This window comes from Atractosteus spatula, chromosome 5 (assembly GCF_055471065.1).
Source record: "Atractosteus spatula isolate fAtrSpa1 chromosome 5, fAtrSpa1.hap1, whole genome shotgun sequence".
Taxonomy (NCBI): Eukaryota; Metazoa; Chordata; class Actinopteri; order Semionotiformes; family Lepisosteidae; genus Atractosteus; species Atractosteus spatula.
Genome location: NC_142710.1, coordinates 23,017,586 through 23,161,764, shown reverse-complemented (window position 1 = coordinate 23,161,764; position 144,179 = coordinate 23,017,586). Strand labels below are relative to the sequence as shown.

General features: G+C 35.3%; 1 protein-coding gene across 1 annotated transcript; it reads right to left on the bottom strand.

The window, feature by feature from the left end:
- Positions 1–42,969: 42,969 nt before the first annotated feature.
- Positions 42,970–139,597, bottom strand: tcerg1l (transcription elongation regulator 1 like). Its single transcript, XM_088916410.1, has 14 exons — positions 139,293–139,597; positions 138,069–138,373; positions 133,329–133,475; positions 132,870–133,050; positions 120,239–120,418; positions 70,148–70,273; positions 65,601–65,692; positions 61,413–61,501; positions 51,634–51,788; positions 49,261–49,330; positions 47,598–47,730; positions 46,226–46,315; positions 45,478–45,596; positions 42,970–43,966 (listed from the first exon to the last, which is right to left on the bottom strand). Exons 2-14 carry the CDS (start codon positions 138,336–138,338, stop codon positions 43,810–43,812), a joined length of 1,809 nt encoding a protein of 602 aa, XP_088772536.1. The 5' UTR covers positions 138,339–138,373; positions 139,293–139,597; the 3' UTR covers positions 42,970–43,809.
- Positions 139,598–144,179: the final 4,582 nt, after the last annotated feature.

Sequence of the window (144,179 nt, the reverse complement as noted above, 5' to 3'; positions counted from 1 at the left end):
AAAATACGTTCATTGTCTTCCAATCGAGTCGAGTTGACATTGGAAGCTTGCCACGCCCGGACTGTTACACCAACGCATTAGCATGTTAAAGCGATTTCATTGAGGAGCCTATCTACTAGTTAACACTGTACTTCCTACTTTGAAAATACCTGTGAAACCGGTTTAATTCGTCACAGCCAGCACTCCGGCAGAGAGGGGGTTGTACTCGTTAATGTCCGATGACATACAAGTGGAAAGATTACAGATTTTAATCGTCTTTTTTCTGAACCAGGGAAAATCTGATCATGTTTCTCTATAACAATAATAAAAAACTTTATTTTACATATCACCTTTAAAAGTGGCATCTCAAAACAATACAGTAGATGTAAACCACAGATTACAAGGTAAATACCCAGACAAACGCAAACGCGTTTTTAATAAAATGCTTTCATTCATTCAACAGAGAGAGAGCGTAAAACCTGGGTGTAACAGCTGTTCCTTTTTCTGATCACTCGCTCTCTGAGATACATGGGAATCCAGGCATTTTTTTATCAACGCTTTCTTTTCCCTATACCAGATCTTATGGAACCACTTCAGAAGGATGTCAGCCAGTCAGATTCCAGGAATCGGTACTTTAAGGGAAAAATACACACCGGTATTCCATTTCTCCCTAAACATTTTAAGCATCGAAGTATTTAACTAACATGTGAAATAGCGTGTGAAAAAGTGGTAGTTTTAAGCTTTTCTGCTAATATAATATGGAATCGCGTATCTAAAGAATTTAATAACGATATGATTATATTCATGTACTGCGACAGGGCTGTGTAGGGCTGTTTCTCCTCTCTCTTCATGTGACTGTACCAGGAAGAGGATTTCTTTCTATTCGAAACGTGTATTTTAAAAGTTTAAGAAGTAAAAACCTTACAGCGTACACAGATTTCTAAACTGATCAGGATCGTTATCTTTGTCTTATGCATAATAATGTTCACCGCTCTGTCCAGCAAATTAATAATAAACTTTATTTTATATAGCGTTTTAAACGAATAAGTAATTAGATTGCTCATAAACCTAATCACTTGCTTTTTCTTTTTATTTAGGCTCAGATTTAAACTATAGATCGTATTATTAATAACCATAATAACAACCAACCAACAAAAACAACCATATAAACATAATACCAACCAAAAACATAGATAACAACCACAATACAAAATCAAATATATCAAACCATTATACTCTCGCAAATTCCTCCAATTATCATAATCCCGCCCCTTATGCAAAACCAAACCCTCCTCCCATCCCAGTTTATCCTCTTTATCATAAACAAAATCCACCTCAATTTTCAACATAAAGCATTATACAAAATCAACACCTCAACACTCCATACTCAACAATGATAATTCCCAAACAGCCAGAACATGTAACTCCACATTCCCAAACAGACCTTATTTCCATAGCCCCGCCCCTTATGCAAAACCAACATCCCTCCCCTGTTCTCTCTCTCCCCTGGCGTTTGTAATCGTTTTTATTTTCAAATAAATTTTAGCAAAGTCATGTATTTTAAAAATCTTAAGATTTTTATATTTATGTCTTTATTTAGTGGTTTCATTAGTGACAAAGGCTAAACTTTCTTGGAAAAATGTCTTTTATGTAAACCATGTTTGCTATTAATTCATTCAGGGCTAAAATATGTTCATTGTCTTCAAATGAAAGAAGGGTTCCTTTCGCCGTGGTCGGGTTGACATTAGAAGCTTGCCACGCCCGGACTGTTACACCAACGTATTAGCATGTTAAAGCGATTTCATTGAGGAGCCTAGCCTTTCTTAACTAGCACTGTACTTACTGGGTTTTTGAGGGGGGGGAGGTGTCTTTCGCTGTGAAACCAGTTCAGAAAAAAGACGATTAAATTTAATAAACGTTTAAGGGTATTTACCTTGTAATCTGTGGTTTACATCTACTGTATTGTTTTGAGATGCCACTTTTAAAGGTGATATGTAAAATAAAGTTTTTTATTATTGTTATAGAGAAACATGATCAGATTTTCCCTGGTTCAGAAAAAAGACGATTAAAATCTGTAATCTTTGCACTTGTACAGTATGTCATCGGAAAATACAATCAGTTTCTGCTTTGTGTAAGGATGGTTTCAAAAAGTAATCTAAGTGGTGAGAAAGCTGTGCTCCTCAAAGCGCTTTACAGGATAAAAACAATAACAACAATAGTGGCTGGGCAAATGATTTTTTTAATAGAAATACAAAATGAGATACTGTATAATGATGTGCACGAACAAAGTTATACTGCTATTTTCCTTAGATACGCGATTAAAAAAAATAAATTTTTTGAATCCCCAGCGGAACACATTCCATAAGAATCAGCACTTTTATATATCGCCTTTAAACACATATATTTAAACACGCGTTTACGATTTAAATCAAAACGCGATTCAAAACAATATAAATGTTTATTTTGTAACGGATAGGTGACTATTCATTGTTATTAAAAAGACTTAAATTCGATCATGTTGTGATATTTAGAAATATAAATTTGTTTGGTGCGAGTGAGGTTTTATTTAATCTCTGACCAAGGGAAACGTTTCATTTTTTCAAAGAAATGTTTGTTAAAAAATAAAGTCATAGTTCCATGGGATTCGATCACAGACCGTGTGACATGGGAGTCAGGAACCTAACCCAGTCACATGCAGAGTGCTGAAAAAGCACTACAGAAACATTATCGACAGACAATGTACAGCGTGTACTATTCTTGTGTTGCGGTACATGAATATAATTATATCGTTATTAATTTCGTTAGATACGCGATTCCATATTATATTCCCTTTTAATCAAATTCTAAAAGTATGCTTGTTGACTCCGGTATCTCTTTAGTTAAAGACTTCGATGCTTAAAATGTTTAGGGAGAAATGGAATACTGGTGTGTATTTTTTCTGTATGTAAGTACCAAGACCAGCCATATACTGTATGTTTATGTTCCAAAATTAATATCGTTTATGGCCTTCACACGCGTTACAGTATGCTCCTATTCTTTTTATGCTCAGCTACTAAGATTTCCCTTCAGTGGTAAAATTCAATATCTACAACGGGCACAGCAAAGACGTTTACTGTAAGTCTTTCTACGACAGACCAACGGACCACGAGTGCCCCTGTCGGTCAACCAATCACGTACCGTGGTACCGAGCGTCATCTTGCGTCACAATGCGCGACGCCACCTGCGGTACGTGTCTGTAACGCGCACTTTGAATGGCTGCATCTGTATAGTGCAGACTGGCTCCAGCCAGTCTCCAGGTCAACGGGCATTATCCACCACCCAAAGGAAGATCCACCAACTGGGGATCTATTTGGTGGGTGCCAGAACCAAGCCTAATGGTATCTCAGCCAATCACCAACCAGATGATGTCACCCCCACAAAAAACTGAAACACAAGTTCATTTTCTCGAGGTTAACTCACTGATTTGAAAATCTCTCTCTTAGCTGGCCAACTGACTTTTACAACCATACGGCTGCAAGCAGACCAAGTCTTAAATTTTTCCATATCTTTGGTGTTGGTGAATGTCTTGATTGTCCTGATTGTCTTTGGTTGATTTTTGTTCTCAGTTAAAACTCATTACTCATTTCAAAATAAAGAGTTGCTGTTCTGTTCATATCACAGTCGTTGAGGGTTTTACGTCATGAATCTCTGAAGCCTGATTTACAAGTTACATTGTTAATAACTTCCAGAGTCTTTTTAACTCAGACTTTAGTTGTCACGAATGTTGGAAGGGGCACGCCGTGGAATGGCAGGAGAGCAAAAAAGACCATATGCGTAGGGGCAAAAGGTTTCAATGTGCAAAAGAATCTTAATATCCCCTCTACAGTCTGCTAAGTTCTTCATCAGTCAGATATGCAATTTGCTTACAGTTAGCATGTGTATCGTGGAGCTATCAGTGCAACAATGTTAATAGTATCTATAATATTTCACTGCACTTTACTTAAACCATCAGTGAAGATGTCTTGAGGTGCTACATATAACATGATGAGTTTAAAATTACACAACTCTTGGAAAAACAATGTGAAAGAAAACTTTGCAGCTGCCCTTGAGTGAACAAGCATACAATTTTGAAAATCACATCTGTCTAGGTTAATTGGGATCACTAAATTTCCACTTGTGTATATTTGTTTGTGGTGTGTGATTAACTGGCATCTTGTCCAGGGTATATCCAGCCTTGCACCCATTGTATTGCTGGGTTTATTTCCAGATAACTGCTGTACTGTATTGGACTAACCGGTTATTGAAAATTGATGGATGGGTGGATAGATCTCTTTTGGGCTAGTCTGAGGGTTTTTTTTGCTTTTGCTTTTATCTCTGTTGAGCCTACATCACAGCAAGCAATCATTTTCCTATAAAACAGACATATAGAAAAAAAAATATTCTAACATATGGGAGTATCACTCTTGTGATCTCAAATGGTATCAATTATATCACTTTCAGCAATAAAAGTTTCAGAATGGGAAATCATGCAAGTTCTTGGGCTTAATTAGCTCATGATTGATGAAACATGCATCCCCTTGGTTAAAAAAGAATGCTTTCCCTTTTGTCATCCCTCAGGATCTGTGAAACCTTTGAAATAATGAAGTCTTTCTTCCCACTACAGTTCTATTGATATGAAAAATAATTAAAATAGTGAATAGCACTGGAAGACAGTCTCATTAAGAGCTGAAATTTCCCATTAAGTGAATAACAGATTTGATGTTATAAAAGCCCTGGTTTGCTTTTTTCTTGCAAGTGATAGTCATCTATTTAATTGAAAACTGCTCTATTTCATACCATGATAGCAGTCCTGAAACAAAACTAGCTCTGCTAAATGACCGATGCACTGTCAGCTAGAATAATAAAGCCATTGGGCTGTATGAAGCGTCTTCATTTTAAGGAACATTAAGCTCCAAGTCACTTTCATTTATCTCTGTGAAACAGAATTTAAGTGCAGTGTTTTTTCTTCTTTCCAAAACTCTGGGTACGCAGAAATGTCGAATTACTCAAACTTGCCTAGTTGTAAAATATATGCAATCACGTACTGCTAAGCAATGGAAGTATTTCACGTAGATGGCAGCGATCACGTTGATAATAAGTAACCCCTTTACCCATCCAGAAAAAAATCTTGCTAGGTACTTCAACATTCAGCCCAAAACAAAATTTTAATGCATTAAACTGAATTATTGACTTTAAAATGTGATAAGTTTGCTTACAGTTATTGTATTTCATAAGCAAATTAAAATTATCATGATAATTGTACTTGGAGTTATCAATGTAAGTACTGTAAATCTTATGTTGAGATCATCATAAAGGATCACCAATATAATGTTTGACAATGAGAAAAGTAACTTACATTGTTCTATCTGCTTCATACAATATACAGTAATTTCTAGGAAACTATGTACTAGGAAATAAAATGCAAAAAGGAAAATCATGTTACATATTCTAGGCAGTGTGGAGAAGCACTTAGAAAGGAAAGCAACATGTTAGGATACATTATTAATCAAAGGATTTTATTTTAAAATTGTGCAATGAATTAGTACGACCTCATTAGAATACTACATGTCATTTGGGGTACCATGTTACCAAAAGGATATTGTGGCACTGGATTTGTTCCAGAGAAGAGTAAACAAATACTTTCCAAAGCTTAAAGGAATGTCCTGCTCTGAAAGGCTAAAAGATCTCTCAAACAGAAAATACTTTGAGGGCTGCAAATATTCAGAATCCATAAATCCACTTTCCAACTATTTTATCCAATAAATTTTTTATCCAAAATTTTATCCAATCCATGAGAGACAAGCAAAGGACACAAGACAGGGTACACCCAAGAAGGGACTCCACCCAGAGAGCACCCCAGGTCCAGAATTGAGCCCAGTGCCCCACCACTGCAAGGCACCAATGCAAACCACCATGTCACCATGCCACCCTATTCACATTTTTCAAAAGATAAACTCAGTTCACCCAATGGACTTGTTCTGAACAAATAGTGACAAACAAATCAGAGTACACCTGTGGATGTGCATCCAAAACTGAGATGAAGGGGTACTTCAGTACAAAAGGAACTGAGGGGGTCGGGAACCTTTCTTTTAGTTTAGTTATCTGGATTTGCACTTCTTTCTGATGAAACTACAACTGTAGTTAAGTAATAGAACAAAACAAGAAAGATTCTTTCAAACCCTGGTTTGTTACTGTATTTGGATTTGGAAATGTACATGTATGTTGTAAAATTCTGTGGTGTGACCTCATGACCCCAGAGTGTGTTGTGGCTGTTTAAAAGCTGAAATGTTGTATCTAGATGGGCAGTATCACCTTTTCTTATTTACAGACTTTGTTTTTTATACTCCTAGCATTACACTGAGAAAAGGTCCATCCTGAGAAACACTGTAAAACAAGTAACCATAGTAGTAATTGTTTTGTATGCACAGCAAATTCTATATACAGTACCTCCATTTACCTTTCTATATTAAATTTACATTATATTTTGTTGTGGGTTTCTTTATATTTATTAATATAGTAATATAGCTAATTTCCCAAATAAATATTTTGATAATCCTCAGTCTGTGACAAAGAATCTCTTTCAGAAGTACAGCAGAAAATGTACCACTGTTTCTCTTGGGATTACACATGCATTGTTGAGGCCAGTTTCTGGGTCCTTGATATTAAAATGCATTACATGTGAAAAATGAATACCTCTGATGCATTCAGAATACCCTTGCCTGGGGATGAGCACAGGGAAGTGAAAAGAGTGACAGCTCCAATATTGATTGTAGCATTCTATAAAGTGAACTTCACCAAGGCAAATGCTTCAACAGTTTTGATAAAGGAAATACCCCAAATGTCACAATCAGTAACTGAATCTTTGTATGATGATAAAAGGAGCAATACTGTACATATAATGAGAAGAACTAAAAATGGAACAAATAGGTTCCAATTTGTTGTTTGAAATGTATCCAAAATACAGTAGATATATATTTGGCAAAAAGCAAGCTTTAAAGCTACAGTACTTGTTTTTGCAAGGTTAAAATTGTGCACAACTGAGAAATGAAGTACTATATTGTATAGACATACAGTACTAGCATGGCAATTAAAACAGATTAAGAACAAACAAAGAGAAACATACCATTTTTTTCATATTTGCACCTCTTTGTGATGAAAAGTCAACTGTAATTGAGTAATAGAACAAAGCAAGAAAGGTCCTTTCAAACACTGGTTGATTATTTGGATTTGGGAATGTATGTTGTAAAATGAACATTTTTTAAGGTGACTGAAATTCAAAAAGAAGGTATGACTCCTATATTAACAGATTAAGTACAATTAATACAGTAGCTCTAAATCTAAATCCACCTTGTTTTAATTACAAGCCAAAGGAAATGGTTGCCATTAAATCCACTTCAGTCCTAAAAAGTTTATTATCTAGATTAAGGCAGCTATTATAGACATGAGATTAAGTGTAAATAATTAGAATCATTAATGTATTCAGTGGGTTAAAGACAACTAAGCTATCTTCAATGAACATACTGAAAAAAGGTTATTTTTTCAAATGTAAGCACAGTATTGTCAAGGGATGGGCTGACTGCGGAGGATAGGGATCCTATGCGGGGCTCTTCGGTAGGGGATTTTAGGTTTGGAATCGATAGACGAAGGCGTAGTCGGGGAAGCTAGCTGGGTCCAAAATTTGGGTAGGAGTAGTAGGAGCGTCAGTACTGGATCGAGAGGCAAAGGCATAGTCGAGGAAGAAGGCAGGGTTCAGGATCCGGAAAGGTGTTGTTGAAGTGTCAGTACTGATTCAGGAGGTGAAGGCATAGTCGAGGAAGAAGGCAGGGTTCAGGATCCAGGAAGGCGTAGTAGAAGTGTCTGTACAGAATCAGGAGGCGGAGACATCGTTGAGGAAGAAAGGCAGGGTCTAAATCCAGGAACGAGTAGTTAGGGCATTGGTACTAAGTTGCGAGGCGAAGGCGTTGTCGAAGAGGAAAGGCAGGGTCAAGATCCAGAAGTCAAAGAGTTGAAAAGCTAAATGGCGCTAGGTACGGAGCTCAGGGAGAAGATCTCAATCGTGAGCAATGAAAGGGGGTCTGGTGAGGGTTTAAATAGAGGAGGGGTTGGTGCATGCACAGTTGGGAAGGGAAGAGCTCGTGGGACTGCCGGAGCGCTTATACGCATGGGTGCGATTCGTGACAAGTATATGATGTAAAAACATATAAATTACCTAGTGGGACGACTAAGAAAACAAAATTACATTTTATAACAATATTTATGTACTGTATATATTTGTATTTTATATATTACGTACAGTATGTATTATTTTTATACCTATTAACATAGATAGCTTTTACCGTGCTTAGTAAATTATGGTAGTTCACATGGCCCATTGCTTTTACAACAGCCCAAAATTTAAAAATGATAAGATAACCATGACATTCTAAGATGGGAGGAAGAATTACTGTAGACACTGGAGAATCCTTATGCTGAAGTGTTGAGATGTTAAGACACTAAACTCATAACTGGATGGTTACAGATTAAATTCCCAATTGTGACACTGCTGTGGTATCCTTGACCAAGGTTTTTATTATTTATTTTAATACCCAGCTCTATAAATAGATACAAATGAAAGTTGCTTTGGATAAAGTCATCAGTTAAATAAATTTAACACATAAATTATGCCAGGTAACTATTTTAATACTGTAATTAGTTGAAGGAAGGGAAGAAACAATCTCATCTTCTGTGCATCTGCTAAATTTATTTTTAGATACCATATTAAAAAATGAGACTGGAGCAACTGACTTCAAAGACAACAAAATTAGGGTAGAATTGAATGAACTTTGTTTGACTCCTAACTTGGACAAGAAGTTATTAGGGAATAAGAATGTATTAAATTGTAGAATTGGGTTATATTAAAAGCTAAAAAGTCCTGAATGTCCTTTATAGTGTTTTCTTAAAAGAATAAATTTATTGGCAAAACTCATTTACTTTAAATCACGTACTGTAAGCATTAGATAATTCCGATTAATATCTAAAAGATATTAGCTAAGCTAAGAGAATTATGTTAAAACAAACACATAAGTAACATATAAGCACTCAATTTTTTGACTAATATTACATATATATTGTACTGTATTTTTAAAACAAAAATCTATAATAAAATACAGTTTCCTTAGTCCACACACATCTCACAAGGTAGGCTGTCAAGAAGAATTGTTCTGTTAGCAATGTGAAGATGCAATGGACCACTCAATTTGCTGTTCATACATCCTCACACTTTAGAATCTGTGAAATTGGTCAATATCACAAAGCTTGACCTATGTCTGAAGCTGAGTGTGTTGAAGGACAGAGCTGAATAATCATTGGTTCACTTATTTCCATTGGGTCTTATTGCTGAAAAAGCATTTAACAGCAAGTGAAATGCACTTCACTTAAAACTGAAAGACTTTCTTCTTATGTCTTACTTTAATCATTTGAGATCCTCTAGGCAACACAAAGACCATTAAGATTACTTGAGGATACTGTACAGTATATCAGTCTTTTAACTATTGTTTATTTTCTGCTGTAAGTAAAGATAATCAATTACTCACAATTACTAACTGTGAGTACTGCAACTAATAAATGCCAAAGTATCAAACCAGCTTTTTTATTTACTTGATAGAGTCACCATTTTTTTAAACTAAATACCTAGCTAGTTTGGGAGTCTTTATGTATTGGCTTTACAACAATAACACCTGTACACACATATGTGGAAGTGCAGACAAGAGGTCTGCTCATTGCTGCAAGCTCTGCAACAATGCTCAGGAGTTTCAGTGCTGATTGGAGAAGAAGCACTTCCCTCATCAATATCACTGCAAGACGGCAAATTTCCAACATGTTCAGGTTGCCCTGACTGAGTATCACAAGCCTATTCCTGACAGTGAGCATACTGTGTGTCACATTATTAATACTAAGTCTGCAACTACTACTATTCTACTCAAAATAGACTGTACCTAATGAATCATACAGAACACAAAATGTCATACTTTGACTTCTTACGTTGTGCAAAATGCTTCTGTCCTCCCATCCGGTGCCTTCTGTATAAAATTATACTATAAATAGTATTATAAAATTAAGGTGGGTAGCTGCGTCAGCATGCGTAGGCTGCAAAGGAACAAGTAATAGGTTTATTCCATGCTGAAAAAAAGAAGAAAGAGAACACAACGTTTCGGCCGTGGAGCCTTCACACCTGAAGAAGGCTCCACGGCCGAAACGTTGTGTTCTCTTTCTTCTTTTTTTCAGCATGGAATAAACCTATTACTTGTTCCATTATAAAATTAATAATAGCAGAAGTCACTCTGTGTGTAATTGGGATGCTGGTGTGTCACTCAGAAGGTGGGATGGCCTGCTAGTGGTAGATGAGAAGGTCCCCTTTTGTACGTGAAGTGCTTTGGGATGTAAAGCACTATAAAACTCCAAGAAATTATTCTTTTTTAGGCCTGCAGGATGTTGGTCCATAACTGTAAGTCATACAGTACTTTCAACAACCACACATTAAACACCATCTTACACTCCCTACTCTTTTATGGGTTTATACAGATTGCTCTCCATGTTTACATTATGTTTGTGTTCTTCCTATTAACTATTGATTTTTCATTTGAACAAACTTACAAACATGAAGAGTACATTGTACCCGGGTCCTATTAATATTATGAATCTCATATAGTTTATTCGTGATTGTTTTTTAAAGCCTTTACAACATGGCATCCAATTCTATTTCACAAAAATCTCTCAGATCACGTGTCTCCTATGAACTAACAAATAAACTTTTTTTCCAAAAATATATATACGTAGCTGCACACATATGAAAACAGACAGACAACAACAAAAACAGTCTTTAGATGCTCACCCTTTACAAAAGTCATGTTTCAAACTACCACCACCCTTCATTTTTTCAAACAATTTACTTACAGTCTGCTATTAAATATTGATAAATTGTTTAAATTAAGTAGAATTGTTCCTGTTCCTGTAATTTCAGAAGAGGGAAACTCATAAGTAGACAGTTTCTGTTTATCCTCATTATGTGTTCTTGTACAATTGCTTGCTTTCAAAAACTGTTCTTTATGTTTTAATTTCAATTTTAATGTGTTTACCATTGTAGTTTTCAGCACCAAACTAAAAATGATTATAGCATTACTCTTAGCTAAAGTAAAAGCAGATAAAAGAGGAAAAGCATAAATGATGTCAATTTGAAACTGAATTCTATTTTAGGTGAAACATATATATGTAGTATACTTTCTAAAGTTTTCAATAGAGGTATTTACCTTTTGTGTTTCTTTGTCTTTTCAATGATACTTGTACTTTGAATCAAATATATAACACTCTAAATATAAATTATATAGACCATTCACTTTAAAAATCTATTTACTGGGGAAATCAAGCAGAAAAAAATAAGCTATAGATGATTTGCAAGGGTTGAAAGGTGTGACCATCTGGTCTGAGATAGATTGCTTGAATATTTTGGATGCACTGGATATTCTCTTGATAAACATGGGCTATTACTATAAGAAAAAGGTATTCATTTGGAAGGTTACCCTATTCCTGAAAATATTTTAGCTGTGCATGAAAGCATTTGATAAAGCTGCACACCAAGGAGTTTGATAAATATATGGTACAGTGAAAACAATTTAAAATAATAATAAAGGTTCACTGATCATATATTGTGGTTTCAGTGACTGTAAAATATTGTTAGTACTTAAGAACTGGGACAGGGTTGAATTGACACAAAACCTAGAAAAGTATTTCCAATTTCACCCTAGCTGAAATCCCACTATTTGGATAATTAGCAACACAGAATGGAGGTTTATATAATTTGTTTAAATAATTGAGGTTTAAATAATGATGTTGTGACAATAAAAAAACCCAATAAAAACTAATCTCTAACATCTATTTAAATTTGATTTTACTTCTCTGTTGGATGTGATGGTCATATGGCACAAGGTGTTTTGCAAACACCCTGGTAGAAATGAAAAAAGCTCTGTAAATTAATGCATACATTATACTACAGGATGTGTTAGCAAATAGTAGTGAGGACCCTTTGCAGAAAACCAGGGCAATCTCCAAAGGCGTAGTCGAAAGAACAATCCGAGCTCCGAAAGCCGAAGAAAAACTAGCTGGTGCCAAAGTACAAATAACCAGAAGCGGCGTCATGAACCATGAGGAAGCCAAGAGTCAAAACCAGAACGAGAGCAAAAGTACCAAAACGAAAACCAGGAGACATAGACAGAGAACAAACCAGGGTCAGGAAGCCAAAAACCAAGTAGTAAATATAAATGAGAATTGGAGTAGCTCTAGCCAGGAAAACCCTAATACTGAGCACTGGGAAGAGTGTGAGGCAGCATTAAATAGGCTGGGGAAAAGGGCTAATTGGGAACTGTGGTGGAATGTGAGGTGGAATGACGAGTCCTCCGGGGGCGTGGCGTAACAGGATGGTTTAGTCTATCATAGTGACTCATAATATAACAGAAATAGAATTTACTACGAAATTATTCTGTGGTAGAATTCTAATTCTAACCATTGTTAAAAGCATTAAATAAGGCAAAATGTTTTTGATAACCTAGAATATTACAGTTTATATAGAGAATACAAAATCTTAAAATCTTGTATGTTCTCAGTTTGTTTGTGGGGTTTCTTATGGGTGTTTTAGTTTCCTCCGCTTATCCGAATACATACTAGTACGCTGGGCAAACGTTCCGAGGTCAAATTCTTCCAGCACAGGGGTATCTTAAAAGCGGAGACGACGGCACCGACATTTTTTGGCGCTTTCTCTTTAAAGCCCTGGCCAAATATGAAGACAGTACGTACAGTTATAATTCAAACGGAATTAAAAACTACACATCCCAGTTACCATGGTGGTGCTTGTGATCATTGCGTTTAACCAACGAAACAGGGCGAAAAATCAGTCACATGACTTTGGGACAGAGTTTTGAAAGCTTAACCTATCAGCAACAAAACGAAATTTACACGATAGGCTACCTCAAACTGTCAGTTACACGACTGTGTATGTCGCTTAAGCCACTCCTATTTGGCATTTTAATTATGGAGGCGAGAAGACGCCCCCCCTCTGGGTCCGTGATTTGCCGCCATCTTTAACTGTTCCGTGTCCGAATCGCAGTAGCTACGCGTACGAAATAAAGTTCATCCCAGCTACAAAACATATATTTTTGTGGTGAGAGGGAGCGAAACATCAGTATTTACTGCTATTAATTACTGTACGATTTATAGTTGAAATCTGAGCCTAAATATAAAGTTAAAATCTCGACAAAGCAATGTAGGAAATACAGAGAAAATAAATCCTTTCTGACATCTAAAATCAGTTTCGATCAAGGTCTCTAAAACGAACAAGAAAAAGAGGATTTTCGTAGGGCAATTACGCTGTGTTTATATAGAATAAGTGATTTATGAGCAATCTAATTTCTTGTTCGTTTAAAACAGTGAAATGTCAGCTGCAAAAGATCGCACCAGAAACAGCACTCTCTCTGCCTGTCATAGACGTTCAGGAAAGGGTGAATGAAGTCATGTCAAGTACAATAATTCGGTGATCAATAATAACAGTTGTAGGACAAGAAACAAAAGAGTGAAAACTTAAGCTTTTTAAGGCTAAAACTCAAATTCATTCTACAAATTAAGGCAAATGAAAATTCAGGACGTTAAAGTGCTAGAGGTGTAAAAAATACAAAAATGCACATGAGCAAAAAGTTTTAGAAATGGAGCAGGTGTTGCTTTGAAATAAGCAAACAGAAAAAAAGCCATGACTATAGTGCAGAAGAGGGATGCAGGAACTTGCTTGCTTAGATATACAAAAAAATCACAAAAAGGTGTATGTTACAAAAGAACATGCAAACATGTTCATCATGTACATGAACATGTACATCAAATTCCCTTCGCGATCAATAAAGTCTTATCTATAAACATGAAACAGAGTGAGGAATCAGAAAATTAGCATGCATAAAAAACAGCAATTCTGTCATTCAAAAATGTGCCGCTGGATGTGACATCCAGATTGGGCTCACCACATATAACAGGGTCCAGTCTAGAAGAGCAGTAAATGCAAGGCCAAAAAAAAATTCAACAAGTGAAAAAGGTCTGCCTGCCCCGGTAGAGATGCATGATGGGAAAGGCAAAAAGAAAAAGAAAATAAAAAGGAGAAAAGTAACGGCCTTATGCTCAGGTACAATCCCCTCCAAGACTGCCAGTGGAATGATCCTCCCCTTCTGGGGATTGCCCCGCTCGTCTATATGTCATTCCCTGAACAGCGGGGCCCGGGCTAACCCCCGTCTCGCCTCTACGCATAGGGTCTTCTCGTCCTTCTGACATCCGTGACAGAATGCTGAGCCTTTTTCGACCCCGCGAGCGGCGCTCTTTTCCGCAGTTTTTTCTTTTTCTCTGGGCCTTTTTTTTCAGTTCTTCTATTGTAATCGAAGAATGCTACTCCTGACAATAATGATGCCAAAACATAAGATTTTGCACACTTTTTGTGACAGTACACATACTGTAACAAGAATATTTATACTATTTACGAATACAAATATTTATTTATGAAGAAAAATATTCTGCTAAACGTTTGAACTTTAATAGCTTTTATACCCTAATTGTACAATACATTTTAAAAAGCTTCAGCGTGAGTTTTTATTGCAATTTAAAAAAAGGCAAAACCAAAAGTAGCAGTACAACCTGCTTAATTGAGTAAAAATTGGCAGATCATTTAAAATCTCATCACCAGAATGGTTGGGGAAATGTAGATAATACTGGCAGTCCTTTTCTCTAGCGCCAGGGCAATGTAGTTACATAGCAACAAATTGAAAGTGTAATAGGAACAACTTGTATACCTGCCTTTTCATGCCATTTATTCTAATTTTGCAATTCATAATGCCGAATAATACAAAAGTATTAATAATCTTATCACATGCAGACTGATTTCTTTCATCACGTGTCTAACAGGTTTTAATTCAACCTTTTGTGCACATTGCAAACATTTATCTTTTTCAGTCTTTCATTTTCTACACTTAATTAAGTGCAGTTCTTTTTCTTCTGAAACATTTTCTTTGTATGTACTAGGGCACTTCTATAAACAAGGTACCAAGACCTCACCCAGTTCAAATGAATTATCTTGTCAAGAGTGATCAGCTCTAGCTCTGTAATGCCATCAAGTATTTTGTCATGAGCCCAAAGGAGTTTGTTACCGCTCCTTTGTAATGCTAAGGGCCATTTTAACAATGGTTGGCAATGTTCAATTGTGGTCAAACAGAGGTGTTCAGCAAGATTGTATTTCTGCATTCAAAGAACATAAGGCTGAAGTTCATTTTCAGTCACAAAAATGTATGGACATTATGACATGTCACACAAAAGGTGCTACTGTATTATCAATAAAAGGAGGATGTGTTCAAAATGAGCAGTGAACCAGGGACTCATGTGCATCCTCTTATAGAGAATTATAATGAAGGGCTGTGTTATTACCCACATCACATGGCCTGTGTGGCCTAGTATTGTGTAATTTTATAGTTTACTTGTTGTAAATATTTACTGTGTTTTGTGTGTATAATGTGTGTTTAATCTGTTACCTGTTGTGGTTCCACACACTTGTCTAATATGTAGTACAGTGTATGGTAGTGCTCTCCGTTCCACCATGTTGTGTCAGGTTACAGTAACCACTGCCTCACCCTGTTGAATGGGGTTAACCTACTAGTTACAGTAAGTGGGATCTAGGGTGGGGCTTAGGGCATTTAGCCTGGCCTAGATGGAGGGACAGAGAGAATTGTATTTGTTTTGTTGTATTGTATGATGTGTTGCTAGAGCTACTCTCCTGTATAATTTTTTAACCAGTTGCACTAGTTCAATTTTATATGTGTTTCTCCATGACCTGACTGACCATCCTTTTTGGTGGTCAATTCACAACATGTTTACCTCATTGCAGGCAAGATTAAGGATAGTGAAACTTGATTTAGTTGCATAAGGAGAGTGCAGCTCTCCAAGCGTCTGTTAGGATTTAATCACTTTGGGCTCCAAGCATTAACAGTTCTATTCCTTAGACAGCAGATAACACCACCACACCTAAAGACCAGGTTCTCTGCCGCTGCAGTCCTCTACACTGTTTAAAAGGAGACGTCACTTCTGTAACTCGCTCAGCACACTGAGTCCTGTTACACATACAAACTCAGCACTTCACAGGGTACTACAACATTACCTAAGAGCAGCTGGCATACTGCAAATTATGTTCCTACTGTTTAGATTTTAACAAACTTAATTGGGTCTCTCATATGCATTTATCATTACATCATGCACAAAATGTGCAGTTCCAGTAGCACATTGGAACCAACCATACTGTACCTGTGGGTATTTATGATGCCAAGAGTTGGATGTACAGGGTCACACACATTAAATTCATGACCTTGCATTAAGTGAATACCATCTATTTTATTTAAAAGTAAAGTATAAAAATGTATAAAAAGTACAGGCAGTTAAATCTTGGCCTCAGGATTTTGACACATTTTAACTTCATCATTACACTACATCTCCCAATATGCGATCCCTCATATCAAAGACTGGACCCAGTATGAAAAGGACTCTCTACAATCATGATAATCCCTTTAAAAAATAGAAAAAATTTAAAAAAAAAATAATTTACAAAATGTTTTTTTCTCTCTCTACCTATCTAAGGTTCATAACAAGCAAGCTCATCTATCATACTTAAGCTTCCCACAATGATGTCACACAGCTAGATGTCATTTATCAAAAGGACCCCCGGGCTGCCCCAACTGCCACTCCCGAGGACCTTCCATTGAACCTTATCCCTCTGTTTCTGTTTCTCTTAGCATTCCCTCTTCACAGTCTTTCTCTGTTTCTCCTTTTATTATTCTATTATCCCTGCTGCTTCTGCTGCTCCTGCTCCCTCTTGTTTCTTGACATCCTTAGTTTAGTCTCTTTTTCCTGCGCCATCTTCTGTTTCTTTTCCCAGTGACAATGTCTGTCATGGTTGCAGCCCTGGTTTCCTCTCTGTTGGCCCCTGCTGCTCCTAAAACCATCTCCTCGTCACTGGCATTCTACATCAGTCAGTAAGCTTTTAATGTACTATATACATTTCCTCCTGCTTCTATCCCCCAGCATCCAACATAGTCCAACTTTGGTACATTCAGCCCTGAGTTCCTCCTTCTCAGTCCCTGGTGTGTCCAGTGTCCTTCCTCTGGCTTAGTAAGCAGGTGTCCTACAGCTTTAAAAGTCTATCTTCTCTTTCATAAAACAATATCTACCTTTTCTTCTGCTTCTAACCCCAATATCCAACATGGCCCAACACTATAATGCATTTGGTCCTGGGTTCCTTCCTCTCAGCCCATGCTGCTCCTGATGCCCCTGGTTTGACTGGCATCCTACATACAGTATGGGTCAGTCAGCAGGTATCCTACTGTCAACATTCCTTGTTTTGGGATTTTATCCAATTGTATCTATCCAGTACTCACTGGTGTTCAGAAGAATACACCCGAACAAGTTCTGATGTTCTGAAGCAAGAATTTGTGCAGCTTTTCATACAATGTTTGAAATGCTGCATTCTTCTAGTGCCTTCTTGTTCCCTCCATCTCTGTTCAAACCTGTAGCTAGGAGGCTGCCCCTTAGTCAAGCTGGTTAAGCCAATACTTATTACGAACAAGTATCTGAAGCAGGTTCCACAGCTCTTGCGTTTCTTTTCAGCATGGAATAAACCTTTACTTGTTCCAATACTTATTATACTTAAAATACCCAAAATACATCCACAAACAATTTTACTTTTGATTGCTGTTATTCCTTGTTAAATATGGTGTGGAGACTGAGGAAAAGTGATTTGTATTATGGCCTTATTATGAGCTGTACAGTATTACCATTTTTAAAAATAATGTAGTTTCTGTACATTTGCATGTACTGTATATACATTTCTATGCAAATAAAAACACTGAATACTGATCTCAGTACATTTTTCTTACAATATTTAAATACATCAATTAAATAATGCCTTACGCTGCTGTGATGTTAGTCACAGTACATCTGAAAACAGTAAATGAACATCTAGAGTCCCTAACTAGAAGGCTTATGAATTTAACCAATACAAATCATTTAATTGAACATCAAAAGTTTGTTTTTATTTTCATTTTTTGTGCCGATACAGTATTTTAAATTGATATTCCGATTTTAATTAATTGACCTTTTTGCAGGAAATAAAGGGAAACCAAGCTACTTTCATTATGGTCTTAAAAAGATGTACTTTATGGTGGCATCTGCTGAAGTTACAAAGTTAACTTGATTTTGCTATGCAAACAGAAAGGGGAGTCATTCTTTTGACCATGTGTTACGTCCCAGTGTGGTCCGTTTGTTTGTTTTGATGTTATGTTCCACACTTCTTGACTTTGGTTGTTCTCCCTCCCCATTGGTTTATTAATTCATCCATCTTTGCGGTTGTAACATCATCTTCAATCATCTCTCGACCAATCAGAACTCAGCTTGTTCAGTATTTAATTTGGAGGTTTTTCAGAACAAAGGGGCCTTTTGCTTGACTTTGGTTCTGTTTGGCTCGGCTTCGTTTATTTCATTCGTTTCGCTTCATACTGAATTTTTTTTCGTATAGCTTTGGCTTTGTTGGTTTGTGTTCGTCTTGTACTTTCGTTTGTTTGTGTTCTCTTTATTCCACCATTACCTTGCCCTAATGTGTTATATCAACCTCTGTGCTCTTTTGTACCTTATTCCTTGTCTACACTCATTTTCCCTTATTTGAATTCATAGTTCACTTGTGTATTTGTGTGAACTTTTGTGTAAAGGGTTAGTTTAGGTTGTTGGGTACATTCTACACATGTAGTTGATATTTGTATTGGTAACCCTAGTTTAGGACAGGTGAGTGCCTTTTGTCTTGTATAGTTTTGGGTACTTAGTGAAGGTTAGCCAGGGCGTTAGAAGACGCCGAGGACCGAGTGTTTCGGGTTTTGTTTTGTAGTTAGGTCAGCTTCCCCTCACTTTATTAGCCTGCTCAGTTTTGTTTGTTATTTTCTTTCCTTTGGCACCGCTCTAGTTCCCTTTCCCTGTATGTTATTGTGTCCTATTTACGTACCAGTCACTTTATTCAATTTAAAATAAATCCCATTTGCACCAAACTTGTTGTCATGCTTCCTAGTCCCTCACCAGAAACCCACCTGCATCCAAAACCATCCTAAATGTTACACCCCTTTACCCCTAGACACTTGGGGTCGTAACACAGAGATGATGGATATTTTTGATCTTCATCTTCAAATACACTCTATGTAGTGCTGTGTACTTTTGAAATATCAGCATTATCCCAGAAAAAATATAACTTTTATTTTCTGATTTAACATACTCTGCACTGTACAATATACAGTAAAGATACATACTGTAGCATCAAAGAAAAACTTTACTTACTACTACCAATGTCACTAAGATATCATCTCAAAAATAACATTTTTGTAGGAGGTGCACTGACATTTTATTGGAAAGAAAAGACATTGGTACATTTATTATGCTTTCATGTATGATTAATTATTATCAATCACTACAAGTGTTGTCTGTGGCAAATGGACAAACCTGACCAGACCATTATACTTGGACTTCCCCATCGATCATGGTAAGTTGCCATGACTCGTGGCCTCCCAGACTGTGGCCTGTCATTGATGAACTGTTTGACTGTACTGTCTTGCCAGGTTAGAAATTGCTGGCTGTGAAAACCCTACACTGGCTCAGCCACTTAGAAATCATTGGCTGAGAGCAACAATGCACTTAGTCCAACGTCCTGCAAAACCAATGACATTAATGTTTTCTCTTGTAAATGGGGCATATCGGTTCTTTTTGTGTGTTTCTTTGATATTTTATTTTACCAGACTTCAAACTAAACACCTTAAATCATTGTATCACCTTTGCCAAACCAACTCTCTCTCTAATGTGATAACTGATTCTAATTCAACAGATACTTGAGTGTACAACAGTTAATTATGAGCAATGGACATGATGCTAAAAATATGTCCAAAATCTGTACACTTTATAATTTGAAAAGCATATACTGTATGCATAAATAGAACAATTATCTTCTTTTTACATTTTGATATTGATAGATGAGCTGCATGAATGTTATAAAGTGTATGCAACTTAGTACGGTAATCACAATCTCATTATTTTCAAAACTTAATGGCTGTGTTTTGTACATCCATAAAAAATAATGAAGCCTTCTAAATGTAAACTACACAGCTGTGGCACATCCTGGAGATAACCTGCTGTTTCAACACAGAGGGCTCCTTGCATTTCTTCTAGTAAAGGCCACAGCATGGACACAACTGCAGGAGCAGTGACAATGATGGGGTGGGGGTAGTCTCTCAGCAATGCAGTGACCCCTGTGGCCCCCAGAATGCATGCAGGTATGAGAAGGAGGGGGTGGGAGGCTTCCTTCCTATTGGTGCTAAACCTCTGATACAGGTTGATACAGGGCTGTGTGTGCTTGCAAGAATCAATAATTGGTGTTTTAAACCTTATTTACAAAATGCACATAAGTTTTGATTATCATGAAAATGAAACACTAGTTTTGGAATGTGAGTTGCTGGGCCTGAATTCCAAATATAAATAAAAGGACAGATCCTACAATGCAGTATGCTGTAAGGTGATTTCTTATAATTGAGCTCAATAAACACCTTTCTGAAGAAACCAATGACATGATCTTAGCACCATTGTTTTTTATTTACATGTTTTCATTATCCTGTTAATCTTTACTCATCATGTTGAAGGGATCCTGAAACTAACCTCCAAAACAATTAGAAAGCCTGACTGTTTAGAAAAATCACATCTTAAATCTTACTTCATCAAAAATGTATTTTCTTAATCTAGGTTTAGATTTAACTTTCACTTTTCTGTTTAACTGCAAGAACATTTTTAAACAAAAGGCCATTCAGCTCACCTATCCATCCATTCATGTTCTAACTGATTAATCCAATTGGGTGCAAGGTGGACTACCGTACATCCTGGATAGTGTGCTAGTCCATCATAGGGCAGACACAGACATAACTACAGACATGAACACCAGATTCAATTTTCCCAAATGTCAACTAACCTTAATTAAATTAATGTGGGAGGAAACAGGAATACCCAGAGGAAACCCAGACGAACACAGAGAGAACTCCAGGACATATTGGACCCCCAATCTCAATTGAACCCAGGGCTCCAGCACTATGAGGTTGCAATGCTAATCACTGCACCACCTGTCCTCAACACAACTAGCTCACTTGATTCTTATGTTTTATTATGTTTATAACATTAAAGATGCTTTAGAAAAAGATTATTAATGACCATGATACATCATTGTCTATTCAACATGTTTACTGTATGTTATTGCAGTGATACTTTTATATAATATACTGTACAGTGATAAACACAAAAAGGACAAGGAAATGAATCATTATTGGTTGTTAACCCATAGTTGGTTGAATTTAATAATTATTATTTATTATTATTATTGATTTCATTATCATTTTTAATATGACTTGGTTTGAATACCTGAATTTCTGTAGAACAAAATTGTATGTAAAATAAATTAATAAATGTGCTATGAATATGTCAGAAATATTTGAGTGGGTGTTGATAATTGACAAATCTATTAAACACTAGACCATACAGAATAGAAAACAGAATATAGTGTTCAAATGTTTTGTTTTTAATTCAGTTAGAACATTCTGATAGATTAATAGAAAAGGCTGTGCTCCATCTTTTCAGCCTCTGAAAAATACTTTGAATCTCTTATTTGCTTGGTCTGTTGTTGCCTCTTCTCTCAGTCCTCTCAGGAGGTTTGTGTTGCAAATTACACAAAATATAAGATCTACTGTACATAAGACACAGGTAAGGTACATCTCTCTATCCTTTGGACTATCAGAATGTTTTTAACCTTGTTATTTACAGCATTATATCTACAGTAATCCCTTTAGTTTTATTTTTAAAATTTGTTTTACTTTTTAATAAAGGGGATTTCCACAATACTTTTCAATTTTATGAAACAGACCCTGCATTTAAAAGACACATTTAAGCAATGATGCTATTAAAATAAGGTCACTATTCTATTAATAGACAGTTCTACATTTAATGGCAGCTGAACACATATTTAAAGGCACACAGATATTAATATAGACAATGTGGTGCTATTTATATTTTACATTTTCTCTGTTTCTTCTTATCAGATTATTCAAATAGGGTCATTTGAATACTATCCTAATTGCAGACTTTACACTGTTGAGAATACATTTGTGCCTATAGCACATTCAGTAGGCTTCGTTGCTGTTTCCTCATTTGTAGGACTTTGTGAAATGCACATTTCTTACAGCACATGATTGAAACTAATGCACAGCCTCCAGGGTCAGGCCAATGTACTGTATGTAGCAGTTGCCTGAAGTTATTGTTGTAGAATACAGTATGATCATTAAGGCTCCACTTCAAACAGACTGGAGAGTCTTGATTTGTCACTAAAGAGTAACACTAATGATGGAGATCCATGGCTTTGGGATTTAACCTCCAGATAATTTTATTAGATGTCAATTCTATTTTGTTTTTTGTTTGAGTTTGTTTATTTAATTTGAGATTTTCATTAGGTAGTGACTTTCTTTTTACTGTGATTTAATATGATAAGAAAAAATAATAAAAAACAGCTTGTCAATCAGTTCCCTGCAAGGGACACTAATCAGTCTCAGAACACACATACACATGCTCATGCACAAGCACATGGGGACAATTTAGGGATACAAATGAAATTACCCATCTTGTGTTGGGGAAATGTACAGTAAGAAACACCCAACATCTAACGAACACCAACACAAAAACAGAGAAAGCATGTGATCTCCACACAGAATGTGTTCAGTCACCACACCACGTCACATCCTTTTTGTCCAATGAAAGAAAAACAGTTAGCATTTCTAAACATGTTTTCAAAGATGTATTTTTATATTTGCTATTTAATGTTAGTCCATTACTAGTACAGGAATATATAAATACTTAAAATTATAATTACTTCCATTAATCTGAAAGTCTTTCCCAGAAAACATGTACAGCACCTCATTTACACATTTTATGCACTAATTAAGTTAAGTACTTAGCTGAATCATTGCATATTAATCAGTGCAAATTTAAAATACATCCATATCTTAATCTGGTTATAAGCATAATTGTGTTAGTTTCCTTTGGGAACACAAACTTCATTTTAAGTCCATTTCTGTAAAATTAAAAAAAAATGTTATTCTGTTCACCGGGAATATGACTGTAAGATAAGGTCTAAATTAGTTTTTAAATATATTCATATTCACCTTGATATTTCTGGTTATCATTAATACTTAAAATTCTGTTTAGCAGGGCCCTGAATAAAAATTAACAGGTCATTGTGAATTAAAGCTAGCTATGTAATATTTCCAGAAAATGGGGAGGTTTAATAGATCCAGCTGTTCTTAGATTATAGTACAGACTTTAAATTCAGTGGCATAACCTATCAAATGTGATGGTACTGAAGTATCCCAAATGTCACTTTGAAATATTAGGTACAGAGGACACAATGCAGCCTGCAGTTTTCAAATCTAATCAGATAGCTGAAGGCAGATCTGTTTTCCACTGAAGTCAAAATAACAACGACTTTGTAAATAATGAGCCATTATTCCTCATTGTGCAGAAACACAGTAGTCTACACAATATATTTCATCTTGAGCACTGGAATCCCATGGAAGTTTGTAACATCCTCTTTTGATTAGTTTAGCAACAACAACATGCTACAGTATTTCACAGTATTTAGTAGAATCTTAAATTTAAGGTACTCTTTCCCTTTATGTCCTTGTTCTTTTGAACTTGTTTAATGTTCCCTAAAAACACTGTAGCATTTAAGTTTCTTCAATTCAATTTCACAAGAGCATAACATGTCTAAAAGGATTTGTAAACTGTAATATTTTTCTGTTTGACTTCAGAAATATTCTATACAGCCTGTGAAAAGTGCTTTATATCCTGAAAATGTGTTATTAAAATTAGTGTTAAATAGAAAAATACACTGCTGCATGACAAAATTGATAACCAGCAGAGTAAGGGAGAAAAAATACAAAATAACATACTGTACAATAGTTTAACCTAGGCAAAATGCCTGCAGTGTTCATATTTTCTTGTACACTGTCACCATTGATTCAGAATAATGAAACAATCAATCACTTTTGCTGTGAGGCGAGTACACAAAAAATCCCTAGTCTTTGGCCCAGGGTGTTACACAGAAATTTGAAAACCAGAGCAGATTCTGTAGTGGTAAAAAGGAGAGTGTCATCTCATCTCTTTTAGACAATTAAGATGTTAATGGCAGTTATACCAATTGCTTGACTCTTCTTGAAGTGCAACAAAATTGGAAAAGATTCTTAAGAATTTCAACTGGGATGATTGAAATAAAGATTCTGATGGTACAATTCTGTAATGGCCAGTACCTTTCTCTACCCTCCTTTTTTCTTACATTAGTACATTTAATAAAATTTAAGTTGAAAGGATGGTTTGCTCAATCCACTGAAATTTGAAACTGCCTAGTAAATATGTATTTTTGATTTTAACCAAAAAAATCCCCAATTCTTATTATTGATGTCATAAAACATCTTTAATATTGTTGTTCATTTGTGTTGATATTTTAAAGCATAATAAAGTATAAGAAGAGTCCCTTTGACCTATCTTGTGCATTTGGAAAGGAGGCACGGGGATCTGTGTCTTTTCGTAATATAACTAAGACATGGTTTATTAAACCTTTTGCACAAAACACCCTATTTTCTTTCTAATGACAGATATCAGTGGTACAGTATACCAGTTCAATGCTGGTGTCTAAGCTTTAATCTGCCTCCTTTTTTGGACTGGCACAGCAGGCTCTTGTCTCTTATCCTTGGTTATTTGGACCTTGGACTTCACCACAATATCATCCATGTTGTCAGCTGTGTTACTGTTGTCTGAATCTGGATTGACTTTTGTTACGTCCCCGTGCGTGTCTGTATGTTTTGTTTTGTTTTTCCACTTCCTGTATTCAGGTACCCCCCCCCCCCCACCACCACCACCACCATCGGTCTATCATTACACCATTCCTGCAGTTGTGATGCCACTATCATCTCTACTCCCAGCCAATCAGAATCCAAGATCTACAGTTTATATACTGTACCTGAAGAAGTCTCGACTCCATTAACTCCGGCTCAACTTAGTACGCTTATTGCTTGACCTTTCGCTTGTTTTGCTAGCTTCGGCTTTGTGTTTGCTTGTTTAGTTTAGTTTAGATTTTCTATTATTTGTGAAACAGATGCCGATTCATGGGTGGATTTTGTGACACTAAATTCAATTTTTTCACTAGGAATAGCAACATCCCCTTGCAAGAATGCTATTAATACAGCCTTTCCAGTAAAGCAGAATGATACAGATCCCTCTCTGATTCAATCCTTGTGTGTTTATGAATATACTGTATTTGTCTGATTTGGAAATCCAGACCCAAAAGAAGGATATTGCAAATGGGTTCCACATATTTTTTTATGATTACTTGTTTGTAATCTTTTACCCAGAGAGAACTCCAAACTATGTAAAATGTATTATGAAGTACGAGAAACAATTGTATATTTAGGATAAAGTATAAATAAATTAAATTTTAAAAAGTAAGAAGCTGGAAGAGCAGTGCAAATACCACAAAAACTAAATGAAATTATTACAACTAGAACAGTACACAGCTAGTGTGCATCTCTCAAGGATACAATCTTGCTCCTAATTTGGAAAGTCAGTAGGATCCCACTTATGACTTGCGTTTCTCTGTATTCTGCTGAACAAAGGTAGAGAATTCCAGTTCCTGTTCCTTTCTTGTAAGAGAATATCTGATATTTTTTATCAGACAATACTGTAGATTCAATCCCTGTTTCAGTAACTGCAGTACACCTTTAACAATGAGCATAATCAGGGGCACTGACTAGTTGCTCTTCCACAGTTGTGGGCTCTTTATTCATGACTCCATACACCAGCTTTTGTTTTCTAGGGTCTAGAGTAATGTATCTGTAACTAACTCGTCTTGCAGCCCTAATTCCACCCAAGGGTAGGCAACCAGGTGACAAGTTTCTGCTGTGGAGTCTTTCACTGGTACAATTCCATGTATTTTCTATAAGCTGTAATTTAAAGTTCTTTACAGCCATAGTTAAATATGAGACACTCTCTTATTAGGGAATAACTTTCTCTTTTGCTCAGGCAAAAAACACATGTATTTAATGGCTGTTCCTCTGAAGTATTCATGGCATTTTCCACTTTATTCAGGGTGCTCTGTCTGTATTTGTGTACAGTACATGGCATTCAAAAAGAATGATGAAAGAAATCTTTTATACTGTATGTCAAAATTCAATCACTCCCACTTCCTCTTAACTGTATTAAATCCTGCATTTTGCTTACGTGCTTGTACATTATGCTTTGCCCTTGCTCATCCTGGCTCATCCCTTATGTGTGTCAGGGGGGAATTCTTAAAGACCCTTTCATTATGGATAGCTTATTTTCATTACGGAAAGCTTTCTACTCCAATTACAGTTTGACTGTATTACTGAAATCTTATTTCTAGCTGATATTATATTATATTTAGACTATTATATTTAGACTCAGATTTATTTTTAAGTTTGATATTTTACACTGCTAGTTCTTAGCATTTTAAAGTTTAAAACATTTTAAAGTTTAAAACATTATTGTTGTCTTTGTATAAACTATTTTCCACAGTTTTAGTTAAACTAACATCTCTGAAACTGCTGACAAACAGGTTTTGCAAGAAAAAGTTATCTAATCGCAACTGTCTCAAGGCTGCTGTTAACAGAACATGCTGTTATTCCTCTGTAGAAAAAAAGTACACAGTTGTTGGACAGAATTTACAGCTTAACATGAAACCAATAAAACATCTGTGTGTTCTGTAATTCTTTGAGACTGTGGAACTTTTCAACTGTATGCTTAAATAAAGAACTGTTTCACCCTTTTGTAAGGTTTTTCACACTTCTTATCTGTTCTCTGTTTTACATTAACCAATTCTCTATACAAACACTTGTTCTAAAATGTCTGCTACATGTAATTTGAGTAATTTTGTAATTTAATCTTTTATGAGAAACTTTATCAAAAGCCCTCCGAAAATCTAAATCACATGACAGGCTCTGTGTGTTGTTGCTTGTTCAAATAAATCTAATAAGTTTGTCATGCAAGACCTACCTTTTCTAAATTTGTGCAGAGTATTCCATAGAATTTTATTTCCATATACAGTATGTAATCCTGTAATTAGGTCTTATAATTGTTTCCATGCCTTATACATAATTATACATATTATACACAATAGAAGTCAGACTAGTCGGTGTTGCTTTGGTTTTGTCACTCTTCCTGTGTTTGGGCTGTTCATTGGCAATTCTAAAGTCCATGGGTACTACCCCTGTCTTGAGTCAATGTTGCAAGACTTCCATCGATGGCTTCCAAATCACATCTTGTTTTCTCGAATAAAATGGGTAACATAATACTGAAATTAAATGGGTCATTTGATTAATTCTTCAGTGTAAACTAGGAAGGTTCTGCAGTACTATCTTAAATAATTTAATTATCCATCACAGCTCACTTACAGGTAGGAACATTTTGCTCCAAATCAAAACTTTGGCCCACTCAATGGCCGTTTCTAATCTCAACTCAGTTGCTTGAGTTTATCTGCGTCTTCATTTTTTCTACATTTTTTTTATTTTTGATTAGAAGAATGCAATATTTTGTTGAGATCAATGAATACTTTTAGAAATGCTAGTTAAATTGAGAGTAAGTATTTTACCATTTTTAAATCCCTTGCTTTTTTATATTGTACTTGATAATATTTGATTTCACGTCTATCCATTGCTGATAGTTGAGCTCTGAAAGGACTGATGGAAAAGATACTACATCCCATACGTCTCCTTATTCTGATTAGCTCAATTGGAGCCAGGTTCAATTATTGTATGTGAATTAATCCAGTGCTTCCCACTCCCACTCTTACTGGAGGGGTGGAGCCCAAGATTGAGTGGATTAGTATAGCAATTTGGTTTAGCTCTATTTATTAAGGAAATAATATACTGTATGAGCCAAAGAGCTTCAGCAAAGGTGATGACAGAATAGAAGGAAGGGATATGATGAGCGCTTGGTATGGCTTCTCAACTAACTGAATTTATGCTTGGCTGGGCATGGCTAGCTCTCAAGCTTTAAGTATAAACTCAATTAAAACGAAAGATGGGAAAACAGTTCTCCTATGCAATAGATGCAATAAAGTCATCACAGAGTTAACATACAGTACTGTGCAACACATTAATTAATGAAGCTAGAAGGCTCCAGAAATGATTAATTACTTCTTTTCAAATGAGAATTTTGATGTTTTAGTAGCAAGCTGGTCAACTAAAATTAGTTTGCAATTATTTTTTTTCCAATTTGGAAAATGTCAGACAGTATCTCATGTCTAAAACATTCCATAGCTAACACCTTTAATTTGTCTGCCTGACAAAAAATACACCATCCATCCATACAAAAAAACACCATCCATATACTTACAAAATCATCTGCATGTGACATATCATCTATTTGTTAAATTACCCAACAGTGTCTTGAAAGATAACATTTTTTCCAGATTCTAAATGAAAAAAGGCAGTGTATCGCAAGAACAATACAAAAAGTACTATTATACCACTTTGGGGATATGATTCACAGTTTTGATTTTCTTCTCTCTGTTGATAATAAGATCATACTTGGAAGACATTTTTAGTTTATCAGTTGTGAATCTGAGGTTAAAGTGCATTTTTACTAAGTAACTACTCTTGGTTATCACAATTCATCTTTTGAGAGTTATGTTTTCCTTAGAGTGTATAATATTTCTGTATATAAACTGTTGGAAAAAAGAAATGCAACATTTTCTGGAATGAGAATACAATAGTTATAGCTTATGTACTTTCACAAAAAGTTGTCAATTTGTTTTAAGCCCTCTGACCAGCAAGACAGCTTGTGCAGTGAGGCATTGCAACTTGCCACTCACACGAAAGCTCGTAGGTGCCCTTTTACCCAACGAGGTCACGGTGGAACAATGCCTGATCAGGTCACCTTTAAAAGGCCTTAATTCAAGCATGTTTTCTGTGAATTCCATAATATCCCGAATGTCACCAGAGGCTAGGGAGAGGGCCATTGGCATGCTGCAGGCAGGCATGTCATGTGCCAACTTGCCAGACTCTATGGCGTAAGCCGCTCTACCAGGGACACGCAAAGCTGGATGGCTACAGTGGCTCAAGCCCCTGCCCGTTTGCCTTCATTGGCCCAAGTGCCCTTTTTCGCTTGTTGAAAAAAAGTCCAACCGATTTCATTTTTTTCGCCACTTGACAATCCTGCTTCTGTATTTAGTACAGATCTCCTGTTAAAGAAGTAAATGTTGGACCTAACTGATCTCATCCCAGCGCAAGATAAGATAAGATGACTTTATTGGCCATATACAATTTCTTGTATTAGGAATTTGTCTTTTCGCATACCCCAACTTGCTCTCCATGAGACACACAGACAGGGAGAAAAGCTTGGGGTCAGAGCGCAGGGTCAGCCATTTATACAGCACCCCTGGAGCAGTTTAGATTAAGGGCCTTGCTCAGGGGGCCATCGGAGTAGGATTCCTCTGCTGGCTGCAGGATATGAACCGGCAACCTTCCAGCCACATGTGCAGATCCTTAGCCACAGAGCCACCGCATTGACCCCCAAGTGCCTGTCTTGTGTTCGTTGTAAAAAGCGGAGAAAAAGCAGCTTTAAGCAACGTACCGTAGGCTACTACACCTCTGGAGGTTGTGTTAAACATTTTTGAACAGTGAGAGGATACAGAGATTTTTCAGAAGGACTGTACAAAAGTAACACACCAAGGGTGTCGTATTGAGCACTTTGTGTTTAAGAAAGACTATTTCATTCACCTATTCTAAGTTTGCAAACCAACAAACTCGCCACTTTATTGTCTGCATGGCTACTTAGCTACCTAGATTTGAGATTTCCTTAGGAAAATTTAGTTAACTGAGTAGACAAGCCAGTCTTTTTTGTATCTGATATTAACAGCTAACATGCATATTCTTTGTTGTTTATATACGGTTCAGTCACAGAAACAGGAGAGCATGCCTTCTGAAAAAAGAAGAATAAGAAAGAAAGAATTTAGGGAGGCAGCTAAAAGGAGTACATCGATTCATAACTGAGTCACAGCTAACGGCAGACGAACAGGTAAAAGGTAAAAAAAACAGTTCCTTAGGTTACATTCCACATACGCCTCAATAACAGAAGAGTCTTGCCTCACAAAAATGATTACATCGGTAAATGTTGCACGACTTAAATTTTGATGAATATCAAAACTCCCTGTACCCTATTTACAAAGAATATACAGGCTATATGAGAAGTAATTCCATGGGCAAAATTAAATGAATCAAACCTAATCAGCAATCATGGACAACCATTTTTTTTTGCCAAGGTTGTGAATATTATAATGCCTCTGAAGTCACATCCAAACTTTCTGTAAAATTAAAAAACAGAAATACAAGCGGGCACTTATTTGTGTCTAGGATACTCTAATGTAATAAATCCTGCCCCAGAAAGTGCCCCTTCTCCCCTTTTGAGCTACTCCCCACCAAAAGGTTTCCAAAAGGTTTCTGCATGTCTCTGCGCTCCACTTTGTCCCAACTGCAGAGAAGGTTTCAGCAGACCAGCAGGACAAATGACCATCCAAGATCCGGTCGCCCTCGAGTGACCACACCAGAGCAGGACCGACACATCAGCCTGGTCCATCTGAGAGATCGTTCCAGATCTGCCATACTGCTGCTTAAACTGCCAGCAGACACAATCCCCGCATCAGTGACAGGACAGTGAGACTCCATGCTCCTGGCCTGAGAGCAAGGCTACCTGTCAGAGGCTCTCTGCTCACACCTCCTAGATGTCGCACCTGACTGGCTTGGGCCAGACAGAAGCTGCGATGGACTTGTCAGCAGTGGCATCAGGTCCTTTTCACGGATGAGTCACTCTTCAGGTTGTTCCACGCAGACGGGAGGGCCAGAGTGTGGCGGAGGAGGTGTTGCATTTCTTTTTTCCATCAGTTTATATTTGTTCAAGGGGAAGCTACATCAGTGTATGTTTTTGGATGAAAAGGAACAAGTAATAGTTAATTTCACACAGAAAAATAGAATGGTAAACAACGTTTTGACAGTTGAGTCTTTTTCCATACTTTAAGAAGGACCAACAGTTGAAACTTTGCATTTCTTATTTTTATTTTTCAGTATGGGATTAACTTTTACTTGTTCCTTAATATATATTTTAACTCCAGAATATGACAATTATTTTAGATACTGTATACAGTATATGACTTTTATACTGTAGTATTCACTAACTACTCAAGAATAAAATTTGTTCCATTTGTGTTTATAAAAGAAGTGAATTCTGTTCATTTTGGAGAAAAATAGTTCATGGTTGGATTCTTAAATATAAGCTATTTTCATAAGTGAAATAATCGTTTCATTATTAGGTCAGTAAATTTCATGTTTCCTTTACTTTAATAAAATATGAAGCCAACTCAGAAATTAAGAGAATGTTTGAAAAATATTATTATATAGTTTAAATTTAAAATACCCTGGATATTTGATGATATATGAACACATAAATGATATACATACAGTTTGCTGTTGTAATCACAAAATCCAAAGAGCCCAGAATTACATTAATTTATTCCCTGAAAACTTCTCTGGAGTAAAAGGTTTAGTACTGACTAATAACGTAAGTAAATTAAATGGATGTTGTTGTGTTGATTCAGTGTAGCAATAACAAAAAATGTAAAGCGAAGCTTGTCAATATGAAATTTTTTCGTCATCCCAAACTAGACCACTATTTTTAAAGTAATGTGAAAAATAATATTTATGATTTCATTAAAGAGAAAAACATGCAGTGTATGATCATTATCTCAAAGAAAGACATTGTTGGATGAGTTTAAAGCAATCACATATATCCATTGTTTTTATTGAACAATACTATAAGCTTCACATTCCCACAATAAAGATATCATGTTCATATATGTATAATGAATAACTGTATAATGAAACATTAATAATGCTTCTTAGGAAATTTCAAGCAGTTTGATTGAATAGCAGTCCATCAGATTACAGAAACTGATTAAACTTTAATAAAACAACATACACTACATATTCACTTATTTTGTCTGTGTCTTATTTTAAAATGAAATTTTATGCAATGTTTATTGCTTTTATCCTTTATAAATTTATTGGCCCATCTTGCTTTAGAGATCCAGGGGAATTATTTTAGTTGTATATCCTACAACAGAGCTAATATTGTTATAGATACAACAAATGTTTCAAGGTCCCTACAAATGCATCCCAAAACTTCAATACTACAAAATTGACATTTTATTTATTGTACAGTATGTCATAATAATTGAAACCATGAATCACAATTTATTTTTCTTACAGAATTTCTCCACAGCCACTGCACTACAACCTCTAAAAGCGCATTATAGTTATCTTCACATCATGTCACATAACATACTATATACTTGTACTATACTTGCCCAGGTGGGTAGCAGCTCGCAGCTGTCTGTTGCCCCAGGAAACATTCCAATGAGTGATCGCGTTTGTCCCAAGGTCATCACAACATACTCAAGCCATTTTCCAATGCATTCCTCATGCATTGTTTTCAATCCGTCATCCAATTAATCATTGATCATGGCCTCCTAAAAACCCCCTATATCTGAATTGGATTCATAACTCTATTCTCCTCCCCACTGAGAGCTGATGTGCGGTGAGTGTATATCCTACAACAGAGCTAATATTGTTATAGCTACACTATGCACACTATGGCTGCCATCACATTATCCAGGTGGGTGCTGCACATTGTTAGTGGTGGTGAGGGGTCCCCATTACCTGTTAAGCTGACACTTTGAGTGAAGCATCCAGAAAAGCTCTACTGTATATAAGGGTAGGGAATTATTATTATTAAATTCTCCCTATTTAAAACACATTAGGCCATTGGAAAGGTGCTCTGACATTGAGTTTCTTCAGGAAGTGCTGCACTCCACTCTGTCCCAGTAAGTTTCCTGATCTAATGGCATCTTCCCGTAACCGTGTCTGTAGTTTCCACAATTCTTTCACGCTGTCTGCCAAAACTCAACTCCATTCCTGTTCTTCCTCAGCTGTCTCCAGTGAGTCCCGAATACCTTCAACATCTTTCTCCTGAGCCAACAAAGATCACCAAGTCCCTGCAACTGGATTCCTGCCTGTCAGTTTCAACTAGCCGTGGAACAACAGTATTATCTTTTAGAGACTGTAACCAAGATTTTATAGAAATCATGAGTTCAAACCTTAGTTTGAGGGAAAGCCTTAGTTTAAAGTATCTTTATATCAATAACTCAGTTCCTATTAGAGTCATAGTAGTGGTGTAAGATTTTTGTTGTTCCATACAAATCTATTAATATTCCTATTCTCCCTGCCTCATAAAGAGTTTTGTAGGAATAATTTCATAGAAGTCCACTATTCTTTTTTCAGAGAGGAAAATGTTTGAAATATAAACCTTGTGAGCCTTAATAAAATGCAAACATTTCTAGCTGAGTGCAATGGTGTATTTTTTGCCAAGACATTTTCTCTACAATACAATCTTGTATTTATGCCTTCAGTATACAAAATCAAATAGTGCTGGGTGGCGAAGCAGAATCGCTCTGACAGTTTCTAAAAATTGTTCCATAAAAAAGACTCATGGTACTGTACATGATCTCAGCACAGTATTCTTGTTCCCTTTTCTAGTCTTCTGTATCTGATCATACTAACAAATAATTGATTATTAATGATTCAAACATATTTAAGTAACAAAGACAAATTAGGTTTAATTTAAAATAATATATGCAAATAATGTCACACAGTACTACTTCCATTTCAGGTCAAGGTGATCTTTACCATTTCCCTTGTGAGATATTTTGAGTTGAGAAGTGTCCTAAATAGGCAGTAAAAAATTACATTGGCATCTGAAGGAAATATAATGATGTTAAAGTTGAGGAAGGATGATTATGCAAGAGTAATGCCATATAGTACTGCTGGGAGCAGAATACATTTAAATAAAATTTATAGGGGCTTTCCTATGTTATTAAAATGATCATAAATGTCTTACTACAAAGGCTGAGAGTATCTTCATTTTCTTCTTTTCCAGCACTAAAATTATTGTATTTCATATGAAAAGGCTAAAAAAATATAATTATATATTTTTTAAATTAATTAAACATATTTAACTACTTTACAGTATATAACCAGGAAGAGTTTTATATATGTATAACATTTTACAGATTCAAAGCACAAGTACAATTGGTAGTTTGACCAAAAGATCTCAAACCCTGTGACTAATGACCAGGTGGTGTCATAATTTTGACAAACTGTACTTGCATTTTGCAGATTTCAAAAGCAGTATTTGATGATGACTTTTCACTACCTCCTGAGAAGCAGGAAGACTGTGTCAAAGGGCACTTTGTTTTGGCGAGTCAAAATGTTAAATTAATCATGGTGTGCATTATAGTTTCATTTATTATATTATATTATCAGAACAGATAATGAGCATTTATGTGACTATTACTATAGCTTTTCTGTGAGATCCCTCAGCAAAAGAAACAGAGAGAAATGCAATTATTAATATTTTATTTTAAGAACTTGAACTACCACTATTCTGCATGAACTCTCATTTCAGTTCCTTACCATACCCTGCTATTTACCTGTTTTAGTTCACAGCTTTACTCCCTTTCTTCATCTACATTTCTCTTTTTGAATACTTATTTTGATGTCTTCTGTTGTTTTCTTTTTGCATGCATGCTCTTGCTTTCTCTTCTCTCTATGGGTTCTTTTGTTCGCTTCTGCATAGTCGTTATTTACTCTATAACCACTCTTCCTTTTAGTTGGTGCATTTAAATTCCCTCATATCATTCCTTTATTTCCCATCTTTTCCACATTCTGGCTCATTTTGTTCCTTAAGAGTTTCAGATGTTTTATATTTTAGCATTTTAATTTTCTCCTCCGTTTCATCTCTTATCCTTTGGTGACAGGTCACATTTCACTCTTAAATTAAAAGGTATATGGCTATACAGTAATTAAATTTTCTATTTCTTATTTCAATGCAGAGCTTGAAAGCAGTCAGATGTCACTATAATTATTACTTTTAATCTTTAAGATGCAAAATACTAAACCATCCATCAATTATGACATAGTAACTAGTTGACGGTAAGGGTTGTGGCAACTCAGAACCTACTGTATGCTATAAGTATTGAATATACTCACATTAACACATGAAGAAAGAGACACCATGCAAACAAACAATGGTCATACCATGGTCCAGCAAATACTAAATAATTTTTGTTAAACAGTGATTGCATGGAAGGAAATACATGAATACCTACTTCTGCTCTCATTTTGTGTCCAGCATCTCCAATTCTTTAAAACTGATAGGTATGAAATTGAAAGATTGCAGAACTATGGTTGATGTGTAAAAAATGTTAACGTTCTGGACACACATGCAACCAACCACAAGAACCAATGTGATGTCATTCAACAGTACAGTGTTATACAGTAGCTGTTATCTATGATTGCTCTAATAAAATGGCAGTGATGACAGTCCTGTTGATTCACATACTGTATGAATAAGGATAGTTAAAACACTAGGGCAATTCTCCACAAGCTTTTGCATTTGAATATCAGGAAAATCAAGAATTTACAGGTACAGTAGACACAGTAAAAACCTATGATAAGGAGAGCAATTACAATATGAACATATTATCAGGGACCAGTACGTGGCAAATTCAGACCCTGTGAGGGGTTGGAGTAAAGGGTAGAGAGAGAGTGTCCCGTAACCGAAGTCCAAACCGTTAGACAGTTCCGTGGTCAGAAGGAGGGCAGAGATCCGTAAACAGAAGAGTCAAGTCCGATAACCAATTCCGATCCGTAAAACAGGTCCGTAGTCGGTGGGAATGCAAAATCCGTAATCCAAGGTAGCGAGACAATCAAGCGGCGAGAAAGGTTTAGCTCAGGCGAGTAGAACTCAAAAGTGAGCATGGAGAGGTGCGGTAGAAAAAAAAGGGAAAAAGAGGTTGGATAATGGGTTAATTGCGGTGAACAGAGCGCATTGGAATGTGGTGGCGAGTGCGTGGTTGTGTGGAGACTCTGACACGTACAACACATCATTAAATTAGCTGCATTTGTTATTATCATGTAAACGTATCAGTATTCATCTGAGATGAATCTATACTATCATTTTCTTACCTTGTACTTAAATATTGTAATTTTATTTTTTTCCAGGAGTTTAAAGCAAAAAATATCTCCATATTGTTTAATAGCAATCAGTCTCATATTGCAATAAATCTGGTGATCACAACATCATGATATTGCTACTGTACCTTGCCTAATTGCATTATATACTGTACTCCCATGTCCTTAGGCATCTACTGTATATCTTTCAGTAGCTTCTGTGTACCTAACTTTATTATTGCCCTGTGTATACAGGCCACTTATACACATTATAGGGTGCATCCAATAAAGGGGGAACAGCTTAAATACAGCAGGACAGTTGCCTGTCACTGCCTGTATGGTTGTGTTACAAAATTGCATCATATACTGTACAGTACCTCGGTCCTGATCATGCTACATGCATTGTTGAGGACAACACTGTGTGTGCTACACGTGCTCCATTTTAGCTTTGCATTCACATGTATTTGGCATCTTAATTCACAGGACAGCTGTTACCCACCTCAGTATCCATGCTCAGTGATCTGGGACCCCTCAGCCCAGATCTGGGCTCCCCTTTTTTTAAGTGTTCCAGGGCAGCTCTACTAGCCAGACCAGACCTGTTTTTAGCCTTATTTGTCATATACTGTACAGTAGGCTTTGGTTCACAGACCTATGGCAGCTTCTCAATGGTCTGCCTTGACAGATTCTTTTTCAAGGTCATATCAGGTTAAAGGTACACTTTGTCACGAAAAAGTGCCCCTGCGCTAGAATGTGTATTGGCTTTAGGCTTGTTGCTAGCCATTCTAAGTACGCTCCAGAGGGCGCCTTGTATGAACCAGCTCTACTTGTAGAAATGACAGCTGTTCCAGTGTGGAAAAGTGCCAATTGTTAATTCCCCAATTGCAGTGATTTTTTGTGTGTGCTACTTTATAATTTCAGTTTAAACATATTGCATAATTGCTGCATGTTTCAAATGTTCTTACATGATACTGTATAACATGCACATAGTTGTTAAGAGGTTATAGTGACAATGTTTCTTTGAAAAGATGGAATGATGTATAAACTCCTTTCCATGATTGCTTGGAGGTATGCAAGAATTATCTGGATGGATAAAAAATTCATCCCACATATGAACAATTTACTATATTGAGTAATACAGTTTAAGGATGGAACATTATGCAAAATTTGAAATTATACAGCATATTATAATAGTTGCTAATATGAGTATCACTTAAGAGGGGCACATTAGCCCAAAATGTTTACAAAGCTCTAAAAGTAAAGCATTTAATGCAATATTCCAGTGAACACAGGAAAACTATTTTTCTTTAATTAACAATCCTGTTGTAAATTTTAAATAATCCAAATATGACATTTCAGCACTGTATTTTATTAGAAATGAAATATAGAGATAATTATTGTGTATCTTCTGAAGGTACTTTAAACTTGGCAGGAATAGGATTTTAAAAGTTATTATCAACCATAGCTTTTATTACCAATTGGCAGCAGATCCAAATATTTCTTACCATCAGGATAATGCCTGGCTGGGGAGTTAGTCTGCAAAACACTACAAACTTTAACATCTGCCCATCTGTCACTTCAGATTCCTGCAATTATGTTTTATTCTTGAGGCTTTACCACAAACAATCCCCACCCTTTTAAAATATAAATATTTATACACATTTTTCATATACTAAAAACAAAACAAGAATTTTTTTTTAGTAAGTAAATTGAATTCACAGCTGTCTCAAAAGATTTTAGAAACAGCACCAATTAATACATAAGTATTACAAATTCTATGTCATAATAATCACATGTAGTTTTTAAAAAGGTAATAGTCTATAAAGCCTATATTTTTCATTTGGGTACAAAACAAATCCATTCCTCATTAGTTTTGTGATTTTTCCAAATGTTGTATTGCACTTTATATACAGTATATCATCCACAACCTTTACTGTCAGGTATTCCTTGTCATAACTGTCACCTACTGTATATGTTTATGAAGGTAAAAGTCTATAGAAAACTATTTACTTAAACTAACATCTATCATGATTAACTATTATCATAAAGCAAAGTGGCTAAAATCCTGTAAATTATTGCCATAGCATTGTATTCTTCATGAAGGAGAAAAAAGTGAACAGAATAGTGAAAAGTGACAGCCAAAAGTGTATACTTCTGTCTTGATCTGCTTTCTGGTAGCAAAGCATCTGATCTTCTATATTTATTGTTGGTATTTCTCTAGCTGGTTAGTTTGCAGAATATAGTTGTATTTCTTCATTTTAGGACTTTTTTACTGTTAACAGAAGTCTTCAGCAGTGACCATATTCCTGGGAATACCAGCATCAATATCATTATTTTGATGGCTATGTGGACAGCTTTTCTGTTCATTACATCTTAAGCTTCATATCCTACAATAATGACATGTAGGTTTGGGGCTTCCCAAACATCCCAGACATCCCAAGTAATGTGTCATTCTCAAAAATAGTTTGACATTTCCTCTTAGACTCAATTTGACAATGCGAAAATAACTATACAGGAGGGACTTTCTCTTGGTTACACTGTAAACAATTAATCATTCAGAAATACCAAAAATGTGAATTGTGTAATTTCCATAATAGGACATTTTTAAATTTAATATATTCTGTAATTCATGCTGTGACCTGTCAATTGCACATGATCGAAAAACAGAACACATTGATGTCAACTTGATTATTAGTATCTTAAATTTGTAGGAAGGCATTCATTAAAAATAAAATTAAGGTCTTGAGTGCTCCTAACTTTAAATTTTAAAATGCAAAAAATAACACTGTTCTAGTTTTGATTTTATGAATACAATTGTGATGCCACTAGAGGTGCTGTCATGGAGGGGTGGTACTGTAGGAAGTGTGTCCTAGACTTCACAAAGCTTTTTGTCATCAAAATGGTGGAATGAGTGTAATGATGTAAAACACCCAGCAGATGGTGCACAACAAACAAGGCATAGATGTTCTACCTTCATTAAGGAATGCAAGTTGAGTCCTGGGCAAGAGATGTGGTGACTGTCCTGCATCTGAGAAAATGAAAAAATGCAACTACTTCACTAACGCCTGCTGCTTGTGAGGATGAACTAAAAGTTTTTTCCAATTAAGCAGTGAGAACTATGAGCACCAAGCCAACTATGAGCACTCACTCAAATATGAACTGTTTGATGGAAGTACAACCAGGGAACAAACACCTATCCTAATAAATGGAAAGAAACAGATTGAAGAAAAAGAGACACACTGTTAAATTAAAAGTAGAAAGGACTTATTCTTTTCACAATGGGACAGTTTTTTGCTACTCCCCTGTATTGAAATTTAGTCTAAATAGGAATATTTCTAGAAGCTGATTTTTTTTTTTATTGATGGAACTTTATTTCTCATTTAATAAACTTTTGTGTATTAACAGTTCAAAAGAATTGAGGGTGCTTTTGTTGTAAAGGCCCCACTGATATTATGGCCTGCAGGTGACAGCACCCCCTGCAGCAACACACAATATAAAAAATATTACTGACTTCAGTGACTCTTTTAGTTTAAGAAAGTGAAATTGTACTTTTATAGTACCTACTGTACCATGTATTAATGTAAAGAACAAGTCATATACTGTATACTGTACAAAGTGGAATCTGGTCTTAAATAAAGTGCAGTTGCTCAAAGGGCGTTCTTGATGCCTAGGAGATAGTAAAAAAAACATGAACTGTACTGTTTGGTTTTGCTCGAGAACACCTGATTAAAACAGGGAAAATGTGGCTTCTTTGTACTGAGAATATTTACATAAGATATGCACACAAAGAAATAATTTGTTGTCAGGTGTTACCTTCTATGAATGCTACAAAGGCTGTTATAGAATAAGCACATTAACCATTTCACATTAAAAGCAGGATTCTGTGTGTAAAAGGGCTGGGATATACTTTGTTTCATTATTTCATGTGTAAATAAAGCTTACTGTATCATTAAATTCTCATGTTTGGCTGTTTTATTTTCTCTTTATTTACTACTAATGTGTAGTGTACTTTTTACAATAACAGATTCTTTTTTTCAATTATTTTCAGGACAAATGTGAAAGTTTTGATACCTAGTCTTGAACGTTTTGTTTCAGGTATCCAACCAACAGTAACATTCTGTTTCTGGTGCTGCACAGCCCCTGAGCTCTCTGATATCAGCTTTAATCCCTTGTCACACAAAGATTTAAGCTTATTTCCATGCTGTAACTAATCAATAGGCACAGGGTCTTCTTTATCTGCTAAGTCTCCTGGTACTAAGAAGCTAGTTATCTTTCTGCTCCTCCCCTTTCACACTGCTTCTTAAAAGGCCTTTCTCCAATTTAGATGTAGTGCATCAAGATTTCCTTTAATTTATTTATCTCAATTCAGCCCAATGGGGATAGTGGGATTTATTCTTCCATATTGATCAAAGTTTCAAAGCTGTAAAAGAACATGGAGATGCATCTTTGCTTGAAGTATGTAAATAAAATACTTTATTTCAGCTAGCTTGGTCTAAAATGTGTTTTAAATAATTCTTTTAAATTTGTTTTTTTATCAAGTAATATTCTTCACTTGTGACATAAGGTTGCTACTAAAAGGGTTATTATAATCAAACACGGCAGCTAAGCATACTCTTTTTATAGTTTCAAGTTGATAGAGCACTTACAGCCAAACAGCAGAATTACTGGGAAATTCCACCACCATGGCGAAGATAGCCTGTGAATCTTGCAGGTTATATGTAATTGGTTGAAAATGTTTAATGGGCTATTGGTGGAGGCATAGTAAATTACTAATAAAAATGACCAGGTTCATTATATCGTGTGCAGTTTAGAATTTTTAATCTGTTTCCAACTGGTTTGGATTGTGTTCACTTTGAAGAAAAACAAAACATAAGGCAAATTCAGATTTCCACTGCATATTAGTTATGTCTCTTGTCTAATATTCATATGTCTGTTTTAAAGCCTATGAAAATGTAAAAGAACTATTTTATTTCAATAAAGACATGGCCCTATGTGGAATTCTTCTAGGCTTTAGTCATTCCTTCAGGACGAAAGTGGTTACTAGGAAATCAAAAGATCCTATGGCCTTCAGCTGGCTTCATTAACTGAAATTTCAATGAGACTTGAAGTAACTGAAAATGTTCAAAAATTGAACAATGGTGTAGAAACTGCATTGTAAACGTGTTTTATAAAATAAGGAGATTTCTATGATAATAGTTCATGTTTCAACACAAAAGATACCAAAGTTCTTCAAATATAGAAGAGGATTTATTTCATCCACCAGTGACACATGGCAGCCATTTTGCACCAGCATCCCCACTACACAGCGGATCATTGGGAAAACAAATTAAGGGGGAACATTAGTTAGACTAGATTGTGTAAGCACAAAGTAGAATTTACTCAGGACACTGGAATAAGCACCTCTTCTCTTACAAACTGTTGTGGGATCTTTAATGACAATGTAGCGTAATTAGGACCAGTGTTTTAGTATCTAATCAAAGGAGGGTACCACATACAGTAGTAGAAATTGTAATTTAGAAATTTTGTTTAAGAGGGCATCAACCTTGCTTAGTGTCCAAGTTTTGAATAAATCAGGCTACAAGGTGGTAATGCATTATACTGTATAGTATTTCCTTGCCTTGACTGCTATTAAAGCAAATCTGTGTACTAAGTAAAGCGGTTTCTCAATTCAATACTTTTTAAAAACATGATGTGCAGCATTATTAACCTACTGTAGTATGAATTAGTTATTTTAGTGTCACCAAAAGAGGCATTTTACTTTGTTTAATTTATTGCTGGTGAACATTGATCAACAGATCTGAGATCAGATTCCCATCCAGGAATGTAATATTAAAAATGATAAAATAGGAAAAAATAAAAATAAAATAAAATAAAAAATATAAGAAACTTAGCAAGTTTCCTCTTAATTAAAAGGTTGAGCTTTTTGTCATTTATGGTACATGTACTGTGCCCAAAAGCCCTTAGAGTAATCCCGATTGGCAGCTTCATTCAAACCTTTCAGCACACTATTACAGCCTAAAGAATACAGTGAAATGAACTGTATACCATGTGGTTTTTCATCAATCTGACCACTGCAGTCATTCTCTGCACTAAGCAGTTTATACTCTGCTTCAAAATTGTACTGATATTGAAACGGAACTCCCCTTACTGAATTTATATTAAACTTTATAAGAAAATGTAAGACATCAAAAACACATTGGCTGTGTTTTTTACTTTACATGTGAGCTACTGTAGATGTTAAATGTCATCTGAATGAGATCACTCCTTGCCCAGATCAATGTTCAATATTCAATGATCAGTGAAAGCAAACCTTGCTGTAGTTCTATTACAGTTTGCACACATCCTTAGTTTTTTTCACATATTTTTTCATATCATCTGGAAATGCTTTATTTATTATTATCCTGCTAAATTAAAGACTCATGTCATCCGTGGTCAGTTGTGAAGGAATGTTTCATTAATAATAGGCTAAATCATTGTTTGAACAAGGAATTATTGAACACCTTGATTTTTTGCACACAAAGTACCTTAACATTCTAGATAAGAACCCATACAATAATCACCATGTTTGTTATCCAGTACAAGTCACAACATATTTTGGTTCCAAAAGGTCCTTGGGAGATTATTCACTGCTTTTATTTTTACAAGCTGCCAGTATCCACAAAAAACTTCACATTTTAATTTAAAATAAATTGAAACTTATTTTATTAATAAAAGACAACAATAACTTATATCATACTTGGTAGCTGAACAAACAAACCAACCACTGCAAAATCAAAACAATATTACAAGTCCATTTTTAGAATCTTAACAATCCCTTTCTATATAATATACACATAGTGATGTTGAGCACATGTATGGCCATTGTCATGACTGTTTTTTTTTTTATCCACTCAATAAAGATAATGCCAAACATGGATAATAGCTGGTCACAATATCATGATTTTGTTTAAACAACAATGCACTTATAGACAACAACATTTGAAGATCCATCAATATACAATACCTTCAGCTGAACTCATTGATGCTGCAGAGATATTTACTGTCAAATATTTAAAATATGAACAGGTTTTCTTACTTCCAAATCTAGAGTGGATTATACAGTATATGTGTACTTATTGATAGGCATTAAAAATGCAACAAATGGTATTAGTTCTAATATTCATTTTTTACATGTTCAACGTCTATCAGTATATATTACAATTTGCATAACTGGTGCCATAATTCAAATGATTTCACTGTGATATGAATGAATAAAACACTGACCTTTTAAAAAGAGCTTCAATATGAAACAGATTTAATCTCTGAGAACTTGTTTACTTCATATTATAAGAATGGCTTCACACATTAGCCTTATAAAACTGAAAATTGGGAATTTTAAAGAAGTATGAAAGAACTGTATTCCACTGGATTCCTCTGCAGTATTGACACTGGAATATTGATCAGAATTTTACAAAATAGACGATCTGATGTAGTGGTCGGCAATCCTTTCACAGTATTTGGAATTGTTTATTGCAAAGCCGATGCCTTTTCATCTCATCTTCCTCAGCCTCAGTCTATTTTCCTTATCTCGTTTTTTCAGAGCATTTACAAACTGATTGAAGAAATGTTCCTGGTCTTTCTTTTTCTGTACTTGCTTGAAACGGTGGTCTCTGCCGTACTTCTCAGAAAATTCCTTGAAAGTAGACCTACAAGGAAAATCAATTCAAGATACATGAAATTAAATGTCATATGATACATTTTGTTTTTAAAATTGTTTATGTGGCTGATATTGATCAGTGTATTTAATTTTTTTTATTTGAAATCTGCTCATTTTTGTTCCTGATTCTACTCTTTATCATCCAACAATTCTGTTCACTTCACTGTTCTCAATCCTAGACATTCTTGAGTATAGAGAATGAATATTTTGCTTCCATTCTGGAAATCAGTTCACTTTCTGTTACCTGAGGTGCTGCATTTATTTTGTATTTTCGCTGAGAACATTCAAGACTTTATATATATTTCATAGCAAATATGTAATCAATCATGTAGGCCACAGCTGTCCAATACTGATCCTTGAGGGCCAACGTGTCTGTAGATTTTCCACTCAGCCCTTAATGACCTAAGTCATTTCTTACTGGCTTAATTGGACTATTGTCACCACTTCTCACTGCTCTTTAGGAACTGCTGCTGTTAAGAGACCTAGAAACTTGCAACCACACTGGCCCTCCAGACTCCAGGATTGGACACAAAATAAGTATAAAATCAATTAAAATATAATTTATTCATTATTTATATAATATGATTTATTATTTTTTAAAGTATTTAATGAAACGTTTGGCAAAACTGGTGTTAAACACAACAATACAGCACACAAAAACACTGGTTGAGTGACTTTGTTCTATTGTAATCCTATTTGTAGTACTTTAAATGCAGAGCCTATCCCCGACAATTTAAAAGGTAATTGATAGTGAGGGAAAATAAGTTGAAGGGGCAATTTCTACATTTTAGTCTTAGCTGCTTGTGTCTCACTTGATGAGAAACAAAGGAAAAACCACACAGCATCACTAGCTCCACAGCACACAATTCTGCTTTGGTTTAATAAACAATCCCACTGACACCCTATACTATTAATATGCTCAATGAATACATGTATCACAAGGTAACAGCTACACAGATGACTCAGGATCAATGGATGTTGGAGATATTTCTGTTAATGGAAAATAAATCTATGCTTGCATATTCCTACTGTCTCTCAAGCTGACAGTAAACAATTCACAGTATCCTACAAAATCTCTCACCATTGCATGTTTTAACAATACCGGCCAAATTAATTATTGGCTTTTCCTTCTGCTTCTGATACTCTAGCGAATCATGTTTCTTTTTTTGTGTTAGCAATTTAAAAAATACTGTAGATTAAAAACCTATTGGATATGAAATTATGTTCAAATATTTAAAGTAACTATGTACATCTACAGATAGATAAGGAACATGTTTAATTAATTTAGATGATGAAATAAAAAGTTCCCTTTTCTGGATTTTTCTTTTTCTTTTATTTACATGACAGATTATACATTTCAAATAATTTAATTTCTCCTTGAAGTAAGCAAAGTAAAAAAATAAATCTATCATTTTAAAAAGTGTTTTATTTAAATAATCTAACGAAGGTATGATACATCTTGAATATCAACATATTTTTCATTGTACATTGCTCATTTACCTGGATGTTATTTTTGATTCCTCAAGAAGTTTCCGAAATTCCTCTTTGGCCTGCTGTAATTTACTCTTTTTCTCCTTATATTCCTCTTTTATTCTTGTTTTAACAAATTGTTCAAACACCTAAGACACAAGAATATACAAAACAGACACATATTTAGCTCTCTACCTGTGCCCATTAAGCATCTTTCCATATATAAAAATAAAGACAATATATATATATATTTAAAGTGTAAGAGCCCATATATGTAAAAGCAGATGGACAGCTGGATAGATATGATTCTATTTCAGCAGCCACAGACAGCAGTTTCTCCTTTAATGGTTCATATGATTGATATGCTGTATGTGATATTTACAGTTTACTTTGACTTCACTCATCTGTTCACATCTATCTGCTTCCTTTGTTATTAAATGGCCGGAGCTAATTAACATACATTCCTAGAAATCATGCTGACTGTTCTTAACAAGACAGCATAAACCTGAAAGGTGTTTCTTGTAAGATTAAATTCAATAGACAAAAAGTATGGTAAAACAGAAAATGTTAATCCCCAGTGTGACAGCTGAGTAAACTATTTAACAAATATTATTGAAGGAAGCTGTGTGGGAATATAAGATATTAGACCCTTGGTTACATTCGCAGGACATTAATAAGTCAGAGAAAAAAAGTCATGGGGATTACAAATCACTGAAATCAAAAACAGCATTACAAGGGAAAGGTTCATTTTTAATAATGTTTTTCTTTCATTTTGTACCTGTTTTCGTTCCTCTGAACCCAGCAGGAGATAGCGAGGATCAAATACTATTTTATGTAATTCCTTTTCCCAAGTGGAAAAAGCAGATACCTAGAATAGAAAAAAGGAAAATTATGTTTTTTTTCCTGAACTGATACTTTTATCAATCAAAAATAAGTCAAGTAAATGTGTAAAAAAGATTTAACATTACCACATCTATTATATTATATAACTATATATCTGGAAATGAACTTATTATAATGTAAAGATGACTGGTGGCTTACAATGGAGTTGTCTAATTTCTTTTTTCCATATGTGAGACATTAAAATCTTATTTGATTGACCACCATTTTTGTTGCATTATGGTTTGCACAGTGCATGTTGGAACTCTGAAATGTTGGATTGAATCTGGTGCATTGACCAATGTCATGTCAACGCTTGAATACTAGTTAAACCAAATGATAACTGTCAAAGAGGGCATTTTTTGACAATAATGAATTAATGAATGACATCCTTTTTCAGTCTGTGTAATGTTTTCATTACATGGTGAACTACAGCATTTTTATAAATATTTTTGAATATTTAATTAACTATGTATTTATATTGGTAATATAACAAATTAGTTTTGCACAGTTGATTTATAAAGTATGAGTGAAGAAGAGTTCAGTTGCAATGAAGGGCGAGCTACCACAAGCATCTTTCATAGTTAAGAAATCCATAGATTTTAATCTGTTTTCATTATAATTAATTTGCTTGATGCACATCAGCTCAACTATGATTGGCATCTTTGCATTACCTCAAACTAATAATAGGAGAAAAGGACTAAGCTGCTAGGAGGCTTCTTATTCACACAGTTTGAAATGAGCATGAACTGAAATCCTACAAAAGATGAATTCTGCAATCCTTGGGATGAAGTGTTTGAATGATAGAAGCATTTAGATTTACAAAGCAATTGAATAAAAGACAACCAAGAATGACAAAGAAATGTGAAATGGTGCAATGCCATAGTTAGACCTTATGTGCAGTTTTCAGTTATGGGCACAACATCATAAGAAATTGTCTTTGAGAAAACTGATTATAAAATACTTTTTATAGTCTTAGTAAAAGATGGTTAAGTGTTGACATACAGTACACATTTCTAAAAATTACACATTGATAATTACTTACTATTTAAATATTTACTATTTTAGATAAACAAAGCTTTCAAAAAACAAATCTACTGCACAATGCAGTGAATTCTTTGTTCTTATGTTTAAACTATTACAACTTTACAAGATAGTCAGCTTCAACACCTTCAGAAACATGTGGTGGGTTGAATAATGACTAGAATAAACAGTCTTTATCTCCTATAAAAATAAAAAAGACATACTTTAAACAATGAATATAGCCTTACCCCTCTTTCTAGAAGCATATCTCTGAAGTGAGTGATGCGTACTTCTAAAGGAAGAATTGTTCGGTGAGGTGATATTTTGGCAGACTTCTCTTCTAAATCATTTTCCTGATTAGATTGCGCAGGTTCTTCAATTCTTATAAAAACAAAAAAACATCATTAGGAACTTTCATAGTGGCACTGAGAGAATTCTACAAAATCGACACTTTATATATCTTTGATATATATATAAATATAAAAATATAAATATAAATATATCTTTGTTTGCATATAAATATTTTAGTGTAAATACAAAAGGTAGTGAAAATAGCAGTCAATATATTACATCATTTATGGCTATATCTAAATGAGATTTGCAATATGAAGAATTTGAAGACTTGTTTAAAATAAAAACAACTAATATAACACACTACAAAAATATATGAGTAGCTACAGTACAGAACCTAGAGAAAGCAGCTGGATTTGTCATTTATTTGACAAGCTTCTATTTTTAGACAGGTATCAGAGGTTATGGCATCAAGCTGAGAAGGCAGATGGTAAATAATAACTGAAGTGCCAAGAAAATACTTCATCTAAGAATCCTGGAATGCTACAAGGGCTAAGGTTAATTATATATTCTTTGAAAATATAAAGGTGGTAAAATATGCTATGATGGATTAAACTCATTTAAGAAAGTCTCCAGGGTAAACTATATGTGTTTCATATTATATCTGTAAATGAGACACTCCATAACATTTCTTTACTCAGAAAGGGTACAGCTTCACTCCTTTGGAACAGCAGGCTCTGCTCTAAATTGAAAACTTTCTTCTAATATGTATGGTACAGTATAGGGCAAATAAGAAATTACATTTTCTAAGTGACAAAGCACTAAGGAAAATATTACTGATAATATTACTGGTAAGATCTTGATTGGACCAGTTGCAAAAGGTGATGATTTTGTAAAACTTTTGGAATTTAGATGAACTGCTTGTAAAGTGTACGTGAACTATTTATGCTTAACGATAATCCTATTTCTGTGAAAAACATTAATGAACAATAAAAACTGAAAATGTAATATTTTATATGTTAATTGTGAGATGGTATACAGTACATGATGTTTCTATCAACATGGAAGAAAGAAATATGCAGATACTGTACTATCTTGGCTATCTTGGATACTCCAGTTGTGATAAAAATCCATTTTTGAGTTTAACGAATAAAGGAATATTTCATTAGTTACTCAATTTAGTTGTTATTTATACAAGGTACTTATCAGGTGCTGTATAAAAGAGATCTATAAATCCTGAATTTGGTATTCCTGATTTAAAGTATCCTAAATTTTAGGACTTGCATTTCAACCTTTTAGCCTGATTTTGTCAGAATTCAGAAACTAAGCAATGATGGGAATGGCCAGTATTTGGATTGGAGATTTTTAAAGAATCCTGGCTGCAGCTCTAAGTGGTGCTGGTGGAGGTCTATTTTGTCAAGATCCCATTGCACTGTTTGTAAGAAGATGGTTTTAACCCTGGTATTCTGGCTTCCACTCTATCTTTGCACAAACTGGTCTCCCTTTAATTCAACTGGTGAAGCACTTTCTTACTTCTCCACCTGATGTTCAGAGGCTCCTGTGCATTATATTATATATTAGTTATGTTACCACAGCAAATGCAGTAACTACTGTACATACTTGTTCCTTTTTGTTTTTGCACTGTGATCCTCACTCTCATCATCTGGTTGAGAATAAGAGCATTCATCCGCTGAAACAATTGAACAGGGATACATAAACAAATAGAAGACATATTATGAAATATAATATGGCAAAAATGACAAAGTATAAAGTGAAATGTTCTTCACCTTTTTCTAAATACTGTATATACAGTACATATAATGTATTATACACAGTATATATGTCCATCATACAAAAAAAACTAAAAAAATATATTTCTGAGCTTTGCCATAATATGTGCCTTTGGCTCAGTGCTGTTTCCAGAACACAGAAAACATTCTGAACATTTTTTGCTCATAACCATGTTAATTATTTCAATAAATAGCTATTTTATTTAGTGGTGGTCCTTATGTGTAGAAATATAGAAATCTCATTCAAATCCTGGTGCACATTTTTCTGCATTCAGCACTGTAGCTTTCATATGCAGGCTCCCAGCAGATCAAAGTGTGGTCAATTAAATAGAGCTGTCCATTTCTAAACTATTCCTCTGAGATGTTTAGCTTACTTAGTTTATGTGGCAGCTATCTGTTTGCATGAACAACAGATAGAAATTCTTACTCGTTCCTTATTGCAGGTTCTCATACCATTTTATGTTTAAGATCAGTAAGTGAAAAGATCACCTCATGTGAAATAAATGTAAAGGTGCTATTGAAAGGGTTGGAGTGGATGAAATAGAATGTGTCAGCCTTTCCACTGTGAAAGGTAAAGGTAAAGGTTTATAAAACCAAAATCACACTACAATAAAATGGAGTTACAGTATCGCCAATTGTGTTAGAACATATTTTAAACAAGTAGCTTGAAATAAATGGCTAATACATAATTGCCATGTGTTTTATTTTTCCCCAACAATTAACGGTTTTAAAACTGAGTGTTGGGGTTAAGCTTATTTTTTATTGTTCCCTTGATAATTTTCTCTAGAAAATTATTTCCATCCATTTCATTACCACAATGGACATTTGAGTTATTCAAAAACAAAAGAATAAGCTAATGAGCTGTAATTAACATGTATGCTTTACAATTTAAATTTTGTGTCTGTAATTCTTATATTTAATTTCACAACCTTATCATTATTTCCATCAAAAATTCAAATGAATCTGTAGCCTGTCTCAATAGTAAAAAAAAATCATTTTTCTTTTTTTATTTTGGCACCTATTTAAAACAACCATAAAATGAAGGATATTTAGAAAAAAAAGAATTAGAAAAGCTGAAATACGTACCCCTATTGGGGATGTACAGCGTTAGAAAGATAATGCAGTAGTCTACTTTATCTTCAACATTATTCTTAATCTCAAATAACCCCTAGTGTATAGAAAATAGACTAAAGCCTTAAGTATTTGGCTCCTATGAGATAATGTTACTGTTGTGTTGTTCTTATCAACACTTATTTTCCACTCTTTGTCCTTGTTCATTCTTGATGAAGCCTGTCACAAGTTATTGAATCATGCATTGCTAGATGAATCCTTCAACAGAAAATGCATTTTGGAAAACTTTCTGTTTGAATAGTTCAGATACTTTAGGTCATCTAAATATAATCAGCCAGTAATTGGAATACAACTAAATCAATAAAAAAATTTAACAATGATTCTCCAGGGAAAACCAGTAGAGCAGATAAATAAATCCCCAGCAAGATTAAGAGTACTTCAATATTTATACAGCCTATCAAGCCAAATAAGTTATTAAGTCCTAATCTTTATGAACTCTAGTTAAAAAGTTGAAACAATCTGAAATAAAACAGCCCTGTTTAAAAATAATCAAAATGTTTTATATATTAATTAATTAAAAAGTGGATATTACCCACTTCAAGTTACCCACTTCAAGTTAATGATCTGGAGTGATTTAATTTTATACTGTGAAAGAGTTAAATATATTGTATACAGTATATAATTGTGAAGTATGTAGTATCTGGAAGTTTTGTCCTTTACAGAATGTGGTCTGAAAGATCCTTCTCTGAGTTCATTTTGAACATTTGCCAACACATCATTTGTTCCAAATTGCCAAGCACTGTTTTCCTGTTTTTTGTATCTGAATAAAATGTTAACTGTTGCTTAGTTTTCATATTATACTATTACTGATAAACAGAATTACTTAAATAAGAAGCTTTCAATGTATACATCTAAATTAGTACTATATTTAACACTGACATACATTTGGAATTAGTGTACAATTATAAAGGTATTGCTCATAAAGTATTAGGTTTTCAACAAAAAAAAATCCGATCATCAGGGCATCATATTCTAAGTTGAAAACTTTAATTGTCAGATAATTCTTCTGCATTCCACAATACCAATGTCCTTCCTGCTAAATAAAGTCTAACTGACTCAGGATCTGTCTTACTTGATAGTGATTCCTTTTTACGTTTGTGTGGGGGATCTTCAATAATTTTGTTGAGATCTCCACGACCTTTTAAGTCCATAGGCTTCTCCCATACAGACAGTTGCATTGTGGGATTAAAGAAGAAGACTCGGTCATCTCCAGTCCAGACAACACACCTATATACAGTATAAAAAACACAAAACTGTGATGATGGAAGCACATTAGATCTTCCAATAGTGAGTTGCTAACCGAAATACAGTATACCAGTGTAATTAAGCACATGCAGAACTAAAACACGTACTATTCAGGGGATAAATCTTAATACTTGTTACTAGAAAATATAGTTTGTTCTTCATTCTTGTCAATTCAGATTGACTAGAGTGAAGAAAAGTTTTGGAAAACATCACACAGATGTAGACTTGCCCATGGGTGAGTATACAGCTGACAGCAGTCGCAATCTTCTGCAATGCTGTAAGTTTGCAAGTACAGTATGCATACTGTAGCTAATGTGAGATGTTAGATTCTGAGAATGGCCACAGTCAGTTGTCATAGATGCAATGAGTTGATCTATGTAGAACACATTAACAAAAAAAAAATTCTTTGGGATGAAAAATAAAAGGACTAAGTAAATGAAAAAAAACATCTAAAAGTGAAGTAAATATAATATTAAAAATAACCTAATATAGAACTGAAGATCAAAAGGGTATAACTATGACTGCTTTTAACTACAGCGAAGAAGAGTGTTAAACATAATTACCAATTTTCAAGTAAAAATGTTTTGACAGCCATGGCTCAGCTTTGTAGATCTTATGAAGTGTCATAAATATTTCCATTTCCAACTAATAGTACTGTATATTACTAGAAAAACAATGCAGTTATTATATATATATATTTCCATCCTACAGGATGATCCATCCATTAGGGCCCTCTTTTCTGACCGCCCCATCATCTCATATCGCCGACCACCTAATCTGCGTAACCTTCTTGTTCACAGCTCCCTTGACCGCCCTCAGCAACCATCCACACCAGGCACTTTCCCTTGCAACAGAGCTCGCTGTATCACCTGCAAGTACACATCTAACACCACACTCATTCAGGGCCCCTCAGGACAATTCCAGATCACCCAGATGGCATCTTGTACCTCCAGCAACCTTATTTACTGTATCTCTTGCAGTAAATGCCCAGCCATCTGCATTGGAGAAACAGGAAGGAGACTCGGAGACCGCTTCAGAGAACATGTTAGGGCTGTGAAGATTAAAGATCTCTCCAAACCCATTGTTTCCCATTTCACCTCTGATGGCCATGACCACTCTAATCTCTCTGTCTGTGTTCTCAAAGATGGTTTTCCAAACTAATACATCAGAAAGACTACAGAAACCGAAATTATCCTGCAGCTAGGATCACACCTTCCCCCTTCTCTTAACGACAGACCACTTTTCTTCTAAATTCTCTCAATTCATTGAAGGTTTCATTTCACACCTCTCTACACCTATTCTGACTCCACACCTCTTGATTGGCCTCTCTTTCTGTCCCCTGCTCCCGCCTCTCACTCCTCCTCTCTCCCAGCTTTTGTTCTCCCGCTACATTACCTTTGCTTACTGCCTTGTCTTTTTCACACCTGAAGAAGGCTTCACAGCCGAAATGTTGTGTTTTCTTTCTCCCTTTTTTTCAGCATGGAATAAACCTATGACTTGTTCCTTTGCAGCCTACGCATGCTGACGTAGCCACCCACCTGAACTTATATATATACAGTATACAGTATATGTCATTTTACATATTTGTTTCAGTATTACACAGCAAAATAAGAGTTAATAAGTGTGAAATTGTTACAAAAACATTTAGACAAGGAAGGAGACATGGCTGTATAAAAATACTTCACTCTGGTGTTCCCCATGGAGAAATTGACAACTTGCCTCATGATGAGCAAAGACAAAACTTTAAATATTATTAGCATAGAAGTGTTACTGTACATGTATTTGTAAGACACATAAACAGATTTCCAGGTAATGTGAGGTATACTACCAGTTGTAGTTAAGGAAACAAGGGATGTTATCCATCATAACATAGCAGCTGTGTCAAAGCTGTTTTTCACATAATTTGACAGATGATTGTATGGCTTTTCTGTTACCAAACTTAATCTTCCCACAGTCATATCATTACGCAGTTATGGGGAGACTGTAACCTAAAGCCTCTCTCTTTCCAGTGCATGTGTTCTTCAGTACCGGATACCCTACTTCCTGTAATACCCTGGATATTTCTAACCAGGAACCTTACTTTGTGTGAATCTCCTCCAATATTATATAATGTCATGTCTGTTTACCCTCCTAAGGATACTCTTAGCTAGTTACTGAGGTCAGGACTCTGAATATCTTCAATGATAAACCATAAAAGGTTTCTTTGTTACCCATCTTACTCCACCAAAGAAATCAAAATACTCATTTGTATTTTTAAACTCTTTTCTCTTGGATTCCCGGACTCAAGTATCTATATCTTACCCCACCTCGGCATGCTATAACTCTTCGAATCAGCACCTATTGTTATACAATCCTAACTAACTGAAATCTCCTCCGAGGTTAGTTAGGTATTATTAATTTCCCTTCTTGATGCCACTCAGCTACTACTGAGAACAGGGGAGAATCAGTTTTCTTTTGTTACCACGTTCAGAGGAGTAGTGTTGTAACCACATCACACTGCAAGAGGACTTATCCACTAAAGGATCCATTGGCCCTTTGCTCATGGACTTTGAGCTTCAGGATGCCAACAGTTGTCTCCAGTATACAGTGAAATTGCGAGTGAGTAACATTTCTCTTCTGAAGGGAATTACCCCCAATTCTTTGTGGAATTGTAACATTTCATGTTCAAGCTTATCAAAGATGAGAGAAGTTGCAATGGAGAATGAAATATTCACATGTCAGTTAAATTAAACGTTTTAACAGTTTTAAAACTCATAATATTTTATATAGAACAAAATTTCATTAGGCTACTTTAGATTCATACTGTATGTATTCTAGGTACAAAGTTTTGATATAAAGCTTTTATTTTGTCACCCCATTTTGTCTGATTAATATCTGTTTACCTGCGGTGTATGTTGTAAACAAAATATATAATAGTACACATATTTAGTAGTTTAAAGCTTTGAGATATTGCCAGGTTTATGTTTTTTAGTTTACTTTGAATGAACATGAATGAATGAACACATTATGTTCCTAGTACTGTCATTTTATTATTTGGACAGACAATATGGAATGTACTGTACTCAGCAGTACAAAGCTTTGAATAAAAAGTGCCAAGTTTTCCTTAGTTTACTTCACCTGTTTTATAAAAAAATACAGTATCTGCCAACTTTGCCACTGGAAAGAAGCATTTTGACTTGTGTGACCAGCGAGTGACAGCATAAGAGGGTGTCCCATTACACTTTTTATAACGGTGCGCACTTGAAGTCCATACTTGCACTACGTCACAGAAGTGCAGACATGGAGGAAGGGCTTAGGGTGTGGTGTGACAATTGGGACACTGCCTAGAAAAGCATACACAGTATACAGCAATTATATTCTAGGGAGAAGTCATCATGATTTCAGAATAAGTAAATCATGTTTAACAAAATTATCAAAATTATTTTGATTTTTTTAATAAACAATAGAAATAATGACTATAAAGCATATGATTAGGGATATTAAGATACCTTAAAGGATCTTGATGAAACTGCAAAACTAGGTTCAGCAAAACTCAGAACTTAATCATATTCTCAGATGATACCAAAACTGGAGAATTAGCAAACACTATAGAATCTGCAACAAAAACCTTTCCAGACAGAATGTTGGAAATATATATATATACTGTAGTTAAAAGTGTATAGTTTAAATCAAAACATATTAAAATTGTACAACACAGTAGTAAGACCTACTGTATACAATTTTTTTAACTGTTTGTTAATTTTGTCCCATATTATAAAAACTATTGCTGCTCAAGAATCAATCCAGAGAATAAATACCAGATACAGCTCTGGGCATGAAGAACTGCCTTACCCTTATAGGATAAAAAATTATTTATTCTTAAATGGAGAGGACTTCATCAACACAAGTCAACACATTGATCAACAGAATCAACAGAGACACATGAACCAGAGAAAACAAATGGAAGTGCATTTAAAACAGAATACGATTTTTTTCTCATTCATAACTACAGAGCTCTCTACAGAGCTCTCTACAGAGAGGACAGAGCTCTCTCTCACACAACACCAGTCTGGGTTGAACCAAGTAAAACTGTATTCCAGTGGTAGTCTATGCAGAGCCACAAACTTACATGACACCTAAGGGACCCCATATAGAAATTGCATAACTTTGTTTTTATTTTAAATATATTTTGAATTTGATTTTTTTAAATTTATATTAATTTGAAAATATCATGAGTGGATGAGTATCTCAGGGAATAGAGTATGAATGCAGCATACATTTTGCAATTTGTCTTTCATGTATAATTTAATAATATTTAAGGGAGAAATGTGAAGCAGAGTCTAGTAAAAATTCAGATATAATATTAACTTAATTAAAAATGAAATTGGACTTTCTAAGAAGATATCTTGATGACTGCAAACAGTGTGCGTTTAGCCTTCTGGCATTTAGATGGTCTCAAAACTATTTTACCTTTCCCAAGCATAACGTTTTCACCATGATGATTTATGTCATTTATCAGTAAAGCCTTTTTCATATTTGCAAAAGAAAAAAATAATTTGAGTTTTAGAACCTTACTTATTAAGTACATGGCACATTTATACTTAACATGACTCATTCTGATCCCCCTAGTGCATTCACTGGTTTTATATGAGTATCACTAATCATTCACTGTGACTCTTCATTTTTTCCACAGCTAAAGATTTGTGACATTTAATTTAGAATTAGTTTTTTCACATTACACATTGCTGGCCTTTTTTCATTTGCAGTACAATATATTTCTCATCCTAGGGGAAAAGTTATAGTTTTTTTTTAACCCGGGGCTTACTGATAACCTAACAAACAAAACACAGGTTAAGCCGGAAATTTTACAATTGCAAGTCTTAGAAAAATTGTCAGTTTGACTTGAATAACAAAAATTTATCTTCTATCCACCTCTCCTCAATCTCTTTTAAGTGTAACCTAAAATACATGCTGGTATAACAAAATATAAAACTTTTTTTCTACTAGGAATGTCGTCAATATATAATATGTTTCAAAATTCAATAAGGAAACTCATTGCCTAAATAACAAGTAAATGAAAATAATTGTATTGTTAGAGATACTATATTGTCCTATAATGTTTTTTCTGGTTTTACAATAGATACTGATTATGTGCTTATTATTATATCAGATCACCTTAAAAAATGTATACATTGTTTTAAGAAACCAGAAAGACAAAAGCTAAGTACATTTATAGACCTTTAAATATTATGCAATTACAAGTGTAAACACTGCATACTGGTTAAGACACTACTGGCAAAAATGTATTGATTCATATTATATTATTTAAGTGTGTCATGTATTCCTCGCTGTTTTAAATTTCACAAATATAAGTTATCTCTTCAAGACGGAAAAGCCTGTGGAAAACTTACACGATGGTTGTTTTCAAATTGCTGTGTACAAACTGAATTCCAATACTGCTGCATATGCATGATCATAGAAAACAATAATAGAACATAATCTTTTTAAAGCGGTGAGGAAATTAATCTATGTTTGCTTTCTGAAGCATGCTGTTTAAAACTTATAAAACTGGATTCATATCAGAATCCTGGTGGGTCCAAGAAACAATGTTATCTTTAGAACTAGTTATGCTGTGCTCAGTGACAGGTGTTAAAGGAGGTACAAAACATTTATGTAAATTCTTTTAGGTAGTGTGTAAGTGTATACTTCCGAGTTCATATGGCATAAAACGGTAAGCACATTCACATCTTGTTTACAACCAATATTTCCATGGAGCTAACTATCAAGAGCAATTATCTGTGAAGTTCACAAAGAAACTAACAAAACAGATGGCTCTGTTGCTCAGTAATATGATAGAAAAACAAAGCAAAATTAGAAAAGCAAATGAAATACAAATGTATTCAAATCTGCAAGCACTGTCAGAAGCATCGTCTACCACTCTATTCCCTCAAGTAGAATTCTTTAGGGTACAGCAAACATTATGTAATTTTTAACTGAATTTGGCCCTAAAGGCTTCTTTGTTCAGTATTTACATTTCACCTATTCAGTGAGGAGAGGACAGACCATTCTCAGTGCCCCTCAATGTTTGTCATCAACATGAACATTTCTGTGTTTTTTTATTTTATTATACAGTTAAGGTTCAAAAGGAGAATAGTCATTTGTACCATTGACAAGAAGTGTTGTTCTTTCTCAAGAATAACCAAAACCAAGAGTGTAGTTCCCCTAAGCATTCACTAGAGGGAGAAGGGAGTCAGGTTTTCAGCTGTGATCTGGGGCAGCAGATGAGCACCTGACTGTGGAATGTTAAGTACCTGCATTCTCAGGAGGGATTCAGCCTGTAGGCTGAATCAAAGGTAATGTAGAACAGCTGAGGGAATGGAGCTCCTCTTTAAAAGAGGCAATTCTGCCAGAGCCTTTTAGTCTGAGTATGTAGTAGTATACTATAGCAATAGTGTTCTTAAAAAATAAAAAAGGCTATTTTAGAAGTACTGGGTGGTTCTAGAGTTTAGCAAATACTGTACCTAAGCATCTTAAAAGTGTGGTAGCATTGATTTGATAAATAAGCATTTGAATTGATAAAAAGTAAGAGCTTTTATCTTGGGTGTGTATAACCTGAAATCTGTAGGTACAAGGTGGGAATACGTGAGACTGTACAAAGCCCCATGCCTGAACTCTGGCACCTTGCTCACAAATTGTTATAACCTGAGAAACTCTTCTGCAACAGTCAAAATCCTAGTTTCTAGAGATGTATTTCAGGAGCCTCCTCCTTGACATTTCTTATAGCATCTGATAGTGATCCTAACAAATATAAATTCATACACGTTCCTGGTAGATCAGCATTTGACCGATTTAAGGTATTAATACAGTTTAACTCCCAGACGTGTCCCAGAAAATATCTGATAGCTGCTTTGTCCAGGATGAAGGATGAGGATTGCTCTCATCTGTGAAAAAGAAGCAGGAGGACTCAAATTCCAATTGTATAATGTATGAGAATAAGAATGTGGAGTTGGGCATTTTATCTTACACAGAGTGGGTAGATGAGAACCACAGTTCCAAAAGAATTGGAAAAACAATCCTAATGCCCTAAATTGTGACCTTGATTTCCCCACAAGACTTAACATCCTGTTTGAAGTTAAGAATCATGGATGTGTCCTATGACCTGGTGTACACTCATCAGAAATGCAAAAACATAGGAGTAGTACCATGGTCTTCCCCCCCCTGGAGATAGGTTGCTATGCAACTAGACAATTAGGTCAAACAATCTGATGCCTACAAAATGCCCGGAAGTAATTGATTAACAGGCAGGAAAAGTGCAAATTTCTTACTACCCTTGACCTTTGCTAAAATGTACTGGCAGGCATGTCTTGCTGAGACCTCCAAAGGCAAGACGGCATTTGACTACCTAATTGTTTTTTTCATACTATGGTATTACCATTTGGTTTGTTTGTTCAAGAGACCTTGAAATAACTTAAAATCTTTCATTCTGACACACAACATAACTCCACCTACCTGGAAGGTAGAGTTTGGTAAGGACTGAGATATTTGAGAAGTGGGGCTGATGGTAAACCCCATTAAAAGTAGAATGGGGTTTGCTACCAAATTAATATTTAGACCCCAGTTAGATGAGGCTGCAGCAATTAAGGACTGACCCTGACCACTCATAAAAACAGGCCTTCTTTGGACTTATCGGTCACTACTACTGTTTCGGCTTGGTTTTGTAATGTATGCAGATCTGGTTATAGATCTCTCAAAAATTCTGCTCCCAACTTTGCAAATTGGACCGTTGAGGCAGAATTGGTGTTTTACCAACTTAAAGTGGGTTCTTTTCACCAATCAAGAATGTTGGGAGTAGATCACCAAGTGCTATTCCTAGGATGCAAAATTCCATCCCATGAAAAAAATTCTGTATAAGTGAGAAGGTTGGTCCCAGTGAAGTAAGCTATTGCTATTGTCATGATAACTAATAGTGTTCTACTCTTCCGGTTTCTGGTCGTATCATTTGGGATCTGTATCCTTGTATCTTCACTGTGATACTTTAGGCGAGAACACTCCATAGTATTGCTGATATTTTCAAAATGCATTGTCCCATGGCAGCTGAAACATTCCCCTTTGGGCTTAGCTTGGAGGGAGGATATGATCAGCTCTGTCTCTTGGACAGGTTTTGGACAAGCTTTAAGCTACTGTATGATTCTGAGGTACAGTAGCACATGAGATTTGAATATGGAATTTTGGTAACCGTATTCTCAGAAAGTTGTAAACTGTGGTACAGCTGAGGGAAAGGATTAACTCTTTTTTTTAAGAAGCGTCACAAACTACCAGTTTGTTAAATCTTCCACAGAATCTCATCACACAACAGCTGTAGCTCTTGGGTGTCTATCAGAAATTTCTGAAGCCGATTCTGTAGAGGTACAATATTATTTCAGAAAACGTCAAGCCGTTAAATAAAGAAAATGTTTTGAATTAAGGAATTGAGAAAAGTGTGGATGTTCTGGGTATTGTGTAAGTTGAGAGGAGAACTAAAGGCAAAAGAAACAGGTCTACAACTGTTTACAAAAAAAGTGTACTAAAGACAAAGACAAATCTCATTTCCCAGCTAAATCTTAGTTGTGGGAATTTCCCCTGGTGGGACTACTTGTACTATTGGGAAATCTCTCATACTATCTGAAGAATTATAATGAAAATGTATTATTTAAAGACAATGGAGGATTAATTAGCTACTGCAGAAGCTGACTTTTATAAATGTATAGTATATACTGTATACTGTATATGGCCATGTTTTATTACTTTGATCATGCAAACCTTAAAAATTAAAATACAACTTTAAACAGCAGTGGCGTTTTGCAGAATTAGAAGGAAAAAAGCAATTGTTGAGTATTATAAAAAAAAAAACATTTGATCTGGATATTTCAAGAACTTGAGCAAACATTAGACCCTGTACTTTAATTGATCACATGCATCTTGCAGTTCACTATAGGACAAGCATCGTTGTAGTGTATTAAACTGTATTTCCAAGTTCCTTCTTTTAAAATTATTTTTTTCAGATGTGAATGCATTATCAGTTATTGCTTGAATACTTTAGAAAGTTATATTTATAAAATAATTGAGAATATTTTTTTGGCAGGAAGGGTATGTGATAGATCAGCTCCAGAATATCCAAACCCAAGGGTGCAGCTGTTGACATTCAGGGTAAATGGTAGCATCAGTACAGGAGCCAAGACCTCCTTTGTCTGTCTTATCTCAGAAATGACATTCAGAACAATGAGATACTCCCACACAATAGTCTTGCTTGTTTATTATTGGATGCAAGACCAGATGGCACAAACTTGCCTTATAACCAAGCAACTAGGATTGCATGACCACCGTTACACAGAACTGTAAATTGTGACAGTTCTGACCTTTGCTGATTGCTGATAACATCAATTCTGTATGCATTCTAATTAAAAAGAAACGTCAAGGCTTCAGTGTTGGGCACTTTTACTCATCAATTACTATCTTATCATGAACAGGTGTCTTTTAGTAAGAAGTCTTGAATGTATATTTTTCAAAGAAAACATTTAAATAACATTTTTCCCTACTAATTACATTTGTTTGACAATATTTCATGCCACTAGGACACAGAGAGTTTACCAGGGTGATCCAGGAACTGGTGTTGAAGCCACAGGTCTGTTGTCCTTTGGAGCACTTGCTTCCTCAAGGGAGATATTAAGAGCATCATCCTTCAAGAATCCAAACAAGTATTTTTGTGTAAGCTTACATCATAGTGTTAATACACAATAAAGAGCAGTGAAAGTAAAAACAAGCTTACCACTTAGAAATATGTTAAAGTACATTCCATGTAGGAAAACCATTTTTACATTATAGAACATCAGTCTAGACACTAACCATCATGCAGACCTATTTTTTTAAGTGTCTTTGGCATGGGTTTGCATATTCTTTGCATGTCCAATTACGTTTCTACAGGGCACACCGGTTTCCACCCACTTTTGGACGATTTTATTGCCACCAGCTACAGTAGATCACCCTGCAGCTCACAACTGGCAACCCACTGAAGCTCAACAGGTGTGAGATTGGTCAATACTTCATTGACCAATTGGTCAATAATCCCCCATATATGAATTGGCTTAATCTCTCTATTCTCCTTCCCACTGATAGCTGATGTGTGGTGGAGGGGAGTCCCCATTACCTGTAAAGCATTTGAGTGGAGTGTCCAGAAAAACACTAAGTGTAAGGAATTATTACTACTTATTCTCATACAATTATTTCAAAACATTTGTTTTTAAATGGGTAATACCTTTACTTCTCAGAAACATACAGTAGGTGTTAATTATTGGGTCGCCTGTTTCTGGTACTTTGCACAATCCCCTCTGGCATAAATAGCATCTTAAAGTCTTTTCCTATAAGATTTAATAAAGTTGGAGAACAAAATGGGTAGAATCTTGGACCATTATTCTATGTAGAAATTTTCCAAATTATTGATGTTCTTGGGTCTGAGCTTATGTACTGCCCTCTTTGATTGAAAACCTGTGGTTTGAATTGAGTTTAAGTCAGGAGACTGAGATGGCCATTGCAAAATGTTAATGTTGCTTTCATTAAACAACCATTTTCTTGTTGACTTTGTGGTGTGTTTTGAGTCATTGCCATGTTGGAAGGTCCATTGGCTACTAAGTTGCAACTTTCTGGGAGAGGCAACCAGGTTTTGGGCCAGAATACTCTGATACTTACAGTATATGACATCATAAACTTCACGATGACCCCAGGGTCAGTGGTAGCAAAACAGCCCCACAACATCAAGTCTAGCACCATATTTCACAGTGGATATGTTCTTTTCTTTGTATGCCTCCCTCTTCTGAGACTAAACGTACCAATGGTGTGGGTGCCCAAGGAGGTCAATTTTGGTCTTATCTGACCATAGCACCTGTTTCGAATCAAAGTCCCAATGGCATTTAGCAAACTCCAGCTGCCTCAGTTTGTTTTCTTGTTGTCAGTAAGGGCTTTATTCTGGCAACCCTTCCAAATACCTGATGGCATGAATGTACAGTACTGTTGATTCGGTGACTTGGTGAGCCCAAAATGCAACCAGACACTGCTGTTCTCCAACTTGTCCTTGGATTATTTTTTGCTTCCCTCACCATCACCTGACTGTACATGGGAACATGATGCACTTGTGTCCTCCACCTGGTACGTTAACCACTGTTTTAGTGGTTCTGGAATTCTTGATTATTGCCATACGTGTTAAGAGGTGTTTAACATAAGTTAAATTTAACTTATGTATTTTTGTATCCATTTCCTGGTTTGTGAAGCTCAACAACCATTTATCTCTTTGATTTGTCACTTATTGGTCTTAACCCATAGTAGTGGATAACAAAAAGTTTTCTCATGTACTGTATGTTACCTTTTTTGTGTACCAAGATGAAACAAGAAGTCCTGAGTTGCATTTAAGTAAGCAGAATTTTGTTGCAGATTACATTTTGTTTGATTTTCTTAAAAAAAACATTGGGTATCCAACAATTTTGACGTCTATGTTTTTGAGAAAAAATAGTACTACTCATTTAAAAAAATATTTTGCTTTCTAAAGTGTACCAATCATTTTTGAATCCACTGTATATAACATTCTGTAGGATTTAGCTAATGAACCATGCTGTACTTTGTCCTTAAAATCCTTTCAGACTTTTTACTGTATCTTTTTATTTTTAGTTGAAATAAATTAGTTCCACTCAATTTACTATATGGTATGAAAATAAATCCAGGAAAAGCCAAAGGGGTGTAAATATAGTCGATTGTTCTTCCCTCTTACCATTGGAATAAATTTAGCTGATATTGCATTTATTGTACGTGTAGTTTTTTCTTCATTACATTATATATTTAGTGAAGACATGATTGTTTAGAGGAGTGCAAATCTAGGACTAATCCACTATAGTTTACCCATATCCCTGATATCAACATTTGGGTTTTCAGACCTTTGGTTAACTATGTTAATACTGAATAACTGCTATGGTCATTCTATTATATACAGTATATTATTTCAAATCAGGGATGCCCAATTCTGGTCCTCTAGGGGAACAATCTTGCTTTTGTAGGTCTATCTAAATCCATAAGCAGTTTTAATTGGGATAATTCAACCCTCTCAGTTTAAGACTCCAATGTATGCCTCTCCCTAAGGAATCTCAAACTTAGTCCTGCATGGTCTCTGTATATTCTGGTTTTAAACCAAGCTTGAATTCTCAATTAGCTTAATTTATTTAATTAAATGTATTTATCCACAGAGCTGACAACTTTCAAATATGCCACACATTCCAGGTACAGCACTTTTAGAAAGCCATGGTCTTGGGAAACAGTACTGCAAGTTTGTCAAACAATTAAAGCAGTTTAGTAATTCACAGCTTGGGGGGAAGAGATGAAAGCTAGAAGACACTGTGGCTCTCCAGCAATCAAGAGCTACAGTTGTTAATGACTTCTGTCTCTGCACATTTTCATTTTAAATCAGTTCTTAACTACCTAATTGATCCAATTTGTGGCTTAACTGGGATATACAGTACAATAGATATAAATAGATGTAAAAGACCTGTATATTTTAGTCCTAAAGTTCAAGAGAATAAGAGCTACAAAACTTGCTGGACTGTTGCCCTTGAGGATTGAAAATGTGAAGTCTTGCTTTAAACAAATTACTGAACAAGTGGATAATGCGTTGATACCTTAATACTTGGATTGATTCCTTACTTTGAAGAAGCCTGATTTGGTGTATTGAGGTTTTTTATTTGAAAATCAGACTATTTAGATCATTTCAATTGCCCATAAATTTCATCAGTCCTAAGTAATAGATAGAAACACCACTAACAAATGTTTTAAATCAGATTAGACCTTCCAGGGACCAAGTTACTTCTGGTCTTTATTCCATCCAAGTTCTCCATTACTTGGTTGTTTTAATCATTTAATTAATTGTAATATTTTTAGTCAGATTCCAAGGTTAAGGTTCACAGGAAACTATCTTTAGTGAAGAGAATATTTTGAGTAAACAACAGTATAAGACATTAAAAATCCCATAAATATCTAAGAAGTTAATTTAAATGGCTGTTCAAACCCAATTAACAACTACTGTATAACACATTAGGCCCTACAAAAAACTAAGTTTGACACCTCTGGTTTTAGTTTATGAAACCCTTTAAAAAATCTTAGAGATTTTAATCAATTTTCAAATTTGCTTATGCAATACAGGATTGTGGTGGCGTCGAGTCTAACTTGGAAATCAACAGGCACAAGGTGGGATACGCCATGGATACGCCAATCCACTGCAGGGCACCCACAGACACTCAGACTCCCACCAGGGTCAATTTTTAAAGAAGCCAGTTAACTTGCCAACATTTCTTTGGACTGTGGGCCCAGGGCCCCAACTCTGCCCCAACTCTCTAAAATACTTCTTTGTAAACCCTACTAGACTATATACTAGTATACAATCGTAGAGTCAATGATGCCGGAAATGCATGGCCAACTTTACACATTAGGGACAGTATGTTACTGACTTTGTTTTTCTTTGTCTTAAACTGGGTAGAACATTTAGTTATTTGTTTTACTAACCACTATGAAGAGATTATTCTGGAGGAAAACAATTAAACAAACAATCATAAAATATAGAGTTTCTCTGTATGAATGTCACTTTTTCCATCCTGGTTTTCCACTGGAGAAATCTGACTATGTATGAAAAAGTGAAATCTTCTTTTGTCTCCAGTAAAAGAATGTGAAAAGTTCTCTTTGTGAACTCCATAGTAACTTGAACCAAAAAGGAGTGAAATATTTGACTATAATTCTGGGTATACAGACCTCACTTTTGCTTTCAAGTGGTTTAGCCTTCCAATCTGCATGCAACACGAATGTCCCAGTATGTGAAGTTCTATTCACTTCAACATTTTTATCTGTAAATATTAAACAGAAAGACTTTTTGGCATTGTGAACATCATTTTCTTCATTACTACAGTAAGATTCAATATACAGTATAACCTTATATAACAGTGCATAACCTTATTATATTATTCAATATATAACCTAGAACTTTAAATTAAGATTCAGAATTTTGTATTTAGCTTTGTTAAAGAGGAACTGGAACAAAACAGTTAAATGTTAATGTATTAACATATCAGCTGTCAGTTACTCTAGAGAATCAATTCTATGTCTTGATATACACCCAGTAGTGCCTTGCAAAAGTTTATACATCTAGTAAAATTTCCTTGCAAAATTAGGTAGTTTAGACAACCTTAACATTATACTGATAATCTACACAAATGTGCTCCATACTATAAAGCTACAAAATGCTTTTTTTTAAATGCTGACAGGTTCTCTTTTTAAGAACCCCTTTGCTACTTCAACCCTAAATCAGTTAGGTGCAAAATAATGCTTTGAGAGGAAATAAAAATAATATGATGGTCTTGGTGTATAAAGAGTGGTTTAATTTGCTTTAGAGTAAATGCACGTTTCTCCAGACATTAAAAATTAAGCCACAACTCGCATAGTGATGCAAAAAGTCATTAAGTTATGAACACTAGTCAATATCGAATTGTTTGGCAGTATAGGTGAAGTATTACTTAATTCCATTTATTGCACTAAGATTCATCATTAAGAAGTGGAGTGGAAAACATACTGCCTAAACACTACTTGTATCAGGTCACCCTTCCAAATTGAGCAGCTGGGTAAGCAGGAGACTGCTTAGAGATGCCACTGTGAAATTAAGAGTGGCTTAAAAAAATCATATTTGGAAGTCAATGGTCATCCTGATAATTATATTGTATTGTATAATATATTAAAATACAAACCTGGCCTATATGAGTGAGGAGCAAGAAAAAAGCCTTTATGGTAAAAGACTGACAACCTTAAATCTCATGATGTACTGTATACCATCCCAATTGTCAAGCACATGGTGGCAGAATTAATTTATTAAAACACTGTTTACCAGGGATAAGGAAGCCTATCAGGAGTGAGGATCAATGGATGGTGCAAAGGCAAAAACAAGGAAAACACCTGAACTCTGTGAAGAGGAAATGGCCTTGAGTGGTCCAGGCCAAGTCCTGATTTAAATTTAAAAGAATTCATGGCGAGGCTTGACAATTGCAGTCTCTTCGCTATTGCCTAGGAACCCGTCAGAACTGGAACAATTTTCCATAAAAAATAAAGCAAAGCTAGAAGAGACCTATGCAAACCTACTGATACCAATAATTAATGTGCATTTTCTTTGCAGGTCTTGCCACTATTCAACCTCCTTCACATACTGTATAACAGTGTTCTATTTGATTATTATGCTTTAGAATGAAAAACATATTACTTGTAATTAATTAAAGCGTGATTACTGGCAGGAGATGAATACTTTTGCAAGGCACAATGTACAAGTTCCTTGTATACTGTATACAAGTTGTTTTTTTAATATACCTGTGAAATGCTAAGTCAATCACAAACAACCTATTGTCACATAATAGATGGTTAAGGCTCAGATGGTTAGGTAATTTAAACTTAGCCTTTGTTCAGCCACATTTTCCAATCTATACAGTTTTCCTTTAGATCCCCAGGTTTGTTCAAAGTGAATAAAAATCATCACCTTGGTTACAACTGAATAAATTGAAAGGTTATGTTCATAATCATGTAAGCAGTACCTCATGCCATCATTATACACAATTCCAATAATAAAAATAAAACAAAGTATTACACTGTTTTTTTTCATTCAAACTTGCTTCATATCCAATATTAGATCATTTACTTATTTTGTCTTCTTTTGTATTTTTTATTAATACATTGTACTGTATGTTACCAAGGTCCTTGTCTTCCAAGGTTTTATGCTTTCTATATTTTTAGGATTTTTTGTATTCTTGCTCTTTAGAATTTTAACCACCTGCTTTCTGGAAAAGGCTATTGTGCACCCAAAATGGACACAAAATTTTTTTTTTTTCAACAAAGGAATAATGAGTTGACATTTTGTGGAAGCTCTGGGGCCACTACTGAGTAATATTTGGATTTCAAGGAAATTATGGAGATGGGTTTTGAATATCTCAGTATTCTAGACTAGATGCTGCACAAATCAATTCAACAGGAATATGCATGTGCCACAGGAACTAATAACAATGAACATTCTGCAATGAGTACATAAATCATTTTAATACATAGACAAAGGTATCACTAGACACCTAAACATTGTAAACATTGAATCAATATTTCATATTCTACTAAGTGCTTGAAACGGACATAAAGCAAGTGAACTAGTAGCTTTTAACCTTCATGCAAGGATTGGCATGATGTGTCCGCAAGAAAATGAAAGGATAACTTGTCATAGAACTTTCACAACTTTCATTGTGTGCCCAAGAGTCCAAAGTTCTTTTTTGTAGAATGAAATAATATACTAGGAATAGACTGTAAGAGATCAATAGGTTAAGCAAATATGGTGGTTCTCATCTGAAGCTACATTCCCCAAAAGGGGGAACTACATTCCCCAGAGGACCTGTAATCCTCTGTCACCTGGCTATTTGGAGAAATGTCTGATTGATTGTTTTGAAGCTGGAAAGAAACAAAGCTTCCCAGCTGTGATTTAGAGAAGGATTGAAGAAGTCAGTCAGAGCTCAAGAGCTAAGGATTTTGTCTGGTATTTTGTTTTTGCAGTTTTGTTCTATGTTCCTGCATTGTAAATAAAGAGCTCTTATTTTTTACTTGAAGTTGCCTTGTGTGTCCGTTTTCTCTGAGAGCCTGCTATTCTAAAGATCCCGTCAGGGCTGCTATCCCTCCCACCCTTTCCCTCAGGTATGCCACAGTATATAAAACTATTCTGACCATTAATGCAAGAAGAAAGTGGAACATTTTAACTTCTGTGAAGCCCTAGAGCGGTTATTGATCTCAGCAGAATGGAAATCATATGAGATTCTCTGAAGAAAAAAAAAGAAAGATGCCTACGAGTAAAAGAGATCAGACAGCTACCTACTCACATATTAATGTCGGAATAATTTAATTATTTGTGGAACAGAGGGATCTGAGCATTTCAATAACTGATTATACCCAATGCCAGTTAAGTAATATTGCTCTAGCTGAAAAGATTTTAACTTCTGTTGGTGACATGCAACAAAATTACCAATCTGATTTGATCAAATTCAATGGCTTTCTGAATGTTTGATGTTCATATTTACTGTACCTTTTAATTAAAGCAATTTAAGAAGTCCAGAACAAATTATTATCCTCACGGTGACTGTGGTATGAAAACTTACTAGGAAGCAGTACTTTAATAAAACACTATACAAACTCATTCCTGCACCAGTCAACGCACCATGGCACATAAATGTATTGCTTGCTATTTCTTACACTACCAGAAGGTGCGGGCCCTACTTCAGGTAAAGAGAGGATGAAAGGATGACTTAACAGCTGTTGAAAATAGCAACCCTTTTATACACAGATGTCATGTCTAATCCAAAGGGGTACACTAAAGAGTGCTTTAAAATGTTATTCTGAATAGTTATTTTTCTGTGTAGGCATATTTTAATAAAAATAGAATAATCCCTTTGGAAATTAAACAACTTCATAAGTTTAAATATAATGCAGCAATGTTCATTCACCTCAGTTGTATTCAGTGAGTTATGATTGGTTTTCTGGAACGGTATAACATTGATGATACTGAAACTATAAAGTTTCAAACTGACATTTGAAGACTATGCACATAAGAAAATGACCTGAAGCTCATGTGAACAAGTTACAGTACATGTGATGTATTTATTCTTGATTTGTGGAAAAGCCATAAATAAAATGGATGGAAAAGTGGTTCTGATTAGAGTATAAGTAGAGGCTTGAACAATACCTTCAGTAGAATTGCCTGTAAAATATGTATGGTAAAAACTAACAATTGTTAACTAACTAGTTTAAATCTAAAATTCAGTGGATTGGAGACACCACCATCACCTACAGATCAATAGGCTGGTACAATCCATTCTAACCTTATGGCAAATATTTCTGTATTTTTTATTTGTCTTGCTAAAATTGCTTGGTTACCGCAGATTCCCCCAAATCAGATCCTTGAGGTAAAGATTTTCAGGTCTCTTTAAAACTTCAACAGCACTGGACCACAGGGAGAACATGTTTATTTAAGGCTTAACTGAAGAAATTTAACACTTACCTGTATGCGTGAGTATGAAAGTACTTTTGATCTAAGATCTATAAGACCTGCTGGACTGTTACCTTCTGCAGCTAAACTTGGGCAGACCTAGCTCACCATTCATTCATGTTTCATCAAAAGAATGACAGTTTTCTTTTGGATACAGAAGCCTTTTGATCAATTTTGCTTACAAATATCAAAAGGGCTTATTTTGTAGGAAAGCAGTACCAGGTGACAAAAGTTTTATTTAGGATCGTACCTGCTGGTGTTTGGTCTGTCCAGTCACTTGCCACGAAAGTCACAGCTGGTGCCGAGACTGCTGTTACCCTGGTGACTTGTGCAGGCTTCACTGGGCCTACCTGTCCGTCCAAGGCAGAAATAGCCTCTGTGTAACAAACAGTAAATAAAGTAAGGACTGGGCCAGGCACAAGGCTTGAACAAGAACAAACCTGAATTCAAATAGTAATGGAAAGGTTAGGCACATTTTCACATGTCCTGACCTACCAAGGTAGTTGTGTAATATTTCGGTTTATACCTTAGCATAACTTCATAACTCTTTATTTTTTTCTGTTTCAATGCAGAAAAATGTGCATTATAAAGTACAGAAAAAACACAGCAAAGTGATAATAGTTTGAAGTTACCGGAGGTGAAGGATTTAATTGTAAAGTTTTATGGAGAAAATAACATAAATCCACTTATAGCTCAAATTGTCCCTAGTGCTGAATCACAATTTATTAATTCTGACCTTTATTGTCACGGTAGAGTGCATTAAGTCCTATGAAACAGGGGTAGATTACAGCTGGATACTTTGAGAAAAATATGCTGTTCTCCTTAAAAATCTACATCAGCCAGCAGCTATATCACCCTGCATCTCACATATGACAATCCATGATAGAAGCTGGAAGGTGTTAGGGAGCAAGTAGGGGGCACTCACCCTGCAGTCTGTGTGGGTCCTAATGCCCCAGTATAGTGATGAGGATAATATACTTTTAAAAAAAAGGTGCCATCCTTCAGATGAGACATAAAATCAAGGTCCTGACTCAGTGATCATTAAAAATCCCAGGGTGTTTCTCAAAAAGAGTCAGGGCTTTACCATTCATGGTCTCCTAATAATCCCCACCTATGAATTGGCTTCACCACTCAATTTTCCTCCCCCACTGATAGCTGATGTATGATACTGTAAGTACTGTACACAGGCACACTTTGGCTGCCATTCCATCATGGTGGAGGGGAGTCCCTATTACTGGTAGAGCATTTTGAGTGGAGTGTCCAGAAAAGCGCTATGCTGTACAGTATGTACAGTAAGTGTAAGTAATTTTAATTATTATTATTAAAATGTAACAGCCAACATGTCTTTTATTTCTACCTTTCAGTATGAGATTAGCCTCTACTTACTCTAATACGTAACTACAGTACTTTGTTTCCACTTTAGATGTATAGAATAGCATTTTAATTGAAATCTGAAGTTTAAAACTTTGGCAGATTTTTAAAAAAACTGAAATACTGTAATGCTTTGGTTTTAGATCTGTTACTGTAAGTCTCAAAATTATTGTGCTCAAGGGATCAAATACCAAACTCCAGGTATATAATGGGTCAGTAATGAACTTTAAATTACATGAAGATTAAATTGACTAAAAGTAATGTTTTGCATTGAGAGCTTTAAGCTTTTTGAGAAGGTGACTCGGGAGCTAAGTAATCAAGGATTCAAGACACTGAATTGATTATTTTTCCTATCTCTGCACACACAAATATGAATCTTTTAAACTTATGATTGTCATTCTGTTTATTCTACAGCATTCAGACTGACATGTAAATTAAAAACAAAAGCAACAAAAGTGGTAACTGAACTAATCAGGGTTTTCTATAGCTGTCAATAAAGTTATTTGTTTTTGTTTAATCTCCTTACATCTGCCACAGATATCTCCTTTTCAAGCTCTCCAAAGAAAAATGCTAGTCTCTTCCCTAAACAAGTCTTATGGTTTGCAACTCACAATGGAAAACAGACTATGTTGTGAGCTGTTTTGAGCATCTTAGTATACTGTACATGTAGAAGTGGTAACTTCTGTGGTGAAGTCTATTTTCAACATCTACAAATCTACACAAGGTTATACAATATCTGAAATAATTATGGAAACAAGGGGAAGTTGAGAAATATGATGAAAATAGGTTTAAACATAATGCTTAATGCATACAAATGCATAATTACAGTAAATATGCACAGAAAAATGAATTTATTAAAATAATTAGTATAACATTATTGCATTTTGCTTTATACAAGCTTGACATCTTGCCTTCATGTTTTATGCAAATATCCTGTAACATTTAAAATTCAACCAATTTGCTTGGCTACGTTTTGTAAATTTCACACTGCCCCATATGGCCTTTGCTATTCATGTCAGTAATTTGAGAAGTTGCAGCATCTCTGTTAGTGTTCCATCAGGATACTTACAGGTATGTTCCAAATACAGTAGGTTTTCAACTTTTGATGTTGAAAGATGAATCCCTGCCCTATGAGATGCATTCCTGAGGTTATATCATTGTGAATTACAACCTTCTTATACCTATCTTACCAGTAGTCAGGATAACCTCAATATTTTGTACCATACAGTAAGTCCATTACAGTCTTGTTTGAGATTTAGCTCCACAATTGTATTGATCTGCTGTTGTGCTTCTCTGTGGCTGTTGTCTCTTCAACATATGTGTGCTGATTGTTAAACTTCTTTCCAGCTCACCATTTAAAAAAAAATGCTAAGCACCCTGATATACTGTAACACTATCAAATAATTTCACTATTTCATTTTTACAAAAAAGATACAACTATATGTCCTGTAATTTGTATTGTAAACTTGTCTTTTTATTTCCAGTACTACATGTATGTGAATGAGTTATTTACGGTAGATATGAATTGTTCATTTCTGTTCTCCAGACATTGCTGATTCGGTTGTCCTCAGGCTTCTTCTGTTTCTTTATGACGCTTCCTTCAGGCACTTATGTCATGATAGACTGTCATTCATCACTAATGATAACCACAATGTATTTCATATAATGCCTAAAGGCAAATCATCTTGACTTGAAATTAGATCTAATTTGATCAAATAGCTTTACGTAGGAGCTGGTTAGAACTGCCAATGCACAAGTTAAATAAAATCAAGTCTTAAAGGAATGCATGTTAGTTCAATGAAATTTGTTTTTTGATATTATCCTGTCATTTGCTAAAAAAAAATCCTTAGCTGTAAAAAAAAATAGAGTGCCTGTAAAAGAGAAAGATCTATCCCATAGATTTCAAATATTGCAGCTTCTCTAATTTAAATACTGTAATTGATAACAACATTACAGAATAAATAATGATAATAGATGTTTAGATGTTTTCTTACAAACATACAAGAAAAACATACAGTACAAGGAATTCTTGATTTTGTCTGAAGAAATACTTATCTAATATTTGCAAAAATATTTATATAATATCAGTCTTAGTTCCATCATCAGTAACATAAAAAAACCTTCAGGAGTAAAATATAGATTGCCCGAATTATAATACAGTATTAAGTAAAATGTAATATTATTGGTATTGTACATGGAAATCAGGCTTGGAGGTCTAAAGGAATAAATGGTTATTATGGTTTAATATTTTCTTTCATAGATTGGGAAAAACCATCAATGGTAAAGACAGCTGAAAAAGACGTGATTGAATCTTTGCTCAGTTTGTCAGGCTACCTACTAGAGGGAATGCCTGTTTGGTTTAGTGTTCTCAAACAATCAAGATAGAATGAAGGAAACTGGTGAGAGAACCATACAGTATAGGACAAGGGAAGTTATTTCACTTAACAATTAAGTGTTATGAAATATTTTTTTAATAATCTTTGTATGCCTTGACAAGGCAGCTTGGTGCCTCTCTGTATAAGTGCACAACAATGTCCTAAAGAGGTTCCTCTGATAAGAAAAATTGGAAAACTGTATCTCAAATAAAGATCAACAGTGTATCAAAGCTCAACAGCTCATCAAGTCTGTTTTCTTCAGAAAACCACAGGCTCAAGGTAACTGTTCATCTCTGAAAGGAAGATCCACCAATGAGTTACCAGCAAGGTGGGTAATAAAACGGTATTTGATAGCATTCTGACCAATCACCAACTTGTGATGTCAGACATGTACCTTAAAAGCAAGAACCTAGCTCATTTCCATTGGTTAACTCACTGGCTCCTCATCTCTCCAACTTAACTGGCAGTCTGACTTTTCCAATCATGTGGCTGCAAGCAGTCCAACTTAGGACAAACGTTTCTCCAAAATGCCAGATGGAAAGAGGAAGTCGGTAAAGTACAGAATTTTTTTCTGAAAAAAAGAAGAAATCTTGGTTCATGAACCCACTGTTATTTTTGCCTGATCAACAAAACTAAACAGGTAGACTTTTTGTGTCAACATCCTGAATATCCAGGTACTGTATATTCAAGACCAAGCTATAGCCAGAAAGAGCTAAGTTTTTCCCATGTGTCTAATTTACAGCTGGATCCCAAGAAGACAAACTGTGCACAGACAGTTTTTAAAGACCTAAGTTCAGCAGGAAGCTTACTTTAGCAGAGTTGGTTGAGTAAGGCAAAGCTCTCTCTCTCTCTTCTGTCAGCATTTGTACGGTACCTTCCCAGCACAAAGCATCTGCAAGTTGGACCATGGACCAATCCACCCAAAGTAGTCAAGTATGCTGGTAATTTATGGTCAAAAGTTCTGAAATTTTACAGTAAATTAAAACACCACATCACCTACAGTATTCACAGAAATAGATTTTAAATCTGTTGTTTCCATAACTGTGTTTATTAAATTCCCTGTGAAAGGAAAGGTCGGAGGGTATAGTAACAACAAGATTAGGATTAGTGGAGTTATATATGCAGTACATACTGTTACATACTGTAAAAAATAAATAATAAAATAGCTTACACTTATATAGCACTTTTCTGGACACTCCACTCAAAGCGCTTTACAGGTAATGGGGACTCCCCTCCACCACCAATGTGCAGCATCCACCTGGATGATTCGACGGCAGCCATAGTGCGCCAGAACACTCACCACTCACCACACATCAGCTATCAGTGGGGAGGAGAGGAGAGTAATGAAGCCAATTCATAGATGGGGATTATTAGGAGGCCATGATTGGTAAGGGCCAATTGGCCAGGACGCCAGGAGTTACACCCCTACTCTTTTCGAGAAACGCCCAGGGATTTTTAATGACCACAGAGAGTCAGGACCTAAGTTTTACATCTCATCCGAAGGGCGGCACCTGTTTACAGTATAGTGTCCCCATCACTATACTTGGGCATTAGGACCCACACAGACCGCAGGGTGAGTGCCCCCTGCTGGACCCACTAACACCTCTTCCAGCAGCAACCTTAGTTTTTCCCAGGAGGTCTCCCATCCAGGTACTGACCAGGCTCACACCTGCTTAGCTTCAGTGGGTTGCCAGTTGTGAGTTGCGGGGTGATATGGCTGCTGGCTAGTATATAGTATAATATTAGTGGAGGTCACTATAATATCTTTCTTAAAGGATTTTGTCTGAAATTTAACACCTTTTTCATTGACTCGGACACCATCCAGAGTAACATTCATAGACTTCTTCAATGTTTTTCAAAGAAACTTTCTACCATTTTTTCTCTCAAACAACAGATTAGCTTCTTTGATGTTGTCAGAAAGAATAAAGAATTTTTATGGCTAACAGCTCCACATCATCTTCCCTTTATAACTAACCTCATCAGATTCCTGAACTCCAAACTTTACCAGTTGCTCCCTGCAGAGAAGGATAAAAAACTCAATCATCTTTTACAGAAAAAAACACCAACACCCCCACTACCTCTACTCTTGTTGTTACTATACCCTCAGACCTTTCCCTTTCACAGGAGGAGCAATCTCTTCTCAGCAAAGGCCTCAGTTTTGTACCAGTCCCCAAGATGCTAGACATCTCTCAAACACAACTGCTCAACCTTAAACATTTTTACCCAAGGATATGGCTCAGAGCACATTTTGCTGATGACTCCTTTTCACCAGCAGCTGTCAACAACCCGGTTACCGATCCCATTAACAATATCAATCCTAAGCAGAGCTGTTGACTTTCCCCTCCGGCTGTTTTCCGTCAGTAGATTACTTTATTTATCAATACAACAATCAAGCTCCCAAGACCCTTTCCACACCCAGGAAACACAGGTCTAACCTCACCCAAGGAGAAATTAAGTCACTCCAATCTCTCCGCAATAGAAATGATACTGTTATCAAACCAGACTACAAAGGCAGCGCTGTCGTGGTGTGGAAAAAATGTCATGGTGTGGCTTGGTGTATATCAATGAAGCCTCCAGACAACTAACCAAAACTTCTGCCTACTATCCTCTCCCACAGGATCGTACCACTAACTACTAAAAGGAAGTGGTATCCACCATCACTCTTCTGATCAGCAACAAGGAACCCCCCCAGGAGTCGAACTGTCTCATTGTTGAACATCCTCAGGCATCCAAACCCGACACCCCTAGATCCTTCATCATATCAGCATGCAACTGTCCTACAACTCACATCTCAGCCTTCCTAGACAGCCTTATGAGACCACTGGTTGAAGGAGTTCCTTCACATATCAAGGACACCAACCATTATTTCCAATGTTTTAATGATTTCCAGTTTTAGGGCCCAGAATTGTAACTATGCACATCACATCCTTGCACACCGTCATTACCCACAATATTTGTCTTATAGCCCTCAAGCACATGCTGGAAAAATGCACAGTGCTTGATCCACCTCCCACACTCTTGTACAGTATGTCTTGTGGAATTGGTTCTCACACTGGATGCGTTTCTTTATCAACAGGTTGGTAGAGTGCCTACCAGGATAGAACCCAGCTATGCTAATTTTTTGTCGGCTGGTCAGAAGAATGCTTATTCGCTCCCTACACTGGCTTTGTCTCTGACCTCTACATTTAGATACATTGATGACTGCGTCAGTGCCGCCACAGGCTCTAATGACCAGCTAGAGCATTTACTGCATCACTTCACCAACTTCCACCCTTCCCTCAAGTATGCAGTTAACATATTTTCCACTACTCTTCCATTTCTGGACATAAACCTATCAATTTACCATCAACGACTCTCTACTTCTGTCTATTACAAACCCACAGATTCACACAGCTATCTCTTGTACAGGTAATTTCACCACACACATACTAAAAATTCTCCCCCTTTTTCACAGTTCCTCAGGCTCTGACGAATTTACAGTGATGATGTTGGACTTCCAAAACCAAGCCCCCAAATAAAATGCATTCTGTTTTCATTAACAAAAAAAAACCCAACCCATGTTATTGACAGGGTCCTTTTCTGAGCCAAAAATATTACTCCATAGCCCTTGGATTATCAACTCAATTAGGAACTCCCAGCCTCAGAACTGCATTCCATTGGTGCTTCCCTACCACCCTATACCCTTTCTATCCCCAGGACCATTAATAGCTTTCCCATCTTACAGGATGATTCCTCCACTGGTACCCTTTTTTCTGACTGCCCCATCATCTCATATTGCTGATCACCTACTCTGCGTAACCTTCTTGTTCACAACTACCTTGACTGCCTGCAGCAATCATCCACACCAGGCACTTTCACCTGCAACAGAACTTGGTACATCACCTATAATTATATATCCAATGCCATACATAAGGCCCCTCTGGACAATTCTGGATCATTCAGATGACATCTTGTACCTCCAGCAACCTTATTTCCTGCATGTCTTACAGAAAATATTTAGCTCTCTACATTGGTGAGACTGTTTGGAACTCCTATTGCAGGAAGACATCTGAAACCAAAATGATCTTGAAACTAGTATCACAGCTTCCCCCTTCTCTCAACAACAGATTTGTTTCCATCTAATCCTCTCAATTTCTCTCTCTAATCCTTTTTGCAGGTTTTGAGTTCACGCCTCTCTTCACCTCTCTTGACTTCATACCACCTGAGTGCCCACTCTGCCTCCCCCCTGCTCCAGCCTCCTTTCCACTCCTGTGCCTCATCAGCTGTCGATTTTCCTCTCTTTCTCACACCTGAAAAGGGCTCCACAGCCAGAATATTGTGTTTCTTCTCTTTTCAGCATGGAATAAACCTTTACTTGTTCCTTTGCAGCCTACACATGCTGTCGCAGCTGCCTACTTGAACTTCATTATACGAGATAAGTCATCATGGACTTAATAAAAGTAAGTCTTGCTTAACCAATTGTTTAGAGTTCTTAAGCAAGAGCAATAATGGAAACGGAGCACATGATATACTGTAGTATATTTATAGTATATAGTGCTTATTGGATAGAAAACTGATTACAGTTAAGAGATGAATGTTCTTACTGGGATGGAATAAATAGAGTACTGCTGGGATCTGTATAAGGATCACTGCTCTTTGTAATTTCTATCGATGATCTAGATTCTTACATAGATACTGTAAAATATGGTTTTGTGTGCGGTGTGGTGGCTCTGTGGCTAAGGATCTGCGCCTGTGTCTGCAAGGTTGCCGGTTTGTACCCTAAACTCTAACTGCTCCAGGGGCACTATATAAATGACTGACCCTGAACTCTGAGCCCAAGCTTCTCTCCCTGTCTGTGTGTTGCATGGAGAGCAAGTTGGGGTGCGAAAAGACAAATCCCTAATACAAGAAATTGTATATGGCCAATAAAGTGATCTCTCTCTCCTTCTCTTTAGCAAAAACACTAGAATCTACAAAGGAAGTTCTAAAGATTTAGATACTCATAACTGGACAAAGACCTGGCAAATGACATTTTATGTACTGTATAAAGGAACAGTGTGTTACATGCTGATAACAAAACAAACCATACTGTATGAAATCTGAAGCACTGAGGTTGAACAATCTATCAAAAAATAATTGATGTGTACAGTATGTAAAGACATTTTCATTTTTTAAACCAGAGGGAATAAACCTCAGCACACCATGCCTTTCAGCTTTGTAATAATTTAAATACTGAATTGATTCTTAATTGCTAATTAATCCAGGTGCTTTGGATCACTTTGATAATTAAGGATTAGCTAGAGCAAACACTTGTGATGGAATGGCATCTGTGTCAAAGTTGACAACCCCTGTTCTAAACAATATGGGGAGGCAATAAAACACAATTTTACAATTTCATCAAAATAACATAATTTAAATTAAGAGATGTTATGTTAAAATGATACAATATAATTTTACAATGCACAGACCTCATTAAGAATGTATAAAATTCTTGTTGTATGTTATAATAATATTTGTACTCTGGAAATATTTCAGATAACAGAAATCAGATACAGTACATTCTTGGAATCAAAGGATTATCCTACTCTGGCATACTGAAAGAACAAAATCATTTTAGTCTCAAAAAGAAAACAACAAGGAGAACTGATTTAAGTATTTAAAATCCTCAAAGGCACTGACAAAGTCAATTCTATGGACCTTTTCAGAATCAATACAGAAACGCGCACCAGAGTGCAAAAACAGACCAGAGTACACAAGTTTGTTTAAAACTGAGAAAAGGAATGACCCAGTCATGTGGTTGCAATTGATACCATCACTTTTTTTCAAGAAATGACTGAGATCCTCAGACCTGATCTCATTTGCACATTTTATTCTTATTTACTGTGGCTTGTACATACTGTATACAAGAAATCAGCTATTTAACGTATTGTCATTCTGTTAAATAGTACAGGTTCACTGTGTGATCTTTTACCACATCTTTTCTTTGAAGAACCGCTTCAGTTCTGGACTGCGGAGTCTGCTGTTTGCAGTTTCCTTACATTTCTCAATGCCATGGTGGCTACATTAACCAGCTTGTAGTACTGTCTTGTCTCCTGTACTTCCAGTATAGGTTCCAGGTTAGCACAACCCTTAAAATAATTATGTAGCTTTCTTATGATAAATGACTTTATGTCACGGATGTTGGAAAGGACGAACCGTGGAAAGACAGGAGAGCAAAAAGACCCTATGCGTAGCGGCGATAAGGGGTTAGCCCGGGCTCAGCTGTTCAGGGAATGCCGTATAGAAACCTACAGTATGCCCTCAGGTAGCGGACGTGGGGCGACCTGGTGCTAGGCGGGTTTCAGGCCATCCGAACGTCAATGCTGAGCGAAGGCAGAATGAAAGACCCTGAAATATATAGCCCCAGATAGAGAGAAACACCGGAAGGACAGCAGAGAACCGGAAATGAGAGACAGGACAGAGAAGGAGTGCCCTCTGGCTGCAGAAGACATGATACTTTAGTTGTACACCATTTCTACTCTGTGTAATGTAGTGGAAAAAAAGAAAACTTCTCCTCCACCAGTAGTTATTTTACTTGCCCACACAATGATATGGTAATTGTAAAACATGTCATTGTTTATTTAACAGCTCAGAGCTTTTTATATTGCATTTTTATACCACAAAATCAGGTTTGAACTATAAACAGCAAAAATAAATGAATTTGTTTTTAAATAAATTGTTCTATCCAGCTGGAACTATTCAAGAAGCACGATATGGTATTGTATGAAAGGATAAGAATCTGATTAACCTAATTTCACTGCTGGAACAACACATCTGGTTGATGTATGCTTAACAGAAACTGGGACTAGAAATGGGAATACATTAAAAACAAACCCAAGAGAAAAGATAAATGAATGATGGAGGCAGAGAAAAGGACAATGTGTTGTCCATAATTATGTTTTTTTTGCAGTGGAATTTGGCATATCTACTGTAAGTATATCATTGTGTTCTGTTGTTCTCCTGCTGCACACTTTTTTTTTCTTGTATGTATAATCAAATATATTATGTTATCTGAAGGAAGAAGCAAGAAACATGCATATAGCCTACCTACAAAGTCCACTGAGTCTATGGCATCACTATATCATAGACAAAACAGTGCTTATTCTTCAGTGGACAGTTCAACAAGATATTTGAGTTTCCAAGATTCATTTTAAGGGTGATGCTGTATGTCACTGGTCCCTTCATTGTCAGTGGCTACTACAGTATATCGAAGGAAATGTATTTTTGATATGCAATAGTGGTCGACTAAAACAAGTATTATATATTTATTGTGTGGTTTATTTTTTTGTGTGCAAATTGTTTATTTACTTGTCTTTAAATACATTTTGACTGGCAACAATACACCATTACAGTTCTGTATTTGTACTTAATATTATATACTGTAGTGCAGTACTGCATTAATTTTATTGTGAGGTTACTGCTCAAAAGCATTTTTCTAAAATCATGGAGCATTCTACAGTAGCCTGTTACTGTGGCTGTTGTCATTATTACAATTTGTATTGCTTTTGTGGTTATTAAATTTTCCATTTTATGAGTGGATGTCATTCCTTTGTATATGATGATCCCAGTAAAACACTTTGCATTCAAATGTGAGAAAGGGGGAGGAAAGAGTGGGAAGGAGGAGACAATAATTAAAGCAGAAAACATACAGCTGATGCTGCGCAAATTTAGTGACGGTCTGCAGTATTTCAGTGTTTGCATATGAGCTAACTGCTTTTGTTGTTTTATTAAATGAAGTTAATTCTTTCTACCAACATTCCCTAACTAGTGGCCTGTGGCACTATCAGAGAAGGAATTTGTTTCTAAATGCATTAATGATTAAAATGTTAGCTTATTTCACAGTTCATGAAAAAAATCCATCAAACAATGCCTTTTAGCAACTTTTTTTTAAGAGGAGAGCTTTTCATTTAGTGTAGTTGTTCTGCAGCAACATTCCTTAAGTAATCTCTTTAGGAATCTCTAACCGCTTTATGCACTACAGGATCATGGGGGAGTTGGAGCCTATCCTGCCAAGCAATACATCATCACAGGATACACACAGACACACACACAAGGACCAATTTTCCCAAGAGCCAATTAACCTGCCAGTATGGACTGTGGGTGAAACCTAGAACCCTCATGAACCTTCACAAGCATGGAGAAAATATACAAACTACAAGCACCCCAGGTCCAAAATTGAAGCCAGGGCCCCAGCATTGTAAGCCAGCAATGCTAACCACTGTGCCACCATTACCATTCTGTTTCTATTCCATTAGATGAAAATATCAGTTGCTTTTTAACACCCAACACTGTCTTAGAGAGTTTTGGATGGTTCATAGATTAACAGGCAGCACGTTATTACACAAAGCTAATCTTTCAATAAACTAGAACACAGAAAATCCTGACTTTAGCTGTAAACATTGCTCCTGGCTTATGCAATTATGACCTGCCTTTGTGCTTAATAGCAAGTCAGCAGTAACACACAAAAAGTTAACAATGTATATACTATTTATTATAAAGCTAACAAAGAAATTCAAATATTAAATAAAGCTCCTTTATATAAAATCTGATAGACAACAGACTAAAATTGTACTGTAGACTATGTTAGAACCTGAGAAGATACAAAGCTTCTAAAGATAATTAAATTAAGATCCTGTAATCCTTAATTCTTATTTTAAATCCTATTTGCCTAGACTTCATGCGACTTTCAGAGACTTTTCTCTTTTTCAATTATACTTAATCAACTGCTAATTGCATTTACACCATTACAGTAACCCAGGAAAAATGCCTGCAGGTGAGAGAGAGACTGGGATAAACAACTGTTTCATCACAGATGTATAGATTAAATAACATTAATGATAATTGCTTATAATGCTCCTTAAAATGTTTTTTAGATAGATCTGTAATAAACTGTTGTTGGCATCCTATTCCAAATATTTTAAGCCAAAATATTATATATATTTTATTTGTAAAAAAAGCTTTACAGTGCAGAGATACGGGATTATTCAAAGTGATTCTTATTCATGATTTTTAAAGTATGTTGAATCTGTGTGAATAGTGCTCCTCAACCTATCCCAGAGAGAGGAAATAAACAAGAATGATTAAACTACTTGATGGAGTATCACCTACTCTGTGACAATGGGAGGGAATATACTGTACAGTAGCTAGAACTTTCTATAATCTGCTTTGTTCTCAAAACATGGAAATTGAACAAAATCCCTGTTCATTTTATTGTCCCCTCACAGACATGTTCATTAGCTGTGTGAAAAACCCCAGTATTGTGCTACCCTAGAGATAATTAGTGCATATGGGATTGGTTATGGGAAACACATTACCATGACTGAAAAAGGGGACAAGAATTTCATATTGACTTAAATGTCAACATGTAATTTTGGATATATTTGTTCTTGAATATGATAAGAACACAGATATCCAATGTAATGCAATATTACAAAGCATCTGCTCTCTCTGCTGGATAACAGAATGGTTTTAAAATAAAAAAAAATAGCATTTACAAGCTCAATTAATTTCTTCACACGCCCTCTGTATTTTTCTGCTTGGTTTGATAATTCTGTTAATCGTTTCAATGACCCGTAGTCCAGCAAAGCCATGGGGGAAATTTTATTTTTTCCTTATTTGTTTAGAATGTCATTCTTTAAGCTCTTTTAAAGTGAAGGTTTCCACACAGGTTAAATAAGATTTAGTGCTTCAAAAGACTAAATATTTTCTTTGAAAAAAAGTTATTTTATTTTACTCAAGAGCGATTGCTAACATCTTTGCAAAGTATTGACCAATCCATAAAAGAAAAAGTGTTCTATTAAATGATCACCAGCAGCAATTTTGAACCTTTCTGCACTCATAAGGCACAATTCTTAAGATGAGGTCAAATGTAGTGCTGAGGGTCGATGAACACATGGTATTACTTAAAGTAAGGTATAAGGATTTAGAAGCGCCATTGAAGCCTGAAGTGACTTGACAAGGGAACAATATCTGCAGTCTGTTATAAAAAAAAAACAGCACAACCAAATAGAGAAAGTGACCCTTTAGCTCGAATGTCCCTTCCTACTAATTTGTATAATGTGAAGTGAAGAGTGTATGGGAGGATACGTGAAACAGCTAATAAAAAAATTCCCTCTTTAATGGGGTTAAAAAGGTGACCCTCATCCATCATATCTGAGACTGAGTCAAAGATGTAATAATTCAGGCTTTTGTTTATAAGAAAATATTAGGTAATCCGAATGATTACTTCAAAAAGCCAACAATTCTACTGCCCTTGAGGCTTGAATAGTGATTTCCAAAGTAATTTCCTCTACAGTGTATGGATCTGAGTGTACAGTTAATACTAATGATTACAGCTCATGTGACAGAGACTAGAGGTTACTGTTCTAGCCCGTATTGCATATCCCATATCACAGACTTACTTTCTTCAAGCCTTCCTTATGGTTTTCCATAGGACTGTGCTGAAATTCAGTATTCACTTGACTTTGTTGTATTTTTCGACTGTGTTACGACCCCAAGTGTCTAGGGGTATAGGGGTGTAACATTTAGGATAGTTCTTTTGGAAGCAGGTGGGTTTTGGTGAGGGACTAGGAAGCGTGATAACAAGGGTAAGGAACTAGAGTGGTGCCAAAGAAAAGAAAATAACAAACAAAATGGAGCTGGCTAGGACAGTGAGGGAAAGCTAATCTGACTACAAAAGAAAACCCGAAACACACGGTCTTCGGCGTCTTCAACACCCTAGCTAACCTCCACTGACTACCCAAAACCATACAGTCAAATGGCACTCACCGTACTAAACTAGTGTACTAATACAAAATCAACTAAGTGTGTTAAGTGTACCCAACAACCTAAACTAACCTTATATATAAAAGTTCACAAAAACACAAGTGAACCAGGAATACAAATAAGTGAAAACAAGAGTAATCAACAGGAACAGGTACAAAGAACACAAAAGTTGAACATATAACACATTAGGGCAAAGTAATGGCAAAACAAGGATAAACACACAAACAAACGAAAGTACAAAGAAACTAACAGAAACCAACAGAACAACAAAGCCAAAGCTATACAAAAATACACACACACACACACAGCAAAACAAAACAAAACAAAACAAAACAAAACAACGAAGCCGAAGCAATAACCAAAAGCGAAGCAATAACCAAAACACTGGGACATAACAGACTGACATCCATTCATCTGTTATCTAACCACTTTATCCAATACAGGGTCACAGGAGTGCAAGAGCCTATCCTGGAAAGCAACTGCAGGATACGCCGTAGAAGGGATACCATTCCATCACAGGGCACACACTCGAAGAAGCCAGTTAACCTACCAGTATGTCTTTGGCCTCTGGGAGGAAACGAGTGCCAACATATAAACTTCATGTAGACAGCATCTCAGGAATTAAGTTCTGGGGCCCAGCACTGCAAGGCAACAATGCTAACCACTCATTGTGTTCAGTTCACAATGTGCCCAATTACTGTAGGTCCCTGCCTGCTTATCATCCCCTGGGCTCTTTTTATTGAAAGCAAATTCAATTCTTTTAAAATGTCTTGCAAACCAGGTGCAAGAGGTTCATCTTTATCCAGTTTCATGCAGACCTCTGAAATCCTGCCACACTAAATATCAATCATAATTAGTGAATCATAATAATAGTCAACAAAAGGATCTATGAGAGCTACTTTAGGACTTGTATGCACCACGGTTAAACTCATACTGTAACCGTTATGTATACTTATATTGTTATGTAGTTTTGATGTTAATGAAATTGCATTATTACATTTTTATAGATGAATACTACTGCGACATTACACAAATGTTTAATGAGACAATTCCTGCACCACCTAATTGATCAACACCTGTAACTTGAAGATAAAGTATGGCCTCAAATTAGGGTAACAGCTACTACAGTACCTGTCCTCTAAGGTTGTAACAATGACTGTTCTCCAAAGTTGTATGAGGAACATAGAATTAATTATTTTATTTATTTTGCTAAAGAATATAGAGAACAAGCGTTCTAATTCATTTATAAAGGCCATGGGTCTTTTAAGTTATCACTTTGTAAACCCTTTTATCCATAATGGGTGTTTTAAAAATGGTACATGGACATTACCTATATTATAAGTATACTGTATATATATGAAATATTTTAATTGACTGAAGCATACAGACATGATTCATTAATCTTTAAGCAATTAAAAACAACCTATATATGTAAGAAATAGTAATTGATCTCATGATAAATGAGGACCTGACAGCACAGTTAGCAAAAGCACCTTAAGCTCTTTTTCATCAAGTGACCTACTGTATATGATATTGTACAGGATGATATCCAGATCATGAATATATTATCTTTCTCACTGATATGCGTTTGTTTTAAACCATGAATACTGTATACCCTGGGACATACATGCAATAGCTATTAATTTTTAAAATACAATATTGAATTAAATCTCATAACCGTTTCTAATGACCACTGAGTTAAACAGTGATGATAAAGTAACATTTGATCATTTTAGAATCAGGAAAATGTCCATTTCAGTTTTTTTAATAAAAATTTAAAGAAGGTTTTAAAAAATACAAGGACAAGAGAAGTCTTAAAGCCAGGCGCATAATGAGTGTTTCTGTAATCCACAGTGTCAATACTGTAAGTGGGTTTCTTTGCAATGGTGTGTAAATTGCGTATTAATTGCAGTGTTGTGTTAAGAGTGCCATATGCTTTGAAAATGCGGTCCAGGGAATCTTTCCATTTCCATAATCAAATGAAATCACAAATTTAGTATCTGGTCTTGTTGGTTTGGAAGAACAGCTATCCAAGTATTATTTGTAATGACCACACACAGAATAAGATTTATGGAGTACATCAGCACCTTCAAAGTAGATTAAGATATAAGCAGGGATGGAGGCATGGTTGAATGTAGGTTCTGTCATTATTACTTCACATTCAGGAAACTGTAATAAAGGTCTGTTTTAATTCAGGGTGTCTAAGCTAAACCCTAGGTGAAATTAGAAAAAAACTCAATTACTTAGAGTAAAGATAACACTTTCAAATGTGGTATCCTCAGCTTAAGCTTTCAGTGATCCTTTTGTGATAGAGGATGGTGGAAGTAGGCTTGTGCACATTTGTAAAGTGTGCTAATATTATCGCATACCATTATGCCTTTTGAATTGTGAACCCAGAGTCACTTTCTCTGTGAATTCAATCATACATGTACATTGCATTTAGATTGCCCTGTATTTATTCTTTCAGAGAAAAGCCATCATCATAGCCATATCATTTGTGAAATTAACTTAACTTCACTTGTTCTTGACTGACAGTATTGTGTTGCTTTTATTTATTTTCTATCTCCATGTTCCTATTTCTCATTGCTTTACATTATTAGCCTACTGAGTTTCACCCACCACATTACTCTATAGCAAAGCATTTACACAATTTTTAAGTTACCCTATTTCAACACAGATAAATCCTTTTACAAATAAAATTAATTTTAATAGGGTCAAACCTCAACAGCAAGGCAAGGTAAATTTTATCCTCTCTACATGAGAAATAATGAATACATTACTTTTAAGGTCTTCTAATTTAGACGTTGCCTCTCAGCTACAGTACAAGTGCAACCAAAGCTGCATATACTTTTTAAAACATATGCTTTTAGGTTACGTTTAATACCTACCATAATATGACAGTGTTTCAAGAATAATAAAGAACCCAATCATGTTACATAGGCTCATTTTTAGGCTCATTACATTTGGTTCATTAAGTTACATTTGCAAACAGATATAGTTCTTATCTTGGCAAACAATGGAATCAGAAGACCTAATGGATGAGACAAAGGTGCATTTGAACAGGATTCTAGACAGATACAAAAATAAACCCTGATGCTGAGTTATGTTATTTGAAAGTAAAAAAGGCAGTCTGACACCATATGTCTGTGAAGTTTTTCCCAGGATTCTGGTAACTTAATTTCTTCTGGGTCAGGCATTTGCCTGACTCTACACATTCAATTTGTCCCACTCCTGAAATCTGAAATATCTGACAATGTTCCATCTTGATAGAATCACAATTACTATTACTATTGCATTGATTTTTTTTCTTCCAACACTATATTGTATTACTATTGTTGTAACAAACAAATAAGTTCTGGACCTCGAGATGAAGCTGAAACAAGTGAGTTTTAAGGCATGCAAGGAACAATAAAATCAAAAAATTGTTCAGAGATATAGGTACAAAGCTCCAGTTTATATAGAAAACTTCAGCCGTTTCAGATGCAAATTGTTACTGTGGTACTGGTGGGAGGTCACCTGTGTTCGGACATTCTCCAGACCTTGAATATTTTGAATGGTGGTCTCTTCTTCCCATGGTTAGGGAGTCTCTAGCTCAAACTTGGAATCTCTTATCAGTTAACTTCCGTCCCTGCTCAACTCAAAAGTACTTAAGCATGGAATGTCTTGTACAAAAATAAGTATTTGTGCAGAAAGAAATAAGTTAACCCTTTTTTCACATGTTGTATCTTTCTTCACTATGTTCAATGTATTGTGATGATTTTCCATTTTTATATGTTTCAATCTTGTTTTTTATTGTGAAGCTTTGGTAGTGATATTCCTTTTGTTTTAAACAGTTAATAAATTTGTAGACTTTTATTCAATAATAAACAAAATTTCACTTTCAGTTGTTTTTAGATATCAAAATCCAACATTTTTCTACTGTTTTGATTGGTAACAATGAAGTCTAATCAATTTGCATTTTGCCATAATTATTTGATACAAGAATCTCCTCCAGCCATTTCTTAAAAAAAGCATGTGTCGGCTTCAACACCATGGCTAGGTCATTCTTACACAACATTTAGGTTAAGTAAGTGCCTCCTATTCTCTGTTTTAAAAGTACTTCCACATAGCCTGTACTTCTGTCCTCTAAAAGTGCGATATAAACCATTTCTGCACAAATTCTTTGTCCTTTGGATTGACTTTGTTAATGCTTTTTAGGATTTTGAATACCAGGAAGTCTCTATGTTTAAGATTAAAAAGGTTCAGTTTCTCAGCCTGTCAGTGTAGGACCTTCCCTTAAACATCAGATTGTATCTGGTGGCTCTTTTCTGGACTGATTCCAGAACAGCAATATATTTCCTATAATATGGTGACAAAATGTTTCAGAATATACTAAATGAGACTTTACTCATAAATTCATAACATTTTACATACCATCACTTATTTTAAACTATTAATTTTCTATACAATACTAGTGACTAGTTAATTATACAGAAACTAGATTATTGATATAAATTAAAAGCAGCTGTGGTCCTTGTACAGATCCCTTGGGTACTCCACTAATTGCGTCACCCCAGTTTGAGTACTTAACCCTAATTGGCACCTTCATTTCTGTATTCAATAACCAGTTCTCAATCCAAACACTCACATTTCCCTGAATACCTATCACCTGTAAATTTGCATTAGGTTGAGTCTTCTATAAGCAGAGTAGATGGTGTGCTGGGGATTTCAGAAAAAAAAGTTTATTTAGATTTATTCATTTTCAATTGTTGCATACATGTAGCAAATTTGTAAATGGTTCTATTCTAAGTACTTTTTATCATACACAAAAAAGTATATAAAAATTGGTATAAACTGATTGCTTTTTATGCAATTAAGTGCATAAAATTAAGTTTATCATACTTAAATTCAATGTAATACAAAACTTTATCCAGTTCCTAAAAGTTTATTGTAGACTCCTGGAGAAGATTTTAAGATATACTTAAAAAAACTTTCATAAAACTTTTAAATAATCAAGAGACTGAGAGAAGTGAATGTGACCTATTTAGCTCACATTGGAGTCCCAAGATACAGCAAACTAAAGATGTGTTTTGTGTCAAAACCAATGAAGATTGATGTGCAGTGCAGCTAGAGGTAACAAGCTATCCCTTTGTTTCTCAGCTTCACTACCTGGGTTATGAAGAAAAAAAATAAGAATTTGATTTCTGGTATTGGAAAATGTTTCTCTGTTTTGTGAAAGCAATATCAATTGTCTTATGAAAATATAACTAAATTAGTATAACCTGTTAACTTTGAAAGGATGAAAAGGAGTGTTTCCAAAATTATAGTTTTTATAGGCCACAAATTAGCAGGAAAGCCCCTTATGTAATTACATTTACTTTTTTCAAACAACTATCCATTGTCTAATCCATCCATAGGCATTTACTCATCAATATGTTCAACTGATGTCATTAATAGAGTATGACAGAGCCAGCAACCTGCTGTGTTTTACTTTATGGGTTTGCACCACTATCAATATGGCACACTGGTGCGGTGGTCAGCCCAGCTCTTGGGTCCTGGGGTGCCTTCTATGTACAGCTTGAATGTTCTCCCCTTGTATTAAACCAATAAATAACCCATAAGTGCTTGTGTGTGTCTACCCTATGAGGGACTGGTGCCCCATCCAGGGTGTAGTCATACCTTATGCCCTGTGTTTATGGATAGTGACCGTTAACAGAGATAAGTGGCTTTCTGGTAATGGATGGATCACTAAAGCACTGCCACTGGTGAGTTCCAGGCAGAAGTATTACCACTGTTTCTAGAGTGTGCAAAGTTACTTTGTTGTCACTTATATAAAACTTGAAAATGAAACATGGGAGAGAATGCCATTAGGGTTGGCATCAGACCTTGGTCAGAAGACGATTCTCTCTTCTTGGTATTTGACAGATGAAGAGAGCAATCCTAACAGTTAGAATGCTGATTTCTAGTTAGCAATCTGACACCATCACCTGAACATGACAGGGAAGCAGAAAAATACATTTTACTGGTATCTTTGCTTAAATTGTGCGTTTTATGTAAATAGAAGATATAAATATTACATGATTACTGTAAAATGAGACCACTTTAAATTGTAAAGACATTAATGAAGAGGTTCAGAGAAAATCAGAGACATAAGTTTTATTATTTAAGCAAACCAATGCTTCCAGAGCAGTACATAAACTCTTACAATTCTAGTACATTTATAACTTGATCTACAGGTTTTACAGGTTTACAGGTTTTTAATAATAGTCCTATGTCATGTCATTTGCCAAACCGCTTTGCCTACCCGGAAAGCAATGAGCGCAAGGCAGTGTACACCCTAGACTCTGTGCCAAGCCATCGCAGGGCAAGTGCAAGCCAATTATACACAGGGACAATTTGGAGGCCACAGTAAAGGCAGAGGGGGGACATTTGGCCCGGGCACTGGGATAACTCCCCACTCTGATCAAGAAATGCCCAGGGATCTTTAATGACCACTGAGAGTCAGGACCTTGGTTTAATGTCTCACCCGAAAGATGGCACCCACTACAGTATAGTGTACCTGCCACTATACTGGGGCATTAGGACCCACACAAACCGCAGTGTGGGCACCCTCTGCTGGTCCCACTAACACCACTTCCAGCAGCAACCATAGCTTCCCAGGACACCCCTCATCCAGGTTCTGACCAGGATCAACCCTGCTTAGCTTCAGTGGGTAGCCAGTTGAGAGATGCAGGGCGATAGGGCTGCTGGCAATAGTCACATGTATGTTTTTTTAATAGGTCTTGTTGTAAAGCAGGCCCATGAAAATCAGCTTGAATCCAAATGAAATACATTCAAAAGCTAAATTGCATTTTGTTGAAATAATTGACTTTCATATTGATTGCACTGGAATTCAGAGCATAGAGTTCTCATATTTCTGTTTCATAATAAAATAAATATCCTCATATATTCAGAAAGTCAGTATAGATTGAATCCATGAAAAAATGTTTTTGATGATGAGGTGGTAAATAAAAAACAGGTTTGATTAACATACATGATTGCATTAGTCATAATAAATAGGGTATTGTTACTGTATGTACATATTCCCTATTCCTTAATAGCATTATTTTGATGGTACTGACCACAATGGGATTGTATTTTAAAGTTTCATTTTAACATTGTGTAGACTTGACATGAAGGGGTAGGATGAAGAATTAAAATTCCAAAATCTAACTGCTACTCATGAATGATTCATAATTGGTTTCTATACGCAAAGAAGATTATCTTCTGTTTCAGGCAAAACCTTTAAGAACTAGATGAATGTGAACTTGATATTTCTCATAATATGCACTGCTGAATGTGATTTCTTGGATATGATTAAATTGTCACATTTTCATGCAATGCTTTCATACTTGACAACAGAAAAGGAAAGCTGAAAAACCTGATGAAAGGGTATGCATAAGTAAATGTATTTTTTTTACTTACAGTACTTTACTTGGAATTGGAGTTCATAATGAAAGTATGAGAGAAGGAAAATCACTACAGTATAAATGCAGACCTTTAGGCCTTTATTTCTTTGCATTCATCAAACTAAACACCCCTTCGCTTAGCACCGCAGCCGATACATTTGCCCCTTGGCTTAGTGGGAGTTACAACTTCCCTGTCCATAAGGCCAGGTGTTCATCCCTCAAGCCAAGCAGGCTCAAGCTTCAATTGTTTGATTGTTTCTAATAAAGTGTTCTTGCTTTTCATCACAATGTCAGGGTTTTTCTGCATCCTGACACATCCTGTCGGAAACGCATGCAAATGTGAGTGATTGGCCTTGGCCAGATTATAGGATTTACAAATTGCTGTACATTCAATGAAAAAAGATCAAAAAGTGCATTGGAGGTCATAAGATCTACATTATGGGCAATTAAAATTAAATACCACTGCCTTCCTCAGACATAAAGAATCACTTTTTCAAAAGGTCATTTTGAACTTGCATACCACCGAGCTGGAAATGAACAAAATCTATTTCTCCTGCTAGGTAAACAATAGAAGACATTTTTCCTAATGTGCTTTACAGTGCATGTGAGCTGCCTTTTACTGAACACATGAAATGCACATTGTAGATATTGTGCAGTCTTCTTTTAAGTCTGACAAATTGAGTCAAATTCTGTTCTCACTATTCTGAGAGTTAAATTTTGTTCTCATTTATCAGTATTTTTTTAGCTGAGCTTTGTGCTATTCATATTGCATTGTTTTAATCAATTACAATTTGGAATATTTAGCAGTAATAAAACTCTTGTCTTTTGCATTTTCACATTCAGAACTTACATACAGTGTGTGATAAAATTTAATTGATTATACTAATATGTATTTTGAATTAAAATTACATTAAATATTTTAATCTCCTTCAAATTCATGCATTTAGCTCATTCCAGAGTATTTAATAAATCAGGCTGCTTTAGGCATATTTCAAATGATAAGATTTGTAGTAAAAGATACAGCATGATTAAAATAGCCAACTTCAAAAGCCCTAAGAAAAATGTAAGCTACAGCCCCTATCTCAAAATAATAAAGGACTCCTTATTTGGCTCACAGATGTCCCTTTTAAAATAGCTAATAGTAGCACTTACATTCATAAAGGCATATTTTCGGATATTGTGAGAATATTTTTTTATTTGTGGAATACATTTAATCTAGATGTCAAAATATTGCAAACCATTGAGCACACCAGTTCAAGAAAAGTCCTCTAACAATCAGAGAACCAGGAAAATGTTTCCATAAGAACGAGAACATAAGAAATAGTATTTTTGTAAGAACAGAACTTTCTAACATACATAAAATCACCTTTTCAGTTTGCAGCTAGACCTCCAACATCCTTGTGTCAAAAAATTTGCTTCATAAACAAATCTGTTGCCTTTTGCAAAAGATGGGGAAACTGAACGTAAAGCTACTGTGTCAGCCAAAGCTGGCTGCATTCCACTGTAGCTGATTGTGTATACAGTACGTGGTTCACAAGGTCTGATCACATGAAACTTCAGATGGCAAGCAACAATACAGTGTAGGGGAGCCCTTATTCAGCAAACTACTTCTCAGTTCACACAAGTCTTACCCTACGAACAACCTCAACAATTAATATTGTTAGTCCCTTTATATTCCAAACATTATCCCCATAATGTATCCTTATGTGAGTCTGTGGCTTTGAAGTCCTATACCAATAACTAATTAGACAATTCCCCTTATGTGGGACTACACACAGATCATAGAGGCCAGCCTCTAGTGGTAGGATAGCTAGCCTACCACACTGATATAAGACTTCTCACAGTGGGATGGGCAGAGGCCATCCATAGCTTTGGTATCATGTCCACCACAAACTGCAACCTGCCATGATAAGCCAGCAAAGAAATAGGTGGATGTACCTGCAGGAGGGAATCCTCGTTTGCTTCAGAGCTACAGTCAATAGGGAAAACTACTAAATGTGCCAATCCCCAAGACAAGGGTTGAGAATTCCTGCATTAAAAGAGCTAAAAGGTTTTCTTACAGTATTTGTCTTCACCAGAGTCAGAGACTGTGTGGAGCAATCCAGAGAAGAGGAGAAAGCCAGGTTCACGCAGACTCATTGAATAATATGAGATATGGGCTGTTCTTATGAGTGGGATCAATCACATATACTTTCTAATAAGAAAACAAAAGAGGAAGTGCAAGCAGCAGATTGACCTTACTGTATAATCTCTCAGGAAACAGATGCTGCTGGTGGCATTAATATAAATGCTTACTGTATATCCCTTTGATGGATGCATGAAATGATCATGAACCTTGGTCAGAAGATTGACTCACTCAGATCACAAATTTGCTCCCTTTTGTAGGAGACCATTATAAGTATGAAATTGCAAAAAAAAACTACCCTATGTTTCTTTGAATTCAGTTATTTTCTTTATTTACTATTTAATATAGCACATTGCAAGATAACCTATAAAATATTTCAAAATAACCGAACAAGTAATGATTTACAGTTTACATTTACTGTAGATTGTGTCTTTCCTTGCCGACCTAAAACAAAAATAGCAGAACCTTTTTATGCATATTGCCAAAAAGTTTTGCCAATATGTTATATATAAGGACATTATTGTAACATTCTGTTGATGCCTACAAGGAACTAAGCACCACTTTTTATCAGCAACTCTTGCTCACAATAGAATTTAATAATTGATTCACAAGCATTAACACTGATAGCATGAGTCATTCTAGACACTATAATGAAGATCTTTTCTATGTTACCTGTCTTCAGTGAGGGAATGTATAATTCCCTCACTCCTCAATTTGTTCCTCAAGCAGCAGAATATGGTAAAATAAATACGCAAGCACTGTAGCAGTAACCTAAAAGTAAAGGATGAAAGCTAATCATTTGTTCAGGGAGGACTAACATTTATCATTTACTTGTTGTCATGCTGAATTTAAAAGAAACTAATTAAAAGCACAATGTTTACATTTTACAATTATCTATTTTTATTTAACTACATATTCCCATATACTGTATAACTACCAGGAGATAATATGAAATGTTTAAAGTTTCAGTTTATTCGTGTTCATATGACTTACTGTATGACATACTGTATGATATATGACCCTTATTCCTCATGAAATAATCATGAACAGCTACTTATTATAAAGTTTTTCAGAAAAAAAAACACAACACACTCCTGGTACAGTCTTTAAAATTCACAGATACAACTCACTTTTACAGTGTGTTCTTCCCTCATTGCTCATCTGCCGTATATAACACTTTACCTTGGAATTAAATCAAGTAGAACAGCAATGACATTAACCTTGTTAGGTCCAAATTGAGATGGATGGCTTAACGAGCAGGTGGTGTTCCAGTAGCACCCCCCAGGTCTTTTGATCAGATTTTGATTGCAGGATGTCATACAATGTCAACACTCTAGGCTCAGAATCAGATTAACCTAACAGACAGGCTACATCCTAGGACAGAACCTCACAGCAAAAGCGCTAATCTACAGTGTTCCAATCACAGTTGTACAATCACTCAGTATTCTTTAATACAGATGTATCAATTCCAAAGAACTCGAAAGAGAAAATATACGAAAGTATACATCAAATACTAGAATGAAGACATTGAAGGAGTTGGGACAGTCAGTATTTTTTGCTTAACCCAAGCAGTTTCAGAATCAGATATGTCCATCTGTAGTGTTCAGGTCAGAGATACTCCAAAAAGCATTTTTTTCTCTAAGAAAAATCAGCAGGCTAGAGCTGCCTTTAAAATGATTTGAAGTTGAAGACTGAACTCTTCTATTTTATTAAACACTAACAACATATGCATTTTGGTGTATGTAGGGGAAAGTGTGATCACATTTTCTTGGAGAAAACAACAAATTGTGAAGTTAGTGGGCAAAGAAATACATCTGGTTTGTAAAATAAACTATTTTAGCAATAGCACCAACAGTAGCAGTAAACAGAAGTAAACACAAAATAGTTGTCCTTATTTAGATTAATAGATAAATAAATAAATTAGATAAATAATTCCTTATTTAGATTAATATTTCTAATTTGTAATCATAAAATCATAAGAAATAATAAAAGCTGAAAGAGGCTATTTTTTATCTTAAACTATCTTTCAATAAAATAAATAGGTGGGTCACACAGATGTCAATGTATTTCATGATTTGAGAAAAAAGATATAAGACTATAAGACTACCAGATTATACAATGACAGACCTCCTTAAAGCCACAATGTTTATTACAAAAGAATCGATATCCCATACAGTTTTCATTGGTTTGCATGTAGGAAAGCTGATCCTGCAAAAACGTTTATATATTTAGCCTGTTATCTGCCCATTCAGATATCAATAAAAACTACCACAAATCCCCAAGGCACTAGCCTATTAACTACAAATTGTTAAATTACTGCTGGCTGGCTCGTGTGGAATTTATTTTGGACAAATTGACACTTTCTAATTGCAATATCCAAATTCTGAAAATCGTACAGTAATGGGGTTCTGTTTACTAACATCAGCACTTTCTTGGAACTTTGTACTACTGTAAAATCTAAATCCTTGTAACACAGATTATATTTCCTATGATCTGAGCCTAATGGGGGGAGGGGGGGGTATATTTAGAAAGAGCCTGACTCTAGTTAAAATACAATCTAGAGATGATAATAATAATAATTAATAATATAATCATTATTCATCATCATCACATAGTGCACTTGGTCTTAAATATAGTGTCTATTAATAAGAATATTTTTCTCCTCCACTACAATGCAGCATTTCACTAGTAAATGAATGTCCCCGTGAAATGAAGTTATTTACTTTATCACTAAGCAAGGTGATACTGAAGATCAGTTCTGGTGTTTTCTGGTGTTTTAGTTGTAACTCAAATATGACAGACACTCAAGTAAAAAGATAAATCTCATAGGTGCAGATGAATTACAAATTCTTATTTTTATTCAATGTGATGTAACATTGTTTACTGTACAGTATATCAATCTATACTTGGTTTATGATTTTCAAAATGCATCCTTCAAAAATATTTCACTAAAACATCATGTACAGAAAAATAAGTATCTAGGTTAGTTCAATGTACAATATACAGTTTTCCAGACAACCAAGTACATTAACTTTTAGAAAACAATGAATCAAAAAAGGACTCTATTCTCTTGAGAGCAAGTCCCTTGCCCAACTTGAGAGCAAGTCAGGAAGCATAAAAAGGATCAACCTGTATTTCTGTTTGTTGCATTGCCAAAAACAATAATCTCAACCTATATCAGCTTTCAGGGGTTGATAAATATTCCTTTGTCCTAATGAACAACAGATAAGTCATTTTGACAGCTGTTCTAAAAGTCATATACTATATAAATTACTATTCTTTAACTTTGTTGTGTATTCAAGACTTCCATTACTCAAGATTAAAAAAAAAGAATATACAGTATATCCCTAAATTTACCCCCCCCCCCCCCCATTATTTTTACCTAAATGGAGGCCTAGTGGTGTCCTACAGATTGGTTGCCTTGGTTCAGATTTACACCATCTGCAGCCTCCTCAGTTTTTACTCAGCATATTGGGTAGGAGTAAGAAGAATTGTTGAGTCTAGGGCACATGGCAGTTTCAGCAGATCACTTTTGCCTTTCATTGTCACAGAGTACCTGTAACGGAGCTCAATAGAGGTGAAAGGATCCGATGCAGATGCAGGAGTCGTTGGGAGGTAAGTAAGCGAACAGAGCAAAACCAGGAGCTGAGTCGTAGTCCGAAGGCGTAAGGTAGGTCGAGATCCGGTAAAGGCACTGGTGGCGAACAATCCAAAACGTGAGACAGAATCGTGGTCGAAAAGAGAGCGGCAGGGTCAAATCCGAAATAGACACAGATAGCAAACGATCCAAGGGGCGAGACGAGATCCGAAGTCCGAAGGCAAAAGGTGTAGTCAGAATTCCAGGAAGGCAAAAGGTAAAGAAACGCTAGGTAGAGCAACAAGAAGTGAACTCAATACCGAGCAGCGATATGCGGGTAAGGGAGGCTTAAATAATGCAGCCTGCCACACGGTAAGGCGTCTGATGTGAAATTAACACGTGCGGTGGCGTTTGTAATTATCACCCTGCTGCTGGAACTGATTAGGCCTCTTGGGGGCTGGTCTGGGCAGGTTAGTGGTCGTGACAGTACCTGCTGTCTGATGGTACTCAGATAGTGGTCCAAAATTACCTTCTTTACTGATCAAAATTAAATAATTCCATATCTTTAGAAATGGGTGTACTGTACTGACCTTTAAAACATGCTATAAATAGAAACAGACTTTAGCAAGGCAGAAAGAAAAATAACTATGGCTAGAATATAAACAGGTTATCTGAATTCCAAGACTAATCATTTCTAAACTAGTTCTCAGAAATGCTTTTCAAATTTCAATATCACATCAAATCTCTATTTAAAAGCAAGTCAGTAAAGCAACATCTTTGAAAAGCTGTCAAAAGATTGCAAACCTTTTATGGGATGAGAAAAACATAGTTTTCCTAGAATGGATAGTAAAGAAATAGAATGGATACTAAACCACAAAGATCAAAATCACAAATTAAAAGTCACACGAAACATTGCATGAATCTATCCCCTGCTTTTTTTTAGATGATCCATAAATGTTTATGCAAATCAAAGCCATGATTTGGTATATCTTACCTCGTTACAGTAGTTGTGCTTTTTTAAGATTCTCCTGGTGAGGACATAATTGTGACCACTACTGTACTGTAGGTCATAATCTTGCACTAAAGTATAAAATACAACTCACTGAAACGCAGACTCCCCACAACCAGAATTATTTAGTTGGGTTGTTGCAGTTTTTGGCAGTCATCCTTCGATGAAAAAAATATTCTGTGTTCCCCAAAGCAAGTATATATTTCCCTAAAGCCTTTTTTAATCCTTTGTGAATGGACTTCTTCTAAGGTAAACCTCCAGATGATATATCTACAACTACATGAAATAGAAACACTGCAAAATATTCCCAAAGACAACTAAGAGTGGGAGGATATGCACACTGACAGTTATCTGCAGTGCTAGAGACAGAATCCCTACAGCATCACCGCTGAATTAGTCTGTGTCTGTTCTCCTTGGTTCTTACTAATCCTCCCAGATTGCACATCAGAAAGGCCATTACTGTAAAATTAAGATATGAGAACATCTGTGCATAATGTGAATGTAGCTTTGTACTATTTTTCCAAAATTTAACACTTTTTTGCCTGGGAGAATATATTCTTTTGTAATGTATCTGAACAATCCCAATATCACTATCATTTTAATAGTTTAGCTCTGTTTCATTTACATGTTTGTACACAGATTACTTTAAATTGTCTATGTTCACAGCAAAATCACAGGTATTTGCATAGTAATTGCATTGCAAAATCACTGTCTGATAAATAGAAGCATTTATTTTCAGACAAAGGAAAAAGAAGCAAAGAATTGGCACAGTGTGAAATGACCTGTTATTCAAAATGGAATTGGATGAAAATGTATGTTCTCCTAAAAAACATTTTATTTGATTAATTCTGTTGAACCCAAACTAATAAATTCTAATTACTTTTCTGGAAGAAAAGTTAACATAGAGCATTAAAGGTGTTTCAATATATTACACTTCAACGACTGTGCTCAGCTATTGGTAATCGGATAATATCTGACATTCACTGAATACCACCAGATAGTGCGAGACCAATAATTGAGATAGTCAAATATGCATTATGGGACTGTTTAATTTTCACAGCAACAGATGCTAATTATGCCATTGCATTTGTCATGCCATCCTTGGCAAGCACCATGACTACAATGGTAAATAAGTTTGACACTGGGACAGATGCATCATGCTTTTCACATTCTGTCACGGCTTGCTCATGGTGCCGTGCTCTGTCTGCCTTCCAACAGCAAGAGGCAGAAAGAGGAAACCAAATAAACATCCCCGGCAGATTGTAAGTCAGGAACAACAAGTGAAATCACAGACCAACCTGGCTGTTCTTTTTTTTTTGACTGTCTACAAAAAAAAATCCCTATCCACTAAATAACTGCAGGAAATATGGGGTGATTACTAGTGGATTGAACATGCCAGGAAATTACATGGTTGAGTGTTTGAGGAAGAGTGTTTAACCCAGGTGCACTCCCTCTCACCACATTTTCTGCCCAGGTGTATCTTGTGTAAGAGCACAGCAGGGGTAGAAAAGATGGCAGATTTGGTTGTTCCATATTCAGCAGAAACCTAGGGGTATTGAGCTGCTGCTGTCACCTGTCCAGTTTTGTTCCAGACCAGAGTTTCTCTACCTTTTCCATGACACGGCATATGTACTGTATGTACAGTAAATATAAACATTTTGTGGCACACCAACCTCCTCCTAACACATACTGTACAGTACACATCACCAGTATACCCATAATATTTAGAACTCAACAAGTTTAATTACAGATTGTGCCATCACTCCAGGGGTTACATTTATCTGAGAAGTCAACACACAGTTATTAAACCATCTGAACATCACAAAAGTTGCATGAAGCAAACCACAAAGTGTCTCTTTTGTGCACTCCATTCTGTTTAATTAAAAATGTATCAGAAGTCAAATACAAGTGGGTAAATATAGTAAGTGATACTCATTTTCTGATAATTTCAAAAGACTTTTTTGTTTTAGGTGTTGGAGTGCCCATTAAATGGCATAACCTATTTAGACTTGGCTGCATTTGAAACATCATTTTTACATTGCAGTAAATGATTTAAAAATGATGGTCTCTGATGCCTCCTTATAAACATTAAGGAACAATGTTTTTTATTCATTATAGAGTTAAGTTTATAGAGATATTGAGAGATATTGTGCATTTGAAAATATGCTAAAATTAAATAAATAATGTAATGTGTAATGTGTTATTTTTAAATGATCTCCATTTAACTACGAATGCCTGCAAAGCTGGGCCATTGATATTAAAAATGTGCATTTTTAAACTGAGGTTTGCATGTATGTATAGCTTAACCATCTAAGCCACACAACCATTACAAAGACACAGGCAACAAATTGAGATGGTTTTCAAATTTCAGTATCACATCAAATCGCTATTTAAAAGGAAGTCAGTGAAGTAACATCTTTGGAAAGCTGTCATAATGATTGTAAACCTTCTATGAAATGAGATACTTTAAAATGGATACTAAACCACAAATATCAAAATAACATTGGAGAGAAGTGATATAGACACATGAAACATTGCATGAATCAAAAATAAGAAATTAGGAAATAGTATAACATATGAAAAAGCAAACTTTAAAACAAGTGCACAACAGTCAGTAGTTCTATGCCAAGTCAAGAAAGAAAGGCTGTCACATTTCATTTCAAGACACTAAGGATACATAAAATATGTGGAGAAATTGTGCCCCCTCAATTTGATACAGCTCGACTGTATGTGGGAATTTGCATTTCTCTTTGTCTTTAGCCTCAGGCATTTAAAATCTCCATCTAGAGTCAACTCTTTTTGCTTAAAGTGTTTTATTTTATTGCGTGCTACATTTTTTTTTCATTTTTAAGTCTTGATCTATTATTTTGGGGGGTTTAAGTGAATGCTGAATATGTATATTTTATACTGTTACAAAGTAGTGAATATAAAAAATTGGCTGAGCGAATTAATCAATAATTTAAATAATCATACTGTAACTTCCAGTTTGGCCAGATTTTGCCAAAAATATACCCAAGTGGCTGGTAAAGTTTGAGCCACCTGGGTTCTTTGTTCTCTGGGTCAGCTTTGGTGAAAAGAGTAATAACTCAAGCACACTGGGTTAAACAAATATTAATCAATAATGACGATACACTCACTAAACAAAATACACAACACGAGTTACAATATTTAAAAAAACTTAGAAACTAGGTATCTCAAAGGCCTACATCCTGAAAAACCTGAAAAATCCCATACTGCTACCAACTTTTCGAATCCTACATAATGCTTAAACAGGCCAACGGAAAGAAGCTGCCTTCTAAACTAAAGAGAATATGACCTACAGTATAGTTAAATCTCTCTATATATAAATCAGGATGCTACAAAGTGAATCGCAAACCTATAAACTTATAATAGAAATGCATCCACTAACCAGGAATGACCATTTTAACCTGGAGATTCTTTATAAAAGAAATTAGTTTCCTAAAAACAACTGAATGGCATGCTCTCTTAAAAAGGTTCAAATACATAACACGAATGTTGTCTTAAAGGCTGAATTGAACGAGGAGTTTCCACCTTCTGTCTTCTCACTAGTGTCTCCTCTTCTGTCTGTCTTTTTCTCTCTTCTGTCTACCTGCCTTTTTTATGCTGTATTCCTGGAATGTTGATGACACTTAATAATTTATTCAGAACTTAATTAACCAAGGTAAAACAGAGGATTCCTTTGATCAGTGTGTCTCAGACCTAATACAACACAGGAAACACAGTTCCACTCTTTCAAAGATCCCTGAGAACCGTAAATGTTGACACTAGTCAGTTGATACTGTCTCTAGATTCTTAAAATATTTCAATATTCACTTCTGATATCTTTAATAATCTAAACAAAAAAGTCCCTAAATCTGAAATAGCAACAAATACTAATAAATAATAAAATACAAAAATATTGTCATATAAAGAGTGTAGTAAGTACTGTATATAAAAAGCATTTTTTATCATTTTAAATTAACCACACAATATGATTCCTGAGAATCAGTAGAGAAAACATTTCAGATTTAAGAAAGATTAATATTTCAGAAGCTGTTGTTGTGTCATTATGCACAGTTGGTAGTCTTAGTCTTAGGTAGTCACTGAGGTTTCAGCCAGTTCACAGGGCAGCTGGAGAATAGCAATGTAAAATGCATGATGTGTACACAATGTAACAGCAGAATAGCAGTGCATGGATGGCTCTTGAATGGCCCTATGGCTTGGTGTTGCAATGCTCCTGCCAGCACCGTTCCCAAAGTACATTTGCTCTATTTCACTTTGCTGTGGCAGTGTTGTAATGTGATTAATACTGACATACCTATGTCCTTTCTTTCCATGTATAAACATTGCCATTGTATGTGTGTCAATGCACATTTTTTCACATCTTGTCATTTATTACAGCTTATAAACAGCTGTAAAGGTGACTGCTAAAAGTTTCTAAGAGCACAATTAGGTGTAATATACTGTATCACACTTTTGATCATTAAGAATGAAAAGTGTGTTGTAATGTCTTTAACTAGATACAAAAAGTTATGAGACTTGAGGACAGACTATAGGTCCCTGTAGATTTCTGGTTGCTCAACATGCATTGCACATTAAATTAAGCCAAATAACACATATTTTGCTTCATAAACCAAGCTTTTAAACAATACTTAGTTTCAAATGGTTTTTATTTAATTCTATACTTTTGCAATTCATTTTCCTTTTTTCCATTTATTCAGTTCATAAACCACAGAAGAATGGAATAATTATAAACATGCAATTGAAAGAAATGAAGTTGGTTTTTGTTGCTCCCCTGATGATGTTGTGTAACTGCTGTATCTTAAATGGTGTTTGCTATTGGTCTGCTGAGACAAATAATCTAAAACAAATATTTGTAACTATTGCTGAAAATAAGTTCCAGCTAAGCTCTAAAATGTGAGCTTTTGAAAGTTGAGTACAAATTAATGTTCTTTTTCTGTTTTCTTCTAAATGGTTGACTCATATACTGTAAATACCATTCATTTTTGGACTGATTGCTCCAGTGGGTGGGAAAAGCTGCCTGGCTTCAATATAAAGTAACCAAAATGACCATTTGGAAGTGGCCAATAAGTGTAGTAAAAATAACCAAATGAAATTCACTTCAGAAATATAAGATTAACTGCAAGATCTAAAATTTAAATCCAGAATATCCAAAGTACAGTATGCAAACTATTTCAAGAATCCTTAATTGTTTTTGTTGATTATAAAATGATTTTAGATCCATCATATGATTGATCACTGATTATATATTATTTATCTCAGCAGACCAATAACATTCCATTCTTCTGTGTTCTATAAACTGAATACCTCCAAGAAGGGAAATTAAGCTGCCCAGCATCTAATTTATAAATGGTGGCCTACAATGTATTTAGTTCAGATGGGTAGCTGCGTCAGCATGCGTAGGCTGCAAAGGAACAAGTAATAGGTTTATTCCATGCTGAAAAAAAGAAGAAAGAGAACACAACGTTTCGGCCGTGGAGCCTTCTTCAGGCCACACCTGAAGAAGGCTCCACGGCCGAAACGTTGTGTTCTCTTTCTTCTTTTTTTCAGCATGGAATAAACCTATTACTTGTTCCTTTACAATGTATTTATGCTTTAATAAGAAATTTGCAATTACTAATTTCATATACTATATACTATTTTGTAAGAGTAAGACAATCCACAATTTAACATCTCTATATCTACATCATGATACATATATTTATAATAATAACTAAAAATGCTAATCTCATCCAATTAATCCAGAGTGATTTTTCTAATTTATACATTAAGAAAAGCAAAGTTAAAGAAGCACTTCAAGGAATGTTATCCAGATTCCTAACGTTCCACTTCAGTATGTTGATCTGTTTGTATCGCTTTGAATAGCCAGCAAACCACTTAAAAACAGATAAAGAATAGCAGCCAATTAAGGATAAGCAAAATATTTTTAAAGGTTATCTCAAACCACTGCAGTCTCAGTGGTTTTTGGATTTCATCAGGTGAATGAGCGGGATGCCACAAGGACTCTCAATCCAGGGATTGCCGCTGTTCAAACTGACCAGACATTAACTGTTGGCATTTGAATCCCAAAAGGTGAGTCTAAAGGCCAAATAATGGAATATACTGCTGTAAATGCCTGACTCTGTGCATTCATAATAGCTAAGCACCATAGTTCACCTGATATAATAAGACTGTATAGGAAGCAAAAATTAACTCTACAGAGACTACAATACAATAGACAGTAAGGGCCCAAATATCTTTTAATGTGTGAAATCAGTTTCTGTATTTCCTTCTGCTCTTATCACTGCACACATGCTCCATTAAAATGAATAATAAACATGATACGTGATAAAACATATGACAAAGTTAAAGTTATAGAGAGACTGTTACAGACTTGGGGTAATAAGAAGCCTCTATCCTCTGTAATCGTGCTTGATAAAGTTTGTAGTCCTTACATTTAAGGCAGGACAGGGGAGACTTTATCATGCAGGAAGGCAATTGGAAGGAAGCTGGCTAAATCACTGAAGCCTTAGGATATGCTAAGACACTGCTGTTTTCAGTTGAAGCTGTTTCAGGAATAAAGGGATATAGAAAACGCAGGTCTGTGACTTTTGTTTGAGACTAGTCTTTGTGTTGGAATTCTGTTTGTCATACTAATGTTGGTGAGTGGTCACTGGGGAAAAGAAGTTTGTGGAAACCCCGAGAAAAATATACTGTAGGAAATGGCAAAGTATTGTAAATGGTCTATAAAGCCTGTGTTGGATTGTAATTGTTTAATGGCTTATAAGTGGTTTAGTTGCCCAACATTTAAAAAAACTTTCAGACTAAGAATTGAAAGTGTAGTTACAGTAGGTTCTAGGACTTTAGCTCTAACTTTATACAATTTTGATTTGCAAGAATGTTTCTGAAAAATAAACACCATGTTACAGTATATGCCTTGAAAATAAAAACCTTGTCAGTTTTTACACTCTTTACATTTGAGGACAAAGTTGAAAGATACCAACTAGTTGAGTCCTGGCGCCCCACATTGTCACACTGGTAAAGAACTAGGAAACATAGTGATTATATAACCTCCAATGACAAAGCTTTGCATTGAGCTGTAAAAAAGAAAGCTTAAGAGTATAGCTCACAGCCTTCTTTTGATCTTAGAATAATAAAGCATCATACAGGAGTGAAACAGTCTTTCTGTCTCTTTCTCATTTTAAGTAAAAAGTATTTTCAATTCTTGTCTTGGAACCCAGCCTCCCCTTCATGTGAGCTTCAAAAAGGAATTGAGCCCTTTGTTTAACCTGGTCATAGATAACTGTATTGTCTTGTGGAAAAAACAATCTCATTTTGAAAGATCATTTTACATCAGCATCAACAGTAAGGGATTATTAGGTGCTCATAAATAAAATATATTGTGTCTGACATGGTGTAGCCACAATGTAATTAGCTGTCTTTGGGTAATGGATTGTTAATTATTGTGTGCAATATCTACTACTGCATGTCTCAGCTAAATCTTTTTTGCCCTTTCTCCCATCCAAGTTCATGAAGCAGACAAGCCTGAAACTAATTTGCAGAGATCTAAAATAAATAAACATGCAAACTGATTTGACAGAACACCAGTTAATTCTGGACCCAAAATTAAGAGTGGTAAAACATGACCAGGTTTAATGTTTTTTTAACTTCCCTTCAATTTTTACCAGTAATTCAAAGTGCTAAAATGTGGTGTGGATTAGATTTTGTGAATTAGAATGTGTATGTTTCTTATATATACAGTGGTGTGAAAAAGTGTTTGCCCCCTTCCTGATTTCTTATTTTTTTGCATGTTTGTCACACTGAAATGTTTCAGATCATCAAACAAATTGAAATATTAGACAAAGATAACACAAGTAAACACAAAATGCAGTTTTTAAATGAAGGTTTTTATTATTAAGGGAAAAAAAAATCCAAACCTACATGGCCCTGTGTGAAAAAGTGATTGCCCCCCCTGTTAAAACATAAATCAACTGTGGTTTATCCCATCTTTGGAAAGCTGAGTTCAATTTCTCTAGCCACACCCAGGCCTGATTACTGCCACACCTGTTCTCAATCAAGAAATCACTTAAATAGGACCTGCCTGACAAAGTGAAGTAGACCAAAAGATCCTCAAAAGCTAGACATCATGCTGCGATCCAAACAAATTCAGGAACAAACGAGAAACAGAGTAATTGAGATTTATCAAGTCTGGAAAAGGTTATAAAGCCATTTCTAAAGCTTTGGGACTCCAGCAAACCACAGTGAGAGCCATTATCCACAAATGGCGAAAACATGGAACAGTGGTGAACCTTCCCAGGAGTGGCCAGCCGACCAAAATTACCCCAAGAGCGCAGCGACGACTCATCCAAGAGGTCACAAAAAAGCCCACAACAACATCCAAAGAACTGCAGGCTTCACTTGCCTCAGTTAAGGTCAGTGTTCATTACTCCACCATAAGAAAAAGAGACTGGGGAAAAATGGCCTGCATGGCAGAGTTCCAAGACGAAAACCACTGCTGAGCAAAAAGAACATAAAGGCTCGTCTCAGTTTTGCCAGAAAGCATCTTGATGATCCCCAAGACTTTTGGGAAAATACTCTGTGGACTGACAAGACAAAAGTTGAACTTTTTGGAAGGTGTGTGTCCCATTACATCTGGCGTAAAAGTAACGCAGCATTTCAGAAAAGGAACATCATACCAACAGTAAAATATGGTGGTGGTAGTGTGATGGTCTGGGGCTGTTTTGCTGCTTCAGGACCTGGAAGACTTGCTGTGGTAAATGGAACCATGAATTCTGCTGTCTACCAAAAAATCCTGAAGGAGAATGTCCGGCCATCTGTTCGCGACCTCAAGCTGAAGCGCACTTGGGTTCTGCAGCAGGACAATGACCCAAAACACACCAGCAAGTCCACCTCTGAATGGCTTAAGAAAAACAAAATTAAGACTTTGGAGTGGCCTAGTCAAAGTCCTGACCTGAATCCGATTGAGATGTTGTGGCATGACCTTAAAAAAGCGGTTAAGGCTCGAAAACCCTCTAATGTGGCTGAATTACAACACTTCTGCAAAGATGAGTGGGCCAAAATTCCTCCACAGCGCTGTAAAAGACTCATTGCCAGTTATCGCAAATGCTTGATTGCAGTTGTTGCTGCTAAGGGTGGCCCAACCAGTTATTAGGGGGCAATCACTTTTTCACACAGGGCCATGTAGGTTTGGATTTTTTTTCCCTTAATAATAAAAACCTTCATTTAAAAACTGCATTTTATGTTTACTTGTGTTATCTTTGTCTAATATTTCAATTTGTTTGATGATCTGAAACATTTCAGTGTGACAAACATGCAAAAAAATAAGAAATCAGGAAGGGGGCAAACACTTTTTCACACCACTGTATATAAGATATAAATATATATATAATGATATAAAAACAAAGATATCTGCATACTAATGATAGTAAAGTAATGATATTGGGGTCTTTTCATCATTATATACAGTAAAATCAATGCTGTAACTTTGTTAATTGAAAGCATGTGAAGGACTGAGGGGTGATCTTTGGCCCTGAGTGGACATTAGAATCTCATGGGCTAATATTGTAAAGACCTATTCCACCTGTGAAATATTGCCAGACTAAACCCTTTGCTGTCGCTGGCTATGGTTAAAAAAACTGGATCATGAGTTTGTTCACAAATTGAATATTGTGTTATGCTAGCAGGAAACTCTAAAACTACACCATTCCAGTCATAGGAATGCTTGCATTTGACACTTGCCAGGTATTACGTTGATTTTACCATCCTTCTGCTTACTGTACATTAAAAGTTCTATAGCATGGCTCCCCTTATATTGTATCACTATCTAATCTGTTTATTTGCTTTTGACTGACCTTTGCTCAGCTGATTCTGGTTTATTTTATATCCCCTCTGTCTGCCTACATTTTATGAATGAGGAGGCCTTTTGTTGCATGTCCCAAAGCTTTTAAACACCAAGTTTCTGTAACTACTTTGTTGTTTTTTTGGCTTTGGAATTTTCATTACATAAAAAGCACATACCATGTTGTCAAACATGAAATGAAACATTAGTAGAAATCAGCTCCTACAAAGATACTGACATTGTATTAATGGTCTTTTACTGATGCAAGTTAAAAACTAAACATATCTCAACAGAGACCCACTAATAGCATCACATACTGTAACTGAAAACAAATCAAAGAAGAATATACTGTATAAACATAATAATCAGGAGTTTATTACTGAGGGCTGTAATAAAGCAGATAAACCTGAATGAGGCAAAATAATGCAGAGATTTGCAAGCATTGCACCTCCTTTTCTAGATTTGTATTAAACATTAATTCAGAATTCATATTTGACACAGTACGATGGTAAAGACGTGCAGTGATCTTCTGACGATATTGACAATGAATTAAACATAAGCTGAATATTGTCAGGAATAAGAAACATCTTTAAACGAATTTTGAATACGTATTTGTCACTTTCTCAGTTATGATTTTTTTAGTGGATTAGAGAATGAAGTCATCCATGAACGCAAAGAAAGAAACACTGCTGATAAAAAAATTAGCATATTCCACATGTGCATTCAGAATAGTAATAGAACAGAATATGTAAATCCTAATTTCTTAAGATACCCCCAAGTAATAAAATACCACCTTTACATCATTATGCAAGAAACAGTTTAAACTAGTTAAAATAGAAAAAAAATGATGCATACAGTATGTTTGTGGCAGAGCTGTTGGAGTGAATTCTGTTTAGAGAACTGTACATTTACTTTGCACTTCAGCACTCTTCTCTGACCATAAAACTTAAAAAAGCACTTTTGAAAACATCACAAATATACAAAGATACACATGGTCTATATGTAATTTATTTAAGGGGTAGGTTTACAACTATAAACAATTCAAGAGATGCATTAGAAAGTGTGTATTACAATTGGTTACACACAATACCTACCAGTAGAACATAAAAATGTAATTTTTTTTATCTTGCCTTGTCCCTGTGGCGACAAATAGCTCTTTCTTTCAGATAAACTAAGCTCTTACTGCTGAAATATATATGAAATATGCCCAAGTGAAAACTAATCACTGAAACAAAACACATCATCGTCTATCTCACACAAACAGAACCTCATGTAATGACCATCAGAGGTTATTTCCGTTTCCCCATCACGGCCAAGTGTTTACCATGTCATCTTCCCCAACCTGTATGAAAGCGATATTTGAGATGGATGGTATCCACTTATGAAATAGATTGATAGAATTCACTGAACCTGCCTGCTGAATGTGTTTTTAATAACAGTTGGCAGCAATTGTTTTACAATATCTGGCATGCATGTATTCCGAAAAAATGTAATCCATTTAGACTAAATGTATTCCTTTTGCATCAAATGAACTAACGTGGACACAGTCTCTAAAGATTAATGCTTAAAACAAATATACTGTTTAATGTTGGGTTTTTTTACACTTTCTCTGAGGAAGAACATTTATTTATTTTAGATGTTATCCTATATACCCACAGTCAGATCTGTCCCCAGTAGTATTTAAACCATAACAGAAGAGTCAGAAGGGTTGATTAATAAAGCATAAACTCTGTAAAATATTCACATGTACATATTGATAGTCACTGGTCTAGACACTTCATCAGAGCTTAACGGATATTTAAATCACAATGAAAATGAATATTTAAATCAACTGAAATATGAATTTGCATATGTGAGCTGTTCTTCCTGAAATATTACACAAGACGTGTTCTCTAAAATTGATTAATTCGATACAACATGACCTTACCTAATGTTCTAATCTCTACAGATTAAAACCTGATAAATGGTTTAAAACTTCAAAACATGAAAATTTACTGCATTAAATTTCCTTTAATTCTTCCTTAAAGGCAGCCTTGATAATTAAACAACTACGGGTTACTAAAACAACTCAGCTGATGTACTGTAGAAATGGCTGATTATTTGACAGATACCATCAATACATAGATAGCTTTTCTCTCAAAGACAACCAAGAGATTTCATTTGCATTTCATAATATAGACTACACTGGCATAACAACCATTTTCTGTTTTTTTGTGGTTTTCAGTTGAAGGCACCCACACACAGCCTGCAATAAGACATTGATATGTCAGCATATTGTAAGTGAACATAAATATTTCACAGAACTGTTACACAGTGAAAGGCAAAAATAAGTTTTACTGTAGAAATAAGCAGTGTTCACATTCTAATGGAACTGGTAATCATAAAATTCATTGGTATTAATAAAAAATACATAACCCCCCTGATGTATAAGGAAAAAAAAACAAGCACAATCCTTTATGAGGAACGTTTAAAACCCAAGTCTGGTGGCTGTTTCTTATTGGTTTTTAATTATATCTAATAGTGCATTCAGGTGGCTATCCAGCCTACTTGGGCAATGATAATGAAGCACCATAAAGTCCGAATAATGAATCACACTATAACAACCTTCATTAGGTAGGTATGTATGTTCTCTGCAGATAAAAGATTAATTACAATTTCTAACAAACTTTCTGGAAATATCCAAATGCATGTTAAGATTCAGAATACATTTTAGTGCAGGGACCTCAAACTCAGTTTCTAGAGCTTTCTCCTTTTTGTCTTCTGGTTTTTGAGGAATTGACCTGAGAGTTAAATAAGCAATACAACCTGCTATATTTTTAGACACATACATTTCACAACTGATTGATCAGAACATTCACTGAATTAAAAGAACAATTACTGATAAAACATTTTGGAGTCTGGTTAAATGTATCGCAATTATGCAGTTAATAAAATAAATTAACCAACCATGTAACTTAGAGCTCAGATGGACCAAAATTTACAAGACTCTAGACACTAGAAAAATCACTTTTTTCGTCACTTTCAGATTCAACACTTTATCCGAAACCAAGTGCCAAATTTCCCTGCTCTCCCTCCAGACTCATCTATTGATTTTATGCTTAAGTTAACTCCAAGTGTTAGAGGTGTCATTTCCCGAATGTATTCCACTATACTTTCTCTAGATTGCACTACATTGGCTACTGTGAAATTCCAATGGAAACAGGATTTAGGATTAGAACGTTCTGAAGAATTATGGGAAACTATTCTGGCTCGAATACATTTCTAATCTATATGTGCAAGGCTTGGTTTAATACAGTTCAGAATAGTTGACTGCATCAACTTCTCTAAGGTTAAACTGGCTAAAATTTTCCCACTGATCCTAAGTGTGCTAAGTGCAAGCAAGCCCCTGCTACTCTCTTCCACATGTACTGGTCTTGTTCAGCTCTGGAGTCATTTTGGAGCTCTATATTTGAATCATTTTAAAAAATTGTAGATGTGCCCCATGAACCCTCTCCTCTTATACAGTATGTATCTTTGGTGTCCCTCATAATCACATTTTATCTAATATTCAGTTAGGCACCCTGGCCTTCTCCACTTTACTAGAAAGATGTTTGATTTTGCTCCACTGAAAACAACTGGTTGCACACACCTTCACTCACTGGGTAAAGGATGTGATGTGCTTTCTCCACCTTTAAAAAATTAGGTTTTCCTTATGTGGCTCCACTGCAAAATTGTATTCTGCCTGGTAGCCATTTTTAAACTTCTTTAAGAACTTGCAGTTCAACCCAGACATACTGTATGAAAGACCTTGAAGACTCTGGTTTCCCTCTTCTGTCCTTTTGCTACCTTTTTTGTCCTTTCTTTCTCTTTTCCCTTTGCTTATCTCTTCCAAATCTCTGGTTTCTTTTTTTCTACTCATTTATTCCTGTTTTTATATATTTTTTTGATCTACACAGCCCATGCCATGATGATTGTTCACATTTGTTCATTATTGTATATGGTACAATTTAATATTCTTTCTTTCCCCTAAAAAAACAATAAACACATTGAACATAAAAATTTGTTAGACACCCCTGTTCAAGTGAATCCCTAAATGAATGGAATATGGTAGCAATCATATGTGTTACGGTGTGTAAAAGAGTGTAAATTACATTAATTTCAAATCTGGAGAATAGTTTATTTTATTTATTTGTCTCTTTAATAAAATCAGGAGTGTTTATTTGATCTTTTGAATCTCTCTCAGTGTTGGAGTAGTTCATATACAAAAGTCAGCAAATGCCCATCCTGAGTAAGGGGTCTCCCCCTAAGGTTATACAGTATACAGTTCTGTACATAGTGTACATACAAATACATCTGTCACATCAAGGTGAAGGGTGTGGATAAATGTGGGTGGATGTAACTTTAAAAAAAAAATTAAAAATACGTCTCTGCTTTCTGCAAACAATGCATAAGCCAACAGTAGCACTTAAGTGTGATGATAAAAGATTCCTGCTCCCAAAAACCAACAACTGTAAAGAACACATGGTGACAAAACATTGAATTGGTCAATATACTGTACAGAAAAGAAAAAATAACCTTAATATGGTGTATCACATGTGCTACTCTATGTAACCTCTCTAACTTAAATCCAAAACTGATCTACCCTGTGGCCACAGCTCTTTTCTGTACTAACTCCCATCCCATAAAATAATATTTTTTATGGAGGCACCTATGAAGGCAGCCTCCTCTAGGGGCTCTGAATTCTCAGGGCCTAGAGAAGAGGATGTAAAAAGGTGGATGCTGTTCATATAAGTATTTGTATGATGCGCGTTAATGTTTACATAGCAGCATATCTAGCAATGACCCACAAAGATACACACATTAGATACAAAGTACTAAAACTTAGTGAGATAAATTGTTACTACTATTTTTACTTAAATAGTGGCCTTGTTGTGAAGTCTATGTAGTGTGGATGTGCTACAGTGAGCATTCTGTCATAGCATCTTAAGTAAAGAACTACAGTCATGCAACTGCAACACTACTTAGGTTTCTGTAAAGAACACACAATACTTCTGTTGTCACTTAGGCCAGAACTACATAGAAAATACACCCATAATGTAACTAATATTTTAATTTTATTCTTAAAAGAAAGAGATAACCTATTTAAGAGTAAATTTTGATGTAAACAATATGTTAATTTCAAAGGAACAAGTAATAGGTTTATTCCATACTGAAAAAAAGAAGAAAGAAAACACAACGTTTCGGCCGTGGAGCCTTCTTAATTTCATCCTGATTAAAACAAAAAAAAAGTGTCAAGGGTTGAATCAGACTGAAAACATAAAAGGGTCAATCCCAGAAAACCTAAACATGATTCAATAATGTGTCAAGAAAGTCTTAGAATGTAATTTAGTGTGGTCTATAAGTTTGAATATTAATATACCATAACATTTTCTTTATATGATTAAATTGACAAACTCACTGGTAGTTCAGTTTGTATCAAACATATTTAGTTAAAAAGTTACCTGTTGTTTGATTAGATAAACAGATAGTGTATACTTGGTTTAACATGTTATAACACTGCAATGTACCTGTGAACACAGAAGAATTCTTTCAAACTACTGTAGGTCCCAGCTATCACAATTCTGAGACACAATAGCCTTGAATTTTTGTTAGCTTGATATAATAATATTATCTCAATGAGACATAACTGCAAGTTAAAAAACACAAAAATACAGTACTGTACGTGGTAAGCAGTCTACTAAAAACTGTATCTGGAGGAAATGCACCACACACATATGATGAGAACATAATATAATATTGTTAAATTAATTTCAAGATGGCCCCAAGCTGAGGAAGAACAATGGTCAATTAAGTGTTGTAGCTAGCTCATAGCTTTATGTTACAAGAAGATGGGATACAGACCCTAAGAACCTTAACAGAGGAATGGAAAATAAATACTCTGAATTCTGACAGTGATCAGACTGTAAAGGCATAGTACAGTACATAGCAGAGTACAAGTAATATAATCCACACTCATTACCTTATTTTTTTTATTTAGTATTGAGGTTATTTAGATATTTTCATATATATACTACCGGTGCATCTGTTCAGAAATAACTTTCAATAATGTTGTCCTTTTGTTGTGAGAAGGTATACATAGCACCAATAAATCAAATAAATAACTATCCTGTAACCATGAGATAAGATGAATATAGAGTCAGTAAAGAATGGATGGTAATTCTTTAGAGATAATCTGCTTAAAGCTCTCATTCTATTCTTCCAACATGTAAATCAAAGTCTAGGTAAGCAGTGACCCAAATGGAAAAAAAATATATAATTCATAAAGAAAAGATTATAGTGAATCACACAAACAGGTAAAAAAGGAAGAAGAAAGAAGAAAGAGAAAATAGTATTGAAAGGCTAAAATATGTTTTTCTTAGTAAAATAAAAACAAGCAATGAGGCACTTTTACTTTTTCTTAGTAAAAGTAAAAAAATAAATAAAGAGATAGTCCTGGTAAGCTTTTAGTATGTGAAAGAGAAATGGCTAATGTATTAAATATTTCAGATGTTCACTAAGCAAGAAATCAACAACTATCCTCAGGCTGAGAAAAGACAAAGTTCTGTGTTACAAAGTATTTGCTTAGAAGAGGCAGACATGCTACAGTACTGGAGCTAGAAGCACTTTTGATACATTTCTAGGGGCTTCTGGTATTCTGCCAGTAGTACTTAAGGAAATGGGATGTTATTCATATGATTCAAGGATTCAAAATCTTTAAAGGTATTGCTAAAATCAGTGCAAATGGATTTAATCAGAATCAACAGTCAAACAGAATTGGTTTGGAGCGCACAAGTGGAAGCTATGAGGAATATTAAATTGTGAGAAAAACCACATCTCTACCAAACAGGAATATACTGAGATTCAAATGCACCAATATTTAAAACTAATGGGGTGAGTGTACTAAGGCTAATGGGTTGGCGTTGCACAGGGTCAGAATGTGAAAAGTCCCTTAACTAATTAGAGAAAATAGTTATCTTAAAAATAAATGTGAAGTATCTCAGGATTAATGGAAAGCACATAAAGTATGGCTTTTTAAAATTGTCAATTTTTTAAATTGGCTCAAATTTTAACATTTACCTTTTGATATCTAACAAAAATATATGTGCCTGTATATTTTGTTGGTATTGACATTTAAAAGTACATTATTTAGTGTGGACAGTTCCCTGTAAAATATAAGAGATGAGAAAAAATCTGAGGTTCACATGGTAATTTCCTTTGTAAAACAATATAACAATATAAATGTGCTCATCCAAGTGAGTGGATTACAACCTAAAATTAACATTTGGGTTTTGTTTACATGCTTTGAGTGGCGAGTTTATTAGGTACACTTGCCTTTTCCATGTAATTGACTGCTCAATCAGTTAAAGTATCATACAGTATGTGCAGACAGGCCTATTTCAAGCAAGTAGGCAGATATCTTAGGATTGTGTATGTGCAATTCAGAGGGAGAATTGATAGGACAAAGGATTTATGTAACATTGAATGCAGTGTGTTGTGGGTGCAAGATGCACCAGCAAGCTTGTATTAGGAACAGCAACTTGCTGGCGTTTTCACCCATGACTCGGGTGTATCAAGAATGTCCCATCACCCAAATAAAATCCAGCCAATGGTGGTCCTGTTGATGAAATGAGTCAGTAGGGACTGTAACAACTTGCACATACAGTAGTAACATTTGGGCTACAGTCAGTAAACTAACAGCTGAGTAAAACAAAATGCACAACTTGTCGTACCTTGTCATACAGATGGGGTATGGCAACTGAGTTCTACTCCTGTCAGTAAAAAGTAGAAGGTGTGGTTGCAATGGGCTACACAACAAAAACAATGGACAATGAAGGATTGTAAAAATCACCTGGTCTGATAAATCTCAGTTCCTGCTGTTTCACTCTGATGAAAGGACCAGAATATGGTGAAAACCGCATGACTCCATGGATCCATCCTCCCGGGTGTTAACAATGGAGGTTGGTAGGAGCAGTGTAATGGTCTGGGGTGTGTTTTCGTGGCACACATTGCGTCCCTTGATATGAGTAGGGCAATGTTTGAATGCCACAGGATGTTTGAACGGGTGCATCCCCTCATGGCAGTAGTGTACCCATCTGTGAATGGGCGTTTTCAAAAGGATAATGCTTAATGCCACAAGGCTAGGAAAATCCTGGGATGTTTCCAGTAACATGAGAGTGAATTGAGCTTAATGCTATGGCCTCCCCAGTCACCAGATTGCAATCCATTCAAGTATTTGTGGGATAGGATTCAACAAGCTATTTGGTGTAGAGATGCACCACCAGCTAATTTGCTACAACTATGGGACGGATTGCAGTCAACTTGGGCCAACATGCCTGTGCTGCCCTTTCAACACCTTGTTGAATCTAATCCCCGACAAATTAGTGTTGTTCTGAGGGCAAATGGGGGACCAGCTTGCTATTAGGCAGATGTACCCTATAAAGTGGCCACTCAGCATATAGCAGTAATTAAAGGCGAGCAAGGTCAAACTTTACATTAGTCACATTAATGCTTTTCTATTCAAAATCCATCTTGAAACTACAGTAGCATGACAAAGAATATAGGAAATTCTCAAGATGTGAAGGGCTGAATGTTATATTTTCCCAACTAAGCTGAGGACATACAGGAAATGAAATGTTACATTTTTACATTTTAAGATACAAGGTAATATCTGAGGACAAGGATGATGTTTTGAATCAGGTGCATTTTTGTACATATTTCATTTTAATCTAAGGATTGTATGTATGCACAGGATTGAACAAAACTTAACAGCTGCATGTCAGGATTCTTTCTGATGCTTGAAGAATTTCAAACTCATTTATATACATGGGCTTTGCACAGTTCGCGTGCTACACATGCTTTTTCCTACAATGGCAGTGCAATGCCTCAAACTGCCAATGTAATTAACTACTGCCATTCAGTATAACAGAATTAATTTCCAGTCTTTCCAACAAAACACATCTGGCCCAAGGTGTTTACTATCTATTTACAAAACAGATGGATGTTTCATAGAATAAGACAGAAGTCAATCTGCCCTCCAGGAATATCATGTTCAAACAATCCATGAGCAATCCAAAATATTCTTGAGAACCTATACATTTGAAAAGGTTTGGTATTAAGAGATGCAGGGAGTTATTGTGCCTCATCTTTACCTCTATATACAATCCTTTGAGGTCTCACAATAAAAGACAACGGGTGATCCTCACTTAGCCTGTATCTCTCAATTATTTTCCACAATTGTTTGTTATTTCTGTATGTTGAACCCAAGGATACAATATGTTCAGTACAAACCTAACAAGGTAGTGACTGAGGACTGAACGGGATCAAAGTCAAACATATGTCAAGCCTGAAAAGTCAGGTTACTGTGCAGACACATTATAAAATACATGCCTAACTGGTAATATATTCAAACATCTTAAAAGAGCAAGCGTCGTCTAAGATGGGGCAGGAACTAAAACAATCTAGCAATTCCCAAAGCTTATGTAGTCTTAGCCTGGCAGAAAAGCCATAAAACACATCTCTTATAAATTAAATTCTATTTTGGTTAACCACAACCCCACCATAAGCTATCCCAATAAAAAGAAGCATATTGAGAATTGTTTTTTTTTTCCATTAGAAATTTGTCCATGAATGTGAAATATAACTTTTCTTTTACATATAATGTATATGAGGCTGAGCATCCAAAGGATTTCATGTGCCATTGTGCCATATAGAATAAAATCAAATGACTGTGAGAATTGACCTAGTCATTTCAAATACTACCGCTTGCTTGGATAAAAGAAATAGAATTCATGTTTATTTTAAAACAGCTCTGCTTCATAGTAAAATCGTTACAACGCTAAATGGCATCTATCAGATCATATTTTAAAACTACAGGCAGTCAAATGAGAATAATCAAAATTCACATAAGCACAAAAATGTCAAAAGGTTTCAGGCTTATTTTCAAATCATATTTTTTCTAGCTCAAACCTTGTGCAAAATTGAACATTGTATTAGTATGGAATCAAATTATAATCAATGAGTTTGGAACATTACAGGCTTTACATAAGACATAACTGCAATTTGCTTCCAAAACACATGTTTTGTAAAAGGTCGTCAGTTAAAGCTGTATTTAGGGCATTAGAATAGCATTGAAATGCAGAACTGAATCATGGCTGCATTGTTTATTTAAGAAATTGAATATGCATAAAATCCTAATTAGTTTTCTGCTTGACTTCTGAATAAATTACAACTGAATATGTATTGACTGAGGTCTTGGATTCTCACTAAATTAAACAAGAGATATTATGATTTAGAAAGTGGAAATTTAATATTTTAAAATAAATGAAAACTTTTCTTTCTTTGGGTTTCTTATTTAACACAATACTTAAAATTCAGCTTTGCCTGTGTTCAATTTCTAAATATGTTTTACACATTTATAGGTTTTGGTCCATAATTGCTGGGAAGCTACCAGTGTTAATCAACAGGCAACTGGCATCCCAAGAGAAAACACCAGCGGGATTTATGTATCGTAATAGGGAAATAGTGTTATTAAAAATCACAAGCTAGTGATATTTAATTTGCCTTCCCTTCAATATACACGTCTCTCTTGTAAATATATACCTTCTTATCATTTTGACCTGCTTTGCTCTCATTTATCCCTGCATTATGTTGAGAAGAATTGCTCTATATAAAGCCTGTAAATAAATGAGAAAATACACATGCACAGCATTCTCACTAGTATATGAACTACAAGCCATTTTACTTTCAAGCCATTACTCCTAACTAAACTGGTTTTACAAAAAGAATGCCTCCACTTCAACAGGGTTACAATTCCATTTGCCTTATCTTTCAGAGAAAGAAGCTTTTGGGGTCAGGAATGTGTACAAAACCATGCAGCTTTAGACTTTCAGCAAAAGCACTCTGTGGTATTCTGTTTCTGTAATCTCTCAGAGACATGTGAGTTCTGGTAGAGGCTAATAAAGGCTAGAGGCTTTAGCAATCATAATAGATTTTTTTTGTTTTGAGTTATGATCTAAAACCCTTTGAATTAAGCGGAACAGAAAAAAAAATCCTTGTACTATATCTAATGCATTAGAGGGAGACAGGAAAACCCACAAGCTTGATAATCTCTTCTGTCTATTAAGACAGAAGTAAAAATTTAAACAAATTCAAAATAGGGAAACTACATATACTATACTTTAAATTGATTTGTAGAAAATAATTCTATATTAGCAGTATTGATTTAAAAATCCATCAACACTTCTTTAAGTTGACTGAATAGCTGGTAAAATGTCTTTATTTTCTAATTTCTCAATTTCAATTTTGATGGAAGACTTTTTACATTCTCCCTTTTGCAGATGTTTTACCATAGCTCCTTACTATACAATGTTTTGAAACACTATTACATAGTACCTGATTGTGATCAAAAGTGAAATGTCATAAAACTTGTTTTGGTATTTTTGAAATTATCTTTAACAAATTTATAATCAGTATTTCAGTACTTTACAAGTTTCACTGAGGTTATAAAAAACAATTTGTCTGCTATGCATTGTCAAAAATCTCAAAAATTCATTTTGAGATCTTTAGGTCTCAAGTTATCTTCCAGTAGACTTTAACAAAGATACCAAGAGGCCCAGCTGTCTATTTTGGCTACATTATTTGTTTTGCCAAAATTCTAGTTTCTTTGAACAACTAAACTGCTACAAATTAAACACCGTAAAAGCAGGATTTGTTATACAATAAAACCGATATTGACAGTCACTCATCATCTTATTGTTGTTTCTGAAGCCAACATGTTAGAGTTATAACGGTGTTGTTACCTGAAACAGGAGCTGACAGAATTGGGATCTTGATGGGAGAAAGCCTCAGAACGTGGAAAGGCTGAGCAGTGCTGGAAGATGGGCCCTGACATGCTTCCGATTCCACCGTCATCATAGCAGCTGCAGCCAATGCAATCCTCTTGTTGCTGCCAACGCGTTTGATAGCCACTGGACACCCTCCTACAGAAAGGAAACAAATGCAGGTTTATAATCACTCCCATCATTCTCAGGTAGCATTCAATAGTCAGGCTATAGTCCAGATGTTCTTCCAAATCACAAAGAATGCTGTTACAGGAAGAGCTCCCACAGAGATACCAATCAGGTGTTTGTAAGGACAACAGCACTGAACGCAACTGTTTGCACTGATAACATTAGCAGATCACTCAACAAAATTATTCTAGATTTCTGAACGTAGCCTAAAAATAGCCTAATTCAGACATATGCCTAATGGTGACTGGAAGTATGACATTAATGAAAACTGAATCAAATATTTGCCATCTCACAAAAAGGACATGCCAAGGCCTTTCTGTCACCGGCTGTGTGTGTGATCAGCCAGCAGTTTGGATCAAAAGTAATTTCAGAACATTACCTTGTGACACAATTGCAATACTGACCACTCTTGCCATGATGTGTCATTGGGCTTACAGAATTAGCAGGACCGTGGAAAGAATACTTTATGCAGTCTCAGCCATTTAAGTAATAGCTAAAAATAATGTACTTGAATAATAAAGGATATGTATTGTGTCAATGAGATTTTTTTTTTTAAGAGATAAGAACATTCTTGTTGCTGGATAATGAATGGGCTCCCTTTGTTCTTTGATATGAAAACTACCAACATTCTTTTAATGGTCTTTCCCTTCTTTCATCTTTTGCTGGTGTACTCCATCACAACATACTCATTCAGAATATTTTATACTACAGGAGGAGCCCCCTGAGTAATAAAAATCTTCCGTATGAAAATCTATCAAGAAAGATGCTTAGCATAGCATTTTCTCTCCACAATGCAAATGCAGTAATATAAATGAGCTTCCTAATGTACTCAGATTTGTATTGTATATGCACTTCTAAGAATATTCTATACATTTGACTGAATAGCTGATGAAATTATTCATCCATGACATTTTCTATAGAAATATGTATAGTACGTAAATATTTAAAACACAATGAACATCAATTGTAAAGAAAAAGGAAGGTTATTTAAATATTCTGATTAATGTCATTTAGGATACCAGCAAGTTATTCTCTATGTATGAAGACAATAATATTGTAACGCTTACGGCCGACAGGCACTGTGTAAGAGCCGGCGTACCAGAGCAGGTGACGTCACCGCCCTTCCCTGTGATAGCAGGACCACAGCTACTGGGCTGTGGAGAGATCTCTCTTTAGCTCACGGGGCTAGGTCGCTGCAGAGAGACGCGGAAGTCCCGGGTTCGAGCCCCGGACGGTGTGGGGCCGACCTGATGCGGCAAGGGCGCCCGCCTGAGCCCCCGTTGCGTTACATTGGTGTCAGAAGCGGGGTGGGATAGCCCTTCGCCGGGGACGGCGATTTAAGTGGGGGAGAGTGTAACGCTTACGGCCGACAGGTACTGTGTAAGAGCCGGCGTACCAGAGCAGGTGACGTCACCGCCCTTCCCTGTGATAGCAGGACTACAGCTACTGGGCTGTAGAGAGATCTCTCTTTAGCTCACGGGGCTGGGTCGCTGCAGAGAGACGCGGAAGTCCCGGGTTCGAGCCCCGGACGGTGTGGGGCCGACCTGATGCGGCAAGGGTGCCCGCCTGAGCCCCCGTTGCGTTACAATATAAATCACTGGCTGACATCACAAATAATAAATAGTTTAGACTTCAATTATTTCTAGTTATAAGCAATTTTCTTGTCTTTTTAAAAATCTACAGATAACAGAACAGTTGTTGAGGCACGGAGTCAGGCAAAGTGAAATTGAGATCACACAGGTGTTTCAATTGTCATTTTGGTACTTCATAGATAAACAGGAAGTCAAAGAATTTAACATTTAGATGGGGCAAAACAGTACACTTTATGAAAATTGGATCAGTCGTTCAAAAACCTTTTAAACCAGAACAATTTTCCATAATGCCAACATTGTTAACAACTAAAAGCTGAGACATTCCTACATTTGCAAGAAAATACATCTCAAACATGCCCAATGGGTAAATTTGAAATAAAATAATGAACCTGTGATCTGAAACTGTTGAGATGCGAAAGGAATATTTAAAAAAAAAACAGCAGTAGGGACAAGAGAAGTGGCTTAAGCTTGAGTAACAGTTATTCATAGGTCACTCCAGTTTTATTAAAAATTAAAACTAAACTCTTAGCATAAATTGTAAGAGAAATGCTACATAGCATAAATAATGTAACTCTCTTTGCTTGGTTCACTTTTCCTCTCATAGATATTTTACAGAAAGCACAAGAGAGAAATCTATCCCAAGAAAAATCTAAAAGAGCATTGCAGATTTAACAATGTTAAAACTATGTAGCTGTAACACATACTGTAGTTGTTATAACTTTTTAGTTATAACAAATTAGTGAATATACAGTAAGTGTGTCATTGACATTAAGTCAGTTTTAGAAGGGGATTTCACCTCCATTTCACAGAAGACAGCACCAGTGATAGTGCCTAATTCTCTGTCCCTGGGAGACCTGTCATTGAAATTCACCATTGTCTGGGCTGTGGTGCTGCATGGCCCTGAAGTTGCCTATGAGTACTGTAATTGTGATCAAAATCCCAGAAAGAACAGAACTATTACATTGGTGTCTTGACTTGGATAACAGACATTCATGCCTAGCAGTCACTAAGATTGCTATGGAGAAGTAAGGATTTTGAGGAGGAGATTGTTACAGAGCTCAATCAGTAAAAAGCTTGCTGGATAAGGTGATGTCACTGCCTTGAAAACACAGGTAGTACTGAAATCTCATGTGGTGAGAGAGCCAGTCTTTTAGTGCAGCAGAGTTCACCACTGCTGGGAAATTGGAGTTGTGTGGCAAAGATCAAATCCTGGCTGGTGCAGAGCTGAAGATAATGTGAACATTTGACTTGTACATGTTCAGCTAATCTGAAAACAAGTAATCACAGACTCTGTAGTAGGGATAACAATTCGGGTCCTTTATGATTTTTTTGCTATGAACCCATTGTTTTTCTGTATCCTCAATGTGATCTAAATTAATGATATTCAGACATTGAAATCTCATTTGTGATACATTGAGAGCATTTTTCATAACGATAGTAGTACTTTTAGTGTACAAACTCAGTTTAAGAGGACAGTTCTGTTTCTTTTTGTCCATCTTAGACTAGGTTTTGAAGGTTACTTTTTCGGATTATTAGATAGGGTTTTGGTGAAATGTTATTTTTAAATTCAGTTGTTAGTACCACCTTTCAGTCATTATAAGAACATTTCTCCGTCTGGGGTGGAGAAGCAGGAATATACTTATGTTTGGTCTGACTTTTGTCATGCTGTCCTTGTTGGTGCTCTTAGTTACAGAAAGGACAAGGTTTAGCTAATTATCTTCTGACAAAAAATCTCCTAATAATAATCTGAGAAAACTACATTGCTTTATGCTTACATATACAATCTAATTATAATTATGATGCTTTTAGGATGTAAAATGGTATGAAACCATACAATATCAGAGACTTCATATTTAACTACACCAAATCAAGACTATGTTCAATGGGTTTTAGCTTTCTGCAGTAATGAAGCATGATTGTACAACTTTAATCCAAAGGTAAACAGAGACTAGAGTTTTAACTGTTCTTATATATTTTAGTTCTATAATTAAAAATATTTACTTTTAATAGTACCAAATTTATGGCTATCATTAATGTGGGTTTAAATTACATGAATGAAGAACAAAAAGTAATCTAGTTATATGGGGACACGGTCACTAGAATGGAACTGTCCACTGCTGATGTACTTCTGAAACAGTACAATGAAAAGCTCATACTGATTATTGTTTAGCCATCTATTTCTTTGATTTTCACCAATAAGACTTCTTTCTATTTCCGCATTCAAGACTTCAGAACTGTCTTCACTTTTTGTTCACTGCAGTACGTGTAATGAAAAACTGACCTTGCACAACACTGTTCTTTTTTTTTTACTGTTATACTGGTTTATACTGTTACTGCTTTTTACTGTTATGCTATTTTGTTAAATATATTTTCGTAAATAGGGTTGCCATTTTAAGAATGTTGAAGGTCTTTGTTTATATAGAGAATTGGATCAACAGAACCTGTTGTAAGAAAAGCTTTCCCATGCTGATCTGCACGAAAACTAAAGCTTGCCTTAGAGGGAACACTTTCTTTGAAACTAAGGGAACAGATTAGTCTCCGTACATTTACCAGTTATTGGCATGTCATTCTGAAATGGCAGCTGTACTAAATTCACAACTAGGCTCTAATGTGGAAGTCAGAGAGATAAGACAAGGCTAAAAGAGTGCAAATAAAACAGTTCCAATAAATAAACATTCATATTATTCAAAAGATCATTGCTTTTATTAATTCTCTACCTGCTTCTGTTATTAAAATTATTGGTGTTCTGCAAGTTGCAAGTTAAGATTGTCGTTTGCTCAAAACTTCTAATTAGAAAAACATTATTTTTTGGGAAAAGTGTGTTGAAAATATTTTGGATATGCCACAACTATAAAATAACAGATATTTTCATGAAATATACATGGACAGCAATGCACCCAGGAGATGTCTGAGGTAGGACTGTGACTACAAACATCCAGCATATATTATAGATAAAAATATCTATACAGGATTGAATTTGATTAAATATACATTACAAATATACTATATAAATTTGATGCTAATACCAAAACAATGTTACTGTAACTGTATATATTTTTCTGATTATTATAAAACAAGCTGCATCTTTTAGCTTTATCCGTAAACAATAACAGATAATATTTAAAAGACATCAATTGAGGACAAAGCCAGATAAACTAAATGTCATTTGTCCCATTATACAATTTTTCTTACTCCCTATGTTATTTTTTATACTGTACTTTGAGGCTCCACAAAGAGACTGATTAGAGTTTGTATTTTGTAAAAGTGCATAATGTACTGTAGGTATATTTACTTTACAAACTAAAAGAAAATCAGAACCTTCAATTATTTTGAGGAATACCACCTACTGTATCAATTTGTTAATATTATTTTGCTTTTAATTGCACTTAATATACAGTAAATGAGAACAGGTATCATTCCTCATTCCAATGTTTTAGAACACACTTAAAACAGATTTTCATAACTTATCTTAAATTAAATCTTGATTGGCCTTTAGTTATTTATAAATTATTTAAGTGGTTTTGTGCAGTGAATAAAGGCATCTACAGTATGAATTGCCTTATAAGAGCACGGAATTTTAGAATCAATACAAAGATAATCGATTATTTGCTTGATCATTAATCTCTTATATAATCCTTTGAGTTTCTCAGACAAAATGCTAAATGTTTCACTTTCTGTTTTCATGACACCATAAATTGTTTAAGGATATTAAACCTGCTGGAATCTCACTTTGAAGACAGTTAAGAGCCAGAACAATTGAAGTTAAACGAAATGTAGTTCTTTTGCTCCATCAAAGCCAATCATGTCAAATAATTAATGTAATCAAATATATATTTTTATAAGCACAGTGTGACAGCTTTAAAGATTTGTAGTCTTATCTAAAATAAAAACTGCTTTTCATTATGATTCTGATTGACTTTATATAACTCAAAGTTATATTCAGTCTTCTTCTGATCTTTGTATAGCTTTATTGCTGAGTTGTCCTGAAAGCTCCTTGGTCATCATGGTTGAATCTTTGAAATGCACTATTGGACTGAGGGACCTCACAGAGGCCACTCAACTAATTGTGTGAAGGCCAATCCCAGGCTGTGTTGGAAGCTGGCTCTGGCTTATAAAAAGCAGAAAAGCAGGCATTTGAACTAATGAAGTGCTGAAGGGATTTACAGTATGATTGCCTCAGCTCATACCTGATTAGAATGTCTGACACAAGCAAAGGCTGTAGAAATCACACAATCTTAGATGCTTAAGTGATTAGTAGAAATTTACTTATTCATTTTACAGCCAGTTTTTGTGTATTCTTATTGTTGTAATTGCTTCTACTATTAATCTAGTTTTTACTTAATTGACTTCAGTTGTTCCTTCTTTTTAAATGTCAGGTTCTCAATCTAATCCTAATGGAGCCTGAAAATGTGCACACAACATACAGTACAACTGCTGTTTCATGAGCTTTATTATCAGTGTCTTTAATATAAGCAATATAAGACTACAAGAATGTCATAACATTTGACAAGAGGATGTCATTAGGCCTATTTAGCTTGTTTTATGTGGCTATGTAATATAAAGATTTGATAGTCGTTTCTTTAAAAAAGTCATGGTATCATCTTCTACAACATGGCTGAGAAATGTGTTCCATACTCCACCATTTGAACGAAAACTCTTGTTCTCAGACTTAAATGTCCTTCCCTTTATTTTCCGTTTGTGTTCTCCCCTTCATATTGTACTGCTGAATAAGGGTACCCTTCTAGTTTAATACTGTTTAATACTTACTGTAGCTGACTGAAAATTAATGTTTAGTTGCACAGTTATATAAACTGTAGCCATTTTCTTTCATATGCAATGAAATCACTGCTGTAGTTATGTTTAAGACACTGTTACTGTTCAGTAGATCAGTCTCCTGTTGGGCCCACACTTTGTGGTGCTGTTTAAAAGTGCTTATTTTTTAGCTCGGTGATTTTGTAGCTCAGTGTAGGATGAATTCATCTACAACCACAAGTTTACAGTCATGTTAACACGATATTATTCAGAAATACCTACATTTTTTGTTATTGCAATTTTTGCCTGGCAATCTATGACCCACTTCTGAAAATACTTAGTTTAACCACAATCATATTTTACACTTACTTTTGAAGAATGGATGGTAGCAGGTGTTTATATAGGCTTATATTGCACTGTTATAAGACTTTAATAATACTAGGCTAAAAAGACCTTTATTTTTGTTAATTTATCACAACGGTAGCTGTGGGATAAAAATGACTTGTAGATTTGAAAAACTTAACTATTCTGTTGATTAAATTCTACAGTAATATATGAAAACCAATAGGTAAAATGATGAGAAGAATGTGTCCTAGTGTGTAATAGCTTCAGTTTTTGTCATGTATATTGATTATTATTGCTTAACCTGACATCATCAAAACAAAGAGGTGCAGTGATGCAAAACAAATCAGTATATATCCTACTAGAGAGAACACTGAAGGTCACTCATTCAAAGCAAATTCCACAGATAAGGGTAGTTTATAGCTTAGATTATAGATGTCATTTTCCAAAGGATCTCAAATTGTACTGAAAGTTTTTTTTTTTAATTTTCCAACAGCATTCTTTAAATCTCTGAAGCAGCCCATTTAACACAATATAGACTAAATGTGACATATAAAAATACAAGAAAAATAAGCATTCATTCTGGAAATGTTACACAATTTTGTGTATAATTGTGTAATAAATATTTTATATAATAAAATATAAATCCAAACTATTAGCCATGAAAACAAAATATTTAAAATATAATTAAGCATATATTAAACATATTTTACTGGTACCTTGAAATTTAAAGAGTTTACAAATAATAATAGTAATTTGAAATTATACTAAAATTGTATATTATTTTATATTTAATACAGTGTCCTCTGATTCTTTGTCCCTGATGAACAAGAAAGATTTACAGACTTTTCTTCATTTGAAAAATCTAAAAATGTTATATGTCATACAGTATGTTGAACTTAATATCATTGCACAGTGTCAAGTTCTATTTGTCATAATTACAGTCACATGTATTCACACCGCTGTAGTTAATCATTTGTAAATCCTCTTCTGGGGGGGATTACACTGAGTAGACACCTTTTGTAATGTGCTATGAGGGTCCTGGAACTTCAGAGGGGGCATTTATGAACATTTCTCCATGTAGATTTACTTTAAATCCTTCAGACCCTTTAGTTTGCATTAATGAACTGCCAACTTCACTTAGAATGGCAAATGTCCAGTTAGATTGAGGTATGCAAATTGAGATGGCCAGATAAGAACATATATTTATGTGCAGTAAACCATTCCTTTGTGAACCTAGACATACTGTATACATTTGATAATTGTCATATTGCAATGTCCATTTTCTGCCAAATCTGAGTTTCTTGGCAGAAGGAACCAGGTGCCTGTCTAAAACATCCTAGTAGAGTTGCGTTCATGATTTCCACTATCTTGACAAGGGCTCCAGGATCTGCAGATGCATAACAACCCCACAACATTATAAACGCATTTTCTCATTATGAACATCATTTTGATGCCAGATATGAGGCTGATTGTCATGCCCTCTACTAGAGGGCGATCCTTCTCTGTCCTGTTCCTAGTTTCCAGGTGCTTTACTTGTTCTTCCGGTGTGTCTTGTTGTCTGAGGCCAAATATTTCCATGTCTCCCTATCCTCTGCACTCGGCATTGGGATCGGTTGTCGAGAGGCTTGCCTCACCAGGTCACCCCACGTCGGCTACCTGAGGGCTTATGTTTCGTCCCCGACTCCCCCTGATACTTTGAGCCTGATACTCCGTTCCTGCCGCTACACTTAGGGTCTTCCTGTTCTGCTGGTCTCTCCACAGCTAGCCTTCGGCTTCCGAGACACTGATGAGCATATCCGAAAATTGCAATTTTCATTTAATCATTTCAAATGTCATTCAGATTATGTTTGGCAAGTTTCAGTTGTCTCTTTTTATGATTCCTTCTCAGAAGAGGCTTTTTCCTTGCAATCCAGCTATGAAGGCCATATTTATGCAGGCAGCTTTGAATGGTAGTTTTCAATTCTTTGTTCCCTGAAGATGCCATTATATATTGCAGATCTTAAACTGTTGTCTTTGGATTTATGGGTGCTGGAGGTGCGATACCAGATTAACACTGATACGTTTTCAAAAAACTTGCCATTTCAATAACATACTTTGGTATTAAATTTAAGTTTCATTAAAAATAAGGTACACAACAAGGGTTGCAAATGAGAGACAATCATTTGGTACATCTTGGTTAGTATGTTAGTACTGTAAATGCTTGCCATTTGTCAATGGAGACATTAATCACTTGGTCTGGAAGCCTACTCCAGATACCACATTTTTGTCTAAAAGACATTCTCAACTGTCCATCCTAAATGATTTGGTTTGCAGTTTTAACCATGTGTTCCTTGTTTCACAAGTGAATATGAAATAGTTCCTAGAGTTGATCCTATCTATACCCTTTAGGATTTTATATACTCGGATCAAATATCCTGTCTCTCTCTTGTTTTAGACAAGAGATTTAGGTACTTTAACCTGTCCATATACTGTACGTATGACAATCCCCTGAAATCAGGAATCATTCTTATTGCTCTTCTTTGAACTCTTACTTAGACTACAATATCCTTTCTGTGATTCAGTGATCTAAGTGGAACACTTCTAAATGAAATCATGATAGTGTATTGTAAAGCTTGAGCATAACTTGCCTTAATTTAAAGTTCCACAATTTCTGCTACAGTATATACCCCTGGCATTATGTTTGCCTTTTTCTTTCCAACACTGACACAATGACATAAAAGAATCTACATTTACACATAAATCCCTTGTATGTGTACTGTATCTCCCAGACGCTGTGTACTGTATGTTCAGTGCATCGTGCAAATTTCTACTTCCTGTGTGCATCACTTTCAATGTTGAATTTCATTTGACAAGTGTCTTTCCAATCTTTTGTTTTGTCTAAGCTTTTCTGTAATTCCCTTGGTGCCTTTTCTGTTTGTCACTCCACTATTTTTGTATCCTCTGCAAATTCAGAAAAGTATAAGAGAATCTAAATCATTTACACAGCCTGAGAAGAGCAATGACACTGAAATGAATCTTTGTGACACATTACAGCTTACCAGAGAATTTAAGACAATCCACTGCTACTTGTTTGTTAACCAGTTTTTGATTCATACAGTTAGGTTATATGGTGTATGGTACTTTGGATTTAATGTTAACCTATTATGGGAATTTCCTGAAAATATAAATGTATCATGTCAGTTGGCCATAGTGGTATCAACTGTCCTTGCTGCATGTTTCAAGAAGTCACTGTCCTAAATTATATATGCATCAAGAGCTAAAGAAAAAGTCAACTTCAAAGCTGTAAAAATATACTCTTCAATCAGCTGATAGAACTCAGTGGATTGATTTGTGTTCTGTGAAAATGCCTTGCTCCAGATGTTCACAAGACAATATACAGTATTCAGTATTAAATATACAGTATTAAATATACAGATTATACAGTATACAGTATTAAATCAGAGAACATGTTAGGGCTGTTAAGATTAAAGATCTCTCCAAGCCCATTGTTTCCCATTTCATTTCTGATGGCCATGACCACTCTAAACTCTCCATCTGTGTTCTCAAAGACGGTTTTCCGAACTCATACATCAGAAAGACTATAGAAACCAAAATTATCCTGCAGCTAGGATCACACCTTCCCCCTTCTCTTAACGACAGACTAATTTTCTTCTAAATTTTCTCCATTCATTGGAGGTTTCATTTCACATCTCTCTACACCTATTCTGACTTCACACCTCTTGATTGGCCTCTCTTTCTGTCCCCTGCTCCCGCCTCTCACTCCTCCTCTCTCCCAGCCTTTGTTCTCCCGCTACATTACCTTTGCTTACTGCCTTGTCTTTCTCACACCTGAAGAAGGCTCCAAGGCCGAAATGTTGTATTCTTTTTTTCAGCATGGAATAAACCTATTACTTGTTCCTTTACAGTATTAAATATGCTGAAATACTGTATAAATATTATGAGATTCTATTTAATTTATATTATAATATATTTATAATATATACTTTCGGGATATGGTTGTATACAGTAAATATATACAGAATAATGCAAAGGGGTAAAGGGATTTATTTCAGAATGTCTCAACTCAGTGGGTTATCTGACCAGCTTCGTGAGTCATAGCCAGCTTCTCCACTGAGAATCCCAACAGTGGATACAACTGTGGGTATGTACCCTACTATGGTGTTACTTATTTTATACATATCCAAGAATTTTTTTTTGCAAGTTCATCTATAGTTTTACAGTACAAAAGGCAGAGTGAGTGGTGAAACAGTAAAGCAAAATTAAAAAGCTATGACTTATCAAAGCAGACTAGCTCAGTTTTATTTCAATACCAATGCACCACAAGTCACACTATACTGCATCTTTAAAAATGTATGATGTCTTCTTGTGCTGAATGAAAATAACATTTCACAGGCATTAAAACGCATATTTTTATAATTTCATTTGAAAGTGAAAGTCCTTTTTCAGATTGATATGCTCATTTGTGGCCATCTATTCAGCAAATGGCCTGAGGGGATAGTTTCTAAAAGTGCTTAGAATGCCCCTGGTTTTATGAGAAGAAAAGAAGCAAAGTAAATCCTGTGAAGACTCTGTTACATACACCTTGCAGACAGTTAAATGAATATCACAGCTATCTCAGGCTCGAATTTTATTTTTTTCCCCTAGTTTCCGCCTTGAACCATGGTACAAATGGGTTCAGATCAAAGCCTTACTGATGAAGTTTCCATAGCAATGTCACTTACTATGTTGGTGGGGTCTTGAGTTCCACACGGAATTAATAAGAATCTCTGAGTTTAGTTATTCTAACATTTCTTGATAAGGTATTCTCTTATTTAGTCTCTTTACTTAGTATTTTGCCTTCTACTGTTAAGACCTAACTATACTTACATGTGAAATATAAATGTAGAATATTAATGAAAGAACTACAGGAAATCTCATTTTTTTATTAATTGAGGTCTTAAGATTTTCATATATATTGTCATTTGCTAACCTTGGTCATTGAAAAAGTTGGGAGGGCTGAAACTTGTTCCCTTTTTATTAATAGGAGGAGGAATTCAACTGGTCTGTAAGTCCCTGAACTCTAAATTCTACCACTACAGATCTATTGCCCATAGACAGTAGATGCTGACCAGAAACATTTACCATTTGGTATCAGTACAGTAGTTAACAACTAAATCAATTTCAGACAGAGCTTTTAATACTAATAATAAAATGTCAGTAGAATGCTGTGTACCAGCAGACTTCCGAGGTCTGTGTCTGTAAGAGAATGGTAACCTCTGATTCAGGGTTTCCACACTGGGAACAAAACAAGTAGAAATAACAGATTATTATGCTCAAGGTAACAAAACCAACAGAAACTATACCGAGAGGCCTTAAATGAAACCAATGAGTACTGAAATTAACGGCACTTGTTGTGTTTTTAATGCCCCTTAGTTGACACTAATTAAAAGGATTTCCAGCACTAGTTTCATTTACTGTATATTTTCTGATTTGTCTTGAGTTAATGAATTAGATTGCTAATGTTTCTGCTGAAGGACAAAAACACAGGAAATAATTTACAGTATCTGAGATTTCCAAGGAATCCTTAAACATATTTGTGTCAGTCATTACCTTTTCACTTTATTTCTGTTGAAGATTCAATTTTAAGAACAGATCCTAATACAAAATTGAAGGAGAGCATCTGATAAATAGAGCCCCATTTTACAAGGCGTCAGCTTGTAAACTTGTTACATGTAATAAATTTTAACACTAACCTGATATAGGCTGAGGTGATACAAGTAGTGTATGAAAATTCCTTGAGGCAGCAGCTGGCCTAGATATACTCATTGCCACTTGATTTGTCATCAGCAGTGGTTTTTCATGCCTCTGGAAAATTCTCACTTCTTCAGGATTTATCCATGTTGTATCCATAGCAAGGGCATTATTTAAGTAAATCTGAAATACAGTTAAATATTTCAATATAATTTCTTCACAATGAATCTGCGATTATACTACATGTGTTAGACTTATCAGTCTTTGCAATTCCAAATCTAAAGTTTTCATTTAGCTTTCTATTAGCTATATACAGTACATTTATTATAACACATTCAAGAAATATTCCTGTTTTTTATAAAGTGATCATTTAGTAGCCAGTGCTGAAATTAAGCAAAAGTATATCGTATATATTATTAAAAGATGACTGATCCTTGCATACTATCATTACTCTTTAATACCTTGTAATCTGGTGTCCTTTTTTCTACCCATCTTTTCCCCAAATGAGGGGGCAGCACTGAGGTGTAAACATGAGGGATAATGGGAAGCAAATCCACATTTGTCGAAGGTTGGAATCCCACAACATGATGTCGAGAGGGCATGTCCCACTGAAAGTAACAGGGAAAAATATAATGACAGCATTTTGAACTAGAAAGAAATTAGATACAAAATAAACAGAGGTCACTTACAGTATGTACTGTAACTGCTACCTCAGGCTTCTACCAAAAATATGTGGATTTTTTATGACTAAAACCTTTTTATCCTACTCAACACATTACAACAAATCACCCTTAATTTTCCCACCCTTAATTAACACATCAATATTTCAATTAATCATTTTAAAGAAAGCAGATATAAACAATATCAAGGAGATAAGAATTACACATGTTATTAGACTTCTCACTAATGATAATGAAGGATTGTAACATGCTTTGTTAATAGTTTTATAGCTGGTAATATAAATCAAAACTATAATTCTTTAATTTAAAACATGGAAACTTGAATATGATGACAATATAAACAAATATTATTGTTTTTGACCATAAAAGCCATAAACATCACCATTTTAATCCCTAATTTTCTAAGACATTAGGAAAGGTTTTTATGGCCATACAGAAAAGATCATATTTATAATAAAAACTGATGTAGTTGTATATTTATGAGACAGGTTTAACTGGTTGCATGAACCATTCAGATGGTCCTTCTTCACTAAAATTCCCAAAAAAATTTTTTTACTGGTTGGAAACTGAATTGATTGAATGTATCAATGACAGAACAAGTAATAAACATTAAGAATGATATAAAATGACAGAAAAAGATTATTTTTTAAAAAACATAGATATAGCCAGATAAATTAGCAGTCTTTTCAATCAAACTGTATTAATATAAATATCAAATTAAAACAATACAAGCAGTTTTACTTTGCGAAAATGAAAGATCTAACCTACTTTCAATTACAGAATCCATATGCTGTTAATTTCAAATGCAATCAATTTTAAAAAGTGCTTTTAGCTAATTCTTATCCATGACTGATGATAAATATTCACATTGTCTCTAGTGTATTGAGTTTCTCTTAGTTTTACTCTGCTGATACAGTGACTGAATTTATAAACACGTTTTCCATATGGTACTGTTGCAAGCCTGTCAGCTCTGTTCAGCTCCTCTCTTTGAAACATCATTACTGTTGTTGTCAAGACATGAAAACTCCTATTAAGTATGTTTCTTCAGAAGATGCATTTCTGAATGGCACTGAAAATAACTAAGGTAGCCCTATCTCAGTCAATGTGGCTTAACATGAAACAATGGATGTTTCACGATCATAAGCGGTTACATCATTTGGATGGAAAAGTGACTATTAGGCTTTTAGAATACAAGGAGTATGTGCTCTTTGTAAGTATGTTAAGCTACTGATATGCAGTGCCCTTTCTGAAATAGTAACAAAACACATCACACATCACATCACAACACAATGATGAAATGGATAAAATGTCTTAGAAATCTACAAACTGTCATACTGTAATCTAAACAGCTTTGCACAGAGTCATATTTATCATAATTAAGTTCTGAAAACATGAGGGTCACAATTTATTCATGCCCTTGTAATTAGTATTTTCCATCTGGCATAGAATAAACTGGCAAGATGCCTTCTGTGGCATGCAGTAAGGTTCTGGCACTTCTGATGGGAAATTTTCAACCATTTCTCCAGGAAGAACAATGATGGAGTTTTAATAATGCATGCTCAATCAGACTTGAGTTCTAGAGCTTGAGATTGCTAGTCAAGAACATTTATTTATTGTGCAGTTAACTACCCCTTTGTTAACTATACTCTGGATCATTTTGACCATGTTTGACCTTCTTGGCAGAGAAACCAGGTTTTTGGCCAAAATGTGCTGGTACTGTACATTCTCCTGTCTTGACAAGGGCTCCAGAACAATAGGTACAATAGGTACAAAACAACCCTGAAACATAATACTGTATAGCAACAACATTATTCCACAGTGGGTATGAAGATTTTCATAACATGAGCTTCACCATTGCTTCACCTTCACAAAGGCCTTCACTACATGGCATCACATTGGTTAACAAACATCACCACATTCATTCAGGGGACATTGAATGGCTGTTTGCGACCCTTTGTATCCTGAATAAGCTAGTTTGTGCTGAAAATCTTCAGCTTCTGCCTTTGGATTTATAGTTTCTCCCAAACTACCTGTTTCACAACCCATGGTGACAACATACCCTTCCTGGCAAGGATGTAACTATATCAGTCTCCATAAATCTCATTGTAATTGACACTACAGTAGAAAGTAGTAGAGTTACCTTTTTGTGTTTTTACAATCATCCCCCATACAGTATATATGACTTTGAAGGGGTATCAATAAAACTGCAGGCCAGTGTGAATTATATTTTCTTCCAATCTATATGGAAAAGTAATATAAAGATGTATATACACAGACTATAGTTTACATATATATATAGAAAAATAATTTAAAAATGGCCAAATAACATACAGTATATATGGTAATGCTTCTGGATATATTTTGACATTTAAATTTAAATTATGTCATTATTTGAATCTACAGTATTTGTCATATTTTGTCAGTGAATTACGTGAAGTACTTGTCAAAGTGTGCCTTCAGAATATTTTTAAAACTAAAGGAAAGACTGGTTTAGATTTTATATATATACAGTATGCGTATTTCATTATATCATCAAATATATGTCATAGTATTGAAGGCTACAACTTTTATATATACTTCCTTATGTTCTTTACATATTTCCATGTAAACTCAGAGATGATAAAAAGAGAAAATCAATATACTGTACCAGTCACTGGCTTGATATTTTTTTCTTTCTCTAAATTTCTTCACCAATCTAGTACATACCAGCTGACATTTAAGTACAAAGCAGATAGGTAATAGCATGAAATGTCTTGTTAATAAATATCATAACATATTTTTATTTTAAATAAAAAATTGATCTGTCAAAATGATTGCTGAAGGAGAAATTTTTAGCTAGTATAACTAGGCGATAATACTATTTGGCATCAAGCAATTATTAGACAGTGTGTTGTGGTAGATAACATTCTGAATAGACTTGTAATATGCATAACTCATTTCAGGCTCTCTATGGCAAGCCACATTACTATTTTACAATACTGTACTTCCTATTAATTTAGAGCTATTGTGTTCATATCAATAAATCAAGATATCTTTAAACAATTTGCAGATATAAATTAATACATCTTTGTTGAAAGAAAATGTAATATGTAATTATATAAAATAAGATCAGATGTCAAATGTCAACATGTTTGAAAATGAAACACTTATATTAAAAAAAACAGTTGTTAATAGATGCAGGGTTATCAATAACCAAAGAGTTGTTAAATGTTAATAGGAAGACTTCAAAGTAAACAGGAAGTCATTCAAGATACACTTGAGACTAATTTTAAATACCTACTGTAAAATGAACAAGAAGTAATTTCAAATTATTTTTAAATATACATTTCATTTTAAGATAACTTCATTCATAATAATTTTGATATATCTTAGTATTGAGTTAATCTGAAATGATGTAAACATACATAAAATTCAAAAGATAATGAATAAAGGATAACAAAATCTTTTAAGATGTTATTAAATTTAATTGGGGATATCATTCAATAATCTTGTCATATAAAAATGTTTTAAACTGGAGCAAATCTGCTTTGAATTACAGTTTTTATTTTTAATTACACCTTCATTTAACAATAAAATAACATTCAGAAAGATTGTAAGTCAATTAACTTTACTTCAAAAGAATAAGCCATACGGTTTCCTGTAAAAGTGCATTTGTAACAGTAAATTGACAGTAGGTGTTAAAAATACAGATTGCATAGCATAAAGGCATATTTTTTTCTAATAGTTGATGCAAACAAATACATTAACTGGAGACAATTCTAATGGCATCAATTTGTTGATGCATTATGGTGTTACAGCAGGTTATGTGCTATAAAGTGCTTTGTCTCTGACCATGGTGTTATATTACATAACTAACACAATATATGACTTGGCAGGGAAATCTCTAGCTTCTGAGGATACTTGCTACTAATACTCAATTACACCCCTCGCCTCTTGTGTTATTATATTCAGTTTTTTGTTTAGAGAAATTCTGTAGAATATAAAAGGAAATTATATTGCATTATATTCTTGTATTAACAATTTTCTTTTAATTATTGGACTAATACAGTAACTAAGCATATATATATACAGTATATATGTGCTCTCACTTGCCGGATTAAAAACAGTGCTGCGTTTCACTTTCACCTTAAATTTGGCACAAAAAAGCCGGTTAAATCTGGACTACAGTATATTGCAGTGAACGCCTCTAGTGGTAAAAAGGGCGCCATGACAAACTACTGTATTTGCAGGCTATACATTGCGTGCTGCATTAGACTTTCAAAAGACTAACTATATAGGAATTAAATAATTCTGAAACTGCATGTCAGTGTGTGTACACCGTCACTGTATCCATGTACTAATTCATTATAATAAAAAACTTCAAACTCGATGATGTTTGAAGAGTAGTCTCATGGCATATTTATAGTGTAAGCACGTTTGCTTGTGTGTGCGTACTGGGGGCACCATCTCATTCAAGAATATCAGAAAAGTAGGAAAATAATTTACAGACACAAAGTTGGTGATCATCACAGACCTCCGTACCTGAACGTTTGGCAAATGGAACTGATGAACAGCCGGTTCTGGTGCAGAGGGCATCCGTATCAAAGGCAGAAAAGGGTCACAGGGAAGTTGCCAGCCAGTTACAGCTCGCAGCAGCGGAGGTGGGTGCGGAGAAGACACTAAGAGTGGAGGTGGAGCACCCCCTATCCTGTAAAGCCCAGAAGCGGCTGGGATCATCCAAATCCACGGAGGGGGCTCTCCATTCATCTGCCAGAGCTGTGGTTGTCCTTTTAATCTTGGTATAGGAATCATTCTACATTCTATACCCAATGGATTCAGTGGGTAGCCTTTAAGGGACATTAGCAAACAAGATATAAAACAAGCAAACGTGTGGCCAAACAGCTACAGATATTACAATATATAATTAAGAATATCATTAAACGTGTAATGATAAACATAACAACTGCAAGGGTAACGTATAGTAAAATTGCTTAAGAGTTTTAAGAAGCATTAACAAAATTATTTGAACTAAAAATAACGAAAAGGCTAGTTTCAACCTCACATAATTGTTTATAAAAGTACTGTACAGTATACACAGATTACTTTTGATTTACTCGCTTCAAAATTAATGTGCTAATTATCTGATACATGTGTGCTTGCTTGTTCTTTTTATCGAGAGGTCATAAACTTAATGCTGATCATGTTATCTGGAAATAGCTTGCTTGTAACCAGCTATGGTTGATTTTCGTTACGAAGACACTGCAGTCACGCAACATGGTAAAAACATAAACTCGCTCTAAAGACACGTGGAACACATTAACTGCAGGTATTCCTTAAGTGTCGGATGTGTTCAGGGGCTTCTTTTAAAGCTCTCCCCAGACGGACTCTTTTGGAACAGCTAATCAATATCATTTCGCATAATTCAAAAAATCCTTTTTCGTCCTGACAATTTCAGTTACATAAAATCAAATAAAGATCTGTATTATTTGGAAATGGGCTTTTTTCCCAATCCAAATAGAAAACAAATAAAACCTTATCCCACCTTTACTCTGCAGCCGTGGCGATCCCTTTCAAACGCATTAACATTTAAAATACTGTATTGTGAAACAAACGATACAAAGAATACTCTTCTGTTACACATGAAATGACTTATGAATACCAAGTATCATCAAAAGGCGTATATAGAATATTTAGGGAAACTTCATGTAAAGTTGTTCTAAAACCACTGCTTTTGTTTAACACTATGTATACATAGTATAAACTCACCTCAGATGTGGTTCATGAAATGCCAAGAGCAGGTATCTTTACTGGTCCATCATATATGCTTAGTTCCCCATGAAATGGGAACCGCTGAATTACCTCGAATATCCAAGAATCGTCCTTTGAATTTAATGTGTATTCAATTCCCAGCGCATTCAGGAATGACAGAAAATTAAAGTGCTTATACAGAAAACTGAAGCTGCACGTTTTCCAAATACATCCATGAAAATATCCTCGGCGAAGCCTGCTGTTTTTTTTTCTTAACTGCGCTCTACAGCTATCCAGCAAAGGAGATGCTCGGAGACTGTCACTGATTTAGTGATGATAAACCACAGATCTCTCACTCCCCATTTCAGCCTCTCTGATCTCCTCCCTGCTAAAGGAACGCCACCTCTCATACAAGATCGCTCTTCACATTTGATATTAAAAAACAAAAATCTGAAAATATGATACACAATAACGACTTATCTCCGTTTCGACTTCCTGTACTGTTTCATTTGTACAATGCTTTACTGTTCTAAACATTTTAAAATAAATATACGTTGTTGTTGCTTTTGTTTTGTATAATCCAAACTAAAATCACGACGTTTTATAAACATGAAACCTTCCGCTACCTACTCAGCAATGAAAAACAGCAACTGCTCACATCAACCTACCTCAGCCTGTACCGGCTGGAGCGCTATGTATGTAATACAGTACGTGCTCTTTGGCGTATAAAACTCGTTGATTAGTTTCGAATTATATACAGAATCTTGAGTTCTTTGAGAATTACCTTCAGTAGAAATTGAAATTGTCGTATGATATATTTGGAGAGTGTGTCTTCCATTGATAAAAATACAGATGAGAACATTTTACTGTTTTCTAAATGACTTTTTTTTCTAAACGTTAAAAGAAACTGCGATTCAATGCTGACATGAAAAACCATTAATTTAACATTTCATATCGAAGTGCCAATCAAACTCACCATTACGCTATTGTCAGTCACCTTAACTAGTCAATCTTTTAATCAAACACCACATTAACTAATTGCCTACGTACAGCACATATACTGGTTTGTTTACACGTTTATATTATTTAAATCTTGACAGATTCCGAATGTGAGTGAAGTATTATATTTTTCTTACCAGTAGAGGGAACATCAGAACTGTTATACACAAACACAGCTTTTTCCTATGCCAACTAAAAAGCATATATATTAAATAATGGAATGATTTTTCTGTTGAGCGTCTAATCATTGTTAATTATTTGTGAATATAACATAAATTCCTAACGAGGTACGTTCTTAAATCAGTGTGTAACTACAGTATGTACAGTAACTGGAATGAATATTATTTCTGCTGCCCCTTTCTCCCCTCTCAGTGAGCTAGGGGTTGAAGAAACTCAAGCAGGGGTATTTGTAATGTTCTTTGCAAAAATGATTCATCCCATATCCGTTTTTACCCAACGAAAAGATATCTTAGAAATATGTGTTTTGTTTAACTCTTTCCCATGTACCCATTACAAATATAGTCATACATTAATGAAAAACGCATGATTTTATAAACTTGTGTAACTTTCACAGATGATAAACAGCATTCTTCAACAATGCCAATGATACTGTATGTCCTCAGGCCTTACTGTATATAAAAATATCTGACTTCACTAATCCGTTCTGTAAATTAATAATCCAGACATAAATATCTTACATTTTTAAAACTGTAGTCCGCACCATCTCTTCATTTTGTTCACTATTCAACTAATTTACTATAATATTGTAGGCAATTTGTATGTGTTATATCTTCTGATGAAAGAGTTCAGAAGCAAAAAATCAGGTAAGGGCTCAAAAATCGTGACCAGTAGTAGCTAAATGCTAGCATAACAGCATTCAATATTACAAGAAAAGACAAGGTCAGGCCAAGAAATAGGAGGTTAATGCCTTACATTTCCAAGAGGGACAGAAAAAGAAATGCATGTCTGTGGATGGAAAATAGTACTGAAAATAGCAACCTGTTTTTAAATCCTTTCTGTTAAAAATAGAGAAAATGTCTCATAAGAAATATCAGAATTTTCAATAAGCAAATGGTGTGTGACATACCTAATGTACTCTTTGTGTGTTAAGCTTATTAGTACAAGACCTCATTTTACCAGTTTGATTCTAAAACAGGCAAGAAGGTTGAATAACCCTAAATTATATTTGTTTCTTTCTGTGGTTGACTTCCTTCTCATTAGTTATGGAAAACAAGCATAGCTTCTTAAAGATAAAATCCTCCACTGCAAACACTGTATTGCATCTATTTGATATGAGCAGTTAGTGATGTTGTTTTGCTGCAGTTTCATTAATTGGATAGGTGCCCTTGAACAATATGTAATATGACTAGCAACAACACAATATGAGATTGTAGTCATTTATGAACCAACAATAAAGTTTTAACTTTAGATCTCCAAACTTACATCAGTTGTCTGGAGTCTACCACCTTCAGTCCCTGTCAGAGTTCAGTCTCAGGATCATTTGTTTACTAAGCAGTTTTTCCTTGCTTCTGATGAAGAATAAGTACCATACTGTGAGTAATTAACTTTCTACACAATTGAAATGTTACAGTACCTCACCTTAAATTAAATATTATAACAACATTTACAAATATTGGTGGAAGTCTTTTATTTAGTTACATTTATTTCAGCATAGTTTTTAAATTATATTAAAATGGTGGTCTTTGGTTATGTCAGACATTCAGTCATGATGTTGACATTGGAAACACATTGGAAACATATTTGGAACCAGCAGCCATATCACCCTGCAACTCACAACTGGCAACCCACTGAAGCTAAACAGGTGCAAGCCTGGTCAGTACCTGGATGGGAGACCTCCTGGGAAAAACCAAGGTTGCTGCTGGAAGAGGTGTTAGTGGAGCCAGCAGGGGCGCTCGCCCTGCAGTCCATGTGGGTCCTAATGCCCCAGTATAGTGACAGGGACCCTATACTGTAAACAGACGCCATATTTCGGATGAGACGTACTGTAAAACTGAGGTCCTGACTCTCTGTGGTCATTAAAAATCCCAGGGCGTTTTTTGAAAAGAGTAGGGATGTAACCCTGGCATCATGGCCAAATTTCCCATTGGCCCTTACCAATCATGGCCTCCTAATAATCCCCATCTATGAATTGGCTTCATTATTCTGCTCTCCTCCCCACTGATAGCTGATGTGTGGTGAGCGTTCTGGTGTACTATGGCTGCTGTCACATCATCCAGGTGGATGCTACACATTGGTGGTGGTGGAGGGGAGTCCCCATTAAAGAGCTTTGAGTGGAGTGTAAGTGTAAGCTATATAAGTGTAAGCAATTATAAATTATTATTTATATTATTATTATAATAAATTATTAATTATATTTAAGTTGTGTATATGTTTTTGACTTGGGGATATTTTATACAGGTCAAGAAGTCAGAATGTCCCAAACCAAAGTGTGAACATTGAGAAGCTTTGTTATATTGTTTTTTACAATGTCATCATATGGTTATGACAACATCCCTTGAAGTGTACACATTTTCATTGCCACAATGCTCCTTTACTGTTTCACAATCTTATTTGATTATCTGGGATAACTCTTCATGGCCAGCAGGAGTCTCTGCTACATACCTCTCCCATGTAGAGAAAGATACTGAAGGACCATCTACACACCCAATGTTACTAAAATGGTATCATGTTGAGATTTTGGCATATACACCAGGGTGAGTTGTAGTAAGGGTACTTCAGAGTTGAGATCAGTACTGGTGCTTCTGTCATCGACTGAAAACATGGGTGACTTTATGTTTAAGTTTGCACAGAATGGCCAGTGTCACGGTGCATTGTCTTTTCTTGTTCTGATCCTTCCCATTGATCAAAGATCCTTGCACAAGCATTTGTTATTTACCACACAGTTCAGAGGTGACATGGGAAAATATTGATACAGTACTGGTGACGTCTTCTCTTCTTTGGGACATTAAATGCCCTCTCACACTGAGAGGGGGGCTCTAGATCTGGGTGTAAATACACAACACATCACTGCAAGTCCTGAGCCATGGTTAGTGGGGCTTCAAAAAACCTCAGTGATATGGACTCACCAGCACACAAAGACAAGGGAAATAGAGGAGGGGAGCATAAGGAACTACAGTACATTCCTCAGGATTGCCAGGATTAAGAGGATGCCTAGGACCCACCAAAGGACTACACTGAGTTTTACCCTTTCTCTACATATTGTGGAAGGACGCACAATAGGTAGAAAATATTAATGTACCTTTTGCGGGAGAAAAGAAGTCCTAGCAACCTTATGATGCTAGGTGGTGTAGTCAGCTACAAAAGCTAAATGTTTCCTGCATTTAGTGGTCACCATTCCATAACACTGAGTTTTTACTTTGGTGGCAATGGCCAATTCATCAGGTATTTTCTGCTCGCAGGACTAATGAAGGAATCATTAACAGTTCACAGATTTCTGTAAAGGGATATTTTAGCTCTGAGAAAAAGAATTTTGACCCTTAAAGATATTTGTACCAATCTTCAACAAACTTTCTATACTCCATTGGTGGACAGGCACCTCAGGAGCACTAAAATTGAATAAGATAAACACCATACTCGACTGTTAAGATTCCAATATTGTTTCTTTCAAGATGAAATACAGTACCTTATTAGCAGTTCACTTAGGACAGTCACAGAAGCGTATATAACTATAAGGATTTCAAGTAGGTAGCTGCATCAGCATTCATAGGCTGCAAAGAAAGAAGTTGAAGTTTATCCCATTCTGAAAAGAGAAGAAAATAAACACATTTAAGCTGCCAAGCCTTCTTCAGGTTAATGAAGAATGGAAGGTGGATATAAGGGTGCAGAAAACAGAACCACATAAATATGTTTTAAAATGCTCATCACAGAGTAGTGTGACAGAACAGT

Excerpts from the sequence above, each read along its gene's own strand:
- tcerg1l (XM_088916410.1), bottom strand. The coding sequence starts at position 138,338 with ATGATTCCTATACCAAGATTAAAAGGACAACCACAGCTCTGGCAGATG. Across the intron at positions 61,502-65,600 it reads CACTTGAAAGCAAAAGTGAG|GATGATGCTCTTAATATCTC; the intron begins GTCTGTATACCC and ends GGATTCTTGAAG. Across the intron at positions 47,731-49,260 it reads GCAAAAACAAAAAGGAACAA|AATTGAAGAACCTGCGCAAT; the intron begins GTATGTACAGTA and ends TGTTTTTATAAG.